Source organism: Nelumbo lutea, chromosome 1 (genome assembly GCF_056320005.1).
Source record: "Nelumbo lutea isolate HS-2025 chromosome 1, American lotus-T2T, whole genome shotgun sequence".
NCBI lineage: Eukaryota > Viridiplantae > Streptophyta > Magnoliopsida > Proteales > Nelumbonaceae > Nelumbo > Nelumbo lutea.
In genome coordinates this window covers 177,881,063-178,002,958 of record NC_142684.1, presented here as the reverse complement: position 1 = coordinate 178,002,958, position 121,896 = coordinate 177,881,063, and the positions used below count along the sequence as shown (strand labels likewise).

The 121,896-nt window shown below is 36.2% G+C and overlaps 4 protein-coding genes, 1 long non-coding RNA gene and 1 other non-coding gene across 9 annotated transcripts in view; 3 read left to right on the top strand and 3 right to left on the bottom strand.

The window, feature by feature from the left end:
- Nucleotides 1–2,550: 2,550 nt before the first annotated feature.
- HGL1 (heteroglycan glucosidase 1) lies at nt 2,551–53,340 on the top strand. Of its 2 annotated transcripts, none has more exons than XM_088961001.1 (23): nt 2,551–2,900; nt 6,975–7,266; nt 7,399–7,467; nt 7,544–7,681; nt 7,799–7,916; nt 8,731–8,813; nt 10,993–11,088; nt 15,266–15,434; nt 15,521–15,663; nt 15,744–15,830; nt 16,016–16,201; nt 16,739–16,906; nt 18,623–18,743; nt 18,846–18,915; nt 21,300–21,387; nt 21,487–21,607; nt 25,080–25,273; nt 25,406–25,514; nt 33,945–34,097; nt 50,089–50,191; nt 50,654–50,827; nt 51,994–52,139; nt 52,814–53,340. In XM_088961001.1, the coding sequence occupies exons 1-23, from the start codon at nt 2,749–2,751 to the stop codon at nt 53,005–53,007; spliced, it is 3,174 nt and encodes a 1,057-aa protein (XP_088817127.1). In that variant the 5' UTR covers nt 2,551–2,748; the 3' UTR covers nt 53,008–53,340. The 2 variants fall into 2 exon arrangements, with proteins under 2 accessions (XP_088817127.1, XP_088817129.1); XM_088961003.1 differs by having other exon boundaries at nt 6,928–7,266.
- On the bottom strand, nt 35,062–38,675 carry LOC148879472 (uncharacterized). Its single transcript, XR_016104236.1, has 2 exons — nt 35,730–38,675; nt 35,062–35,470 (listed from the first exon to the last, which is right to left on the bottom strand). It is a non-coding gene; the product is annotated as an uncharacterized LOC148879472 (long non-coding RNA).
- Nucleotides 53,341–62,162: 8,822 nt separating the features above from the next.
- LOC148879470 (uncharacterized) lies at nt 62,163–65,142 on the top strand. 2 transcript variants are annotated; one of them, XM_088966275.1, is made up of 6 exons: nt 62,163–62,304; nt 62,452–62,802; nt 63,115–63,616; nt 63,727–63,928; nt 64,047–64,463; nt 64,625–65,142. In XM_088966275.1, the coding sequence occupies exons 1-6, from the start codon at nt 62,286–62,288 to the stop codon at nt 65,003–65,005; spliced, it is 1,872 nt and encodes a 623-aa protein (XP_088822401.1). In that variant the 5' UTR covers nt 62,163–62,285; the 3' UTR covers nt 65,006–65,142. The 2 variants fall into 2 exon arrangements, with proteins under 2 accessions (XP_088822401.1, XP_088822400.1); XM_088966274.1 differs by lacking the exon at nt 62,163–62,304 and having other exon boundaries at nt 62,321–62,802.
- Nucleotides 65,143–79,518: 14,376 nt separating this feature from the next.
- Nucleotides 79,519–80,025, bottom strand: LOC148879469 (uncharacterized). Its single transcript, XM_088974447.1, has one exon. The coding sequence runs from the start codon at nt 80,023–80,025 to the stop codon at nt 79,519–79,521; it is 507 nt and encodes a 168-aa protein (XP_088830573.1).
- Nucleotides 80,026–84,026: 4,001 nt separating this feature from the next.
- LOC148879468 (small nucleolar RNA R71) lies at nt 84,027–84,133 on the top strand. Its single transcript, XR_016106373.1, has one exon. It is a non-coding gene; the product is annotated as a small nucleolar RNA R71 (small nucleolar RNA).
- Nucleotides 84,134–112,389: 28,256 nt separating this feature from the next.
- Nucleotides 112,390–121,896, bottom strand: part of LOC148879467 (uncharacterized) — a 9,889-nt gene continuing 382 nt past the window's right edge. Inside the window, exons 1-5 of one of the 2 annotated variants that reach the window (XM_088960991.1) lie at nt 121,878–121,896; nt 121,743–121,772; nt 121,417–121,587; nt 112,755–112,842; nt 112,390–112,460 (exon numbers count right to left, since the gene is read on the bottom strand). The exon at nt 121,878–121,896 is cut by the window's right edge and continues 382 nt beyond it. In XM_088960991.1, the coding sequence (XP_088817117.1) occupies nt 112,426–112,460; nt 112,755–112,842; nt 121,417–121,587; nt 121,743–121,772; nt 121,878–121,896 (343 nt within the window). In that variant the 3' untranslated portion in view covers nt 112,390–112,425. Of the gene's footprint in view, nt 112,843–121,416; nt 121,588–121,742; nt 121,773–121,877 lie in introns of both variants that reach the window. The other variant, XM_088960990.1, reaches the window with a different exon arrangement.

Here is a 121,896-nt window from a genome sequence, read left to right as displayed (position 1 = left end):
TCGGTATTGAACATGTTGATATAACTCCTGATTGACTCGTTCTCCTGTTAGACCATGTTCAGAAGGCTCACTGCTAACTTCAAGCACTTCTTACTTGTGATAAAATGCATGGTGAACAGATCCATGAACTACGACTAGCTCTTGATCAAGCTCGGGGGTAGGTTCCTTTACCATGTCCTGACTGTGTCCCTGAAAGTCATCGAGAATAGACCTATTCATGGGTGGGGTGGCCTGACGGGCTGGCCTGGCCCGGCCCGATCCCTGGACGGGCTTGAATAGGCCTTTTGGCCCGTAGGATTAACCTCGGGCCAAAAAGCCTGGCCCGCATAAAATTCGAGCCGGGCTCGGGCTTTACCAAAATAGCCCAGCCCGGCCCGATCCTCGGATGGGCTTGAATAGGCCTTTTGGCCCGCAGGCTTAACCTTGGGCCAAAAAGCCTGGCCCGCATAAAATTCGAGCCGGGCTCGGGCTTTGCCAAAATAGCATAGCCTGGCCCGACCTATAGTTAAACCTAAGTAAAAACGCTATGTGATGTCCATTTGAATATTTTTTTTGATTTAAGAAGGTTGTTGAATCACTTGTAGGCCCATTGTTCATTTAAATAAGGGAAAAAACATCTGAATTAAAATAGATAATGTCCATTTGAATAGGGAAAATTTCAAATTTCTTTTATTAGGTCGGGCTTCGGGCTTTTAATCAGAGCCGGGCTCAGGCCCAAGTTGTAGGCCCGTTGGTCGGGCCGGGTTTGGGCTCGGGCCTAACATTTTTCTGTTAATAAAGAGTAAAAGCCCGGCCCGACCCATGAACAAGTCTAGTCGAGAATGCCACGCACAAGCTCGCTTCATTGGCTCCAGCTAGTAGCATTAAGGACTGGAAGCTGTCGGCGTGTTCGTTGGGGTCAGACTTCGAGTTGTACGTTTCTAGTGCCGGTGTCATGAACCCTTGGGGCCTTGGGGCCGAAAGAATCTCTGGTGCCAAGGGAAGGGCCGACTCAACAATATTGGAGCCGGTTGTGCAACTACTAAGCTCACTTCCTCCCTCATTTTGTTTGTTAGTGTTGGCGGGCTGCTCCTTGTTGATGTTCGTCGTGCTCTACGACGATGTTGCTTCCTCACGGCCTCGTTGTTGGTGTTGTTCACTTTGGTGTTGTTCGGCACCTTGACTCTAGTGCACTCCCATTCTTGAATGTTGTCATGAGGCGGGAGCTGGTTCCTGTTACTCACGTCCTCACGTATATCTAAATGGAATGCGTAAAATTATAAATATATAATGAATGCTTTATTTTATAATAAAACGATAAATAAAAATTTTAAATTTTACTTTTTAGGAGAGCTATTTGGGCTTTCTAATCGGGTTAATCCCAAAAGAACATAGAATGATCCAAATTCTCTAAACCGTATTAGAAACCGCACCAAACCGTAATAAAACGGTTTTATTTGGTTTCCATACTAAAACGGTTTGATTCGACTTAGAAAATTCTTTACTAGTTTGGTCTGAGATTTTCTCTAAATTGCACTGAATTGGACCGTGAACACCCTAATTTTGGCAACTGAAACATACTCGTGCTAAATCCCGACCCGGCCCTTACCCGAATCTCTCACCGGTAAAAGTGGTTATGGTACCTTTTACCATTCCAATATCGTCACTCACATCACAACCGTTGGTTTTCCTCAATCTTAATATCTTAACTCATGTGTTTTCAGCATGTCCACATCACGGCCCTTTTCTTCCGAACCCACATTTCCTACGCACTTTTATCTTTAACTAATACTAGTGGAGTTGCACGTGCGTCATTGCCAAAGCCTTTATAAGGGCTTTACCTAACTCATCTCATCGTAAACCCACAGAATTCTGCCACGTAGTGATGACGTCGGAGTTTCTGCAAGTTATCACCGGTAAAAGTGGTTATGGTACCTTTACCATTTCCAATATCGTCACTCACATCACAACCGTTGGTTTTTCCTCAATCTTAATATCTTAACTCATGTGTTTTCAGCATGTCCACATCACGGCCCTTTTCTTCCGAACCCACATTTCCTACTCACTTTTATCTTTAACTAATACTAGTGGAGTTGCACGTGCGTCATTGCCAAAGCCTTTATAAGGGCTTTACCTAACTCATCTCATCGTAAACCCACAGAATTCTGCCACGTAGTGATGACGTCGGAGTTTCTGCAAGTTATCACCGGTAAAAGTGGTTATGGTACCTTTACCATTTCCAATATCGTCACTCACATCACAACCGTTGGTTTTTCCTCAATCTTAATATCTTAACTCATGTGTTTTCAGCATGTCCCACTTAACAGTTAACATCTGGGCCCTTTCCTTCCCAACCCAGATCCGTGCGCTACTGACATGCGCTGCAGCTGCACATCTTACAAAATAATATGGCGATGTGCGGCTGCAATTGAAGGATAGAGTGTGATGGCCCACACCAGACACTTTTTTCGGGAAACTTGCAGAAACTCCGACGTCATCACTACGTGGCAGAATTCTGTGGGTTTACGATGAGACGAGTTAGGTAAACCCTTTAAGGGCTTTGGCAATGACGGGCCACTGCGTCATTGCGTCTCTGGTCAGTCAGTGACTCCATTCAGTGTGCAGACTGTGCATAAGAGAGAGAGAGAGAGAGAGAGGGCAACGAGAGGAACGAAGCGGGAACCGTTTTCCTCCTAAGTCCCAACATCTGTCAACTGGCATTTATTTATTTTATTATTTAGCAATAAATAAAGAGGGTTTTTGGCTATTATGGAACTATTATCAAGTAACACGTACAGGCCGAGTCACCTTATCAGGGCTTCATCTTCTTCATTGGCCGGAAAGTCTGATAAGCTTAGATCTTTCAGGCCTTCTATCTGTCCAGGCTTGCTTATCGATTGCTCTAAGTTCTGCCTCTTCAGGTGATTTTGATCGAAGTGATTTACCAGTTATCAGTCACTTGCTTAGACCATTTGCTCCTTAATGGCCTTCTCTATTAATGAATTTACTGGGTTTTGTTTCAACTTTCAAGTTTCAAGGGATTTGGGCTGATGGTTAGAGAGATAGACCATCCTGATCATGCATTTCTCCCTTTATTTGTTTAGTTATATTACTTTTCTTCTGTGCTCTATGAGAAACTAATGCATGTCTCCTGTATTATAATCTCACTTATCATTTTTGTGCTTGCTGGAATTTTTACTTGGTTTACATAATGTGATGGTTCTGTTTTAATGTATGTTCTTGAGTTTGGACGCGGTGTTTGTAAAGTACTTACACTAAACGCTATACCTAAGAATAAAATCAGAGAATAATTCTTACTATTTTACCTTCTGAAAAAATGGAATTACAAACCAATGTTCTGAAAACCAAAGGGAATATCAACCTCGTCATTGGGATGGATGGCCCCAATTAAATGGTCCAACTACCTTTTTCTTCGATGGTTGAGCCGGTGATGTTGGCAATATCTGCAGTTACTAATCTATGAATGCGTAGATTACATAATGGCTTTTTTTTTTTTTTTGTCCACTGCACGCGGTATCATTACTTGCTGTTTATTAGAAGTTTACCTCCTAAAAGGAATTCGGACAATGAAACACAATTTGGAAAATCGTACTTAGTAGTTTGGTTCAATCTATTCTGCCTGGGATGAATGGGTTTGATTCCTTATGACAAGATAGGCAAGCCAAAGAGGATCTGGTTGTAGGTCAAGGTCTGACCATCTGGTTCTTAAGTGATTGCAGAAGATGGTTGAATGCCCAGCACAATGAAACATTTATTATTTTCATCTTTTTTTTTTTTTTTTTTTTAATTTCATGGCATTGTTGCATGCTTGTCATTTCTTTTTACCACTGAAATGTGTTTTGTTTCTCAATTATTAAAATAAGTATATATAAAATGAAATTTAACTCTACTAATCAGGTGTCATTGGATCTAGTTGTATGGTTGGGTGCATGTTGAGAATTCACTACACCCTTCTGCAGAATTAACATGTTTAGAACTTGGGCTGCCATGATGGTGCTATTTGACCATGAAAATTAGAAGTCTAGTTTATATATCAAGAGAAATTGATGTTGTCAGTTTTCTTTAGGCAGTTGATCATATTTAACTTGCTGGAAATGTCTTCTTGCTAGATTATGGTGTTGTAATCCAGCTAGAGCTGTAATCAGATTCAGGATCCCTTTTCTTTCAACTTAGTGGACTGGCTGCTCATTGCTTCTCCAAACACCAATTGTACCCTGAAGCACTTTCCTTTCAACATTTTTTTTGGTAAAATCAAAATCACCCAAGAAGAAACAACAAGAGTCGAAACACCCCACCAAAAGAAAATAAAATCAACCACATCCAAAAAATTCTGACCTTAAGTAAATAGGCCTCCTGACAATGCTCTAGGATGACATCCAACCCCAAATTGAGAGATGAGCCACCAACACCCAAAAAATACTTGAAACTAAAAATGTCTCATCTCAATGCTTCCTCTTCCTTCTAAATCTGCTAACTGTTAGAGAGTTTTCCCTGAACTTCTTTGCGTTCTTAGTGGACAGGCTTTCCACACTGGGGTCTGTCTGCTGGCCTCTTCCTGATAGGAATGCAACTTGGGTTGGGTTGGATTGGGAAGTTATTAAGTTTTAAATGGGCCTGAACCCTAACCCAAGCCTGTCGAGTGTTGTAGTCAAAATCCTTCAAATTAGGCAACCCGACTTGCAGCCCTACTTCCTGAGCTAGAGTTTCCATGAGTATTATCAGACCTGGGGACCCAAACCATGTCAGCTTGTAATGCCTGAATGGAAATATGGCCTCTTTAAAATTTGTTGTCTTAGACTCCATGGATGATCCGTCCGGCGCCTCGATTATGCAATAATGGTTTTGTGGTCTCCTTCAATGACCACATCCCTAAGACCCGATTTATTTGCAAGTGTTGGTCCTTAAAGTACATCAAGTAGTTCTTCTCTAATTTAGATTCCATACTGATTGATCCTGAAAAAGCAATAATGGTATCACCTCCCAGAAGCATGAAGCTCACTTACCCTGAATTTCCTGGATTTCCAAAACTGCAGCTGTAAAGTTCATTTTAATCTTGTTTTATGGTGGATTTGTACAAGGAATGACTACTGTATTTCACTGTATAGGGTAGATGCCTTTGCATTTCATTTTTATTCTGGAGAATTTGGAAGGAAATAAATGGAAGAGTACTTCCATCTCTATATGTCTTCCTGGGATCTGGATAAAGAAATGAACTTCATAATTGTGGACTTAAACCCAATTTTATTTTATTTTACTATAAAAATTGTGGCTTAAAACATATGAAGTTTTTTTTTTTTTTTTTTGGGAGGATTTGTGAAAAGGTTTGGTTATTACTGGTAGCTTTTGGATTTCGGAAAAAATTTTAATGCTTTTTCAGGATGTCTTATCCTTTTATACTTTTAGAATCTCTTTCCCATATCAAATATATATATACCCATATCAAATATATATATATATATATATATATATATATATATATATATTATTGATCACAGTTTTGGGATTTTTGTGATGATATCATAATTTTATGCTTCTTTCACTGAAAAACTGATCATAAAAATTTAACAACTTTTTGTTCAACTTTTTTTATACAGTTTTCACCCAACTTTTCATATAGGTAAATATTTTCCATTTTGAAAAGAAAGACCTAAGTTTATAAATTTAAAGGAGCTTTGAGAGATGAAGGATGGAAAAGCTTGGGAATTGATGTATCTTAACAGAGGCTTGAAGGTGCTTGGGTGTGAGTTGACCTTATGTTTGTTGATTGGTTGTTGAATAAGATCAAGAAGAATGATGGGGCTGAAGAAAAAACTAACATGATATCAGTTTGTAAGAGTTAATGAGGACAAACAAAGTTGTACCCATGATCATTTGTCAAACCTATGAACTTGTTTAGTGAAGCTTCACAAAGAGTTACTTTACCAAGTTATTGATGGAGAATGCAGAGCAGCACATAGTCTCATACTTGAATTAATGGGCTAGTTTATTGGTTCTTATCCTGACGGACCGGACTTATAATTAAAAAGGCTTATGTGTCTGTCAATTACTGTGGCTTTAATCTTGCATGTTAGTGCTTGCCAAAAACTTCTGTGATTTTGATATGTTAGGGAGCATATTCAATTAACTATCCAATGAGTCCAAACCAAAAGGACTTGACATGATTTTGTTGAATTACCACAGAAATATGGTGTTCATAGTTCCATATATTGAAGCTTGACATGATTGTTCATTGTAGAAATTTCTACTTTTAGATCTGTCGAATTTTAAATAGAATTCATTTCGGTTAATGAGTTATTTCAATAAATTGTAATTTGTTTTAGAATTCTCATATTAATATATTTGATACAGATCAAACAAAGGCAGCAATAATTTATAGAAAAGGTTTTTGTAGTATATTAGTTAACATAGTGGGCTTAAATATTAAATAAAATTTGGAAATAGAAGAATGATGGAACAAGCGGTGGAGTATTTAGGGCATAATGTATGAGAAATAATTAACTAAGCTTAGGAAATAAGCTTAAGATTTTTGAAGAACTGAAAGTATTGTTGAATGGTTGGGTTTGGGTAGGGCCAGGTTGAAGGGTAAATAGTGTTAGCAAAGTTTATGGTATGGGAAATTTTCAATTATGACAAGAGTCCAAATTCAATAATATAAAGTTTGAATTCTGCAAAAATAATCTAATCTTTAAACGAATCCATTTCTATGTATATGGGGCATTTTTAAGGAGCCAGAATTTCCACTAGCTGGGGACCTGATGTGCTATTTCAGCCTTCAGATCTATGTGTATGGTGTTTTGTATGTTTCACAGATCTTGCTTTTAGCTTTACTAGGAATTTTCATTATGTGGATCGTCATTTATAAAGGAATCTTTTTATTCTAATAAAGATCAACTTCCTTTTTCTGATATTTGGATGATCTAATAACAGGAAAGTTGACCGAAGAGAAACTTCCTAATACAAATTTTGACATGCAGAAGGCAGAGGTATAAGAATAATTTGATTGCTGAGAGGTCTCTATCCACAATGGCTGCATATGATGGGGAGGCAGTCACTGCAGATGTGTCCTTTGGAACTATGGTTTTTGAGCCTGTTTTAGAGGAGGGGGTTTTCCGGTTTGATTGTTCTGAAAATGACAGGGATGCAGCATTTCCAAGTCTTTCTTTTTCTGATAAGAAAAAAAGGGACACAACAATTGCTAGTCAAAGGGTGCCTGTGTATATTCCAACGTTTAAATGTGTGCAAGACCAACAGATTGTTAGTGTTGAGGTTAGTTTTATGACGTTTTCATTAGGAATTTCCTTAGTCTATTATACTTCCTGTCATGTTTTTTTTTTTTAATTTCACATTTTTGTAATCCTTAATATTATTTTTAACTCCATGTCAATTTCTCTTCATTAGTTTCCTACTGGAACCTCCTTTTATGGAACAGGAGAAGTTAGTGGAAAGCTTGAGAGAACAGGGAAGAGAGTAAGTCTGTTTATTTGGTGTTTCACCCATTGAACTTGACATTTGACCAGATATTAAGCATGTCCATTTATTACAGGTGTTTACATGGAACACAGATGCATGGGGTTATGGCTCAGGAACTACATCCTTGTACCAGTCACATCCTTGGGTGCTAGCTCTTCTTCCTAGTGGAGAGGCACTTGGGGTTCTTGCAGACACGACACGACGTTGCGAGGTTTATTTATTTCCTAATTAATTATAGATGGCATTGAATGTTTTTTGCCTTTCACAAAAATCCATGATAAATGTAAGATATATGACTATTTTAGTGCTAAAAAAATTTCTTTAACAGATAGACTTGCGGAAGGAGTCAATAATAAAGTTTGCAGCATCAGCCTCCTATCCTGTCATTACATTTGGTCCTTTTGCCTCACCAACTGCAGTGCTGATATCTCTATCCCATGCAATTGGTTATTTCTTAGAGCTTTTTGAGCTTCTATTCCTGTGACTTTTGGTTGCTCTAATTTTAATGCATGCCTTCTGTTAGGTATTTTGTTAAAAAGAAATTATGAACAGCTAAGAACCTTGAAGTAGCTTGCAAGGAACATAGAAATAGAACGTAATTAAGAGAAATGACAGAAACAATGAAGTGCAGTTACAATAGAAGTCCTAGGCCATTGCCTTAAACAACACCAGAGGCAAGGAAGAAACCCAATAACCAGCTCCTTACCTAATCCCAACTAACACTTTTATAAAGCTATTGAGGATATTCTGGACCTTAATGACTTAATTTTACCCATTTCCTTAGAAGCTCTAAGATTTAATTTCATAAGTCCCCAAAAAGAGTCCTAGACTTCTTAGTGCCTGATTGGGAGGGCTTTCATGCAGTGGCTTCTGGCTTTGCAAGGTGGGCCCCTCCCTCCCAGACAGCCTGTAAGCCATGTTTGGTGAAAACCCTGGAGATCAAAAAATGAATGTCTGAAAGCCAAAAAACATGGCTTTCTGCTGAAAGATTTTTTCAATGGTTTCTCCAAATCTGCTTTATCAACGCTCCAGCCCTCCCAAATGGGCTGTTAGTTATCTTCTAGTTCAAAACAATATTCAAAAAGCATATCCTTGATTCCATAGGTACAGTGTGGGGCTTCTTTTAATGACTTTCTTTTTTTAATGAGCAATGATTCTGAATTCTATTAATAATAACCACAGAAACCTAAAGAGATGTATTTAAAAAAATAATAATATTTTAGGGACTTTTATTCATGATTCTCTTCTATTTTGTTTCAGGAACTGTATTTATGCCTCCTAAATGGTCTCTAGGATATCATCAATGTCGTTGGAGTTATGATTCAGATGCAAAAGTTCTCAAGGTAATTAGTTTCTTGCCATTTCAAACTTGCTTGATCTTTTGTTTTCCTCCCTTTTTGTCTTTTTTCCACGAAGATGGACATCTAAATATGCTTTTCTTCCTTTTTGTTTCTTTGTGATACACAGTATAGAGAGTAGTACAGTCAAGAGTATTATGTCTTTTCATTCTATATAGAGGGCACACCAGCCCCATCCATTATCTTTTCTCGTATCACTGCCCTCCTATCTCTCTATTCTCTTCTAGTCTTGCTATTTAACATCACATTGGCTATTTGAAATAATGCAATTGGGAAAAAATATAGAGATTCAAAATTTTACATGCTTGAATATGTTTCATATGTTATGTTTGATTTTATTTTTAAATTTCCATTTTGAATGTGTTTTGCATGTTATATTTATGTATTTTAATTATTTAAATATAAAAAATAGTATTGATAAACAATATATACTTATGTATTTTAATTTGAGATAATAGGTTTTTTAAAACATTTATTTTAAAATTTAAGTTTATATTTTTAATTTATATTCTATTTAATATTTTATTTTATTCTTGCCTTTTTTGCATTTTGACATTTTTTTTTCTTTTTTGCACCTTGCTTTGAAATGGCGCATGCCTCACCTTGCTCCTCATGTGCAAATTGCCTCTTGCGCTTTTTTGCACCTTGCACTTTTAAAACACTGATTCAGCCCTTCTTTCATGTATTATGACAACTCCTCCAAGCAGTCAATCTGCCTGTTTTCTGTAATCACCAGCTTCTTTTCTCAATCCTCTGTGTTTTCTTGTAGCATTATTTTAAGAATTCTTGTCTTCACCATGATTGGTGATTATTCTTCTATCCGTTCCTCTATTTCATCTCTTACTTCCACCTTATCTTCCTTGCATTCTGATCTTTTATATACTATCTGGTATAGTTCATTTGCAATGCTTTTCCATCCCTCAGACTTCTTCCCTTCCAGTATTACGATGAGTTGTTTCTTTCGTCTTTCAGATTTCTCTTCCAATGTTACAAACCAGCCTTTAAGGTTTCTTCTTCTTTCTGCAATATATTCTTACCTCCGTGTCTTGAGTGTTTCCTTCCACATCAGCCTCCAGCTCACATTTGCTGATCCATCCAGAAAGTTTTGGAACCAGGGTACAACCTCACCAACCAATAACACTGTGGCCCTTCTTCCTTCTCTCGGTTTTACTGAGAGTTCCCCTTGGTGCAGCAACTCCTCTAGCAAGAATTCTTTCAATTCAACTCTGATATTCTTCCTCCATCTTGGCAGTGAGAATGGGTTTTATTCATCTCTGCCTAAAAAAACCACTTTTACCATGTATTTCTTCCTTTCAAGAACAATTGTTAATATGTACATTGTTTTTCTTTTCCGTGACTGATTGGATCTACACTACAGAACAGTTTTTCTTCAATACACCTTGTCCAGGTCATCATATTATTACTCTTTTCAGATTTATGTTACTATTTTTTTTTAATCAAAGGTTGACTATGGATCCAAGGGAGAAAAACTTGGCTATCCGCTCAGGGCAGGAATTTCTGCCCAGAGTGCAGTGTGATGCCATAACATAAACGTAGAGCAGATATATGTGTGAGCTAGGGAAGGTAGAACAGTTGACTATAATTACAAAACTGCCACTGTACTTGATAAAAATTGCAAGAAAAAAGTCACCATATACTAATGTAACTAACCCAACCATAGAACTTAGATGACATTAAACAAGACCTAGACAAATAGCATGGTTGGAGGCTTGGAGCTAATGAACTTCTAAAAGACCAAAATACTCTTTAGCTAAATGGTATGGTATTGTATTAATTTTTGAGAGAGGGCAAAATATATTTTATTATATTACTAATTCACAAAAAGCTCCATAGATACAAGAGCTCTACATGGTTAAAGAGAATAAGTCATGCATACACCCATGTATAATCCCTGTACTCGATACATCAAAAAGAATTGAATAATATGCCCTCTATGTAGTTCCCTAAGTATCTATAACTACTAAAATGGGAGGTAAAATTACAGATTTCTTGCTTTCTGTTGACTTGATGCCCAAATCACAAATTCCTCGGATTTATTATTCCAATGTCAGTTCTGACCTTCAATTTGCTTTCTCTCTTGTCATTTATAACATTATTAATTTTCCTTGTTTTATTTAACATTGACTTACACAAACATGTTTAGATTGCCAGGACATTTCGGGAAAAGGGCATACCTTGTGATGTGATATGGATGGATATAGACTACATGGATGGTTTTCGTTGTTTCACCTTTGACAAGGTGTGTTCTTTTCTAGTTTTTGATCTTGCCTCCCCCCCCTTTTGATATGGATTTCATACTCATTATAACCAGGTTTCATCCAATTGCTTGCCATTAAGTTGTTTTAGACATTCTTTTATTCCTAATTGATCGCGAACTTATTCTGTTTAGGAAATGAATGTAATAACTAGATAGAAAGCACCATTGTGAGACTGGTAATTGGATCCTAGTACCCATCAAACTCATAGATAGAGATCTTTAGAATTTAATCTTGAGGTAAAATAATTCATTGCTTTTGATCTCTATTGAATTGTATTTCAATTTTTATCATGGTTTTCAAACCGTTGTTGGTCCAGATGGTTGGACTGTTTGCCATGGGAACCATCCAGGCAACTAGATAGAAAGCACCATTCCGATTCCAAGTCATTTTTTAAAACATTGATTTTTATTTTGTCCTATCTTTTATAAATTACAAAATGATTATACAGAATGTAGGATTTCCTCTATAAATGTCAATTACTAATCATTTTGAAATCTCATTAGCAAGGCTTAAAGTACTAGAAACGCAAAGTGTATCGGAAAGGCGATTTTAAGAAATGTATCGGGATACGCTTTGGATATGCATAAATACAGATGAAAAAAAAGATACGCATGGATACACTATGAAACTCAAATAAATCCTAAAAAATATAGTAATAACAATAAAGTACAAGGTATATATGACAATAAATAATCGGTAACTGTTGAAAATGATGGAAAAACTAAAATGTGTGCATATATACCTTGATTTTTAGAAAATCAAAATAATTTGTCTTAATATTTGTTAATATATAAATTTTAATAATCAATTTTAGCATTTATTAACAAATATCTAGGGGTGATCACCTTGGCCCGACCCAACTCGGAAATTCCAGGTTTGGAGTTGGGTTTCATGTTCAGGCTTGACCTATAACATTTTATATTATATAAATATACATTTTATATTATATAAATATATAAAGCATCAAAAAAATATGCATATTATATGTTATTTAATATAAAATATTATATATAATATTTTATACATAAAAGACTTAGGCGTGACCTGATCCATAATCACCCCAATAAACATCCACTAAAAAGAAAAAAGTTTATTAAAGGATGAAAATGGATAACATTTGAACACCAAAATGGATTTGGGCGTGGTGGTAGAATCATGGGCATTGTAAACGTGTGACCAAGGTTCAAATCTTCTTGTGGCCTACTTCAGCTTTTACACTTGAGATTATGTGCATTAGGCATTAGAATGGCGTGCCAATTTCAAAATTCAAATTCAAACTTGTCTTAAAATTAAAGAGAGAGGAAGGGAGTAATTAATGTAATTATAGTAATTAATGAGAGAGAGGGAAAGAAATTAATTAGAAGGATTAGCAATAAAAGGAAGACTAATGAGAGAGTAATTAATGAGAGGGAGAGTAATTAATTAAAGTAATTAATTTGCAATGTATCAATCAATACATTAGAGTATTGGCTTGTATCAGGTCTGTATCAGTTGATACAGACACGGAACGGCCTGATACAGGTGAAAAGGAACGTGCAATTGGTTTCTATATGTTCCGTGTATCGGGCATTTAACAGAATGATAAGTATCAGCTGATACAGACCGATACGTTGTGAAATTTTGAACCTTGCTCATTAGCATTAAAACCCATAAAAGAAGTGATATTGCAAGTTGAAGGGGCTAGGAGGGCTAGGGGCAGACCAACAAGGACATGGGTTTAAGTAATAAGAAATGATTTAAGTGCTTGTAATTTAAGCACTGTACATAACTATATCTGTACATTCTTACATCACTTAAAGATATTAATACAATACCTTATGTTTTTATTCAAAAAAATTAAGTGCTTATAATTTAACAACATATATGGCAGTAAACAGGACGGTATGGTGGGAGAAGATTAATGGAGTTGACTCCATAATAGTTGGGATAAGGCTTAGATGTTAAGGCTTATATGAGTATTATCTATTCTTTGTCAACACACTTCCAATCATAAATACACTTCCAGTCCCTCTTGTTAACACCCTTATCTCCTTAAATGTCTTCTTGTAGTGCCAGGAGATTTTACTATTGTCTTTAAACTACTAGGCCACTGCAGCTCTTGGATCCCATTCCACTGTCAAATAATTAACACTTAGAGACTTTGCCAAACACAGTCCTTGAATCATTGCCATCAATTCACTCCTTATGGAGCTTCCATGGTTAATGGATCCTGAGTTACATCGCTATGATATGTCATTGGTAATCCCTTAAAACCCCTTCAATACTTGAGGGTCTGTGATTACCCAAAGTACATTTTTCAAGGTTTTATATGGTTTGACAAAGTGGGTTTTATTGACAAATTGGCACATTTCTAATTGAAATGGAAAAGATCACCTACTACTAGTTCCCAAAGATAGCATCCATAGAGAAGTGCTAAAAAATCCTTACAATTTTGATCCAATGCACCACCAGTACTGATATGGTTTCAATGATGGATTCCTTAGACCTCTCAATGCCCTTGAAAAATTTTCCATTTCTTTCTTCCTAAATTGTCCAAAGAATTACTGTCCTAGTAGAATTCCACATAACTTTCCTCTTATTTTAGGCAAAGTGAAAAAATGAAGCTTTAAAAGGATTCACCACCGTAATAGGAGTCCATCTGTGACCAAACAGAGTGAGAACCACGCCTAAATACAAGCTACAAATGAATAGGAGTTTAGCATGCTAAAAGTAGATTCACCACTTGCCTTACAAAGAAAAAATTGTGAGGGGATAAACACCTAGTAGGCCTTCTCTTTGCAAAGTTTCACAGGTGTTAATCCTTGATATACCTCCTAATTTCTTTTGCTGGGAAAGGCTCCTATGAATTCAGCAAGAGGGAGATAGCTTTGAGGAAAGATGTGCATAAAAAAGACCCTGAGATAGAGGAGGTCCAGATTCTTGGTCTGGTTTAGACTTTAAAGTTGTCAACTATCACATTATCAAAACAACTGATCAACTGCAAGGCCTACAAAGACTTCGAAGTTTCTAAGATTTCTCTTCAGACCTAAGTCCTAGGATAGGAATAGGATATCCTAGACGAAGGGTGCAAAGCAAGAAAGGAGAGAAGTCTAGCTTTGTTGTGGATAAAGAAAATAGGCTAGGGTAAATTTCTTTTAATGTTCTTTTGCCCCACTAAAGGTAGGCAACGACTGGTTGGTTTCAGCGTCTCTTTTTAAATACAATGACTAGTGAGAACCTAGGCATTGATTAGTGGATAGGAAATTGATATGTTCTAAATTTATGATATTCATGCAATCTCATAAATAAGTTAATACAGACTAAACTGTACAATATAAGAATGGTATTGAACAATTAGTTTGGAGTCTTTATTTTACAAAAATAAATATGTTAGACTGGATAGGCTGGGATTGGGAATTATAATATTTGTTTTCCAATGAAAGAGTGCAACGCTGACTATTTGATCTGCGCTTTGTTGTGGCTACTCTGCACCAGCGAACTGCTCATTGGTACTAAATGTAAAAAGTTCCTCATCTGCCGCCTTCTATTTTATGCCCCTTTTCTATTTTGTACAGCATTGGCTAATCATGTTCCATTACAACTATTTAAGGGAACAGCATGAATGTAACAGAATGCAAACATAATCTATTATAAATACAAACAAACAAATAAAACTTTGAAACAACTTTGTGGTTGTGTAGTTGTTGATCAACTAGTTGACCTAGCTTTCCTAGGAACTGCATCATGAGTATCAGACCGACTAGTTAGTGGTGCAGTTGGTATGGATCTCAACTGACTTGTCAGTTGACTAGATGACTAGTCAATGCCTGAAAGAGTGACCTGTAGCCAGAGATACTCTTGTAACTAATTCATCTAGTCCATTGGTGCAATACCTAGTGCTTGTCATCCTTTTTTTTGTTTACTATACTTAGCATGTATTGTAATAAGTCAATAAATAGTGCTTCTCCACCGGATAAACCTATTATGTTCTATCTTTAGACTTTGTATGCATGATTAACACTTTCTATCTGTGTACTTTCTATGCATGTACATCCACATGCATATTTCATGTAGTTTACGCAAAAATCTATATTTGGTTTGTAGTGGCTTATCTATCGAGTGCTCTCTCTCTGAGGTTGCCTTTCACCGCAAATAAATGATGGGACATTTTTCTTTCAGGAGTGTTTCTCTGATCCAAAGTCATTGGTGAATGATCTTCACCGCAATGGTTTCAAAGCAATCTGGATGCTTGATCCAGGAATTAAACATGAAGAGGGTTATTTTGTTTATGATAGTGGCTCTGAAAATGACATTTGGATTCAAAAAGCAGATGGAAAACCTTTTGTTGGTCTGTTTTCTTGTTTCTTTTACCCTGATACTTGATACTCATTTTTTCTATTCTTAACTGTGTTAAGTCTTACTTGTCAATCTTAGGTGAGGTATGGCCTGGGCCTTGTGTATTTCCTGACTTTACACAAGAGAAAGCTCGTCTTTGGTGGTCCAAGTTAGTAAAAGAATTTTTTTCTAATGGTGTTGATGGTATATGGAATGATATGAATGAACCAGCTATTTTCAAGGTAAATCTACAAATCAGTCGAATCTTACTCAGTGCCTGAAGTTCCTCCTATTGGTTGTTCTTAATTTTATTTCTTCACAGACTGTGACTAAGACTATGCCAGAGAGCAACATTCACAGAGGAGATGATGCACTTGGAGGTTATCAAAATCACAGACATTATCACAATGTAATATTCTTTAATAGAATGGTGCCTTTTCTGTTTAATGCGGCTTACAGTGTTAATTCTTTTATGTAATTAACATGGGTTTTGTGTCAGACTCGTCTGAGCTACTGTTTTGTGAAAGTAGTTGTTGGTGGCAGTCTTATTGAAATTCATAACTTGAACCCTTTTATATTGCTTGCACCTTTTAGGTGTATGGCATGCTTATGGCGAGGTCTACATATGAAGGAATGAAAATGGCTGATGAGAATAAACGCCCTTTTGTTCTCACCCGAGCTGGGTTTATAGGTAGCCAAAGGTATGCTGCAACATGGACTGGGGATAACCTTTCAAATTGGGAGCATTTGCACATGAGTATTTCCATGGTACTTCAGTTGGTAAGTGTGAATTTTCTTTTGATGCAACTAAAGATTAATGTTATTTTATCGTATGACAAATGCATGACAGATGTAGTGCATGCTTCCCTAAAAAGGGGCATATTGATACGATACGTCCCAATACGGGGCATATCCTGTCAGTTTTCAAGGGCATTGATACACTATATATTAATAACTGGCCGGGTTGATATGTTTTAAATGTGAAATAGTAATGTGACTTTATCCCCTGACAAATGATTAGAACCAAAAAGTTAAAAAAAGGGTTTGAGTCGGTTGAAACTCTCGATACATAAAATTTGTGTATAAAGAGTGTTGATACTTTGAACCATGGGTAGCATGTATCCTAGGGGACTCCTTAACTTCTGTTGGTTTGGTATGATGATATTCTTGGTAATTACTTAACCTTTTTCACTTTATTTTCTAAGTTATCTCTGGAATGTTGCTTCCTTCATAATATGCTGGTATTAAACATTTCTTTTAATGAGTTTATTCAGTTTCTGTATAACACTACTCTAAGTATCATTTTATTTTTTTCAGGGGCTCAGTGGTCAGCCATTATCAGGACCAGATATTGGTGGGTTTGCTGGAAATGCTACACCAAAGCTCTTTGGAAGGTGGATGGGTGTTGGTGCAATGTTTCCATTCTGTCGTGGGCATTCTGAGACTGATACTTTTGACCATGAACCATGGTCCTTTGGGAAAGAGGTATGCCATTTTTGTTTCCTGCAGAAGAACATGGTCATTCAGGTTTCCAACTCATAAATCATGATTCGCCTGATATTTTACCTTACTATGAAAAAAGAAACCCTTGATCCTAATGAAACTCTTCATTTCCTAATTTGATTTTTAAAGTTGTAGTACAAGAATACACAAGAAAGGAAATTCATTAATAAAAGGAAGACACAAGACTGAAAGCCTCAAGTAGTGGAAAGGCCTAAAAGTAAAGATGAGGGCCAAAGCCTAGATAAGTAGAACAAAACAAAATATTGCAAGCATAGGTCCCTGTGCTTGCAAAGATGGCAAAACGTGTCCATAAGGGAAAGATTTTACAGACATTAAAGTCCAGTAGAACAGGTGATTTATTGGCTGCCAGAGAGAAGGGATATCACCTCTAATGGGATGACCATGTTTTAAAATGTCAGTTTTGGAGAAAATTTCAACCATTTAAAACAATAAATTTGCCAAAAAATATAGGAAATTTTATGTTGAACTATTGTAAAAATTTTCAAAATTATTGATATTAATTTATGAAAATTCGTTAATAATTATAAAAGGGCATACTCTTCATATAATTATATCAGTTCAAGTTTTGAAATCAGGGAAAATTACTGAAAAAGAAGGAATTTTTTAATAGAACTTCATGGATTGTTAGAACAAGTATACTTTTTCATTTACGACTCAAAAAACTGTAGTAAACAACTATGTATATCAAATCAGAGAAGATAAAGAGACTTAACTAGGCTTCTCTATCTGTCCCTTTAGTTTTTTAGCCATTTCTCTTTTATAGTTGTATATCTTTTTTTTTGTTTCTTTTTTTTTTTTTTTGAATTATAGTGACTTAGTAAGTGAATCATACTTAGAATAGTAAACCAACAGTAGAAATCTTGCTGAATTAAAAAATCTGTAAAAGAAAAGATGTTTTCTGGAAGAAGAGAAGAGAAGAAGAAGAAGAGGAAGAGGTTTGAGAGAGAGAAGAGAGCTCGTTATCTGGCCGCCCCCTTCACTAGTATTTATATTAAAAATATAAAGTGGAGTACAATGACAAATATGCCCATATAGGGCGGCAAGCATCTAAAACTGCATAAAACACTTAAAAGGCAATCAACAAAGGGCCCAACAAGAGTACTGTGGTCCCCACTTCCTATCTAAACAATAAACATATAAAAGATTACTGCTAAATCTGCACAAAACTGATTAAATCCTCAACACCAACCATCCAATCGTTAACCCCCATTTGTTCTTTTAGGAAAATATTTACTAAAAGGGCCATTATCCAATGTTATTCCCAGCTATCTGGGGCCTTGGGAGGGGTAGACTTGGTATGGCCCTAATCTTTGGCATTTTTTTGGACAAAGTGGCCACCCTCAGGTTTTGAATGACATTCTAAATTTTAAATACTATGCTCACTGCAAATTCATTGTTCACATCTTATTAGCTAAATACCACTATGTAATGCCTATACTGCATTTTGGTGATTTTTTTGCATTACTGATATTTGGAGAATATGTTATGTTCATACATGCCAGATTGTGTAGTCCATTCATTTGATATGTCCTTATGTACTTGTAGAATTGAATATTAGTTAATTTCAGTTTTCAACTTGGTTTTCTTGGTTATGATTGTTTTCTGGTTAAAGTTTTATTTATTTTTTTCTAGATCGTGAAGCTTTTTGACTAATCCAACTTGAAATGTGTCCATTAGTGCGAAGAAGTTTGCCGGCTAGCATTGCTGAGACGCTATCGCCTTATTCCTCACATATATACTCTTTTCTATATGGCTCACACAAAGGGTACTCCTGTTGCATCTCCGACCTTTTTTGCTGGTATGCTTTCCTATTTTCAGAATTTTGCTCATATTTGTTGGAGTTAGATGAATGGATATTGGTGTAATGAGACTTTTTTGGGTGGTTTCTTGGTCTATGCAGATCCAAAAGATCCCAGCTTAAGGACTATTGAGAATTCCTTTCTTCTGGGGCCACTTCTTGTACATGCAAGGTAGTACTTTTTCTGGAAGTAAAGTACTACGATTATGCATGATTCACTTGCACTTAAATACATAGCTTTGTGAAGGTCAAGTAAACTTGTTTTTTTTTTTTTTTTTTGACATACTGGTACTTCTTAAGTTCATTTTCTTTGGCTCATGGAATATAGAAATGTCATGGGGGATGGTGGATAAATGTTGTATAGCAAGAGATCACCTTATGATTATTCAGCATGCAGCTTTTTTCTCTTCTTACAGATAGACTAATTTACCAGTTAATGGGGGTATTATGGGCATAATATTGACAAAACATAAATATAGCTTATTTTTTATTGATATTTTTATATTGTTCCTTTGCACATGGGAACAGTATTTACATAAACAAGCTTCACACAGTGGTAAAAGAAAGGCAATGCCTAACTACTCCTAGTCCCTTAATCCATACTCCATCTATTTGACAATAATGATGGCAGATCCATTTAATCTCAGTTGTTGAAGCTTCTGTCGCTATGCAGATGGCCATGCTTGTGCTTATTCCCTTCTCCCCTTCATTGTTCTCCTTGTGGATTTTATCCTTGATCTTGTTGACAGATTCATCTGTCTTGTTCTCTCATGTTTTTTTCTTAACCAATAACGGAAAGATTTTATTAAATATCATTAAACATACAAATGCAAGAACAAAAAGGGGATAGGTAAACTCTCTTAACTCTCCTCATAAAGATACTCAAGATTACAACAATGCCAAAACAAATGATCCCTTCCCACCCCTTGTTTAGCACTTCTTTTCACCAACTGCATTCTTGGTTTCATAACTTGGGTCAGCCACTTAACTTCCTTCTTTCATTAATGTAGCTCCTAAACCCATCTTCCACCTTTTGTAGCTAGCCTATTATCAGTTTTAAATCATATCCATTGATTGGCTTTCTAATATTCAGCTCCTTTTTCCTTTGTACACCTTCCACTACCGCCAAAATCTCAGATCTAAATGAATACCTACACCAACAGAGCCTGAAAATAAGGCAACAATCTACCCTTCCTCATCCCTGAACAAAAATTCAACTTAGTGAACCCATTAGCTGGTGGGGATCAAAGGGGGCTGATCATAGTTTTAAGAGGGTTTGAATTGGCCACTTCCAATTTCTATTCAAAGCATATGCAGAGATATCTTCAAAATATCCAAAGACTTCATGGTCAACTTGTTTTCTATACTTGCAGTGATAACTGTTCCTCATGGTGAGGTAAAGCCTGCTAGTGATTTTCTGGTTGCTTTTGCTTCTTCTCCTCATGCCCTTCCTATATGCAGCTTCTCTTTGATCTTGTGAACGATCCCTGCCATTTTCAAAAAGATTAACTCTCTTGTCCTTAATCTTCTGGTTTCAAATTTTAAGATGAGCCTACTATGGAGTTTTACACCTGTTTCAAAATTTGCTTGCATGTTCAAGAAGTTGCAACTTATATATTGGTTCTCTCTGTTGAGTTTCTAATTGTTTTTTTTTTTTTTTTTTAATCTTTGCCATCACTCATAATCTCTCTCTCTCTCATGCCCCCTCCCCAAAAAAAGGGTTCCATCCAACCATCCATAGTTGGACCTTGCTATCTGGGGCCTTTGGACGGATACATTGGATACAAGCATAGTCTTTGATTTTTCTTTTGCATAAAGTGGCTTCTCTCAAACTTGATCCCATAATCTTACACTTTACAGCCATAGATTTTACTATTGCATGAAGCAATGGTTTAAAAAATTGAAATGGTCAGAAGATATATTTTGGCAAGTTTTAAAATTCTAGAACCCCAATTATCAATCAAGTTATAAAATTCCGATGTTGTCCATAAGCCTGATATATTGTTACATACATTTTTTTCTATAAAATACAGTGCATGTATGCATGTATAATTTATTGAAATCTTGAATTATGGCTTTATTGATCAATAACAAGCCACCTTTTGCATGGTTCCTAGAAAGTAGCCTGCTTAACATGATGGGGGGGGGTTCTTCCTGGTGGTTTTGTTCAGATTTAAAGCAATGATATTTCTTATTGCCTTTTTTTTCAGTACTTATAAAAAAAGAATTAAAACTTTTGTGCAATTTTGTATAATTATGTTTACCAAAGGTCCAAAACTATTTAAATATCATCTAAATAGTTTGTTTTGATATGATTCTGTTGTCTTCAAGTCCATTTATATTTTCAAGCTTATCATTATAGGTTTCTCTTTCCTTCTTATTGTCCTTTATGAAATATTTTTAATTATACATAATTTAATAAAATAAATCGATGTTTTAATGTTTTAAAATCCTACAAAAGGACTATGGCTTTTTTAGGGGACATTTTGTTGAGGCCTGTAAATTATTTTCATGGGTTTATATTTGTACTAATATCTTCTTTTCTTTGGTTGTTAGCACTTTGCCTGGCCAGGGATCAGATGAGTTGCAGCCTCTGTTACCCAAGGGAATTTGGCTGCCCTTTGATTTTAATGACTCACATCCGGTATCCATGTTTTCCCACCTACATTTGGTTCCTTGAAGATTTCATTTTGGTGCTGAAGTTAATTGGTTGTTTTTTTTATTGTTGCATTGGATTATTTAGGACCTACCCACACTATATTTGCAAGGTGGTTCAATCATTCCTGTGGGTCCTCCACTTCAACATGTTGGTGAAGCAAGTCCTACGGATGACTTAACACTCACTGTGGCTTTAGATGAACATGGTAACATTTTTGTGGTTACATTTCTCAACCCATGGATGAATTTAGTTCTTCAAATATCAGTTAATTTAGAACTCTTTGTTGGCTCCATCTTCTCTTCCTCCTATTCTTGTCTTTTTTATTCATGCTTGGGTGTATTCTCTTGGATAAGCTGCTGTCAAAATCTTGAGATGCACCCTTTCTGGTCCACAAACAGAACCCAGTAATCAGAATTCAGGTGCCATTTGGGTCAAGAAAATGTCCTTTACCAGGTCATTGTGACATGTGACTTAAAGACTTTCATCATATCGTAGTTTCCTTTGAAAACAGGTCACTTATGTGTATATGCATGCATATATGCATACATTTATACCTGAGTCCAACCCAAGTGCCTCAAAAGCCTTCGGCCCAACTCTAAGAGTTGTTGGGCCTAGGTTGAGTTGAACCCAGCCCAGCGCGCCTGACTTGCACCCCTACATAGGGTCATGTATCTCTGTGTAAATGGGTTCCAATAACAAATTCTGTTCCAAGTGATCATTTTTCGAAAATGATAGAGATTGGCATCCGTAGGCTACCTTTTAACCTTTGGAGAGAAGATATTTTGAGAGTGATTGATGATATATGTGGAAGGTTTATTGAAATTGACAAACAATTCAAAACAGCCGACTGTATGCAGCTGCAATATGGAAATGTGGTATGGCTTCCTCATTTTAGAAGAAATTTAAATGACTGGGAGGTGGATACATTGATGGAAATGATGCATTTGCTATACAACACAGAAGTAGAATTTGGGAGGGCCGACTATAGAGTTTGGCAATGGGACAAGACAGGAAAGTTCACAATCAAAACATGATGGGTAGGAAAGAAAGTTATGCTACAGTTCATGGATTTAGTTAAGCTACTAACAGATAAAAGATTGGTATTAAGTTTGGGTACATGAAGGACGGGGGATAAAACAATGGTGTTAGAGGTCTTGATATCCCCCTTGCCAGAGATGGGAGCCAAAGACCTATCAGCAAGAGATATTTTCTCTTTACCAAAGAGGAGATGATATGAACAAAAAAAGGTTAGAAAAGCTGGTCATATGGTTTGATGCACCAGAATCAATGATCCAAGGGATTTTATGATTACCTGAAACAAAAGTATGATTTGTAGAAGCATGGATACCCGAGTGAGCAAATGCGGATGATGATGTGTTGCCAGAAGAGTGGGGTGTTGAGATAGTGGTTTCCAAGTGATTCAATAACCTTCCATGGCTGACTTTTCTTCACTCTCCTTATCCCTCCTTCGATTACTGTGGCAACATTAGCAATCTTAGGCTTTTCTGTCTGACCAGTCTTCTTAAAATTGCTGTTATTCTTGAACCTATTCGGTAGAAGATCTGGATGAAGCTTCCAACAAGTGTCCTTAGTATGCCTCATTTTTTTGCGGTATTTACATATCTGCTCTTTCTTCTTAGTTGGGCCCTTTGGCTTAATTCCAACATGTGCAAAGTGTTCTGTAGGTGGACTCTATAACTGAACCTGCTGCCTACTCTCTTCACTGCTTACCATGGCATATGCCTAGGCTAGAGTTACCTCATCCTTGGCCAGAATATTTTGCCTAATAATGTCAAACTCAGGGTTGAGTCCTGTAAGAAACTCAAACACCCTATTTCGTTCCACCAATTTCCTAAAAGTCTCTGCATCTTTTGCACTCTTCCATACAATTGTCTCCATAACATCAATTTCCTACCATAGTGATTTCAGCATAGAGTAGTAAATTTCCATACTCTTCTCTCCCTATCTTAGATTTTTCACATCACTCTTCAGCTTATAGGCTCTTGCCACATTCAACTTTTGTGAATAGGTTTCCGTAACACCATCCCAGATCTCCTTGGCCGAAGACATCCAAAGACAATGCTGACTTATATAGGGCTGCATAGAGTTGACCAACCATCTGATTACTGTATAGTTTCCTGCATCCATTTCTCAAATGTAGGGTTTGTCTCTGTGGGTTTCACCTTACTGCCTATGAGATACCCTAATTTACCTCTACTATAGACATAAGTCCTTGTAGACTGTGCCCAAGCTAGGTAATTGGTTCCACCCAACTTAATTGTGGTCACTCCAGTCAAAACGGAATCTACCAAGCCAAGCCCGGATACCGGCATCTTCTTGGACTCACTTCCGTATTACTCCATTGATCAAACGGAAATAAAAAAACTAGATTTTCAGTCTTTATAAACTTACTTGAAGTCAAAACAGTACCCGAATACTTGACAACTTGGGTTTCACTGCACTCGGCTGTCGGGGAGAAAGAGAGAAGATGCAGCCGCTCCTACCAGAGCTTCCCAACCTCTTTCAAGACTTAACCACACGCTTCTAGAAGTCAAAATACACCCCTCCCAAGCACTGAGCGCCAATCGAAAAGCTTATTCTTTACCTGTAACTTCAAAAATCTCTAATCGGCTAAGGTTTTGGGCAGAAAAATTACAGCATCACTTCTTGGCAGTTTTCGACCAGACTTTAACTCTCCAAACCCTCTACCAACTAGGCAAAAGATCCTCTGAACTATAGGGAATTTATCTCTCCATACACTCTCCTAATCAAAGGGTGTATGGGAAAAGATAAAAAAAGAAAACAGAGAAGGGATAAGCCTGCTCTGATACCAAGAAGTAAATCAGTCCTATAAAACTGATATAAACTTGACTAAAATTAGAGAGAAAGGTGAAAGAGAGGTAGAAGACACCAGTACAAAGGAAGAAGATGGAGAAAAGAAGAGGAAGAGGAAGAGTTCGATAATATCCTCTCTCCCCTCTCTAATCCTTTTGTTAATCTTCATTCACTAAGTTAATTACAAGTATGCCCTTAAGTGGGCGGCCAGCTAAGCAAGAACTTAAAATAAACTTATGAAAAAGTAACAGGCCCATTAACAAACAAATAAATAACACACTGCAAAAAATAAAAGAATAGATACTAGGGCCCATTCGGCCCAGTCTCTACATTTTTGAGGACCAGCAGGCCATGAAAAGTCAACAAGAGCTGAAGTATTAGTAGTATTGCAGGGAGGATGAAGAAAAGTGTCTTGGTGGTGTAATAATATCATGAAGGGGATAGAAGAGCTAAAAAGAGCAGGGTGGAGAGAGCTAACTCTTTTTTGGGGGATGGGAGCACACATTAATGTATATTTTCTTTGATTTGGGCATCCCAACCTCTGGGATGTCAGATCTTGTACTCTTCTTTGTTTAATTTAATAAAACTGTTCTGTTATCCATAAAAAAAAATCCTGCAGTGTTGGTAGGTTTCATTCAAAACATAATGAAATAAATTGGCATTTCAATGCCCACATGGATTAATTTTCATTATGAAGTGCTGCATGATTTTTTTTTTCTGGTGTGCATGTGAGTTTATTGTGAGCCATATGAGATGTGGTTATAGAAATATCTGGTCATGTGTGGGCATGCGTCTGTAATTGACAACAGCAGCAGCAGGAGCATAACTTACTTGCCTTGCAGGAAAAGCTGAAGGTGTTCTTTTTGAGGATTCTGGTGATGGATACGAATTCAGTCAAGGTGGATACCTGTTAACATATTATGTTGCTGAACTTAAATCTTCAGTTGTTACAGTAAAAGTCTCCAGAACTGAAGGATCATGGAATAGGCCGAAGCGTCGGTTGCATGTACAGTTATTGCTTGGCGGAGGTGCCATGGTATGTCTACTTGCAACAAGGGCAGATGTTTCTGAACTGAAATGTGTAACCTATGTAACTGCTTATACTCATTGGACATGCCTCTTCTTTTGTTTTCTGTTTTATGAATTAGAGTTTCTTTCTTTTTAACAGCTTGATGCATGGGGTGCTGATGGAGATGAACTGGAAATTGTAATGCCCTCCGAACCTGATGTATTGAATCTCATATGTAAAACTGAGAAAGAGTACAAGAGTCGCATAGGTATTATTCATTCATTCCTGTCTCACTTTTGTTGGTTGCAACATCTTTTTTCTTCAAAATTTCCCTTTTAATTCAACTACGGATGTGACACAATTATTATGTGCATTTATCAAACTGGACAACTCTGATGTTATCCTTGTTAATAGGTAAGTATATCTATGTGTTGTGCTAGTAGAAATGGAAAGAGGGCCAAAGCCCCAAAAGAAACAAGTGCTTTACAAATTTAATGAGAACAAACTTGCTATGTGAAGCCCAGAACAGAAAAAGAGTAAAAGGTCATCTGGCTTGGCTTGGTAAAGACTTGGAGTTCTCTTTCTGCTTATAAAGACAAGTTGATCTCCATTGTGTGACCATTTATGATTGTCGTTAGATTGGGACTTGGGACTTGGGAGAGGATAAAGGGAAGTTGAAGTTCCTGTGTTTTTCTCTTTTTGATTCTTTGGAGGGCATGTTGTTTGACTCCTCTAATTTTGGTGTCAGGATTTGGTAACCCATTTATGATTGTCATCTGGATTGGCTTGTTTCTTGCACCTTTGACATGAAAATCAAGGGTTCTTTGTCTTTACCCTTGAATACTCTTTGGCCTTCATAGCTTCTAACAAGGGCTCTTTGTTAGGAGGTCTACACTCATGGGAATCTTCAAAAGATGCCTTCATGGTATCTTTTACTTAACATGTATTTTCATTGTAGAGCAAGTTGTGAAGCTACTCTCCACTTATTATTGCTGCTGCACTTGTATCTTGTGTTTGGGAGCTTTTCTTTTCTCTTTATCAGTGTAGGTAGAATGCTCCAGAGACGGTGTAAACCTTGTTAGTGCCTCCATTCTCTTACTATTGAAGAAGTTGTAAAATTACGTGGGGATGTACTAAGAAAGCAACATTGTTGAGTTCTTGAGAAGACAAAAATGCTTAAATATTTAAAAAAAAAAGTCTAAACCCAAGGAGGCTATCATTGAGAGCATTTATATTAAGGTGGCCCACAATGGTAAAATCAATGGATGTGTTTTCTAATTTTTCAACTAATGACATAATCGAGAATTGGGGTATGTGGCATGCCCTTTTTAACAAGGAATTCTTTTTAGTACAACTTGGTCTCTTCCCATCCTATTAAATTAAACTTTGACAGGTATAGTTTGGTTAGCCTAGGAATTTTAGGAATAAAGGGAGTCCTCAGAGACCATGATGGCAGCATTCTTGCCTTGTTTTAATCACATGGAAGATGTGCTGGTAGTATTCTCAGTCCTGAGAGGTACCACCAGAAATTCAATCAGAGAAGGGATTTAAGCTGTCCTTTAAGATTTTTGATTAGGAAGGTCTTTAGGATATATGAGAATCTGATACTAGATAGGGGCTCATAGAGCATCATTAGTTGGCTAAACAATGGAGCTGTAGGTCCCTAGCTTCCAAGACACAACATACGAAGCGGGACATGTGTCTCACTATTGAAACAAGTTTCTTCTGGATCCCATGATCATCAAAAACACTCTTGCTGAGTCTCTATATTTGGGCACAGATTTGCTCGGTTAAAGGTTTTATTGCTGTATTTTGTGGCTGGCAGAAATTGCAGGGAGAGTAGCACTAAGCTAGATCTGTATTCATTCTTGAGGATGGTTAAAACCTTAAGTGCTTAAATCTTTATTCTAATAATAATAAATATATGATTAAATGCCAATAAAAATTATTAGAATGAAAGACCACACCAAATGCCGTTTTACCTTCCCAATCAATATTTCAAAGTGGCTGCTTCTCCTATTGAAGATGCAACTCTTTTCCTCCTTCAAATGGCACCAGCTTAAGGAGAATGGACCAAGTTAATCATCACTAACATTCATTGCATGAATTACAACTCCCCCCTTGGGGGACTAGTTCCCAATACAGTTGATTCCTAATTGCCTCTTGCTTCACTAGAGAATCTGCCAAAGCATTTGCAGACCTTGGAAACCGAACTACTGTGACATTGAGAACACTGAAAGTATCTTTATCCTCCCTTATTACATGCCTATATTTCCATGGGCCTTAATGATTTCTTGTTACCCAACCTGTTAGAACTTTCGAATCACCTTTAATTATGAAATGTGTGAAGTTCATAGACTTGGTCACTGCCCATGGTTTTGCTCTAGTTGAATCTCCAACCTCTGCAGGTCCAGAAAATAATGCTAATATATGTCCCTCTGTGTTTCTAAAAACACTCACAGTTCCAGTCTTCCAGATTGACCTAGTTTACCCAAGCTGCACCCATCAAAATTCATCTTAATGAATTCAGCAGGACTCTCCTACTCTTTGTCACTTAGGTTCTCCTTGATGAATATTCTGCCATTGGGGATGGGGGATGGGGGATGGGCTACCCCCTTTTGTCAAACCCCATTAAGATGAAGATTCTGCCACTAAGTTCTTGTTTTCTGGGTAGAAAAAGAACAGAAGGGAAGAAGCAGAGACGGGAAGAGAGAGAGGAAAGAAGAGAAAGGAAGAAGAGAGAAACAGAAAATAGAGAGGCAAAAGTTGTGCTGGCGGTGCCAGCTTTTTCTTATATAATAGGGCAACACAAAAAAGAGTAAAAAGACAACAGTACCCCTGCAGCCCATAATACATAAAAGAACTAACTGTTTTAACACTCCCCCTCAAGTTGGGACATAGATGTCAATCATGTCCAACTTGTACCGCAGATGATGAAGGCCCTTTGCGAAGATATCTGCAAGTTGTTCTTCAAAGCTAACATAGGGAGTACACACTTCTCCACTTATGATCTTCTCCCTGATGAAATGCTTGTCAACCTCAATATGTTTAGTTCTACCATGGAGAACAGGGTTGGCTGCAATGTTGATAGTAGCCTTATTGTCACAATAAAGTGATATGGGATTATCAACAGTAAATCCTAGTTCACCTAACAAGCTTTTTATCCACATAACCTCAGCAACTCCATGGGACATAGCTCTATACTCCGCTTCCGCACTGGATCTAGCTACCACATTTTGTTTTTTGCTTCTCCATGTGATTAAGTTTTCTCCCAGAAACGTGCAATCCACTTGTAGACTTCCTGTCATCTACTACCCCTGCCCAGTCAACATCTGTATAAACTTCAACTTTTAAATTCTCATGTTTCTAGAACAACAAACCAGCACCTAGGAACTTTTTTAGGTATCTAAGAATCCTTTCAGCAGCCTCAAGATGTGTAGTCTTGGGATTATGCATAAATTGACTAAGAACACTCACAGCATAAGCGATGTTAGGTTTGGTCATGGACAAATATAAGAGCCTACCAACAAGTCTTTGGAATTGCTTTACATCTTTTATAGGTTCTCCTTGACTGTCGTCCAACCTGTGGTTTTGATCAATAGGTGAATCAACCGGCTTCACCCCTAACTTCCCAGTGTCCTCCAATAGATCAAGAACATATTTCCTTTGAGAGATGAATATCCCCCTTTTGGAGCGAGCAACTTCAATTCCAAGGAAATAGTGCAAGGGACCTAGATCTTTCACCTCAAATTGTGTGGCCAAGAATTCTTTCAATTTCTGTATTTCTGCTGCCCAATCATCGGTGACTACCATGTCATCAACGTACACAATTAGGGCTTCAATTTTTCCTTCACCTTTCTTCACAAACAATGTGTGGTCTGACTGACACTATTTAAACCCCATTTGTTGAATTGCTAAATGAAACTTGCTAAACCAGGCCGCGGTGACTGCTTTAGCCCATACAAAGATTTTTTCAACCTGCATACCTTCTGCTCACTACCTTTTGCATAAAAGCTTGGGGGCTGAATCATGTACACTTCTTCTAAATCACCATTCAAGAATTTAATGTCTAGTTGGAAGATCCCAGTCAAAAATAGCTGCCAAAGATAGGAGGACTCTAATGGAATTCATCTTGGCAACAGGCGCAGAAGTCTCTGCATAGTCCACACCATACACTTGAGTAAACCCTTTTACTACCAATTTTTCCTTGTAGCTTCCCACTGTACCATCAACCTTATGTTTAACTGTGACACCCACTTACATCCCACTAGTTTTTTTCCTCTAGGAAGATCAACCAACTCCCAAGTGCCATTTTTATGTAAGGCATCAATTTCTTCCTTCATCGCATCTATCCATTTAGGTATAGATAAGGCTTTTGCCACATTCTTAGGGATAGAAACACTGTCAATGGAGATAAGAAAAGCACGAAAGGAGGGTGAAACGCGATCATAGGAAACAAAATGGGAGATAGGATGCTTAGTAGTACAAGATCTAACACCCTTTCTCTTAGCAATAGGAATATCCAAATTATTAATAGTAGAATCATCAACATCAATAGGATCAAACATATCAATAGGAACAAGAATACCTGGATGAGGAAGATCTGCCTCTGGAGAGTCTGATGGTATTGGTGGCATAGCTTCAGGTTGTTCTGCAATTGTTGAACTTTGTTGACCCTTATTACGACGGAAGAAGACACCAAATGGAGGAGGATCAGGAAGAGGAGGGAGCTGAACTTGTGCTTGAGCATGTTTCTCCTCCACCCTACTCTTCCCCTGAGGAGAAACAGGAAAAAAGGAACATTCTCAAAAAAGGAGACATCCATGGAAGCATAATACTTATGAGAAACCGGATCAAAGCATCGATAGCCCTTTTGAGAGGAAGGATAACTCAAGAAGACACATGGGATAGCACGGGGGTCAAGTTTACCACAAGTAGGAGATAGGTTATGGACAAAGCATTGACAACCAAAAACACGCATAGGAATGGAGAACCAAGGGGAATTGGGAAATAACAACTGATGTGGAGCCTTGTACCCTAACACCCGAGATGGCATAAGATTGATAAGATATGCAGCAGACATAACAACTTCCATCCAGAAATGTTTAGGAACATTCATGTACAATAACAACCCACAAGCAACTTCAAGAAGATGCCGGTTCTTTCGTTCAGCAACACCGTTTTGTTGAGGTGTTTTAGCACAAGAGCTGTGATGAAGAGAACCACATGAGGCAAAAAACTCTGTAAGATCACTATGGAAATATTCTTTTGCATTGTCAGACTGAAAGATGTGGATCTCAGTTTGAAACTGGGTAAATACCATGCACTAAAAATTTTGCACAATTTGTGGTACCTCGTCTCTGGATCGCATTGGATAAACCCAAGTATATTGAGAATAGTCATCAATAAATGTGAATTTATTTGTATCCCATCTCAAAAGGTAGTGTAACAGGGCCCCAAACATCAGAGTAGATGATATGAAAAGGAAAATCAGATCTTTTATTTCTTACTGGAAAAGAGTTTCTACAATGTTTACTCAACTGACACGTTTGACACTACAACTCATTTACTGACAAAGACTTAAATAACTCTAGAAACACAATCTTCAAAGACTCAAAAGACAAATGACCAAGACAACTATGCCATAAATAGGTCTGACTTTTACTAGAATGACTCATAGACTCTGAAGCAGCAAGACCGGCTTTATTCTCCAACATGTAGAAACCATCCACCATATTACCTCTACCAATCATCCTCCCGGAGGTCAAATCCTGAAAGACACAATAAGAGGGGAAAAAGGTTACTGAGCAATTTAAGGAATGAGTAATACTGCTAATAGAAAGTAAATTGATAAGTAACTTAGGAACATGCAACACATTAGAGAGAGGCCAAAAGGAAGAGAGATGGTTCCTTGACCAGCAATGGTAGAGAGGGACCCATCAGCTAGTCTCACATTGTCTCTCCCAGAGAGGAGGTTATATGTCTGAAACAAATTGGACTTACCTGTCATGTGATTTGAGGCTCCAGAGTCAATGATCCAAGGAGACTCGATGAGTGAGATGACACATGGAAGGCAGTAGCAGAGTTACCTGATGTAGATGCAAAAGAGGTAGATGGTGTAGGACCTGAGTCCATTTGACGAAGTGTCCTACCATACAGTTCCAAATGATCACGGAAGGAATTGATAATCTCTTCCTTTGGATCAGAACTAGTAGGGCGATCATGGGGTACAATGGGGGATGAAGTCTCTTGAGTTGCCACATTTGCTGAATTGTACTTCTTTTGGCTTTGTTGTATTGGCTTCTTATTTTGATCAGTTGATTTTTTGCTCAACTCCATAGCCCACTTCGACTTCCCATGAAGACTCCAACAGGTCTCTCTAGTGTGCTTAGGCCATTGACAATGAGTGCACCACAGTTTGTCCTTATCTTCCACCATTTTTTGGGAATCACCCTTCTTAAAAAGATTGTTGCCATTCACATTAGTACCACCCCTAGCTATCAAAGTAACTGGCTCCCCCTCAGAAGTATTCATCACATTTCTTCTACTTTCTTCTGACTGCATTAAAGCGTAAACTTTTTGGACTGAAGGGAGGTCTTTACTTCCAAGGATTTGAGCCCTAATAGATTCATACATAGGGTTCAGTCCCAGTAGAAAGGCAAACGCCCTCTGTTGGGAGACTAGAGTCTTTGTAGGCTTTGGCATCATCTTCACACTTCCAATTCATATTCTGGTAGTGATCCAGCTCCTTCCAAATTGAAGTCAGGTCCGAGTAATATATGGAAAGACTTCTTTCCCCTTGCTTACATGTAGTAGACGCAGCTTGCTGTTGATATGTTTTTGCATAGTGTCTCTGTTCTGAATATGTTGTTTTTGCTTGTAAACAAATTTCAGCAGCAGTCTCAGCCCACATAAAGTTTCTCCTTACTTGTGGGAGCATTGATACAAGTAACCACGACATTACCATACTATTCTCTTGGTTCCATTTGTCGTGTTCAGCACTCCCAGATCTTGGTTATTTAATTCTGTCTTTGATGTACCCTATTTTTCCCCTTGCTGTAATGTAAAGCTTAATCCCTCTTGACCACTCCAAATAATTGAGGCCATCTAATGGAACAACAGCCATGGGGAAGGTCATGTCAACACTCCCACCTAGTTCACTATAGCTGGAAGACATACCCGAAGTGGCTGTATCTTCAGAGGTCATGGAAAAAGGACAACCGGAAAGCACTTCCAACTACAGACTAGATGTCTCAAACACACAAAAGTAGGTTCTGGTATTCGACAGCACTGAGACAAACTTTACCAGAAAAAAATTCACACATCCGGCAACAATCCAACACACATCTGACAACAATCCAACACCAGAAAAGAGAGCAACCACAGTGCTAGGTTATCCCCCCCAAAAGAAAACGCCAAAGAACAAAGGAGAAGGTCCTTCAGTCACAATTATTCATTCAAGAAAAGTCACACAATGACCAAAGCCACCAAACTGGACTTACCTCTGTTGTTGTAGTCACCACCAATCATTCTTGACCAGCGAACATCTCCCATATGGGTACAGGAAGGATCACATGATCCTTACAGGTGTAAAAACACCACCCAAAATCTTCACAGCATTCTGTCACCACGAGCAAACAGCTCTGTCTTGGCACACCGCCAAGAAGAAAATAAAAAAAAGGTAAAAAACACCTCTCAGATCAGTTTCGTCTGATTTCCTTTGATTGATCTAGAAAAAAAGGCAAAGGAGGAAGAGAAACAAGGTTCAATCTGTCTTCAGGCCCACGGAACCCGCTCTGGTACCATGTTTTCTGGGTAGAAAAAGAAGAACAGAAGGGAAGAAGCAGAGACAGGAAGAGAGAGAGAGAAGAAGAGAAAGGAAGAAGAGAGAAACAGAAAATAGAGAGGCAAAAGTTGTGCTGGCGGCACCAGCTTTTTCTTATATAATAGGGCAACACAAAAAAGAGTAAAAAGACCACAGTACCCCTGCAGCCCATAATACATAAAAGAACTAACTGTTTTAACAGTTCCAATTTCTTAAAATGCCATCAGTTGTGTGCATTCTAAGTTATTTTAAATGATTTTCTCTGGACTTCTTTTCTGTCCTGAACAATCTTGCATTTCTTTCCTATTCATCTAAAAAAAAATCTAGCATCTCTTTCCTCCCATATGCATCATGCCGCTGCTGCCCTTGTGCATCTTGGGAGGGGTGGACTGGATATGAACGTAATCTTTGGCACTTCTTTTGTACAAAGCGTCCACTATCAGACTTGATCCCATATTCTGATGCTTATCAGCCTGAGATTTTCCCATTGCACCAAGCAATGGCCCCTTCCAGACTTGATTAAGAAAGATGACAAAGTGTAACAGTAAAGAAAGGCATTACAATGGTAAATTTTTAACTGACTCCTCCAAGATTTTACATAGCAACCAACTGTTTTCCAGAACTCTTCCTCTAGTTACAAGATGCTTGGTTTTTAGAATCTTGTCATATGTTGCAATCCACATTAGTTATTGTGAACTCATTTGGAATTCTAACCTGTTTTCTACTGTAACAATCAATTTAACAAATTTTGTTTTATTTATCAACACAAGCTAATGAGGCCTAAAGGTCATGTCTGTTGACGGACTTCTGTGCATGTATTCTGTTGATTTCCATTGATGTTCTCATCTGACAAAGGAAACCTGTTAAATGCAGAATGTGCTAAGCGTATTCCAGATGTAGAAGTTTCAGGAAAGAAGGGAATAGATCTTTCAAAGATTCCCATTGACCTGAAAAGTGGTGATTGGGCTCTCAAAGTGGTTCCTTGGATCGGGGGTAGGATAATCTCTATGATGCATGTTCCTTCTGGTAAGATTTGTTCCCTTGATATTACATTCTTCTTGTCAACTATGAAGGATGGTTAGTCATATTGAATGGGTCCTCAGATTTTTACTTGGGAAGAATAGCCAAGTTAATCTGCAGTTTTGTTTTTTATCTGGTCATTTATCTGCTCATGTGCACCCTTTTTTTCTTTACCAATTAATGTTTCTAAATTGTGTATAGCATTAAAAGAATTGTGTCCTGACGTATATGGACACATGGATACAAGATGTAAATTTGATACTCTAATAAACAATTATTATTTATTTTCTGTATGACATTTTTTAATAAGTATGGAAATGTGGACATCCCATTGGAAGAAAATGCTTGTAGTGCTCCTTTTTCTGTGTTCTCCTATTTCTTTGCACATAGAGTTCAACGGTATTGATTCCTTTTATATTTATATTTTGATAGTGTTGTAATTTGTACTTTTAGTCATGTAGGGGTACTATGTTCTTTTACCTTTAATTATGTTCAGTCTAATAAAATAAGGAGTGGGCACCACTACTCTAAACTTTTGGCTCTTCATTCTTTTCTCTTGTCTATTTTCTCTTATTCCAAGACTGCCATCATGGTATCAGAGCAGGAGTTTGATCTATTTGTATCCGAGGGAGAACATGACTAAAAAAAATGCTTTGAGACATTCCAAGGTTGGACATGGGCATCCGATTGATGAGAAAACATGATGTTAGGATAGGATCACTCCAAAAACACTTTGGGACATTCATATTAAGCATCATGGACCGAGCAGTTTCAAATAGGTATCGATTTTTCCATTTAGCTACACCGTTCTATTGTGGGGTGTAGGAACAAAAAGTTTGATGAATTATCCCATGGTGCTCTAAGTATTGTTGAAATGGTGTTGAGGTGTACTCTTTTGCATTATCAGAGCAAAGAATTTTAATATGAACTCCAATTTGGGTACGTATTTCAGCATAAAAGTTTTGAAAAATAGAGAAAAATTCACTGCAATCTTTCATAAGATAGAGCCATGGCATCATTGAAAAGTCATCAACAAAAATTACAAAATACTTATAACCATTGTATGGCACTACTTTATTTGGACCCCAAACATCAAAATGAACTAAAGAAAAATGACTCAAGACACGGCTATCAACTTTTGGACTAAAAGAGACTCTATGATGTTTCCCAAGCTGACACGATGCACAATCCAACGATGAAAGGTGACTTAAGGACGGAACCACCAACTTCAGGGCCTTGAGAGATGGATGACCAAGTCTGCAGTGCCACTGAAGAGGAGTAATAAACGATTGAAATGCTACTGGCGGGCCACCACCATCAAGGTAATACAATCCATCTGCCTCATGCCCTCCACCAATCTTCATCCTCATCTTGAGATCCTGAAACACAAGAAGAGGGATAAAAGGTTATGGAACAATTAAGTGACTTGGTTAATCTACTAACAAACATAAGGTTAAAATGGAACTTGTGAACATATAAAACAGATGATAAAGATAAGGAGGAAAGATCAACATCACCAACACTACAAATGGGAGATGTAGAACCATTAGCAAGGGCAACTGTTTGGGATGTGAAAGACGGAGAAAATGAAGACAATACATTTGGAGTCCCAGACATATGAAGGAACTTCTCATATACCTAAATGGGCAAGAGTAGCTGTGTTCCGCTGAGAGGATGTTTGAAGGAACTTCTCATATTACCTCATGTGGTACACTCACTGTCTTCCTAGAAGCACCAGTAGATGTGGAGGGAGTTTGATCAGTTTGCTGATTTTCACTAATTGTACCATTGCCACTAGTCACAACATGGTTAGCCCAAGTGTTGGGTGGACCATGTAAATCATAGCAGAAATTAAAAGTGTGCCTCTCTAATCCATAGTTTGTACACTTTCTAAGTACATTACTCCTTCCTTTACCACGACCTTCCCCTGAGTCTCAACCTCCACTTCGGCCACTTGCACGGTTAAACATAGGACCACCTTGGTTTCCTGGAAATCCATGGCCACCATCTCCACCACCTCTATTTCCATGACCTCCCCCTCTAGTCACCACAAAACCAGATCTGTCTGAGAGAGAAGAAGACTCTGTAGACTCAATAGATATCCTCCTAAGGCGGGAAAAACTTTTTCAAGTGAGGGGAGAGTAGACCCCCCCCCCCCCCCCAATATTTGTGCTCGAATAGGTTCATATTTAGCCTTCAGACCCACAAAAAACCTTGTCACATCAAGTTGTTCGCGCTGTTGTTGCTGAACCTAAACATCTGGTGTCAGAGGATGATATACATTAAGCTCATTTTGGATATTTCTCATGCTTGATAGTATTCCTCCAAGCTTTGGTTACCTTGCTTCAGATTAAAGTACACTTGGTACAATTGATATACCCTAGTAGTATTATCTTGGCCGGAATAACCATTGTCCCGGATTTCTTTAGCTGTATCTAGGAACATAAAATTCACACTGATTTTAGGTTTCATGCTATTCTACAACCAGGTCATGATTTGAGCATCCTTCTATTCCCAGTCACTGAACCCTAGAGAATCAAAGGTGGATTTTTCCTTTCTCACATGCTTTACCTTTTTCTTGGCCTTTAAGAACACCTCCACCGACTTGGCCCACGGCACATAGTTCTCACCATTCAACTTAATAGATGCCATTTGAACATTTAAGTAATCTGGAGAAATCATAACACCTGTTTTATTGTCACTCCCATCTTCGGTTGATGCCATCTTAACTAATTCTCCTCACTTCACAAAGGAATCACTGTTATAGACAAGGTATTCACCTTCGACTATTCAGCACCACACCACATACTACTCAACAGAATATAAGTATCACCACATTATTGCTGTCATGAACTCAGCAATCGAAAAACCTACTTTCAACGCACATATCCAAGTATAAACAGAATGAAAAGAGGCTGTTATGCATACCTATCGATTCACACCACCACAGAAATGTATTCTAGACCAAAAGAACGCAGCCGCAGTCCACTACTGGGTGAAAAAAATTCTGTTCATACCTGTCCACAAGCAGCCCTTTTTGTACCACTGAATAGAGGGTATCTAGTACACCACCTCAACGACCACCACCACAGCAACTGAAGGCATATTTACCTCCAAAAACAAAAAACTACCACTCCTTTTTGGCCTCTTGTCGAACTTCTAATCAATCTAAGAGAAAAATAAAAAAAACTGATATGGCTGGTGGCGAACTTAGGAAGAAGAAAGGGCGATTAGAAAAGAATAAAAAAGGAAAAAAAAACTGGTGTCTTGTTGCTCTGATGCCATGTATAGAATCCTATTTAGTTTTAGGTTCGAAGTAGAGAAGAAGAAGAAAAAGAAGAGAAGAGAAGAAGGGTTCAGCCAGTAGAGGAAAAGTCACCCCTCTAGTCGACCCACCTTGTATTTATATTGAATAAATCGAGTTACAAGAAAAACAGTATTGTCCAGTGATGGGACACATAACTTAAACTTGAATAAAATATACCTTTCACTTCTAATTAGATAAACCAAAAGACCAAAATACCCCTGTTCTGTCAACTCTAACAGGGATCAAGCAAAAGCTACTTACTCTAAACAAAGCCATTATGCCAAAATGTATCCATTACAGGTAAGCAAGGTGACAAAACCCTCCTTACATATTATGACACTACCCTTACATAGAGGTGTATGGCCCACTTTTGCAGGCCGCCTGTACTGTAGCAGGTTGTGTTGAGCCATGGGTGATAAGATTTTCTTTTAGAAAACTTGAAAAAAATAATGAAAAAATTAAAATAAACTAACAAGATAGACAAGAAATTGAAAAAAAAACAATAAAATTAGAACAAAATAGTATAATAAATTTGAAATAAAAATTTATATGCATATATGTTTATATATTAATATATTATTATATATATACACATATTATTGAATATATATATATACACCCACCTTACATAATCTGAACTATGTAACCAAGGATAGAGGAGTGGAATGGAGAAGAGTAATCAAAGCTGAGGCAAAGCAATTTTTGTTTGAGAGCTGTAAGGTGCAGAGGAAAACAGCTCTGAAAATCAGAGAATTGAAGATTGCCATGGTGTTTCCCGGAAATTTTGGCTCAAGGAAAAAGCAGATGATGTGCTTCCCGGAAGGTAGAAAAGGTGAGGGGTGGAAGGAGATTTCATATACCTTAAAAGACTTCCTAACATTGGCAAGTGGTTCATAGGCTCCAGAATCGCTGAAGTCAGAAGAGAGTATCTACAAAATACAAAGGAAGCAGCAGGGACCCTGGCAGAAGGGGGAGCTTCCTATGAAAGGAGGATGGTGGTCAATGCTTCAAAGGAGGATTGGGAAAAGCGGCTAGTTGTGAAAACAAGTGGGCCACCAAGGGACTGGAAAAGGATAGCAGAGGAAGTGGTAAAAAACTTGAGAGTGAGAAGTACAGCTATTTTAACTCCATTAGAGAGTTATAAAGCACTCTTGGAGGCATCAGATATTGAGCTAGAGATTGAGGCAATCTGTTTCCAGATGGAGTGTGGTGCAGTTACAGTTTCTAGGTGGTCTCCTTCGGCTAATGCAAAGGAAAGTTTTGTAGAAGACTCAGTTATAGTTTGGCTGTTGGGTCTGCCTTTTCATCTCTGGAAGGCTGAAGTGTTTGAATCATTGCTGTCCTGTGCAAGGCACGTTTAGATGGATTCTTTGTTAAGGATCTACGTTCTACAGCTACAAGTCTCAGTTGCGTTTGTCTTGAAGAAATTCCCAAGAAGATTAAAGTGGCCGATGGTGGTGTGTTCTCGGTATGGCTAATGACAACCATTGAAGCTGCTTTCTAGGTTGAAGCTCGAAGAAGAGAAGACGAAGGGGTAGAAAGAGACTGGCTACATGGCAAACTGGGAAAGGCCAGCTCTGACTCCTCAGAAACTTGCACGCAAGAGGAAATCCTTGAGAAGGAAACCTTGAAAGAAAAGCAACGAGGTATTTGGATATACACAGACGGTTACCTTAAAGGGGAAGTTTGATAAGAAAAAGGAGGAAATCAGGCCCCTGTCAATAGATCAATCAGGCCCGTCAATGAAAGAACATGTGGGCACTAGTGAGGAAGGGGCACGATAAAATGGCCAAATGGAGACTTTCCAGGGGAGAACAAACCATTCTGGGCTAGCAGGTCAAAGTGGGCCTGTGGAAAAAAGGAATAGGGCCCAAGAGACCAGCGAAGGAGTGGGCCTTGGTGGGCCAACGAAATGGCTGGACCTCTTAGAAGAGAAGACTGAGTCATGTGACTTCATTAAAAGTCACGTGGGATCTTAAGAGGGGCGACTATAGATGGCTAGTTAGATCCATCATTGTCCCCATTGAGATTCGAGAGGTCCTACCTGTTCCAAATTTCAGGGGCAGAACAGGAGTTCGAGTATATCCTACAGTGGTGCAACTGACCGTATGTTGCCGGAGCGCCGGAGCCCTAGGAGTAAAAGATCGATGCTGGAAAAGGTGGAAGACCAGCTGGAGAAGGAAGGTTTTTTTAGTGAGCAGGAAAGTGATTCCGGCGAAACTGAAACTTCAAGTATTGGCAGTGTCTCTTTGGGGAAGAGTTCTTTACAACAAGAAATAGAGAGCTTTAATACAGAACAACTGTTTTTAAAGGAAGAAGTTGTTGCAGTAGTGTTTCTCACGCCTATTCCTTAAAACTTTGGAGCTAAACTAGTAGTTCGAAGGGGAGAAGAGAGTTCCATTGGTAGGGAGCAAAACCTAAGGCCAATAAGTCCAAGTCCGAACTTAGAGGATCAACTAGCGTAGGAGATGTGTAAGAGCAGCTGTATGCTGGACAGTGTGGGAGGAAAGAAATCAAAGAACCTTCCATGAAAAAGGAAAAAAACAAGGAAGCCATCATTGAATTAGTCTATGTTAGGGTGGTACATTGGGTCAAGACTAAGAAGCTCTTTGAAGGTTATTCAGCAGGAGATTTCATTAGAAATTGGAAAGAAGTGTCTTGGTGTGCTCCCTTGAATACTTCCCCTATTCCAGCTTGGATTCCTCCAACTTTGGGGTTCACTAAATTGATGAACTTTGATGGCAGCAGCAAAGGAAACCCAGGTCCTTCAGGTATAGGTGGAGTGTTCAGGGATGAAGAAGGTTGAATTATTGCCATGTTTTCAGACCTTATAGGTTGGGGGGATTCTTTGAGAGCTGAAATTTTGGCAGTTCTGGAAGGGATTAAAAGAGCCCGGCAGCTGAATATTAGAAAACTGCTGGTGGAAGGCGACTCTAGGCTGGCTGTTAGTTGCCTGCAGAAGGAAGATTTCAGTCTGTGGAAGTTCTCAAATGAAAAAAAGAAAATTAACCAGCTAACTCAAAACATGCAAATTCAGGTTCAGTGGTCCAAGAGGAGTGCTAATTCTTTGGTAGAACTCTTTGGCCAAACAAGGGGTGGGAAGAGCTAATTTCTTTTGGGCATTGTTGTAATTTGATCTCTACTTTTAGGGAGGGTTAAGAGATTTTACCCCTCCCTTGTTGTATCTTTCTCTCTTCTATTCCTCTTAATAAAAGTTTCTGTTATTGATTAAAAAAAACTAGTGTAGGATATCCAAGGGGGAGTTAATAGTCTTTCTCCTGGGCAAAACGTAGGTACTCTAGTAGACGTCTTTGATCAGCGTCCATTGGGTATTACCAGCAAAGCCTGTTTGCAGTCCTCTCCTTCCAGTTCAGAGGGTCTTGTCCCCTTCTCTGTTGAGAAACCTATCTCTCCAGGTAAAATCGTCAATTTGGTTAAGGATAATGATGCTCTCCCTGTGATTGCAAATACCCCAGATTTCCAACCATTGCCTGAAGTAGAGACAAAAGGGAAGTTGAGAGAAGGGAAAGAAAAAGGGAAGGATAGTGTGGAGGGGGTGGATTGCATGGAGAAAGGAAAGAGAATTTGGAAGTTGGTGTTTGAATTTCTAGATGAACTTGAGATCCAAGAAGGCTATGTTGAAGATTTAATTTATGATCCTGGGGAGGTGGGTGAACGAGATGGTAGAGAGCATGAGAGGAGGAAGGTAGAAGGTAAGAGAGAGAGTGGTAGCGGAGTAAGAGGGTGAGGTCTGATGTAGAAGGTGACATTAAGTTTAGTGCAAGAGGGGAAAGAAGGAAAGGACAGAATTAGCGGAAGGAAAAGTTTTGGGGGTTATAAAAGAGTGGTAAATGAAAATAATAAGTTAGAATGCAAGAGGGTTGGGGAGCGCTAGGAAGAGAAGGGTTATTAAAGACTTGCTTCAAAAGGAAAAGCCAGATATAGTGATGTTGCAGGAAACAAAAGTAGCAGATATAGATAGGAGGTGGGTCAGAAGTGTGTGGAGTTCTAGAGGGATAAGTTGGGTGGTGGTGCCGTCTTGGGGAGCTTCCGGTGACTTACTTACAATGTTGAGAAATGAAGATTTGGAATCTATAGAAGAGGTAGTTGGCCAATTCCTAGTGTCTATAAAATTAAAGAATGTAAGGGATGGTTTCACTTGGGTGCAATCAAATATATATGGGCCAGTTAGGTATGGTGAAAGAGGTCAATTGTGGGAGGAACTTTATGATATAAAAGGTCTATGGGCCTTGGTGCCTATGAGGTGATTTTAATGTGATAAGATTTACAAATGAGACAAACAACCCCAATTAGGTGATTTCCACAAGCATGAGAAGGTTCAATGAGTTTATTGAGGATTGTGAACTAAAAGAAATACCAATTCAGCAGACCCAATTTACTTTGTCCATTTTTCAAGCCTCCCCCATTTGTTCAAAGCTGGACAGATTTGTGTTCAATGTTGCTTGGGAGGCATACTAGGGAGGGCTGATGGTGAGGGCTTTGCCTAGGGTTACCTCAGACCATTGTCCAAATAGAATAGGCACATAAGATTTTTTGATAGGTCCTACTCCTTTTAGATTTGAAAATATGTGGCTCACCCATCTTGACTTTACCAGCAGAGTGGACGATTGGTGGAATGAGGAGGTGGGGGTTTTTGATTGGAAAGGATAAGGTTCCATAGAAAGATACAACATTTAAAAGACAAGTTGAAGGAGTGGAATAGATGTTTTTGGAAGAGTTGAGGAAAGAAAATTGAATGTGACCTCTAGAATTGAGTAGCTGGATCAAAAGGAAAGTCAAAGGTTGATGACTGAGGAGGAGAGAGGCTTAAGATGGACTTTAAAAAAGGAGTTAAAGGAGATTTTACTTAGGGAGGAGATTTGTTGGAGGCAGAAGTCAATACATAAGTGGATTAAGGAGGGTGATGGCAATACAAAGTTGTTTCATGCACTAGCCAATGGAAGAAGGAAAAATTTTGTGGATAAATTGGAAATAAATTGTGAATCTTGAGGACCCAAGAGGAAATTGCAAATTGTTTTGTGGAGCATTTTAAGAGACAAAAAGGTGAATGATGTAGGAGTGATGGTGGAAGGTTTAGCGACTAGGCTGGGTGCCTTGCCCAAACGCCTTGACTTTTAGCGACTAGGCGCCCTTCTAGGCGATTGAGCGCTTGCCTAGGTGACAAAAATGACAAGGTGGACGCCTTTTATAATATCATTTATATTGCTATATCTTATTAATGTATGTGTTGATACATTTTGTTATATGCTATATATATCAATTATACTTTGTTTTAATGTTTTACTATTGAAATTTAAAAGATCAAAGGGTTTTGAGAAGAGAAAAAGAAAGAAAGAAAGAAAAGAAAGAGGAAAGAATGAATAGAATAATAAAGTTTTTTTTCTATTCTCTCTCTCTCTCTCTCTAATTAAATAAAACAGAAACTCCATCCTTGTTTTTTTTTCTATTATACTTTCCATTTTGAATATTTATCATATAAAGTTGATAATCATCTTTATCTACTAATTAATATGAATTTTCTCTATTAAATACTTACTATAGTAGTATTATTTTTGAAAATAATGAAATTAATATATGTAAAAGATTTTTATCTTTTAGATGTGATGATTTGCCACATTTTTAGAGGAAATTTAATGTTCTTAATAAAGAGATATGCTATTTTTTCAATTAACATACATGCTGAATGGTATATAAAACTAGGAAACTAGCCAAAAGTCATATTTTTATATTATAAAATTTTTATCGCCTAGGCGCCCCGGTGTCGCCCAAAATCGCCTAGACGCCTTGAAAACTATGACCAAGAAGTGGCAAGGGTGTTGAAAAAGGATTTTGAGCTAGAAGAAATTAGAAAGGCAATTTTCTCAATGGATAGATCTAAAGCTTTGCGACCAGATGGCTTTCTACCAAGATTGTTGGGAGATAATTAAATTTGATTTGCTAGCAGTTTTTGAAGAATTTGCTGAGGAACATTTCCTTAGCCTTGGGATCAATTCTACTTTCTTGGTGGAAGGTTTAGATTGGCCAAAGTTGGACCCAAAAGTGGCGAGGGTGTTGGAAAAGGATTTTGAGCCAGAAGAAATTAAAAAGGTAGTTTTCTCAATGGGTAGATCTAAAGCTCCACAACCGGATGGCTTTTTACCAAGACCGTTGGGAGATAATTAAATTTGATTTGCTAGCAGTATTTGAAGAATTTGTTGAGGAACATTTCCTTGGCCTTGGGATCAATTCCACTTACTTAGCCTTGATACCTAAGAAGGTTGATGCCATTAGTCCAAGAGATTTTAGACCTATTAGCCTAGTGACTAGCATGTATAAAATTCTGGCTTAAGTTCTGTCATTAAGGTTGAGAGAGGTCCTCCCTAGCTTGGTTACATAATCTCAAGAGGCCTTTGTTCAAGGTAGACAAATTACCAATCAAATTCTGATAGCCAATGAATGTGTGGACTATAAGAGGAGGAGGAGAAAAGGTTTTGTGTGTAAACTAGATTTGGAGAAGGCCTATGACATGGTGGACTGGACTTTTTGTGTTGGAAATATTGAAATGCTATGGTTTTGGGGAAAGATGGTGTGGATGGATTGAAAGTTGTTTGAAAACCTGTCATTACTAGGTACTGGTAAATGGCGTGGTGAGGGATTTCTTCACAACTACTAGGGGATTAAAATAAGGGGGTCCCCTGTCCCCCTTCCTTTTTACCCTTATAGCGGATGTGTTTAGTAGATTCCTCCTAAGAGCTGATATGATGGACCTCTTTAAAGGGTGGAGAGTAGGCAGTCTTAATATAGTGGTGACACATTTACAATTTGCAGGCGATACAATTATTTCTGTGAGGGTGGGGATCCGTTAAAGGCAAGGCAGTTGAAGGATGTGATCAAGTTGTTTGACATATTTCTAAGTTGAAAATAAATTTTGAGAAGAATTGTGTGGCAGGAATAAATTTGGAGCAGGAGGAGCTAGAGGAAGTAGTAGAGTCTTTAGGTTGCCTGATAACTGTTTGGCCCTTAAAATACCTTGGGATGCCACTAGGAGACAATTCAAAAGAAAACAGTTTTGGAACCCAGTTATGAAAAGGTGTTCTAAGAGATTGGCTGCTTAGAAGAGAATTTATATTTCGATGGGAGGTAGAATTACACTGATCAAATCCGCATTAGCAATTTTGCCAGTCTATCATTTACCACTGTTTAGAAATTCCATGGAGGAAAGTGATGAAGCTAGAAAAGTTGATGAGAGATTTTTTGTGGGAGTCAGGGGAAGGAAAAAAGGATCGTTTGATCAAATGGGATGTAGTGTGTAAAAGTAAAGATCAAGGGGGCCTAGGCGTAGGAAACTTAAACAATAAAAATTCCTCTTTACTAGGTAATGGCTTTGGAGAGGGGAAGGTTGTGGCAAGAGGTGATTGGTAGTATCCATGGTTCTACAGGCAATGGTTGGATGCTGGGATATCGTCGAGGGCTACTTTGGCTTCTCCTTGGAAATCTATTTGTGGAGTGTTTCCTCAGTTCCTAAGCCAAATCAGGTATGATGTTTGTTCTGGAGATGAGGTTCTTTCTTGGGAGGACCTTTGGATTGGTAATTGAACCCTTAAAGATTTGTTCCCCTCTTTGATTTCTATTTCTTTGTTTAAAAAAGAACCTGTCTCTTGTTTTGTTTCCCTCTCTGAGTTGACTGGGTTAAGCTGGAACTTAGGGTTAAGAAGAAATTTAAGGGACCTTGAATCAGAAAGGGCAACCTTGTTGTTACAAATTCTTGATTCTGTTATCCTGGATTTTTCTAAATCAGATGGCCGGATTTGGATTCCACACCCCAAAGGTCTTTTTTCTTGTGCCTCCTTTGCTTTCTTGTGTTCAGACCCGAACTCTCTTCCTTGCCTTGCAGTTGAAATCTGGTCTAAACCTATTCCTCCCAAGGTTGGGGTCTTGTGCTGGGAAGTTTTCCATGGGAAAATAAACACTTCGGGTGTTTTGCAAAAAAGAAGACCTTTCATGTGCCTGTCCCCTAACTGGTGTACCTTGTGTAAAGCAAGTGGAGAAAACTGCTACCATCTTCTGATATCCTGCCCTTTTGTTGCTAGTCTCTGGGCAAAGCTTTTTGAACTTCTTGGTCACAGGTGGGGCTTGCTCTACTCAAATGAGAAGTCTCTTTGAACCAACGACCTTCAGTTGGCCAAAGAGAAGGGGTAAAATTTTGTGGAGGTGTATTAGGGCTGCATTGATTTGGACGATGTGGGAGGAAAGGAATGGCAGAGTGTTCAATGATAAAGAAAGAAATAAGGAAGCAGTTCTGGATTGCATTTTATATAGGTCTTTAATGTGGACCCAGTCCCTAAAGTTATTTTCTGAATTCTCCTTTGATGATATGCAGAGAAATTTGGAAGTTGTAGCTAGAAGTTCTGCTACAAGGGTTAAACCTGTTGTGGGCTGGAAACCACCGGATGAAGGATTCATCAAACTGAATTTTGATGGCAGCAGCCTAGGGAACCCAGGCCCGTACATCAAACAATACGCACGATTGGCAGGAGACACCTTTAGTCGTTGTGTATCTAGTACCGGTTATAGACTTATAGTCAATATTGATACAATACACCCCTTATCGGATGTATAGTATCGATATTTCAATCCTTGGTACGTACTATGTCAGTTGGAGGGAACATCCATTGTCCCTTTCTACCTCTTATGCCACTAGCTCAGGTACTATAGTTCATGTTTCTTTTGTTCCTAAAGCTTCTTGAATTATTGACCCTGAAGATTCAAACCACAAGATTGGTAAGCATAGTCTCTTCTCTTATCACCTATTTTCTAGAAGAGATAAGGTGAGACTAGTAAAAGGGTTCATTTTTTACCATTACTGATTAAGGAACAATCTCTCTCCTTTTTTGGTATTTATCTCTCCTTTTTAGTATTTCATCCCATCTATATGTGGTTGGCTACATGAATCCAATTTTGCCATTCCGTTTTGTCTAATGCCGTAGCCATTGTCAAATTATAAGTTCTTAAATTCCATTAGTAGTTTGTTAAACATTTCTACCTAATTTTTATGTTTTTTAGGATTTAACTTCAGGAAGAATGATTGGTAGGGGATATGTGGTTGGCAAACTCTATATTTTGGATAGTGGAGCTATTTTGGAGGCACCTAATACTGTTTGTAAGGGTGTTCATTGGTTGGGCTGGGCTTAGCACCTAAGCTAAGGGCTTGAAAGTTTGTAAGGGTGTTCATTGGTTGGGTTGGGCTTAGCACCTAAGCTAAGGGCATTAGTTCAATCCAGGCCTAGTTTTGATCCTATGATTTTAAATATATTATATAGTGGGTAAAAAGGTTAAAAAGATGAAAAGACTTGTATTTTAAAAATTTTTAACTCTACTTTAAATACTTAATTCAATGACTAGATTTTAAAATTAAAATATTTGGACAACCATTTGCAATCATTAACAATATATGTAATTTATGAATGTATCGCAGGTCATGCTAGAAATGATTACCCCTACTTGTTGGTCTTATGAGTCAATGTGATTATAGCCAAATCTATTTGTGGCATTGTTGGTTGGGTCATGTGTTTTTTGAGTCTTTGAAAATCTTGTTTACTGAACACTATTTTGTCTATGTTATCATTGTCATGTCAGATGAGCAAGCACTGTAACACCTCTTTACCTTTGAGCAAGGTTCAAAGTATCGATACGCCCCTATGTATCAGCAGAGGCATATCGGTACTAAATACTATGTGAGTTATGTTTTTTTTTTTTAGTTTTTTTTTTCAAAATTTGATTTTTGGGGAGGTTTTTTTTAGTGTTTTTTATTAAAATAGTAGAAGATCAAGACTAATCAGTCTTGAATCCTAAAAGGTTTTAGGTTTGTAAAACAGAAAAGAAGATGAGAGAAAAGGGAGAGAATAGAAGAGAAGCAAGAGAACACAAGTTGCTGAAAGGAGGGACAGATTCTCACAGATCTGCTGCCGCCACTCTCTTAATATTTATAGGTTTATGTTTAGTACATGATGAAAGGACACATCTGCCCTTGGTACTTACATAATAAAGAAAGTAAATAAAACTGAAATAAATAACAGCTGAATTAGCAAATTGACTCAAACTGACACTACTATAACTGAAACAAATACTGCTGTCCTACGAACACAATGGGGACCACTGCAGTGGGCCCACATCAGTGTTCTCTACAAAAATAAAGGGGGGGGGTCTCAAAACACCTGTAAACAAGTGTATCAGGACCCAACAGATGAACCTTGCCTTCGAGTAATAAAGGAGAAGACCTTCCATTTCATGTTGTTCACTCCAATGTGTAGGACCCTACCTCTCTTGTAGTCGATGGTGGATACAAATATTTCATTAGTATTATTGATGATTATTCCAAATATACCCAGATTTATCTACTGCAATCTAGAGAAGTTCTAAAAATGATACAACATTTTCATCAAATTGTTTTCACACAATTTTGTGTGGAGATTCATTTTTTTTATGGATAATTCAAATTTCTCAATCAGAAAATTTGAGAATATTTTACTAGATATTTGACAATATTTTTTGCGAAAAGTGGCACTTTATACCAGAATTTTTGTCCCATGACACCACAACAAAGTTGTGTTTTGTCCCATGACACTACAACAAAGTTGTGTTGCTGAAAGAAAGAACAAACATCTATTGGAGGTAGCTTGTAGTTTGATTCTTTAGATAAACATACCAAAAAAGTTTTGGGGTGATGCACTTCTCACTTCAGCCTAGTTGATTAACCTCATTCTGACTGAAATTTTGCGGTTTAGGGCCCCCTATCAATTATTGTACCCTAAGGTCATGTGCGGTTTGCTGTCAAATTGTGCCATGCCATTACCATGTATTGCTAGAAATGGGAGGGAAGAAAATAGTTTGGAAAAAATGGAAAGTGTCGTTTGGTTCAATTTAACAAGAAACATAAATTCCGTTATAGAAATGGAAGTATTTTGGAGAAATGTATTAGGTTCATGTTGTTGAGTCACATGCATAAAAGAACGTCTTACACACCTGTAAGAAGTGATATGTTGCAAGTTTAAGGGGCTATAAAGGGCTAGGGGCAGACCAAAAAGGACATGGGTTGAAGTACTAAGAAATTATTTTAAGTGCTAACAATTTAACAATTGATATGACACTAAACAAAGTGAGTGGTGAAACAGGATTCATGTGGTTGACCCTTAGATGATGATAATGCATTTGGTCCATGTTACTTAATTCCAAAACTACATTGGTGGGTCCCATGGGACTACACAATTTGATTTAATTATAATGGACCCACATGTGATATAGTTTAAAATTATGATTTTATAAGAATTTTATTTTTTAAATTGAATCCATACTACCAACTATAAAAAATGTAGTGGGCCCACTCAATATCTAATAAACAATTGTTAACAGTGATAATAACCACATATACCTTTATAATCAATTTTAACTTGTAAATCTATACCAACAACTACATTAAGTAGGTTACAAATATTAGGATGGAAGTAAAGTAACCCATGATCACGTGTTATCTCATCAACATTCTTGATCCAGTACAGGGTTTTGTCTCAGTCCAAAACAACTCCTACCCATCTCAAGTCTCGACTTGGTGAGGAGGGGTACTGAACCTGCCCTACCCCGCCCTGTCTCATATATAGTACACTATATTCAACGAAGGTATATGTTCTAATGCTGCAATGTTAATGGGTTGGGTTCAGCATAGGTTCACCGCAATCCAAACCTGAAACCCAATTATGGCTGACCTGACCCTAACAGGCCTAACCTAATAGGGTTGGGTCAGTGCGGCTACACGAATCCTGTTTCACCATTCTGTTCTGTTCATCTTTGATCTTCTGCTTTAATGCAACAGTTCAACTTTTCCTATATATCTGTATATTCTTAATATAGTAGACTTTGGATTTTCTTCTCCAAGAAAATTCACAAGTTGAAGGGTCTAAAAGGGCTAGAGACAGACCAAAAAGGACATGGATTGAAAAGAAATGATTTAAGCACTCATAATTTAATATGACACTAAACAGAACAGAATAGCTAAACAAGATTCATATAGCCAACCCCATATAGTTAGGATTAAGGCTTAGATGATGATGATACCGACTATATTCCAATTCACTGGAGGATTTCTGTTCACCATATTTCAAGCAATAAGAGGTTCCTAATGGTCCTCTCTATTTTGTTTGCCATCAATATCTTATAGCATATTGGTTGCTGAAAAGGTGCCAGTTAGAAAAATTTCCCCAATAAACAATAAGAAAATTTTCTTATCAGATAAGTGTACATTGGACTGATCAATCTAACCTTGTGTAAACAAAAATAAGTTTAAAATGATTTAACTGGAGGATTTCTGTTTGTTTCCCCAGGGTCAACAGGAAGTTCCTTGTGATCTCTATATTCTGTACACCACTACTAAGTTATAGTATACTGGTTGCTGGAAAGATGACAGTTGAAGTTTTTCCCCAATAAACAATGAAGAGAATTTTCTTTTCTCAGAAAAGCATTTATTGATGGACTAATCATTCTAGCTTTGTGTTTTAAACAAAGAGGTTAAAATTTTCTTATACTAAATGAAAAGGCATCTTCCATATATCAATCAAGAAGGAAGTAAAGGTATATATGATATTGTGTTGTGTTTATGTACCATCAAACACACCTAATGAATTGATTCTTTTGTGTCAGGGACACAATGGCTTCACAGCAGGGTTGACATCAATGGGTATGAAGAATATAGTGGTGTAGAATACCGGTCTGCTGGATGTTCTGAGGAATACACTGTCATTCAGTGAGTGCTGAACACATCGTCTATGCTTTTATTTTTTATGAGAAAATAGAGGTACATAAACATAAATACCCTTAATACTATACCTGCATGTATATTACCAATAATAAATACTACTAAGTACACCTGTCAATACATTTCAAATTGCTACACACAACTGAATCACTAAATCTGCATTTGCTAACCACTTGTTTTTTAAATAATCTCTCTACTGTAATTTGATTAATAAATTATAATGAATGAATTTTCTGTAACCATTGCGTCTGATTAACAATTTATAAATACTAGTTGCATGCATCGGCTTTATCTTTCCTAAGAAGCCACTATGTAATAAATCGAGCCACTATTTTCTCAGAACTTCTCCACTAAAGGGAAATGTGAGAAGTGGTAGAATTTTATTTGCCTGTTTGTTTATGTTTCTGATTTTTACTATTGCTAATCCTGTGGAATCTTCTATTGTTGCAGGCGGAATCTTGAGCATGCAGGAGAAGAGGAATCCCTTAGCTTAGAAGGAGATGTTGGTGGTGGTTTAGTTCTTGAACGTCATATATCTATTCCAAAAGATACACCTAAGGTTCTTCGAATTGACTCTGGAATTGTGGCCCGAAAAGTTGGTGCTGGTTCTGGTGGATTTTCAAGGTCTTTCTCATCTAATTTTGTTGGAAACCTCTTCTGAGACTGTATTTGATTACTCAAAGTGAAATGATTTTACTTCTTGAAGAAACTTTCTTTATTCTTGAAGTTGATAGTCTTGTGCGAGCTTAGTTAAAACTCGAAACTATAAAAGCATGGCTTAGTTAAAACAAGCTATATGGTCTTTGAATGCAGTGAACAAATCTTTTGATGGCTAAAATTCTCTATGTTGGCCTGACCTATTTGCAAGATCTTCTGGTTAGCTTCTCCATTGAGTTGGGATGAAAATGAATCAATTTTTTGTTAGAATCTAGTTCGCCTGGGAATTTATTGAAAATTTTGTTTTTCTCAGTAAGGTAATTTAGTTAAGTGAAACATATTCAAGATAGCCATTTCTTGTTACCAGCTAGTAATGCAATGGAGGCTCTTGAAGAATCCAATCCCATACCATTTCAGTGTAGTCATCTACATAAGAAAGAGTCTAGGTAGTAGATGATTTGCACATTTGACATAGGTCCAACAGAAAGATGTTTCTGGTTCTAGTTTCTGCATCTAATTTATAGTGCATCATGCATGTTACTTGTTCTTTTTCTAGAAATTGGGAATGTGTCTTTGACATTTTGTTTTCTCTTTAGAGTAATAAAGTTTTAACAAGGGTTGAAAGTGAATGGAGAAGGTAGGGATCAAAAAATTTTATGACCAAGCCTTGTTTGTAACTCTAAATTTTGACATTTATCCTGATTATGAATTCAAACCATGTTTGTCTGACTTTTAGTTGCTTTTCTTTAAGGGCATGATTATGCTCAGAGCTGCTGAGAAATCTAGAGTATCATTATCTTCATCTTCCAAGCTTTACCCCGACTATATGGGGATGGCTACTACCCAAGTCCTTTTCGGTCTACCCCTAGTCTTTCTAGCCCCTTCAACTTGAAATGGTTTGCTTCTTACGGGTGCTGTTCATGGTCTTCCATGCATGTGGCCAAACCATCTTAGTCCACTTCCTACAAATGACTATAGGAGTAGCCCCAGTAGGCAAGAATGCTAGAGTATATCTGTTATTTTTCCAGCATGAATATATTCTCATTACGTTTTTCTAATTTAGATGCTTATCCTTGTTTTTCATTCTGATAGAAGATTACTGACCAGAAAAATATAAAATTTTCATATTGTAGGTTGGTTTGCTTGCGAGTACATCCAATGTTCACTCTCCTGCACCCAACGGAAGTTTTTGTTTCTTTTGTCTCCATTGATGGGTCCAAGCATGAGGTGTGGCCAGAATCTGGTGTGACACTTCTTGAAGGGAACGATCGGCCTAATGGTAATCCTTTTTTTAATCTTATGTTCTGTATAATCTTCTATTGTTATAACAAATTGATATTTTTGCAGATGGGTAGTTAAAACTTCAAACCAAGGTTCAAAGTATCAGTCCGTATCGGCCGATGCGTATCGTTCCGAGACCCCACTGATACGCCCTTATAGTGGGTGTATCGGGGGTCTGACCGGTTCAGGGGATGGAGGAGACCTAAACCAGCCCCTCTGGACCAGTTTCAGAAAAAAAAAACTAAAAAAAAATAGTATTGATTCGCCTGATACGCCCATACCAGTGTATCGGGCGTATCAATATTTTGAACCTTGCTTCAAACAGGCTTTATGGGGGTTTGCCCAAGAGACTCAAATACTGGTCCAAAGATCATTACAAGCCAGGATATACACATTTTCCTGGATGTCAAGGGTTATGCTCATCTAATTGGGATTGTATACCTAATAGGATGATTAGCATTGTTATGATGGTCAAGCTTCTATTTGTCATATTTTTAATTTTTTTTTTCTCATGCTATAGAATAATCAAGTTTTCCTTGAGGGGGATGCTAAGAATCAGTTTTGAGAAAGTTTACATTATAATATGAACTTTTTTATTGACCTTGCCGCTTTTTCCCCAACTTTTAACTTTTCCCGTGTTAGTACTAATGTTTGTGATTTTCCATTTGACAGGGGAATGGATGCTGGTGGATAGATGTTTGCGTGTGGGTCTGGTGAACCGGTTTAATGTTAACGAGGTATTCAAATGTCTGATCCACTGGGGCACAGGAACGGTTAATTTGGAGCTGTGGTCTGAAGAGAGACCAGTTTCGAAAGTGACTCCGCTTAAAATTTCCCATGAATACGAGGTGATAGAAATCCCATAGCCTGATGATTTTGGAGGATCTACTTGGGAATTTTGCAACTCACCCTTACCATTCATTGGTGATTGGTCACTGATGATAAAACACGGCGCTTTTTCAAGGTGCTGCTAACTGGAACTGATTTTTCGGATTTTTGGTTTTGTTTGACTCTATTTCTTTTTAAGTCTTCACAGTTTTGGCCCCCCCTTGTTTTCTCTTGGATTGTGATTAACGAAACCTCCTTGGAGTTTTTGCCATTGCACGAGTTTGTGGGGGTCCCGTGAACGCTGTGGGATTGACTTGCACTTGACCACTATATATATTTGAATTCTATCTATCTATTTAGTTTTTGAGATACAGGAATTTATAAGATACCATCGCTTTTGGTGACTACCCTGAGGCTGAACATTTTTGCCTCTCGGTCATGGGCCAGTGATCAACAACCATCGGACCATGACAATTAGGATTTGAGCCCAAAAAAGAGTTTTTTTTTTTTTTTTTTTGGCAAAAATAGCAGACATCTGAGTGCAAAGCTATGGCTTTTACCACCTCAATGGTTTTTGATCAATTTTTGGATTTTCAGAAAATTAGGCTTGAAAAAAGGATTGAGTGATGGTTTGAATGATTTGACCATTTAGGTCAATGGTGGGTTTGAGAGGAAACCAGTCTCTTATTCTTCAGCCTTTCTCCTCCCTCTACCTCATTTCTTTAAATTCTCTCTCATCTCCCTCTCTCATTCAAGGGGGGTAATAGACGCAAGTTTTTTGTTTTTGTTTTTTGAAAATTTATTATTCAAGAAAAAATAAAAAAAAATTATAATTTAAAAATCCTATAAATAAATACAATTATTGAATTAATTTGAAAGTGGTCAACTTGTGATCCGTTGTTTCAGTTGATTGGGTCAACAATTCCACTGCCTTGATCATTGGATCCCTAACCTAATCAACGGATTTTACCAAAAGGCGGGTTGGGAGGTTAACTCGAGCTGGTAAAATATTCAAATAAGGAAAAGTTATTAATTTTAATAATTTATTTGTCTTTTGATATGCTAAATTCTAATTGATATGGTATTAATAAGAAAAGTTGATAAAGATGGCTTGCAAATTTATCAAAGCACATGTCATTAAACAAATTGCGGTAAGAATAAAGGGGTGTCAATGGACTGGTTTTGGGCAGGATCCCGTCCAAATCAAAATCAATTTGGACAAACTGGATGGAACAATAAGACGCATGAATTTGGCCAGTCCAGACTTGATGATCTGAAGTATTTATTGGATTTGTATCCAGTTCATTGATACAAGATAAGAATAAGTGCTAATGGACCAGGTTTGGTTTGAACCCAATCTAAATTAAATTCAAATTGAAAAGATTGGATGATCTTGGATCATTCCAAAATGGTTCAAGTATTCATTAAATTGGATTGTATCTGGTCCATCTGTAATAGATTCATTTGGACCGGATTGGATTGGATTGGACCAAATCTGATCCAATTGACACCCCTAATAATATAGCTTAATGAGGCACAAATATGGTTTGCAATATTTGAGCATGACTTGTAACCGTTTATTCCATCTGAGATTCTGGAGTGTCCATACATACAGGACCGTCAAACCTTGGCTGCATGGGATGTATTAAATTGTTGGTCACTACTCCGTCAACCTACGCCAAACCGGGTTGAACCCGATTTGATGCGTATAATAGGGTCTAGGACTAGATATACAGTTTGGAGTGAGAAAAAAAATCGAAAAAATCGAATCGATCGAAACCAAACCAAAAAATCGGTTAACTGAATCGATCGGTTTGGTTATTTGGTGTTTTTAAAAAATTGAAGGTACCGGTTTGGTTTTGGTTAACCAATATAGAAAACCGGCGGTTAATCAAATCGACCGGTATATTTCTATATATATATTATATATAATATATTTTTTATATATTATAAATTAATAAATATGCATTATATATATAAATATATATTTAAAATATATGATATTATATTTATTATTTAAAATATAATATTTTATATATATTTATAATATATTATTATATATTTTATATATTTTTATAATATATCTTGTAAAAATTAAAAAACTGATGAACTGAACCGATCAACTAGTTAACCGACTGGTTTCGGTTTGGTTTTGGTTACCGGTTTTCCAAAAATTGGTAATACCAGTTTGGTTAAAAAAAAACCCACGGTTTGGTTCACTGAACCATGAGCACCCCTATATATAATACATGGATCCAGACCGAACCAACCAGCTGAAACCCAAATATGCAACTCTACATCCTATGCCCTCGATCCAAGACAACCCCTTGAATGAAAATCGCATCATCTGCAACCACGAATATGAAATTCCCATGTCAGTTTTATATTTTTTTCTTAGGTCATTTACTAAAACACCCCTCTAGTTTTATAAATTTATTAAAAAACCTACCTTATAAGTTTATGTTTTACTAAAACATTCCCTATAATTTGCAATCAATTTACTTAATCGACTTTCCATTGAATGAAAGTGAAAAATCACAGTTTTAATACTAGCATCGATTCAAATAAATTTAAACAAAAGACACTAAAAACAAAAATGATAATTTTGCCCCTAATAAAACACAGAAAATCACTTTATTTTTCTCTATTCGGTCAATTTTATTTCCTACACAAAAAAGTGTTAGGGGTACTATTGGAATAAACAACCATGGATCCATACTCTTGAAGTTAAACATTTTGGATGTGTTTGATTGCAGTGCAATTTTATTTGCACTAATACAAATGCATGAGAGTGCAAATGAAAAAAAAATGCAAATTCTTGTTTGATTTTTTTTAGGTTTTACTTTATTTTACTTCATGTCTTAATTAAATTCAACTGTACTGTAATAAAAAAATAAACTAAAATTTAAAACACATAGATCAGAATTTACACTCAAATCATTTGCACTGCCATAGTTTTACAACACTGCAAACTTATTTACATTGCAACCAAATACAGCCTTTGCCCTCAGTTTAGGGGTACTTTTGGAATAAAAAACCATGGGCCCATGCCATTAAACATTTTCCACTTAGTTTACATGATCATGTTACTATTTTCATATGACAAAACAAATAGTTCTTAATGAAAGGTTGATTAAATAACTAGGTTGTAAAATGTAAACTATAAGGGGTGTTTTAATAAAGCATAAACTATAGGGTAGGTTTAAATAAATCTATAAAACTATATGGGTGTTTTAGTAAATGGCACTTTAAAAAAAAAAACCCAACTTATTGGAACTTGAACTCCAACAAAAATTTGATTTTTGTCCCCTGCCCATTCCTCTTCCTCCCTATGAATTGTTAAAATTTCATTCTAATGTTGCCATGTCTGTTTCAACCAACTACCGTGGGCACTCACCGGACACGGATATGTTTACATGTCTGTTTCACTTACAAATATTAGGGCTGTAGTCGTATTTAATTTGGATCCAATTCGATTATTAAAAATCTGCATCTGAATCTAATCCGAAATTCAATTAAATTTTATATTCGAATTTGAATCTTAATAGACTTGAATCAGATTCAAATTCAATCCGATTCTGTTTTATTTATTTTTTAAATATAAAAAATATTTAATTACTTTTCAACTTTTATATATTGTAAATTAATATAAATATAACATATTGAATTTATTGGTTATATAAATTCATATAAAATATAATGTATATGCATTATATATTTTTTATAATTATAAATATAATTATATAAAACTTATATATTGAATTAATAAATATTATAATATAATTGGATTCGGATTTTAATTGGATCGAATGGGTCAAATCTGAACCCATTGCAATTATTAATCGGATGTAGATTGTAACATCCAAATCTAATCCAACTACGTAAATAAATCATCTGAATCTAAGATAATCGGATTGGACCTCAGATTTTCAAGTATCATTGATAGGTCTACTAGAACCGAAGAATGTGGGGAAAAATCTTTACAAACATTTTCCTTCTTGTGCCCATAGGGTCCGGGGTCCTTCTACCCAATTACTTCTAAATTGGCTTTTGAACAATCGATATCATTTTCTATTGCTTTTTTATTTTCTTTTTCCCCAAAAAATATATTTTCTTTTTCATTAATTTCTTTTTCTTTTTATTTATCTTTGTTTATTTAATTAATTGTTTTCCCGATTATAATTATGTATTTAAAAGCTAATATGCGGAAATCATTGTATACTTTGACATATGAGTGAATTATGATCACACAACTCCCCCTCCCCTATTGGTAGAGGTGTAAATCGGGCCGGACCATGCCAGGCCGGGGGTTTGAGGCCGGGGGTTTGAGGCCCATGGACGTGCCATGCCGCCCGCAACCAGCGTTCCGGCACGAAGCACAGGCCGCAATGGCTATTTTAAATTTTTTGGGATTTTTTTTATAGAAATACCCCCCAACAGCTATAAAAAACCATATTAGGGGGTATTTGTGTGTTTTGCTTATGGAGGTTGAAAAAATGACATAAATGCCACCCAACAACTATATTACAACTAGTTTAGGGGGCATTTTGGGTAAAGTTATAAGTAACTTTACAATGACCAAAATACCCCTCCCAACAACTAAATAATAGATAATTTTTTGGGTATTTTGGGCAATTGAATTATGTTCAATTCCTATAAATAGCCTTATCCTCCACCATTCTCATCACACCAATTCAACAATTCTCTTAATCTCTCTCTCTCTCTCTCTCTCTCTCTCATATTCATACATTCTCAATTATTTGCAATCCGAGAAATTCTGATTAGTTGATTGCCTGATTCTGCATTCTCCAATTCTCAAGTCTCAACTTTACCGAAGTTTCGACTTTCAACAAGAAGAAGGCTTGCTCAACCAGCTCAAGTATCTCAATTCGGGAGGCTTGGACATTGAAAGGCTTCAACCGTTGAAATCAAGTTGGGATTTTGAACGATAATCCGGGCAAGTCGAATTAGATTAATTTTTATCTTTTTAGAATTAAAAAAAATAGTTGGCTCTTCTGAAAACCGATTCCTCAACATGTTCACCATGGATGACATTCAATCGCATTACAATAGTGTTAGCACTGATGCGATTGATGTCGATGGAAGTGGAAGTTTCACCCTTGGTAGTAGTGATACTAGGGGAAAAAGGAGGGTATCTAAGTTGAGTAGTTTGGTTTGGAAAGTTTTCAAAGTAGAGGATATTGATGGAAAGGGGAAAAGGGCCATTTGCCAAAAATGTAAGAAAGACTTTAATTATTGTAGCAAGGGTGGTACTGGTCATTTGAGTAGACATCTGCTCACACATGAGCAAGAGAAAGATGAAGGGAGAGAAATAACCCAAACACAGATTGGGAAGGGGACTAGTTTTGGTACTTTTAAATATTCACAAAAAAAAAATGAAACAAGAACTTGCTAAATATATTGTACATGTAGAACAACTATTTATATTAGCTGAAGATCCAAAGCTAGAAAAATGGTTGCATAGTTATGTAAATCCACAATTTAAAAAAGTTTCTAGGAATACTATAAGAACTAATGCTTAAATTTTTTTTTATTTATATAAACAAAATTTAATTTCTTTGTTAGCAAATCTTAATTCTAAAGTTGCAATTACTTCGGATGTTTGGACATCCAAATTTAATATTAGTTATATTTGTATTGTTGACCATTTCATTGATGAAAATTGATTTTTGAATAAAAAAATTTTAAGTTTTACTAGGCTTGAATGGCCACATAGTGGCCCAGCTATTGTTGCAAGTATTTTAAATACTTTGCATGCTTATGGAATAGAAAATAAATTACTTTCTATTAGTTTTGATAATGCCAACAGTAATGACTCTGCAATAAATATTTTAAAATCTCAATTAAGACCATGCTTAAATGGTAACTTATTTCATATTAGATGTGCATGCGACATCTTAAATTTATGTATTCAAGATGCCTTGAATATTATTTCAAATCATATTTCAAAAATTAGAAATTGTATTATATATATATATATAGCAAGAAAACAAGAATTTAAATATTTATGCCAAAATAATGGTTTAAAATATAAACATTTTATATTAGATGTAAAGCATAGGTGGAATTCTACCTATGCTATGTTAGAAAGTTGTATATCTCATAAACAAATTCTTTCTGATTTTTATAATTCAAAAATGCATAATGATATGATATTTGAGGAAGACTAGGAAATGACAGTTTGTACAAGAGATTTTTTAAAACATTTTTATGATGCAACAAATGAATTATCTGGAATTTATTATCTAATTAGTTGTAATTTACCATATCAATTAATGGTAATTAACGATTGTTTTGCTAAATATAGAAATAATCCACAATTTCAATGTAATGTTGAAATTATGGAAAATAAATTTAAAAAATATTAGGAGAACATTTCTCCCCTTTATTGTTTAGCTACAATATTAGACCCTAAGATTAGGAAAGATGGTTTAGATATTTTACTTGAAACATATTGTGAAAATATGAATATTGATATAGGAAATAAAAAAGAAGAAATTAATAATTTATTATTTGAAATGTACAGTTTATATGAATCTGAAGTTGTAGGAATTGTTCATCATCTTCTTCTTCTACTTTTGGCCTTGAGCCCAATAGTAGAAGAGAAAAACTTTTTTATTTAATAAGTAGAAGGAAGAAATCTGCTAGTTCTACAACAAATTCATTTGCAGAACTTAATTTTTATTTACAAGCAAATTTTTCTAATTTAGGTGAAGTATCAAATAATTTTGATATTTTAGCCTGATGGAGTGAACACTCGAAAAATTATCCAATTTCCGCCGCCCCCCTTCGGTGTCTACAGTTCCATTAGAGTCTTGTTTTAAGCATGTACCAAGGTGCTAGATGACAAAAGAAGTTGCATGAACAATGAGAGACAAGGGAGGGCATGGTACAAAAGAACTTTTTTATTTAATAAGTAGAAGGAAGAAATCTGCTAGTTCTACAACAAATTCATTTGCAGAACTTAATTTTTATTTACAAGCAAATTTTTCTAATTTAGGTGAAGTATCAAATAATTTTGATATTTTAGCCTGATGGAGTGAACACTCGAAAAATTATCCAATTTCCGCCGCCCCCCTTCGGTGTCTACAGTTCCATTAGAGTCTTGTTTTAAGCATGTACCAAGGTGCTAGATGACAAAAGAAGTTGCATGAACAATGAGAGACAAGGGAGGGCATGGTACAAAAGATAGATTACAAGACAAGGGAGGGCATGATACAACACCGGACATTTCATGATGATGAAAGTCATGAATGATGATTCATCAATTTGATTACTTGTATAGAATTTTTCATTATTTCAAATTATTGTAATTTTTTTAGTTTAATTTAATTTATTTGATATATATTTTTTTAAATTTTAGCAATGTAGTTTTGTATTTTCAATTTGTAACCATATTGTATTTTTTATATTTTATTAATTTATTCCATTTTTATATTTCATTCATCCAAGTATGCAATGATCTAATCATTGTATTTGTAATTCACTAATTTGTACCATTCAAATTTAAATGAAATAAAATTCCTATTTTTCTTGCAATTTGTTATTCCATCATTCTTATTTCAATTTGTTTAAGTATTTTTTTTTCATTTATGTGTTAAATAACTTAGATTTCTCATTTCTTTATTTTTTAAATAATTCACAATTCCCAAAGTTTATAGGAAAATTAAATATTTTAGTTTTACAATTTTACTTAGAAAAGAAATCAAAATTTTCAAAAAAAAAAAAAAAAAAACAGTGCAGCCCGGTTCGGCCCAAGCCCAAGGTCCGCCCTATGGCTCAGCCCGACACAGCATGGCACAGGCCCGCCCGTGCATAGGTCGTGGGCGGTGCCGGGCCGCCCCCAAAAGTTCCACCGAGGAGGACGGCATGGCCTGTGGCGGCCTACGGGCCGGGCTAGCACAACCCACTTTACACCTCTACCTATTGGCATGCCTTCTCCTTTATGACATTGGTCCCACTGAATCCACAAAGTTAGAGGCCGAGATTTCTTACACATTGCATGAAAGCGGCCGCATACTATAGTATATATACAATAAAAATCTAATATATAAAAATAAAGAGAATATAAAAAAATATCAATATTATATAAAGTAAATATTTACCTTGATTTTGTACAAGCTATATAAAAATTAAATCCCAATACCATAGATCATATACTTTACTTGCACTGTAATAAAAAAAAAAAAAAAAAAAAAAAAAAAAAAAACTTACTTGCACATGTTAAAAGCAAAATGCTAATATGAGAAACTTCTATGAAAATGAATTGTGACTACGCAACCCATTATGCACCAGGTCCTACCATACCCTACGAAGTTAGGGGCTGAGGTTTCTCAGTCAGTCATTATCCATTTATCCTATGGAAATCTGTGATTTTAGACATCCGGCAAGTTCCGATCCCAAAACCATATTTTAGGTATTATGAAAACTCCAAGGTATTCCTTGGACAAATTGACAGTATGGCTCCCATGACCACGCCCCACAGCATATCTCAAACATATCCCGTACTTTCTATTGAGAAATGCTGTACAGTGGGTATCCTGTGGGGCGCAGATGTGATTATGTGAATTCGTAACTCCCACATGCTGTTTGGGTAGCTTCCTGGTCGTAACTCGTAAAAGCTCCACTGGAATGAACCACCACGTTTTGTGACTTAAAATTAGCAGCTAAAACGGTGTGCCACTGCCAGTCAAAGTAGTTTCCCTAAAAACACAAGGGGAGAGGGGGATTGGATTATTTCCCGCGTACTTTAGAACACTTTTGCTGAGTTGGCAATAGATGATTGAACAAACTATGTCACCCCTCAGTCTCAAATACTCAGAATAAATAAATAATTGCTGGTTGCTGCACTCCCCGTTTTTGGGCACACTCTGTTTTCTTTCGTGATTGGATTTTTACTCCAGGAAAGTGGTCATAAGCTAATCTGGAATACAAAAATACCCTTGTATAACAAAAATATACTTTTATACCACAGGGATATTGTTGTCATTTTACCATAGGTGCAATGTACCCCCTCAACCCAATCCCAATGGACCCATATCCTTAATAAATAAAATAATAAATAGGCGCTGGAACAGTTTTGGTCCTTTTTAGTTTTTACTTCCTATTCGCCCATATAATTTGCCATTTGTTTCACTGAGTTCACCGATTTAAACCCAAAACTGAGGCGGTGAGGCCACCGGCCTACGTGATACGTCCCCTGGGGCCTGGTCTCCATTAAGAGAGAGACGCGCTTCGTTTCCTGGCTCCTGCTTCTCTTTCCTTCACAAACCAACAAGAGCTGACAACAACGCCCATGTATTTCAGATTCAGAGGTAACCCTGTTTTTCTCTCCTCCCATCCATATTTTATATAAATCTCTCTCCATCTCCATTTCCATCAATTTTATCCCATTTCTTTCTCACCATTCTTTCTTCTTTTTTGTGCGATGCCTCTTCTACTTCCTCCTTCCACCATGCCAGGCATCATCCACCACCACACGCAGAAACAGGGACATGTTTCCATCCGCCCCGCCGACGTTTCGGACTCTACCGGAAGAGTCGTCCTGCCCGGCAGAGAAAAGAAGGATGACAAGACGCTTGAGTCCAACATGGATGACTTCAACATATTCGGATCTCTGAGAATCGGTCCTATTATCAAAGGCAACATCTCAAACATGTGTGCTTGGTTGAAGTCGCAGATAATCGGAGACAAGGCTGAATTCGAGTCCCCTTTTGGTCGCCGCCGAATCACGTATTCCGATCACACAGCTTCAGGAAGGTTACTCCGGTTTGTCGAGGAGTTTCTCGAGAGGGAGGTTCTTCCATTTTACGGTGAGTCCTCCTTTTGCCTTTACTTCTGATACAGGTTTAGGATATAACATGTCCCTTGATCACTAAATCGGGTACTCCGAATACCCGATTCATAACACTTGCTATAGCTTATAGACTATAGAGTTCACAGTGTATATAGATCCATCGCATCCGATTAGGTGGGTCCGGGTCCACATTACAGGCTGTGCCCGGATGTAATGGTACCCGAATAAACACAATCGGTTTGGTCTGACCGGTGGCCCGTCATGCTGCTAATACTATACGTCTTACTGATCGATTTGTTGTTGTCGACGGGTGTTCGGTCTCTCTCAGGCAACACTCACACCGTAGATAGCTATGTCGGTCTCCACACAAGCGAGCTAGTTCACCAGGCTACCCAATACATCAAGCATTGCATGGGTGCCGGGCCTCAGGATGCTCTGCTCTTCTGTGGCTCCGGCACCACCGCCGCCGTGAAGCGGTTGCAGGAGGTGATGGGCATCGCCGTGCCGTCGGTCTTGCGCTCGAGGTTCGTAAGCTGTCTAGCAGACTCCGAGAGATGGGTAGTCTTCACGGGCCCCTACGAACACCACTCCAACCTGCTCTCCTGGCGCCAGAGCCTGGCCGACGTGGTCGAGATCGGGGTGGACGAGTCCGGCCTTGTAGACATTGCTTCCTTGGTTGATGCACTCAAGTCCCCCCAGTACGCCGGAAGGCCTAAGCTCGGGTCCTTCTCTGCCTGTAGCAACGTCACCGGAATATACGCCGATACTCGGGAACTCTCTCGCGTCTTGCACGAGCATGGCGCATACGCCTGCTTCGACTTCGCTTGCAGGTATGTTACCGTCGATCGACATCCATGATCCACCCAAAACAAATAGTCAAATACAGTAGTATTTGTAATACACAGTTCACAATTGTTTCTAATTGGGCCTAAAATTGCAGTGGGCCTTATGTTGATATTCAAATGAGAACCGGTGAAGTAGATGGGTACGATGCAGTTTTCTTGAGCCCCCACAAGTTCATCGGAGGCCCAGGAAGCCCAGGTATCCTAGTAATGAGCAAGGAGCTGTATCGTCTGAAGGGCTGCCCTCCTTCCACAAGCGGCGGTGGAACTGTACGCTACGTCAATGGTTATGATGACAAGGTGAGTTGGGAGTTGGAACTTGGAAGTTGGGTTCTTCTTGGGCTAAGGCCCATTTGAATGGTGTGGTCCATAAAACGGTTGTACTGATAAATGTGCTTCTCTCTCTCTGACATGACAGCACACACTCTACTCTGAGGACTTGGAAGAGAGGGAAGATGCAGGCACACCTGGGATCGTGCAGAAGATACGTGCAGCCCTAGCGTTCCGTGTGAAGGATTACTTCATGGGCTATGGTGGACTTATATGCTGTCAAGAGTCCAAACTAATAGAAAAGGCCTTGAATAGGCTCTTAGAGAGCCCAAATGTACACATCCTGGGTAATATAAGGATCCAACGCCAGCCCATTGTTTCTTTCTTGATCTATCCAAATGTCGCACGTGGGAAACACCTGCATTGCCGCTTCGTCACCAAGCTGCTCAACGATGTGTTTGGGATCCAAGCACGTGGGGGCTGTGCATGTGCTGGGCCCTACGGTCACTTGCTTCTTCATATCAGTAGAGCTCGAGCCGAACTAATCCGGTCCACTGTTGAGAAGGTAATGTTTTCACTTTTCAGTGTTAAGGGGCTTGAGCTCATAGTCCAAATATGGGCCACTAAATGGCCGGCCCGTCGGTGGTTTGATGAATAGAGACGAGTAGACGACTGACGAAAGAGATTTTATTCTGTGCTAAAATATCTTATTTTAATACTGTACAGGGATACGAGGGAGTGAAGCCAGGATGGACGAGGGTGAGCTTCAGCTACTACACATCGATGGACGAGATGGAATTTGTGGCTGATGCAGTCGAGTTCGTTGGCAAGTACGGTCACAGATTCCTTCCACTGTATAAGTTTGACTGGCGAACAGGAGATTGGTCTTTTGATAAAACAAACAGGACTTACCAGGACGCCATTAATGGATTATTAACAGAATCGAATACGAATACAAAAGGTGGTTCCACTTGCACAGATAAAGAACGTTACATAGAGTACATGGCTGTTGCCAAACAAGTCGCTAACGCTTTACCAGATTCAAGGGAGGAGCCATATCAACTACCAGACTATATTGATCCTGAGCTGGTTACGTTCATGATCTAGTAGTTGCAAACTTGCAATGCATCTTCTTTATGGGCCTACCCTTAATAAATGTAATTTATTTATGTATAGTCAAATCCAAATGAGAAAAATAAACCCATACAGTATTCTTTTTCATGGTAATGGGCCTCCAATCAGCACATCAATTAGTTATCATTTCGTAATTGGCATATAAGGCCCACTTATGGGATGGGCCACAGTTCTTAGACCCATTTATATAGTATATAGATGAATACTCAAATTAGTGAATTACAACCAACCACAGAGGGATATAGATAGATAGATGGACGGATGGAGAGAGAGAGAGAGAGAGAGAGAGAGAGCTATCACTATTTTATGATAAAGATGAAAGATTTGGCTATAGTAATTCATTTTCCTTCAAAACAAATTTATCCTTTTAGTATTTTAAGACCTGATAATATTATATAAGAGTTCTCTTTCAACGATTGTTTTACAGTGTTAAATTAATTACAAGATGAAAGAAGTGAAACAAATGATGATATAACCAATATTTATATTAAAATAAATAGAAAATAAAGAAAATAACATTTCCCGGATAGCCTTGCTCTGGTTTTATACAGTGTTCAAAAACTTGGAGCAAATTGGAGAGTTATATTAGTGACCCAACGACCTTTTTTGGGTCCTAGTTAACAGTTTTCACTTTTCGATTTGAATGGGCTAATTGCCCAATTAACTGCTTAAAACTGTGGTCCAATGAGTATTTCAATTTATTACTAGTCCATATATTACAAACATTGTTTCAAAATTTGTAGTGGTATCCAATGTTATCATGAAACCAAGATGAAAGATAAAAATTCAAAACATGGATGAAAAGACTTTCAAACATGAATAATCCACGTAAGCCCAACTAACTAAACCCACATAAGTCCCCATTCATTATGTACTTAGACTAATACACTAAAAGCCTCGAGGCTGTTGAAATATTTCAAGTTAAGCCATTTAACCTTTAGAGGGCGCTCTTTTTTTTGGATTTTGAGGGGGGAATGTTGGTCAATGGGATTTTGGTTCTCATTGACCAAGAATCCCATGTTCTTTTTTTTTAAATTTATATAGAAATCAGGGAAAGTTTATTTTACTGTGTATCACTTACTTGGGTAGTAAGTGATACCCATCTCCTAGGTGGGTAAATAACTCACATAGGGGGAAAGTTGCCAACACTTGAATGGGACAAAAATGTCATTTTTAATAATGATTTTTTATGACTAAAATGGTCATTGCCTTATTTACATGAGAAATAAAAAAAGATGGGTAAATGCACTTACCTAGGTAAGTGTTTCCTAGGACAAACTTACTCGGGTAATTGCATTTACCTAGGTAAGTAACTTACCAAAAAGCGAATGGGGCCTTATTTACACAAGAAATAAAAGAAGATAGGTAAATGCACTTATTTATACAAGAAATAAAAGATGGATAAATGCACTTACCCAGGTAAGTGTGGGTAAGTGTTTCCTAAGAAAAACTTACTCACGTAATTTGCATTTACCTGGGTAAGTAACTTATCGAAAAGTGAATGGGGCCTTAGGATTATGAATTACCATCACGCTTTTGTAGTCAATGTTTTGATGCTTCTCATTCTGGGCATTCTCCAAGTGGCAAATAGTCATTTTTTTGACAATTCTTATTCCAGTTATAGATAACCCTTTCCATGACATCTCTCACACTAGTAGTAGGTAGCCCTTTCCATGAGAGTTCACTCTAATGACGGGTAGTCTTTTCTTCCATAGCTCTTACTCCTATTATTGGCAACTTTTTCTATGAAAACTCTCACATTAGCAGCAGGTAGTCCTTTCAATGATAACTCTCACACTAGTGATAAATAGCCTTTTATTCAAGAACTTACTCATGATTTGTAGCCCTTTTCATTACAATTCTCACTCTAGTGGCAAGTTTCCTTTTCCCTCTTTTGATCTCAATTGTTATGTATTTGACCGATACTTCAAAAATTTGAAGACTAATGGGATGTGTCAAGCCAAGCTAATTTAAACTTTTAAGATCATAACATACCACCATGCTTTCACAACTAACATCTTAGTAGCTATCAATATGGGCCAAGGTTTTAAAAACTGACACAAAACTAGAACCATTCTGGCCACCGGTTTTCAGTTTGACCATTTGGTTTGAATGGATGGCCCGTTCCAACTTAAAAATAAAAATAAAATAAAATAAAATAAAGCCAAAACCGTTGAATGGGTCAATAGTTTGACCACCTGGATCAGCGGGTCACTAACCAATTCAATAGCTTTTGGCCAAGGGCTGGGTTTAGGGTAAGAAAATAACTATTTGCTTGGATGGTTCCTAGGTCGAACAGTCTAACAGTCCAGTTCAATCGATGGTTTGAAATCACTGATGTGGGCAACTCTCACTTTGGCAACAAATAGCCATTTCCCTAGCAACTCTAGCTCACTCCAATGGTAGATAACCCTTTCCATGATAGCCACAAGCATTATTTTCAAAATCGGACCAGAAAAACTAGAAACCGGTCACCCTAAAATCGCTTTTTGGCCAAAAACCGTTGATTTGGTTAGCGAATTGCTGACCTGAGTGGTTAAACCGTCAACTCAAACAATGTTTTTTAGCTGCTTTTTTACTTTTTTAATTTTTTTTGTCAGATTGGGCCATGTGTTTAAACTGGATAATCAGACCATTCAACCCGAGAACCAAACCCACAATGGTTCCCTATCTGGTCCAATTTTAATAACCTTGGCCATAAGTCCAAGGGTCGAAGCTTACTATTGGAGCACATCAAGCTAAGCCATTTAATCATTGGGACCATAACAAAGTCCCAAGTTATGTTGCGATTGGCCAATACAAATTGATGAGAAATATGTATTGTCACCTCACTTATACTTCAACTAGAAAAATGCATGTGCTGGACTGCTCATTGATGTTTATAGTTGAAACCAGGGTTCAAAGTATCGACACGTATCGGTTGATATGTATCATTCTGGGGCCCCTCTGATACGTCCCTACAGTGGGTGTATCGGAGGTCTGACCGATTCAGGGGGTAGAGGAGCTCTAAACCACCCCCCTAAATTGATTGCAAAAAATTAAAAATAAAAAATAAAAATGAGTATCGATTCACCTGGTATGCCCCTACCGGCATATCAAGCGTATCGATATTTTGAACCTTGGAAGTTTTCAAGGGTAGAAACAACAATTTGTATTTGGCGACCCAATTTCAAGTAGAAACAACATGAACCTTGCGAGGTGTTGGACAAAGTGAATTTTTTAGATGGCAATTTTCCTCATCCCCGATGAGAACCCAACTCCCCCAACCCGATGGGGTCAGGGATGGGGATTGTTTTGGCGGGGTAGGGATGGGTATTAATAGGAATCCCCGATCGGTATCGGGGTCAAGGATGGGGATTGAGGTCCCCACCCCACCTCGATCCTGATTATATATATATATATATATATATATATAACATTCTATTATCTAAAAAAATTTTGGGGATTTGGGTCCCTACGGGGAACCCGTCCCCATTGGGGATCGGGGATGAAGGACAAATTTTATCCCAATGGGGATGGGGTTAATTTCAGAATTGGGGGTGGGGATGGGGAATATGATCCTTGCCCCGTTGTCATTCCTAAAAACAATTGGCATGTCAGATTAATAAATTCCTGTTGAACACCCTGTTAATGAGGAGAGGATAGAGGTCACACACATAGACTATTGGAGAAAGGGAGAATCAAGAATGATTTTATTAGAGAGAGTTAGGATAAGATGAGAGGGTTTTGTTGTGGTTTTTATATTTTAATTTAAGAAAATAACTAGGTTTGTAAAAAAAGAGGAGAAGAATGTTCATGTGAGCATTGAGTTAAGAGGACTCTTGAGCTCCCTAGCTAATAGAGTAATAGATATAGATTGCCAATGCTTAGGCCTCCCTCCCTCTATACGATATGTGGTCTAAGAACGATTTCTTTAAGAGCTTTTCATCTTTGTGGTCTTCCTTCTCTATGAGTCTGTCACTAATTACAAACATGTTGCATGCATGATGTGGAGAATTACATCTATTGTGTGAAATTAACCATCTAAAGGGTCAATTTGGTTGTTTAGATAAGTTTAACCATGTCATTAGTCTGTTCAAAAGAGAAGTGGGGAGTTTCCTCCCAAGTTCTGATTAAGAGGATTTAGAAACTAAGAAGAGAGGACCACAAAGACTAAAATGAAAGTTGACTTCAAGCTTGGTGATCAACCATGGATGGAGGAGTGGTGCAGAGGATGCTTCCTTTTGTAAGTCATCAAAAACTATAAATTGAATTGTTAGTATTTTTTGATGACTTACAAATTAATCATCAAAAGAAGGATCACAATCCATTCAATTTATTAAATTCCTTATGAGACCCACTAAGCTGGAAACTTTCCACTCAAGTTAGTCAAACCAACCATGACGACAATAGAAGGATCACAATCAATTACCGAGTTTTGTCTAAGGATTTTTTCTTTTTTTTTTTTTTTTTTTTTTTTTTTTTTTTATACTTTTGAGGGGAGAAGACATGAGAAGGAATTAAATAAATTCACACTTGGAAATCATCAACTGCATACTCTATGGTTTGTGCTGCAATTTTATTGTTTCAATATAAGCTAGGCTGGAGAGAAGCATTCCTAGCTTGTTTACTTAACGTTAGAACTCTCTCTGTCAACTTGGATCAAATCAAAGGAGAAAGAGTTAAGAGTGAAAAGGGTGTGTTCTGTCTTGAACCACACGCCCAAAAATATTTAACTTATATATGAGATAATACAATGTTATGGAAATGATGGTTATGTCATTGTCTTACAAGAAATAATAAAACAAAAGATATTGTACATAAGTTACAACATAAAAGGGTGGTCTCAAGGGCCAAAAAAGGAAAGAAGATATAAGAGACATAGATCAATCTCTACACCCCCCTCAAAATGATGCCGAGGTACAAGCATAAGTTTGTCAACTAGAAACTGGTGGCGAGCACGGGTCATAGCCTTCATGAATATGTCAGAAAGCTATAGGGCAGAAGACACGTGCGGCAGAGATACGTGTCCAGTAGAAAACTGGTCTCCAATGAAGTGGTGGTCAACCTCTATATGTTTGGTGCGTTCATGGAAGACTGAGTTGGATGCAATCTTGATAGCACTCACATTATCAGCATAAATAGGAACTAGGGATGACAAGGAGATAACAAGATCATTAAGAAGGGCTCTCAGCCATATAATCTCACCACAGATAGATGACATAGCCCTATACTCAGCCTTAGTAGATGATTTGGAAATGGTTGGTTGCTTCTTGCACTTCTAGGATATAAGAGAGTCACCAAGAAAGACATCCAACCAGTAGTGGAGCGTCTAGTGTCTAGGCTTCCTGCCCAATCAACATCTGCATATGTAGATAAACTAAGCGAAGGAGATGTCGGGAAGAAAATGCCATGTAAAAGTGTTCCACAGATGTATTTGATAATGTGAAGAATTGCAATCATGTGCAGTTGTCGAGGAGAAGAAACAAACTGGCTTACCGCTTGAACCACATAAGAGATATCTGGACGTGTCATGGTGAACTAGATCAGACTACCGACAAGTTGGCGATAAAGATTGGCATCTACTAGGAGGTCTCCATCATCTTTTGAAAGTTTCAGATTCATCTCAAGAGGTGTGTCAACCTATTTGTCATCACTCAGGTTTGGAGATTTGTCAAGGTCCATCGCATACTTGTGTTGATTAACAAAATACCCACAGGGAGAGTGAGTAACTTCTAGACCCAAGAAATAAGTGAGATGACCGAGGTCCTTCATCTTGAAAGACTGACTGAGTAGCTATTTCAAAGAAGAAATACTTTGATTGTCATCACCAATAATAAGAATGCCATCCACATAAAGGAGTAGTAATGTAATTCCTTGGGGACTCGATATGAACAATGAATAATCTAAAGAGCTCTATGTGAATCCTACATTTGTGATCACTGAATGAAATTTCTCAAACCAAACCCTAGGGGCTTGTTTAAGACCATACAAGGAATTTTTTAGTTGACACACTAGGGAGGAACTATCACAATATCTAGTGGAGGCTTCATATAAATAGTTTCCTTGAGGTCCTCGTGCAAGAAAGCATGTTTGATATTCATCTGATGAATTTCCCAGTGTTTAATTGCATATATGACCAACAACAGACAGGCGGTGGTCATCTTAGCAACAGGGGCAAATATCTCATCATAATCTATCACGTACTCCTACTTGTATCCTTGTGCCACCAAACGTGTGCCTCAAGACTCCCATTGGAATTGAGTTTCATTAAATACACCCACTTGCTTCCAATAAGAGAGGCATCTAGAGGAGCTAGAACCATATCCCAAGTATCATTATCCATAAGAGCTTGGAGCTCAATATCCATAGCTTCTTTCAAATGCAGGATAGCCATAGCCTTTGAGTATGATGTGAGAATATCTATGGCAGACAAAATAGCAGAGGAGCTATGGTCTGAAGGAAAATCATAGTAGTCAGGAGGATGAGAAATTTGAGAAAAGTGACGTAAAGGAGGATTAGAGGATGGTTGAGGATCACTAATAGGTGCAGGTGTACTTACAAGATCAAGAGAAGGATGAGAACTCGTGGCTAGAGATGATGGATCAACTTTTGGTGATGAAGGGGGTTGAGCGGTAGGAGCTAGAGCAGCTAGCCTTTTTCTGAAATAAACACAGAGAAAGTCTAGAATGGAAGGTGGATCTGAAGAACCTATAAAGTCAAAAGAATGCACTATCAAAATGGAAGTAGCAAGCAACTTAACAATGTGAGCAAAAAAGGACATGTTCTCAAGGAAGATGACATTGCGGGATATGCAAACTCGATGGAACTTCAGATCATAGCAAAGGAAGCCCTTATGATCAAGGCTATATCCCACAAAAGCACACATTGTTGATTGAAGAGTCAGCTTTGTGTGTTCATGTGGAGGAAGATGAACAAAACATATACAACCAAAGACATAAAGAATAGAAAAATCAGGTGAAGGATGAAACAAACTTTAAAAATGAGATGTATTATGCAAGACATATGATGGAAGAATGTTAATGATATAGCTCATTGTGACACTAGCAAGTGTACTAGCCATTCAAGTAGTAAAGAGATGAATAAAGTATCATTCCCATGAGGATTTAGGAAATAACTACTAATACTAAATTGGCCAATTCTTATCTGATTAACAAAACATCATAACTCTATTCAAAAATTAAAATCCTAAGCTAAAATCTAACTAAAAAGTATTGGCTCAAATACCTTCTATTCAAGTTAAAAGAGTAAGCAAGCAAATCCAATTTCATGATTCAGCAAACAAAATACTTAACTCATTCGAATAGGCTATGATTTAGCCTTGGTTTGGTGAAATCCCAAGGTCGTGAATAGCCTTTTTTAAGAGCATGTTCATCCTATGCATGAATGATGATCCTTATATGTCTATCAAGGATCTAATCATTCATGCATGCATTAATTCAAACACATCAAGGGCATCAATTCAAATTTGAATTGATTGCCAACTGAATTGTGCAAGTTATCTCTAACCTTGCATGCAATTCAATTATTGAATAGTAGATCTGAATTCCTAGAGTCTCTCTCAAGCACACTAGAAATTCCAAGCATTAGATCAAATCGGCCAACCTGAAAATTAAAGATCTGAATTCTTTCTCAAGCAATTTAGATCTTACAATTCTCAGATTTGAAATTTCAGATCTGAGTTTGTGAGAGATAAAATCAGCCAATCTGATCTAGAACTCACGCTCTATTCAAGAAACAACAAAAAGAGATCTGGTCTACTCGAATGATAATGAAATTTGATTACTCAATCTGAAATTTTACAGCATTGATTACAACAAGAAAAAATGAAAGAGAGGAAGAGAAAATTACATAGATAGAAGCTGAATTCGAACTAAAGAAAATAAAGACTAATAAAAATAGAACAAAGGATATCTCAATCAAAATTTCCCCCAATTCGAACTCACCTTCTTCTCTTCTTCCTTGCTTGAATCTCTTCAGCCCTTCTCCTTCTTGCTTGCGCCTAGCTCTTTCTTCTCTCTTCTTTTCTTCAAGGAATTCGAACCCCAAAGGAATGGAGAGCCTTGAACTTAGGCAAATGAACACTCTCCCCCTTCTAGAGGCCTCCTTATATAGGTTTTCAAGGAAGTTCTTGCCTCTTCTTGAAGCCTCTAGAATTTGGTATATTATACCCATCTTGAACATTCTAGAGTGCTCATTCATTCTCTTCAAGAAACTTCTAGGTGTTGCCACCCCTAGCTCACTTTGGGCTGCTATTTGGGCTGCAACTTAGCTTTTGAGCACATGTTGGTTGCATTGTAGGCTGTTCTTTGGGTTGAAAATGGGCCTCCCCTTTGTTGGGCCGAAATTTCCTTCTTGCTAGGCTTCTTTTCATGGGTTTTCCCAAAGAGTTAGCTTGCATTACTTGGGCCGAATGATACTCCCTTTCTCTTATGGTTGGGCTGGGCTGAATTTGATAAAATTTTGGCTTTCTTTTCTTGCTTTTTGCCTTATTTTCCTCGGGTTTGTTGCCCCTGAAAACTTTCTTGCAATCAAGCTAAAATAGGGAAAATTTTAATTAAACCAGCATAAAACTCCATGCAAAGACCTCATAAATTATAGGTAAATTGTGTGTTCATCAGTTAATAAGGTACACAGCAGTGCTGGCCACCTCCACCCAAAATGAAGTAGGAGCATGGGTATCATGAAGAAGAGTTTGAACTATACTTAGGATATGTCTGTTCTTGCTCTCTGCCACTCCGTTTTGTTATGGAGTGCCAAGACAAGATCTCTGGGATTGTATTTCATTGTCTCTCAAGAAGATTTGAAAATCTTCATCAAGGTATTCACCCCCCCCCCCCCCCCCCCGAGTCTGAATGGAAAACCCCAATGCTTGCATCAAATTGGTTTTTGCTAGGAAGGATTTAAAGGTAGAAAAAACTTTAGATTTGTTTCTCAAGAAATATATTCATGTAAAGCGAGTGTAGTCATTAATAAATGTAACAAAATATTTAAATCCCAATCTAGAAACAATTGGAGGCGACCAAACATCACTATGTATTATTTTAAAAGGAATAGAAGCATGTTCAACAACTAAAGAAAATGGTAAAACATGGCTCTTACTCAATCAATAAGAAATGCAAGTTTATCAATATTATTAAAAGAAGTAGCTTTAGAAGACAAATAACCACTACGAAATAAAGACTCGAGTTTATTTGCATAGGAGTGCCCAAGATGCCTATGCCACAATTGCCATACATTATTTCTGCAAATAATCTTAGTACTAGGAGTGGTAGAAAAATAAATAGGATGTGGATGAATGCCCTAGTGTCTTTTCAAATTCTAAGGCAAATAGCCAACCCAATCTACACTCCTTCCCTTTCACCACCCCAGTGCATTAGTCATGTATCAAACAACCATCATGGGAAAAGGAAATAATGTTACCATCCCAACTAACTGAACGACTGAAACCAAATTAGTTGTAAGTTTAGGAACAAAGAAAGTTTTAAGTAGAAGAAAACAAGAATTAACAAATGTGGTTAAGGACAAATCATTGCAACCAACAAAATCTAGTTTCTCTCCATTATCAGTAATAATGTGTTTATTCAAGGATTTGGGTTTAACGAACTAACCAGTGTGAGCCCTTGTCATATGGTTAGAGGCCCCAGAATCAATGATCCATAAGTGTCTAGGAGAGGAACAATAATAGGATGACTCACCCGAAAGACCGATGACTGAAAATGCAGAGGAAATAGCTGAGGCTATTAGCTACCACATTCTTTCTTCTGTAAGTGTTCCAGAATTTTCATCCATTCCAGTTGAAATTGTACTCCCTGTGTTTGTACCTTCAGTGGTTGTTTGGAAAACCTTGTGTTGTTTCTTCTTAGAGCTTGAACCATTCCCCTTTGCTGGTTTGGTAGGACATTCAGGAATAATATGTCCATGCTATTTGTAGTAGGTGCAGAAATTTTTCTTCCGATAGTGTGAAACAACATGTTTGTATTCCTTGCATTCATAGCACTCTATACACGAGACAAGTCCTTCTTGGGCTTGGATTTATTCATCAAAAAGATTGTCTATGTTCCTAAATTAGATTTTGACCTCAAGGTCGATTGAGTAATGAGTCTAGTTTCCTCCCTGAAAAGTTCCCCCAAAACTATGTCAAGTGTGGGAGTGCCCCTATTGAGAATGTTGAATCTTACAATTTCATATTCAGGTCTCAGATGCATTAGAAAATGCATGATTTTCCTCCTATCAAAGTGTTTTTTTCAGATTTTTGATGCAGCAAGCAAAGGTGTTTTCACCCATGTGAACTAATTCATACTCTGTCCACAAGTTCACGAAACCAGCATAGTACTTTTGTATTTTCTTCTCACCCTGACTGTAAGAAAATATCTCTATCTCTATCTGATACTGACGCGAGATGTTGGACCATTGATATACCTTTTCGATGTAGGTGAACATCTCACTAGCAGTTCGATAACTTCTCATTAGAATAGCAATCTCAATTACAATAGATCCGAGAAGCCAAGACACCACTTTAGCATTGTCAATCTTCCACTGTTTCGACCCCTTAGAATCAGACTCATCTAGATGTTTTGTGGAACCATCCATGAATCCCCATTATCCATTTCCTTCAACATAGAATTGGAAATGTAACTTCCAGAAAGCATATTTTGTTCCATTGAACTTTACTAATAGAATATCTCTTTTTTCCATGGCTATTTCAGCAATGTAAGCAAGGAAAACTAAGAAAATAGAGCAACTGAAGGTTCAAGAAAGTCCAAAACTCGATGGAATAAGCATGCCCAACCATACATCACAGAGAGGAATCAAAATCCAATAAAGAAACCAGTCACACAGAGTTCTCAAACTAATAACAGTCCAAAAAAGTTAAGTTTCCTAGACTATTGAACAAGAAGAGGGGCAGAACACTCTTCAAAAGGAATCTGAACCAAAATAATTATAGATCTATATAGATATGACTTGGGAAACTTCAGATATGAAGTTTCATAGTGATTGGAGTAGCTGATTGAGAAAAAAATGAAGAAACCCTATTTCTGATGACGAGCTTCTAGAGAAACAGCAGTAGAGATGTGCAGATTAGTACAACATACGAAATCCAAAACTAAAGAAGATGGGTCGATCTCACTGATCTAAAAGGATGTCAATCAAGGACAGGTTGAAAAACCTACTCTAATACCATGTCAACTTGGATCAAATCAGAGAAAAAAGACTTGAGAGTAAAAAAGGTGTGTTCTATCTTGAACCACGTGCCTAGAAATATTTAACTTATATATGAAATAATACAATGTTATGGAAATGATAGTTAAGTCCTTGTCTCATAAGAAATAATAAAACAAAAGATATTGTACATAAGTTACAACATAAAAGGGTGGTTCCAAGGACCAAAAAAGGAAAGAAGATGTAAGAGACATAGATTAGTCTCTACACTCTCATACCTGAAACGAATGTTGTTTCTCCTTTATATTGCACATCAGATAACAATTTTCAACCCTCGTTGCACTGAAAGTCTGGTGATGTCTTCATCAAGTTTCAGCGGGTATTTTTCTCTATTTCTGCTTTTTTATTCAGTTGGCGTTGGTTATCATGATGGGTGCCAAAGGTGTGCAAGTCCAACAGAAGAAAGAGTCTCTCTTTAGGAAATACTGAGGTCATTAATATGTCCAAATGCCGCCACCGATTGAGTGAGAGAAGATGATGAGTATTGCTTACACTAGCAAGTGCACTAGCCGATCAAGTAATACAATGATGAATAGAGTATCGTTCCCACGAGGATTTATCCAACAACTACTAGTAATAAATCAGTCAATTGTTATCTGATAAACCAAATTATTAACCTAATCAAAATCTTAATTCCTAACTAGCAAACTATCCTAACCCATTCGGAACAAACCACCTTCATATAAAGAGACGCAAAGCTGTATGCGAACACTAGCCTATTCGGTCCAGCAATTAAATCACTAAGGTATTCAATTTAATTGGGATTCAGCCATGGTTTGGTGAAACCCTAATGGCATGAGCAGCCTCTCTCGAGCATAACTCATCCTATCCATGGGTGACAATTCTTATATCTTTATCAAGAATTTAATCCCCATGGATGCATTACAAACAAACAATTCGAAGGGCATCAATTCAGATTTGAATGAATACCAACCGAATCACACAAATTATCTCTAAGATGTGTTGGATTCAATTTCTTGATTATAAGATCTAATTTCCTAAATTCTTTCTCAAGCAATTTAGACAATCCAAGAATCAAGAACCATTCATCCAAGACTATTCTAGCAATTAAAAACCTAACCAAGAAACATCAAGAATGAATCCAATCAATCGAATAACCCTAGAGAACTAATTATAGGTCCGAAACATCATTAAACATGGTTCGAATTCAAGAAAGAAAGAGAAATTAATTGGCAAAATTGCATGAAACCCTAGCTGAATTTGGTTACCAATTGCGCAGAACCAAAGAAGAAGACAACCTAGAATTCTTGCTTCAATCTTCGATTTCTTGGATGTGATTCTCCTCCAATTCGCATTCAACAACCTTCTTCTTCCTCCAGATCTTCTCTTTTCTCATTTCTCGCGCCTCTCTTCTCTCTTTTCTCCTTTTTGGGGGTTTGAACCCTTTTCTTCCCTTTCTTTTCTCCTTTTATACTTTTCTCTTCAGCCCTCTCAACTCTAAAAGGTAGCCGCCTTTAGGACCCCTTGGGCTGCAACTGGGCTTCCCACTTGGTGGTCTGAAAGGTCTCCCTTGGAGAGCTTCGGTTGGGCTCTCTCCTTGGGTTCCCCCATGGAGTGTAGCATGGGATGTTGCTTCTTTATGGGCCGAAAGTGCCCTCCTTATGATTCTCAACTGGTCTGTCTTCTAGATGGGCCGAATTGCTTCCATTTTTCCCTCTCAACATGGTTTCATGCTATCTTCCCCTTAATCTGGTCCACACTCTTGAATTCCTAAAATCATTCTCAATTAGGGTAAGAAATCATGCAAATAATCATCAAAACCATGTATAAAATAATAGAAATGATGTGTAACTTGCGCACACATCAAACTCTCCCACTCTTAAGCTTTTGTTTATCCTCAAGCAAAGATATCACCCATAAACTGATAAACCCCTAGATTATTACCATCTACCGAATGAATTTTAGGATGAGAATGCATTAAGTGGTCGGGTAACCCACGTAAGTATTCTGATTTATTCCTATGATTAGCCATTCTTACCACATACATAAGAGCAAAGGAAGGGGAGAGAACATGAGCTTTTTCATGCTCCAACATTCACTTCCGTTCAATATGTATAGCAGCTCCTTGACCGCCAATATTAACCATTACTTTGAGCTTGGTCCCCAAATTTGTCAATGCACCTTATTGAATGTTCAACCATATTTCGTCCCTTTGAACCTCAACCATCATTGAATTCTTTTCTTTCCCCCATTTTTTCTGGTGTGAGTGCATTTTATGCTCCATCTCACACTGGTCACTTTTTTTTTTTTTGGTGTGAGTGCATTTTATGCTCCATATCACACTGGTCACTTTTTTTTTTGTGTGAATGCATTTTATGCTCCATCTCACACTGGTCACTTTTTTTTGTGTGTGTGAGTGCATTTTATGCTCCATTTCACACTAGTCACAGGCTAGAGGTAGATAACAATACTCATATTCCCAGTTGGTAGTTTTACTATTCAACTTGGAATAGCGGAGTTGGGATTGAACTCATACCATAAACCGCTAGTTTTACTATTCAATTCATGATAGCGGAGTCATTTGGACTTTATCCCTTTCTCTTCTTCATGCATTAACAGTTCAGATGTGGACTAATAGCTCAAGTGATCATTAAGATGTCATTCAAGTGCATTATACACATGAAGAAAGTTATGGCTGGTCATGATGAAAGTCCTATTCGACTTCCTTAACCTCATGCAATGTGATGAAATTGGATCACTCACAAGAATAAATTCTAACACTTACAGTGATTTCCCTCAACTCATCACATTCCCTCTTGAAATTCACCTTATAAACAACAATAATCTTGAGGGAATTTTCAGTTTATTTGGCCTATCAATGCATGTATGTGTTGGGGTGATTGAGGTGCATAGCTACGACCTAACTCCCCCACACTTAACATAAACATTGCCCTCAATGTTCTTAGTGATGATGAATCCAACAATGAGGGTATTTTCTTGAAGGGCATTATCAAGTAATGAGTGGGGTTTAGAGGACTTCCCTGAAGAGCATTCTGAAATCTGGAATGACTTCGTTGTTTGGAACCTATAGCTGCTAAGAACCACAAGAAACTAGGAGAAGAGAATGATAAACACTCGGAGAGATCAACAATCTACAAAATTAACATCCTAGAAAAGAAACTCGAATGATACAGAAAAGAAAAGCAGAAAAGAAACAAATGAAAATAAAAACTACTCATCAGTATTGGGTTGCCTCCCAATAAGTGATTGTTTTCAGTTAGAAGCTCGACCTTCCAGTAAGATCAATGATCATCTAGGTATACAGTGGATGGAGTAGGCAATGTTCCACCCACTATATATGGCTTGAGGCACTGACCATTGACCTTAAATGTGCCTTGTGTCGGGTGAGTGACCTCTACGGCTCCATGAGGGAAAACTTGTGTGATGGTGAAGGGTCCAGAGCATATCGATTTTAGCTTGCCCACATGAAAATCATGTCTCAACAAGTTCTTATCATGCCATCTTTTAGTTCTCTCCTTGTAAATCTTGGCATTCTCATAGGTTGCAAGTCTGAATTCATCCATCTCATTTAGCTGCAGTCGTCTCTCGGCTCCTGTGGCCTGCAAATCAAAATTCAATAACTCTAGTGCCCAATATGCCTTATGTTCCAGCTCAATAGGTAAATGACATGCCTTACCAAAGACTAGCCTATATGGGGACATGTTGATGGGTATTTTGTATGCAGTTCGATATGCCCAAAATGCATCATCTAGCTTGATTGCCCAGTCCTTCCTAGAAGAGTCTACCATCTTCTCCAAGATTCTTTTGAGTTCCCTATTAGCTAATTCAACTTGGCCACTGGTTTAAGGGTGATATGGGGTTGCTAATTTGTGTGTAACACCATATTTTTGCATCAACCGTTCAAATTGGATGTTGTAGAAATGAGTTCCCCTATCACTAATTATAACTCGAGGTGTGCTGAATCGGGTGAATAGCTTTTTAAGGAAGTGTACTACCCTCCTAGAGTCATTTGTGGGTAAAGCCATGGCTTCCACCCATTTGGACACATAATCAGCAACAACTAGGATGTACTTGTTACCAAAAGAATTCGGGAAGGATCCCATGAAGTCTATACCCCATACATAAAAAATTTCACAAATTAAAATATTAGTGAGGGGCATTTTATTCTGTCGGGAGATATTACATGTTCTCTGGCATTGGCTACATGCGAACACATACCTATAAGCACCCTTGAACAAGGTTGGCCAATAGAAGCTTGATTGCAAAACCTTGGCTGCAGTGCGGTTGGCTCCGAAGTGGCCTCCCGATTCTCTATAATGGCTGTACCGGAGCACCAACTCCATCTACTCCTCGGGTACACACCTCCTTATGATCTGATCTGCACATAGCTTGTACAAAAAGGGATCCTCCCACAGATAGTGTTTCACATCAAAGAAGAATTTCTTCCTCTGTTGATATGAAAGATTAGGAGGGATAACATGTCCAGCAAGATAATTTGCAAAATCAGCATACCAAGGTGATGCCTCTACTTGAATGGAGTAGAGTTGCTCGTCTGAAAACTCCTCTCGGATGGTGCTGATGGTCCTCCCTTCTAAATCCACATTCTCTTGCAACAATAGGATCCACCTAATCAGCCTCGATTTTGCATCTTTCTTTGCAAGTAGGTGTCTTAATGCCAAGTGATCTATATACACAATGACTGGACAAAATCAGATATGAACGAAACTTATCAAAAGCAAAAATTACCACTAGTAGTTCCTTTTCGATTGTGTAATTCTGTTGAACTCCATTCAAGGTTCTACTAGCATAATAGATCAGCTGAAAGTGTTTGTTCATTCTTTGCCCTAGAACAGCTCCCACTACTGAATCACTCGCATCACACATCAGCTCAAAAGGAAGTGTCCAATCTAGTGCTATAATGATTGAGGCATTGATCAGCTTGTCCTTCAGAATGTTGAATGCTTGTAGGCATTCGTTTGTGAACTTGAAGGGCACATCTTTCTAAAGAAAAGTGGACAATGGCTTATCTATCTTGAAGAAATCCTTGATAAATCTTCTGTAGAACCTGGCATGTCCCAAGAAGCTTCTCACAGATCGGACGGATGTTGGTGGTGGAAACTTCTCAATTGTCTCCACCTTTGCTCTATCAACCCCAATACCTCTTTGTGAAATCTTATGCCCAAGCACAATGCCTTCTTGCACCATGAAATGGCACTTCTCCCAATTCAGCATTAGATGTGTGTCCTTACACCGCTTTAGTACCTTCTCCAAGTTGTTCAAACATGCATCAAAGGAAGAACCAAAGACTGAGAAATCATCCATAAAGACTTCCATAAACTTTTCAACCATATCAAAAAATATTGCCACCATACACCTCTGAAAAGTTGTTGGAGCATTGCATAAACCAAATGACATCCTCCTGTAGGCAAAGGTACAGTAGGGGCAAGTAAAGGTAGCCTTTTCCTGATCTTCCGGTGAAATCAGAATCTGATCATAACCTGAATACCCATCCAAGAAACAATAATACTCATGTCCGGCCAGCCTCTCTAGCATTTGGTTAATGAAAGGGAGAGGAAAATGATCCTTGTGTGTGGCTTTATTCAATTTTCTGTAATCAACACACACTCGCCACCCGGTGATGGTCCTAGTCGGTATGAGTTCATTCCTTGCATTCGGGACTACAGTCATGTCACATTTCTTCGACACTACTTGCATGGGGCTCACCCATGAGCTGTCAGAGATAGGATAAATGATACCAGCATCTAGCAGCTTGATGACTTCAGCCTTCACCACCTCTTTCATATTCGGGTTTAGGTGTCTTTAGGGCTGAACTGAGGACTTGCTTCCATCTTCCATCAGAATTCTGTGTGTGCATATAGACGGGTTGACGCCCTTGATGTCTGCTACCTTCCAAGCCAAAGCTGTCTTGTGTTCCCATAACACTCACAACAGTTTTTCTTTTTGCAATTGGGTCAAGGCTGCTGATATGATCATCGGTAAGGCTGATGGTGCCTCTAAGAAAGCATATTCCAAGTGTGGTGGGAGTTGCTTCAGCTCAAGGGTGGGTGGCTCTTGGGTTGAAGGCTTGCTTTTTGGCATTGGAGGTCTGTCCAAGCTCTCCAACTTGAGGAACCCTTTCCCTTGAAACTGTGGATTGGCATTCAGGTATGTTGCCATGCTTTGAATCTCTTCATTTTCTCCCCTTGTAGCTTCTCCATCTTGTACGCATAGCTCAAGGGGATCGGCCAACCTACTAACCTGAAAGCAATCATCAACAGCATAATCAATAACATCAATCATGTAACAAGAATCATCGCTAGAAGGTGCATGTTTCATAGCATCAGACATTTTAAAAATTATTTCCTCATCTTGAATCCTAAGGCTGAGTTGCCCTTGTTGGACATCAATCATTGCCTTTCCTGTGGCTAGGAAAGGTCACCCTAGGATAAGAGGGACATCATCGTCCTCTTGCATGTCTAATACAATGAAATCAACTGGAAAGATGAATTTATCAACTTTAACAAGTACATCTTCTATGATTTCCCTAGGATGCTTGATGGATCTATCAGCTAATTGCAATGCAACTCTAGTGGGTTGGGGTTCCTCCAATCCCAATTTCTTAAAAACCGAATATGGCATTAAGTTTATACTCACTCCTAAATCATACAATGCCTTATTAATTTTCAAACTGCCTATAGTGCATGGGATAGTGAAACTCCCTGGATCTTTTAGTTTCTGGAGCAGCTTGTTGAGGATGATAGTCGAGCATTCTTCATTGAGTGCAATTGTAGCCACATCTCCCAGTTTCCTTTTGTTTGTAAATATCTCCTTCAAGAACTTTGCATAGTGTGGCATCTGGGCTAAAGCATCAGCAAAAGGAATATTAATATGTAAACTCTTAAACACTTCAAGAAACTTACCGAATTCCTTTTTCAATTTGTGTTGCTTTAACCTATTCAAAAATGGTACTTGCGGCTGTTGGCTTTTCTCTTTCTTTGGTTCAGATTGCTCTTCCTCCTTTTCGGTTTCTAGGGTTGCATCCACCTTGTCTTCAACCCTTGCTTTCTTCTTCACCTCTTGCAGCTCCTTACCACTTCTTAAAGTGATAGCCTGCACTTGCTTTCTTGGATTTACTTCGGTATTGCTGGGTAGAGTGCCTGGTACTCTAGCAGATATCATTTGCGCCAACTGCCCGACTTGATTCTCCAAGTTCTTGATTGATGCTTCTTGATTCTGCACTTGCTATGAACTTGGTCATCAACTCCTCTACGTTTGTTTTCTTTTCCGGCTGATTGAAAGTTTGGGGGAAGGGTTACATCACATTTTGATTTGGCCAAGACTGATTCGGGTGGTTCCTCCATCTAGGGTTAAAGGCACGAGGGTACTGATTACCTTGTTGCCTTTGCAAGTTACCAACAAAGTCTACCTGCTCGGGGGATTGCACAAACTGATTTCCAACTTGACATTCAATGCTGATATGACCTCCCCCACACCATTCACAAGTCATAGTCTAAACATGCATGGTTGCATCTCATCTATCTTCTTGCTGACTGCACCGATTTGCGCAGACAAGATTGTATAGGTGTCCACATTGTGAAGTCCGAGCTATCTCCTAACATGTGCACTCTCGGAGTGCCGTTGGTAGTTGTTAGCAGCCATCTCCTCTATGAGTGCATGGGAAACTTCAGGGGTTTTGTTATTGATGGAACCCCCAGCTGCAACATCCGTAATGGTCTTGTTGGCTTTGGTTAGCCCATTATAGAAAGTTTGAATTTGCAGCCATACGGGAAGTCCATGATGAGGGACCTTCCTCAACAGCTCCTTGTAATGCTCCCATGACTCATACAATGACTTTCCATCCTACTGAAAGAAAGCGGTGATATCATTCATCATCTTTGTTGTCTTGGATGGAGGAAAATACTTGGAGAGGAATCAGCTAGCCATTTCATCCCATGTTGCTATAGATCCAGCCGGCAAAGAATTCAGCCAAGTTTTGGCTTTGTCCTTCAATGAGAATGGGAACAACCTGAGCCTCACCGCATCATTACTAACCCCATTGTGCTTGAATGTATCACAAATTTCTAAGAAGTTGGCGATGTGAGTGTTCGGGTCTTCATGAGCCATGCCACATAACTGAACCGTGTTTTGTATCATCTGAATGATGGCTGGTTTGATCTCAAAGTTATTGGCAGCTATAGCTGGTCTCACAATGCTTGAAGCAGCTCCGATGAGGGTTGGTTTGGCATAGTCCATCATGGTTCTTAGTTTGGCCATCTCTTCAATTTCAGCTCTCACTTGCCTAGAAGCTCTAAGGCAGCTATGGAGAGTTCTTTCAATCTCGGGATCGTAGGTGATGCTTTCCATTTCACTTCCACGTCTCATAAATTGTACAAGTCAAAGTCATAAAGAGGCTAATATATACATATCAGAAAAGCAATCTACCAAACCAAGAAAACTGAATACAACCGAGAAAAAAAAAGAAAAGCAAACAAAGACAATTAGCAAGAAGAAATAAAACTACTTATTAGTAGTGGAGGCTAATATACACATATCAGAAGCATAATATACAGAATTAAAATCAGATTAACAATGGCTAATGGTTCCTAATATTGTTGTAATGCTCCTTGTAATGCTCCCATGACTCATACAATGACTTTCCATCCTACTAAAAAAAAGTGGTGATATCATTCATCATCTTTGTTGTCTTGGATGGAGGAAAATACTTGGAGAGGAATCGGCTAGCCATTTCATCCCATGTTGCTATAGATCCAGCCGGCAAAGAATTCAGCCAAGTTTTGGCTTTGTCCTTCAATGAGAATGGGAACAACCTGAGCCTCACCACATCATTACTAACCCCATTGTGCTTGAATGTATCACAAATTTCCAAGAAGTTGGCGATGTGAGTGTTCGGGTCTTCATGAGCCATGCCACATAACTGAACCGTGTTTTGTATCATCTGAATGATGGCTGGTTTGATCTCAAAGTTATTGGCAGCTATAGCTGGTCTCACAATGCTTGAAGCAGCTCCGATGAGGGTTGGTTTGGCATAGTCCATCATGGTTCTTAGTTTGGCCATCTCTTCAATTTCAGCTCTCACTTGCCTAGAAGCTCTAAGGCAGCTATGGAGAGTTCTTTCAATCTCGGGATCGTAGGTGATGCTTTCCATTTCACTTCCACGTCTCATAAATTGTACAAGTCAAAGTCATAAAGAGGCTAATATATACATATCAGAAAAGCAATCTACCAAACCAAGAAAACTGAATACAACCGAGAAAAAAAAAGAAAAGCAAACAAAGACAATTAGCAAGAAGAAATAAAACTACTTATTAGTAGTGGAGGCTAATATACACATATCAGAAGCATAATATACAGAATTAAAATCAGATTAACAATGGCTAATGGTTCCTAATATTGTTGTAATGCTCCTTGTAATGCTCCCATGACTCATACAATGACTTTCCATCCTACTGAAAGAAAGTGGTGATATCATTCATCATCTTTGTTGTCTTGGATGGAGGAAAATACTTGGAGAGGAATCGGCTAGCCATTTCATCCCATGTTGCTATAGATCCAGCCGGCAAAGAATTCAGCCAAGTTTTGGCTTTGTCCTTCAATGAGAATGGGAACAACCTGAGCCTCACCGCATCATTACTAACCCCATTGTGCTTGAATGTATCACAAATTTCCAAGAAGTTGGCGATGTGAGTGTTCGGGTCTTCATGAGCCATGCCACAAAACTGAACCGTGTTTTGTATCATCTGAATGATGGCTGGTTTGATCTCAAAGTTATTGGCAGCTATAGCTGGTCTCACAATGCTTGAAGCAGCTCCGATGAGGGTTGGTTTGGCATAGTCCATCATGGTTCTTAGTTTGGCCATCTCTTCAATTTCAGCTCTCACTTGCCTAAAAGCTCTAAGGCAGCTATGGAGAGTTCTTTCAATCTCGGGATCGTAGGTGATGCTCTCCATTTCACTTCTACGTCTCATAAATTGTACAAGTCAAAGTCATAAAGAGGCTAATATATACATATTAGAAAAGCAATCTACCAAACCAAGAAAACTGAATACAACCGAGAAAAAAAAGAAAAGCAAACAAAGACAATTAGCAAGAAGAAATAAAACTACTTATTAGTAGTGGAGGCTAATATACACATATCAGAAGCATAATATACAGAATTAAAATCAGATTAACAATGGCTAATGGTTCCTAATATTGTTGTAATAAATCCCCGACAACGGCGCCAAAAACTTGATGTGTATTGCTTACACTAGCAAGTGCACTAGCCGATCAAGTAATACAATGATGAATAGAGTATCGTTCCCACGAGGATTTATCCAACAACTACTAGTAATAAATCAGTCAATTGTTATCTGATAAACTGAATTAAGTGCCCTCCTTATGATTTTTGGCTGGTCTGTCTTTTACATGGGCCGAATTGCTTCCATTTTGCCCTATCAACATGGTTTCATGCTATCTTCCCTCTAATCTGGTCCACACTCTTGAATTCCGGAAATTATTCTCAATTAGGGTAAGAAATCATGCAAATAATCATCAAAACCATGTAGAACACAATAGAAATGATGTGTAGCTTGTGCACACATCAGAAGATTAGAGGACTGCTGCCAATGGGAAGAGATAGGGTACGACAAATTTACATCAAGAGTGACTAGCTAGTTTCGATTTAAGCAATCCACAACTTGAGTTTGGAAAGTGGTATCCCAATATGAGTTTATTTTCCGAATTGAAGCAGTTGAATAGTCTGGATCGTTCAAGTAGCATCTATAAACTGATGAATTTTGATGGTACATAATCTTCTTCTCCACACCTTATTATTCATCTATAGATGACTACTTGATAGTAGTCAAGTAGTGTTTCCACAACCCATCCTAAGTCGTGGGAAGATGTGATTGAATCCATAGCTGGGTCAACTGCGTTAACCAGGTTGCAGGTTGTAGCCAAGTCTAAAAAAATGTTAGGTGTATGATTTTTTGAGCCAAAACAAGAGTAGTAATCTATTACAGCTTACAAGTGAATTAAGGGTGTGTTTAGTATCATAATTTTGTGGAGCCCTTTTGTTTCAACATAAGCATCACTAAGCATTTTGACTTTGCTAAATCAAATTTGGTTGGGCTGACTCAATTACAACTATTTGTATTGTTCATTACCTTGGGTCAAATGAAATTTACTCTTGAAAAAAAAAACACCATTTGGATGTTTTATGCTCAAGGGGTGTTTCCATTTCAGCTCTTCAAGTGTCCCATGTGGCATTTACTGGCGTTTAGTGAAACTTAAGTGTATTAAACAACAACAAACAACTATAGGCCCAAACTGTTTTTTTTTTTTTTTTTTTTCTGATTTCCAATGCTTGCATCAGGTTTAAACTCAACTCCTCTGCGTCACCAATTACCATGATACCAAACACCCTCTAAGATTGTTTACCTATCCATCTAGAGAAACTAACTTGCCTGTATGCAAATTGAAACAATTGGAGAGTTTGACACTCAAGGATAATTCAATTGACAGTACCATCCCCACTTGCTTGTGTAGCTTGCATTCCATGATAGATTTTGATCTCTCGATTAATCAATTCCAATGATTGTTTACAGGGTGTCTAGCTAGCATTCCTTCACTTCGAGGTCATTCTTTCATTATATGACAATCATTTTATACATGAAATAATCTAATGAAAGCTATATTAAAAATAATAAAATCATGGTAGATAAGAAAGAAGAATAATTGTCATATAATGAAAGAAAATAAACATCATTTGTAGTATCCTATTTCTACTAACAAATATGATTGTGCTTTCATAAAATTGTCTTCTTTTAGCTGCTTTAACAATGATAATAATCTTCAAATCTATTCGCAATTTTGACATAATGATCAATCCTCTACACTTTCAAAGTTTTGATTGTTTCCAATATCCTGGTTATAATAGGTGCATAATATATTAATATTCCTTTAACATGTAAAAATTCATTATATGTATTATCATTAACATATAAGGTCTTACCTCAGAATCTAATCCCATACAATTTTTTTCTCGGAGGACTTTCAATTGTAGTAGTTGATACAGTAATCAAGGATTCACTTGTTCTATGTTTCATTTCAACACTACTGCCAACTACAAAAACTTTGGAAGCTGTCAAGCTTGTATTTTGATATTGCAAATCAAATGAGGAAACTTTTATTTGAAATACAATAGTCGATCCAATCACTCCATAAAAAATTGTAGTCAATAATTCATCCTGATTTTCCTGTAATGAATTGAAATTATAATAAATATCATATGATATGATAATATCAAATATAAAAAATATGAAAAAATACTACTTTAAATGAAATGTCCATCAAATGTGATACTAGATATTTGATTAAAAATTCAGCTTTTTTATTAAATAGAACAAATGTAACAACACCTGTGTTATCTTTTGCATCCACCTTGATCCTCAACCTAACAAATTAAAACAAATAATTAACATTTAAAAAATATAATATTATAATTAAAAAATTAAATATTTACTTTGCTTCATGATCAGGAACATCAATATTACACTTGTTGCAATGCGATGTAGAGTCTTGTAATTTTTTTTTGCACATTTAGTACATGCAATATAATACCATCCACATTCGCGTAAAATCTTGTTTATGGATATTTTGCAAGTATAAATAATTCCCTATGATAATAAATATAATATATCAATAAATAATACAATAAATAATTATAAATTTTAATTGAATGATGTTAATAAACATTCGTGCAAACCTTAGATGTGCTATTTGTCTTTAATTCAAATAATTCTGAAATGGTCGTCCTACTTTTTTAAATTCTCTCCCTTAATGGTAAAGAATAATTGTTGACTTAATTCAACACTATCAAATAGTTTATAAAATTTTCAAAAAAACAAGTTACAACATCAGCAAATATAAAATAAATATGTAAAGAAATATATACATACATACATACATATATATATAAAATGTTAAAATCTTATTAACCAATAAGATATCTATTATCTTCATTTATGTTGATGTTATCAAAATCGATGAGTTCAAATATGTCTTGGAATTTCTGCATTTTCTTTAGTAACCGGTTTAACCAGAGTAGCCCACTTAAAATATATGACAAATGCATGTTTCATACCTTTGTAGGATCCTTTACTTTGAACAACATTAAAATCTTTGAAAAAATATAAAGAACCCTCGCACAACAAATTTTCAAATTTATAAAACAAACTCTTTTATATAACATGTATTTGTTCTACCTACAAAAGAATTAAACAAATAAAAATATATTAATAATTTTAAATTTAATGAAAATATAAAATAATATGTATACTTACATTTTCATCAATTAATAACATGTCCAAACTCCGTAACTTATAATTATTTTTAAAATCCAATGCCTTTCATAAACATGACAGCCGTACTTTAATCTTCCAATAATCAAAATCCATTTTTATTTCATTGAGATATTGATAATCTCTTGAATACACATTGCCACAATATTAAACACAAAATATACAAAAAATAGTAAGAAATAACTATTAATAATCATTATACATGAATACAAATTATAGAAGACTTCATGATAGACAATGTTGTGTATATCCTTCTAGTTAATTGTCCTTATTTTTAATCAAAATTCTTAAACCCTCTTTTGATGTTACACAAGAGATTGCCATATATAATTGTCCATGAATAAATACAAGTCGTGACAAGTAAATTCCAACATAATTCAAAGTTTGTCATTGACTTTTATTGATTGTCATTACAAAACAGACATTCACAAGAAATTGTCTTCGTTTAAGAAGAAATGGCCAATTCGAATAAGTTAGAGTCATCACTATCATTGGAATGAAAACCTTTTCACCCACATTATTTACTGTAATTGTTTCAATTTCAATTACTTTTCTTGCTAATTGAGTAATAATAAGCCTTGTTCCATTACATAACCCATCACTTTGGTTCAAATTTCGTAGAAGAATGATAGGAATTCCAATTTTTAACTTCAGTTCATGATTTGAAATTTTAGAAAACTTCAATGTATTTAAGAACTCTGTATAGAATAAAATATCTTGATTCTCAATTAATTAAGAGATAAGACTTATTGTGTATGCACTTAAATATATAAATATATCACCAGGTATAGTAGATAAGATATAATCATTCACTTCATTAACCTTGTCATTGGTATGTACTAAAATTGTTCTTTCAGTCAAATAATTATGATATGTATATCTACATTCCAAATCAGGATATACTGCTAACACAATATTCTTAACAGGATTATTCTTTGGAGGTATCAAAAATTTTTCTAGTATTCTTATCCAACATAATTCGTATTGATGTTCCAAAGATAATACAAGCAATTTACCATCTCCAATATCTAATATCCACTTATAAAATTCATTTAAAGAATTTGTAGCTAAATCCTCCATGTGTCTAACTTAAAGCCTTATATTTATTGTTAAGTGAAAAACAACATATTGATGCCAAAGATATGATTTATTAATTGTAGATGAAATAATTGCTTCCCGCGTTCCCTTATTAACAACCAGTAAAATTTGTTTGAGATCTCCTCCAAGAAGAACGGGTTTCCTTAAAAAAACCTTTTCAAAAGAACACAGATCCTTTAAATGCATAAGATCTCTGAAAGTTCTATCTACAGTCCCAAATGCATTTCTATGAGTCGTTGGAGCTTCATTCCAAATTATTAAATCAGCAACTTAGATCAATTCAGTGAGATGTAATCTTTGTGTAATCGAACATGTGTTGTCACCAATTCCAAAGATAAGTTTTTCTCGTACCTCCATTTCCATGCACAAAAAATAATCCTCCTGAATTTGTATGGACTGCTTGTAAGATTGCTTCAAATACAATTTGAAGTTCCATATTCAATGAATAGGTATGCAATCCTTGAGAAATTCCATGATAATTCATTTAGTCTCGAATTAGTCTATTTTCAACCCAAGTTTGGAATGACATATCTGGAAATGGAAGTATTGGAAAATCTCTAAGAGAACTATTACACTTGTTTAATATCTTTTCAATTTCATATAATGCATAGTTCATTAATTGATCATCTGACAAATTAATTGAGTCATCTTCTAGTATTCTTATTTGATGATGTAATATATCATTTAAAAGCAATTCTCAATATTTATTCTACAACTCGTTAAGGTCTAAAACTTCACAAAATAATAGAACTGTAACAAATATTTCTTGTAGTTGTTGACCAGTAGACCACAACCCGACTTCTTCAATAGCTTCATGCCACTCATAATCATCATCTAACAATCCAAGCGCTGAACATGCTAACTTAAAGGTAGGGTAGACAATTCCATTCATTATTCTGATTTCCTCAAAACTCCTAGGACCTCTTACAATATGTAAAAGCATTCTAAGATAAAATCATTCACTTGAAGTTGGGTGTATATAGTATATTCTCTCAATTGATTTACCCGACTTTCTTCTTGTCCAAATTTTGTTTTTTTTTTATTCCACACCCACTTTGTAAGAAAATCAGCATATGTCAACTCCCTTACATCATCATATATACTATTTGCATACATCCATTGAGTAAACTTATTGTGCTTCAAATTGGACCTATTCAAAACACTGACTAAATTGTTTGCTCATCAAGGAGATAAAATGATAATCTTTCAACACTTGGGAATTGGAATTGAATATCAAACATGAATATTCTCTAGCAAGCTTATGACGCTAAAATATAGCGGCAATCCAAATATGTTTTAATCTCATCAACTTCTCTTACCTTACGAATTTCACAGTAATTATCTTTTACATCTTTCTCAATAACAACAGTGGCCCTATCTTGTCCTTTATTAACATACTTAAATAAGCATTTAATAGATCTTGAACGATTGCATGATTCAACATTGATATGTGCTTGAAACCGATAAAGTAAATCAATATTGTATGGAATAATCCATCTATTATCCAAAATATGACCATTTTTCATTGCAATTCGTTAATTATTTATTCTCCTATATATAGGATAACCATTTCCATCAAATGTTGTCTCATTACAAAATTCTTTAGAATAATGCCTAGAGCATTTTCCATTAATCATGCAATGAGCATTTGGGTTTAATTCTCCACATAGACCATGAACCGTATACTGAACCATTGTTTCATGTGCCTCAGGATCTTTATCCTTATCTAAAAGTTCAACTGAAATAATTCTATCCACTTCTGTTGATGTTGAAGGTTTATCATCTTGGTGCAAGAATAACAGAATATGTGCATGTGGGAGCCCACGTTTTTTAAATTCAATGGTATAAATTGTTGCAAAAATTAGAAATAAATTAAATTATTATACTTAGTAAAATTATATGATTTAAATATCTATTAATAGAATTACAAAATAATTATAATACTTGCAATGACTCTTCCCAAACGTAAGAAATTCTTCAAATCTCTCATCATTTGGTCCAATATATATATATATATATATATAAGGAAAGGTTTCAGACCAAAGCCCCCTTACATTCAGATACCTGTCACTCATATTAAGACAATTGTCCTTCCAATAACTTGCTAATTCATACTAAGACCACTAACTTGCAAATTCGAACTTACCTCTATGCAAGTGTTGTGTGTTATTTAAAGTACGTGAGAAGTGGGAAGTTCCCACTCTCAATCAGTTCCTAAAAAAATGGAAACTGTATAAGTGGGAAGTTCCCACTCAATTAGTTTACACATAGAGCTGAATGTTTTGAAATCTATAGCTCACTTTGCAACTTAGAGAATTTTTGAAACTTTGGGAACTTAGAGAACGCTGGGAACTCACGAAGTGTGCTATTTACTCAAACCTGAAATCTGAGGGAACTGTAAAACTTGTCAACATAGAGAAAATTGGAAATCGGATTCCTTTGGAACTTCACAAAAATCTTATAAGTGAAGTATACATCTCTTAAAGTTACAAAAGTGTGCTATTAATTCAACTCTGCAATTTGAGAGTTAGGTCAATTTAATTTTTGTTTAAATTTTGAGTTCGTGACTTTCAAAAAATAGGAAGTGTGCATTTACTATTCAACTGTTTGCTCCATTTAATGTCTGATAATACTTAGACTTTTATTTCAGTTTTGTAGTTTTGTAGTTATTTGTAGAAGGATCAAGTTTCTTCCATTTAGCATCATGTTAGGTTTCCTCTTTCAAAGAGCTATGACAACTACAAATACAAGAAGAAAAGGAGTTAAAAAAAAACTGAATAGAAAACAAAATGAGCAACAGAAAAAAATTCAGTTGTATTTATATTAGTTTTCTTTCATTTTTTAGTTTTTCATTTAATTCATCTATGCTTATTTTATATTTTTTGCTTATATTTTGTTGAAATGGGTGGTAAAGCTCCCATCTTTGAAATGTCGAAGTCTAATGTTTTCACGAGCAAACGAAATTGGAAGCGAGTAAAGAAGATGAAGTTATGGGTTATCCGGGTCGGATCACGACTCGAACCATTGTAGACCTGATTCACACTATGAGGTCATCCGGTTCAATATATTAGCAGTCAAACCCTTTTTATGAATTAATGATAATTAATTAATTATCATTGTTTAATAATTAATTAATTAACAAGTACTTTAATTAATTAATTACTAATTAAAATGTATATTAATATTTATATTTGAAATAATATTCATTTCTTCTTTACTAAAAAAAATTGTATCTTATTTTTAATTAAATGAAAATTCTGCTAATTAAAAATTATTTACTGTTAATTGTTATAGGATGCATTGTTAAATAATACTGATTATTTAAAAAATATTGTTATTTATTTAAACAATATTGTAATAATTATACATACAGTTAATTAAAAATACATTACCGTTAACCAATTCAGTTTATTTATAAATTTACTAATTACTAATATTTAATTAGTTACCATTATTTTATAAATAATTAATTAATGAGTATTTTAATTATTTAATTAATTAATAAGTAATATTTATATTTATAATTATATTTCGGATATATTCATTTCATATCTATATTTATATAAGTACTCTTATTTACTAAAAATTCTCTGTAACTTATTATTGTTAATAAATATTTTAATAATGATAATTATTAAAACTTAAAATTATTCATTAATTTTTACTAAATTAATTACAAAAAGTATTACTTCATTAAATATGTATATATATTATAATTATATATTATTGTTAATTAATTAATGTTAATTACTATTAAATGTATTTTTGTGGTAATTAAATTTAATTTAATGCTATTTATTGCTTTAATTATAATTACAGTTAAAAATCATTTAGTTACAAATATAAAAATATATTATTTTTACAAATAGTAATGTCTTTAAATAAAAAATATTTACTGTTAATTGTTGTATGATGCAATGTTAATTACCGTGAATTAATAAATTCTTTATTTTTAATGTATGTACATTAATTTATTTAAATACTATAAGTATCATAAATATTAAATGTATTTTTCATTATACTGTTAATTACATTTTAAAATAATATAGTTATAGTTACTTCTAATTACAATTTAAAAATAATTTCTTTATAATAGAATTACTGTTAATTGTTGTTAATTAATACTATTTTTATATTTTATTACTGTTAAGTTTAAATGCAATTTAAATACAATTACTGTTAATGCTTTTAATTAATGATAACGGGTTTTCAGGTTGGACTCCTAATTAATCTGAATTCGTTTCTTATTGTGAAATATAGTAGTTATTTACTGTTAAATAATTATGGCTTTTAATCAACATTATTAATTATTTAAAAATACTGTAATTATTAAATCTAATGTTAATTACTGCTAATTAATAAATATAGTTTTATTTATTTAAAAATAATTGTTGTTATATGTAATTTATTACTTATTAAAAATAATTACCGTTAATTATATTACTGGTAATTAATAAATACATTAATTTAATTGTATTTGTAGTAATTTATTAAATTACAGATAATTATCATAAATATTAACTGTATTTATCAAATTACTGTAATTACTATTAATTTAAATTTTACAAATGGTAGTGTCTTTAAATAAAAAATATTTACTGTTAATTGTTGTATGATGCGATGTTAATTATTGTTAATTATATTACTATGAATTAATAAATACTTTATTTTTAATTATTTACATTAATTTATTTAAATACTATAAGTATCATAAATATTAGATGTATTTTTCATTATACTGTTAATTACATTTTAAAATACTATAGTTGTAATTATTGCTAATTACAACTTAAAAATAATTTCTTTACAATTGAATTACTGTTAATTGTTGTTAATTAATACAATCTTAATATTTTATTACTGTTAAATTTAAAAGAAATTTAAATATAATTACTGTTAATGCTTTTAATTACTGATAACAGGTTTTCGGGTTGGATTCCTAATTAATCTGAATTCGTTTCTTACTGTTAAATACAGTAGTCGTTTACTATTAATTAATTCTGGTTTATAATCAATATTGTTAATTATTTAAAAATACTATAATTATCAAATTTAATGTTAATTACTGTTAATTATTAAATATAATGTTATTTATTTAAAAATAATTGTTGTTAAATGTAATTTATTACATTTTAAAAATAATTACTGTTAATTATATTAATATTAATTAATAAATGCATTAATTTAATTGTATTTATAGTAAATTAGTAAATTACATGTAATTATCATAAATATTAACTGTATTTATCAAAATACTGTTAATTAATTACTGTAATTACTGTTATTTTGAATTAATCAACAGTAATTTCATTAACCAAAATTTCAATATTTATAAACATTTAAAATTAGTAATGATTATTGAATATTTACTTTTTATACTTATTTTCAGTAATAATAATACTAATTATTATAATGAATAATTAAATATTATAATATTGAATATTTGTTACATTAAGTCTGAATTTATTATATTACTGAAAATATTATTAGTTTTAGTAATAAAATAGTATTACTTAATTTAATAGTAACTTAATTTAAAAATTATTTTCAGTACTAATTACTGCTACTTACGCCAAAATTATAGAAAACACAGAAAATTGCAAATAAATAAAAAAATACAAGAAATTTGATAGATGGTAGAAAATAGAAAAATAATATAAATATGTAACAAAAACAGATATATATATATATATATATATATATATTATGGTTAATTAATTACTGTTAAATGTAATAAAATGTATTTTTTGGTAATTAAATTGAATTTTATGCTATTTATATCTTAAATTATAATTACTGTTAAAATCATTTAGTTACAATTTTAAAAATATATTATTTTTACGAATAGTAATGTCTTTAAATAAAAAATAATTATTGTTAATTGTTGTATGATGCAATGTTAATTATTGTTAATTACTAAAGTAATAGTAATTAATGATTTATAATAATTAAGTACATTTATTAATTACTATTAATAATTTTATCTATTAATTACTGATATTTAACACTACTCGCAATTTTCAAAAAGAGGTGGACCTTATTTGATATCTAGTAAAACAAAACCTACCATATTTAGAACATAAAACACGACACCGTCTATAGGTTTCGTACACATTTTAATTTACTAAGAAATGTTTAAATGCATAAGAAGTGGAAGGTTGGAATCTCTACCCAAAACTAGGGGTGGCAACGAGCTGAGCTTTTCACGAGCTACTCAAGCTCGGCTCGGTTTCAGTCGAGCTCGAGCCCAATTCAGTGGCTCGATTATTAAATGAGCCGAGTTCGAGCCTACTAGAGCTTGGCTCGTGAGGCTTGCGAGCCGGCTCGAATATATATATAATAAAATTATTATAATTATTAATGATTTAGATAACGACAATAAGGCAAATAGAATTAAAAAAAAAAAAACAATTTCTGGAAAAACTTAATAGAAATGGGATAAAAAATACAGATTCTAAATCCATAAATAGAGCTCCACATAAATTTCATGTATAGTTTTTACACTTCCTTCAAAATGTTTATATTCTTTTTATGCATTCAAAATACACTTCTCATTTATTAATTACTATTAATAATTAATTAAATCTATTAATTACTAATAGTAATTAATTACTAATATTTAACAACAAAAAATGATAATAAATGGGCTAAATTATTAATATTATTCATTACTCAAAATTAAATACGTATTTTTATTATTATTTATTGCTAAATAATTAATGATAATTACTTATAATTATGTAATGTTAATCATTATCATTGTATATATTATTATCATTAAACTATACAATATAAGAACATAATAATTCAATTACCAATTACATTGTTTATTTGTCGATTTGTTTAATTAAATAAAAACTTTATTTACAACAAATTAATTACTTATTAAATTTAGTAATAATATTATTATACTTATTTTTATTACTATTATTATTGTAATCTTATAATTATTTCAGATTTTATAATTTGAATAATATTAATATCAATTTCATAATAATGAGTATTATTAAAAATTTTATATAAAGATAGTTTTTCTTACAAATATTTAGTAATAACACTTATTTTATTTAAAATCAAAATTAATAATCAAACTTTCTGCACACTCAACCATGTTTGCCAAACTTTTTAGGAATTTGCTTTGTGAACCAGGAACTTCAGAGAACTTTCAAAGTGTCTGCCAAACTCTCTAGTTGTAGTCTCCCACTTGAAAGAAGTCAGACAACTCTCCAACTTCAGGAGTCTACTAATCAAAAAATTCTATAACAAGTTTGCTACTCGGAGAACTCTCAAGTTAGTAAATTCTCTATTTTTTACTTATTTCAATATCTGATTATAGTTGTTTCAATAACTTTATAGTAGTTCTATGTTATTTCAATCTATGTTTTAATGATCCCCGACCATCAAAAATCATTTTTACCCAACCATAGTGGCCTGGAGTTAATAAGATAGATTTGGTTTATGCTTTGCCATCAGGTTACATAAACTGTTGTGTCCATTCGACGTTTATTTCAATATATATTGTAATGACCACAGATCAACGACAATATGACCCGTGATTGTTCCAATCTATTGATAGGATAGAGTCATGCTCATTCGGTAGTTTATAGATAAGATTGTGACCAGTTGATGACGTATTTTCTTCTTCAATTGTGTTGTACATTTTCTTCTTCATTTTTCATTCTTATTATGTTTAAGTTTTTTATTTTGGTTCAAATGGGTGAAAAAACCAACCATACGTTGAAAGATGATGTCTATCGAAGTTTTAAATTTGTTGCTATATCAAGCAGTGATTTGCTTTGTTTAGGTTAAGAAGATGATATGCTTTTATTAATTGGATCGGGTTTCTTTGACCCAGATTAATACATTTACTATTACTATTATGATTGTAATGTTATATTTATTTTTTATTGTATAATTATTAACATATTAATAATATTTAATAATGATTAATTAAATTTTAATATAACTTTATAATTGATAATTACACTTTCCTTATTGATGTTAGATTAAATTTTAATATAACTTTCCTTATTTTTTATTGCTACACTTTTATTCAACTCTCCTTAATAACCACTTATGCAAATGTGTATTTACTTTTTTATTTTATATATTATTATGGTACCTTCATTAATTTTTAATTTAGACTATAATATTTACACTCATTGATTATTAATTTTTATATTTGTAGTGGACCTGTCTACCCTTTATGAGGTTGAAAAATATAAGATGAAGAACACAACAATGTATAGGAGGTGTTAGTGGCATGTGTCGACAATTAAGTTGTAATGATATACATCTTCCCAATGAAATGATGATCCAAATACTTTTGAAATCTTTACTAGATGAATGGAAGCCGATTGCACAATTTATATGGGACAAGTATAAGAAAAAAGAAATACGAATATTCTTTCAAGCTGCTTACAAAATTGAATTGGCTAAAAAACAACGCATTTTGCTAGGTATTAGGAGGATTCAGCCAGTTCAATTTTGCAAGCAACTTGAAAGAAAGTTCATATTTCTTCTTTCTTATACTTGTCCCATATAAATTGTATTACCGGCTTTCATTCATCTGATAAGATTTCAAAAGTATTTAGATCCTCTCATTAGGAAGATGTATATTATTACAACTTAATTGTCAGCACATATCACTAATACCTCCTATATGCTGCATCATGTTGTGTTCTTCATCTTATAGTTTTCAATCTCATAAAGAGTAGACAGGTCCACTACAAATATAAAAATTAAAAATTAATGAGTGTAAATATTATAGTCTAAATTAAAAATTAATGAAGGCATCATAATAATATATAAAATAAAAAGAAGTAAATACTCATTTACTTAAGTGGTTATTAAGGAGAGTTGAATAAAAGTGTAGCAATCTAACATCAATAAGGAAAGTGTAATTATCAATTAATTATTATTAAAATATTATTAATATGTTAATAATTATAAAATTAGAAATAAATATAACATTACAATCATAATAGTAATAGTAAATGTATTAATCTGGGTTAAAGAAACCCGATTCGATTAATAAAAGTATATCATCTTCTTAACTTAAACAAAGCAAGTTGTCGTTCAATATAGTGGCAAATTTAAAACTTCGATAGGCATTATCTTGCAATATATGGGTGGTTTTTCACCCATTTGAACCAAAATAAAGAAACTTAAACATACTAAGAATGAAAAAAAAAATTAAGAAATGAAGAAGAAAATGTACAACAAAATTAAAGAAGAAAATACGTCATCAATTGGTCACAACCTTATCTATAAACTACCGAATGAGCATGAACTCCATCCTATCAATAGATTGGAACAATAATTAATCATAAATGATTGTCGTTGGTAGGTAGTCATTATAACATATATTGAAATAAACGTCAAATGGACACAACAGTTTATGTAACCTGATGGCAAAGCATAAACCAAATCTATCCTATTAACACCAGGCCACTACAGTTGGATAAAAATGATTGCCGATAGTCGAGGATCATTAAAACATAGATTGAAATAACATAGAATTATAACAAAGAACTACTATAAAGTTATTGAAACAACTATAATCAGATATTGAAATAAGTAAAAAATAGAGAATTTACTAACTTGAGAATTCTCCGAGTAGCAGACTTGTTATAGAATTTTTTGATTAGCAGACTCTTGAAGTTGGAGAGTTGTCTGACTTCTTTCTAGTGGGAGACTACAACTAGAGAGTTTGGCAGACACTTTGAAAGTTCTCTGAGTTCATTCTCTGAAGTTCCTGGTTCACAAAGCAAATTCCTGAAAAGTTTGGCAAACATGGTTGAGTGTGCAGAAAGTTTGATTATTAATTTTGATTTTAAATAAAATAAGTGTTATTAATAAATATTTGTAAGAAAAACTATCTTTATATAAAATTTTTAATAATACTCATTATTATGAAATTGATATTAATATTATTCAAATTATAAAATCAGAAATAATTATAAGATTACAATAATAATAGCAATAGTAATAAAAATAAGTATAATAATATTATTACTAAATTTAATAAATACTTAATTTGTTGTAAATAAAGTTTTTATTTAATTAAACAAATTGATAAATAAATAATGTAATTGATAATTGAATTATTATGTTCTCATACTGTATAATTTAATGATAATGATTAACATTACATAATTATAAGTAACTATCCTCAATTATTTAGCAATAAATAATAATAACAATATGAATTTAATTTTAAGTAATGAATCATATTAATAATTTAGCCCATTTATTATCAATTTTTGTTGTTAAATATCAATAATTAATTAGTATTAGTAATTAATATATTTAATTAATTATTAATTATAATTAATAATGAGAAGTGTATTTTGAATGTATAAAAATAATATACACATTTTGAAGGAAGTGTGAAAACTATACATGAAATTTATGTGGAGCTCTATTTATGGATTTAGAATCCCTGTTCTTGATCCCATTTCTATTAACTTTTTTCGGAAGATGTTTTTTTTTAATCTATTTGCCTTATTGTCGCTATCTAAATCATTGATCCGAAGCAATTCTTTCAATTTTAGCTCTTCTGTCTGTTGCAGAAGTTCGTAGTTTTGGGTAGAGATCCCAACCTTCCACGTTTTATGCATTTAAACATTTCTTAGTAAATTAAAATGTGTACGAAACCTATAGATGGCGTCATGTTTTCTGTTCTAAATATGGGAGGTTTTGTTTTGCTAGATCTCAAATAAGGTTCTTCTCTTTTTGGAAATTGCGGGTAGTGGTAAATATCAATAATTAATAGATTTAATTAATTATTAATAGTAATTAATATATGTAATTAACTAATTATAAATCATTAATTACTATTACTTTAGTAATTAACAATAATTAACATTGCATCATACAACAATTAACAGTATTTATTTTTTATTTGAAGACATAACTATTTTAATAAATTATCATTATTAAAATATTTATTAACAATAATAAGTTATAGAAAATTTTTAATAAATAGGAGTACTTATATAAATATATTGAATCATGATCCGACCCAGATAACCCATAACTTCATCTTCTTTACCCGCTTCCCATTTTGTTCGCTTGTTAGAGCGATGAAAACATTAGACTTCGGCATTTCAAAGATGGGTGCTTTACCACCCATTTCAACAAAATATAAGCAAAAAATATAAAATAAGCAGAGATGAATTAAATGAAAAACTAAAAAATGGAAGAAAACTAATATAAATACAACTGAAAATTTTTCTGTCGCTCGTTTTGTTTTTTGTTCAGTTTTTTTTTTTAACTTGTTTTATGAATTCTTGTATTTGTAATCGTCATAACTCTCTGAAAGAGGAAACCTAACATGATGCTAAATGGAAGAAACTTAATCCTTCTACAAATAACTACAAAACTGAAATAAAAGTCCAAGTATTATCAAACATTAAATAGAGCAAATGGCTGAATAGTAAATGCACACTTCCTATTTTTTGAAAGTTACAAACTCAAAATTTAAATAGAAAAACTTTAATTCTAAGTCTTACTAAAGGAGGTGGAGATCTGGGCTAATCAAATCTAGAAGGAGGTGGGGGAGTGAAGGTGAAGAAGTTGGCGGATGAGCTCTTCTTGTTCATCCTGCCTTCCAGAGCAGAGGCGTGATGGATCCTTGAAAAAAAGTCCATGGTCAATGGGGAGGAACCCTCTTCTTCTCGATTGGTGGGGAGCTAGCGCGGGATTTTTTTATCTGGAGTCAGAAAAGGACTTTGACCGGTCGGAGGATATCTAGATTAGGGTGTTCGGCCTGCCTCTACTTATATGGTGTCCGAGTGTCATCAGAGCAATCGGGGATGAGTGCGGTGGTTTTCTTGAAACAGATGATTCTCCCTCTGAGCTGGCTACTTGCGAATGGATTCAAATGAAGGTGAAGAAGGGTGGCTTGATTCCGGAGAAGGTGGAAGACGGAGAGGCTCACAAAAGAGGGAAATCAAAAGGTCAGGGAGGACTCGATGGGCTCGAAGACAATAGTCTTAGAGGATGTCAGGGAATGCTCCCCGCCGCATGCTCATCCAGTTAATCTAGGGGGAGGAGGACTGGAGTGGGTGAGATCACCGGAGAAGGAAGAAGAAGAAGATCGATCAAGTGGTTTTGATAGGAACCGTTCGATCCCAATACTAACGGAGGGCCAAGATTCAAAAGAGAGGACAGGCCTTGAGGGAAGTGCCTTTGTTTTGAAAATGAGTCTTCTTGGAGACCGTGAGCTGGTCGATAATACTAAAAATTTAATAAAAGAGTGCCCAATAGACCTAAAAGTGGTGCCTATGGAAGAATGCTCGCTGACGACAATTAATGAGGCAAGACTTCTCTCCGAAGTTGGGATGGTGTAGATGTGGGAATTTCAAGGAGGGTCCAGGATTCAAATTCAGGTCAGCTAAATCCATTTACCCGGCCTAATCAGAAGCCTAGTAGAAAGAAGAACTTTAAAGCTGCAAGTGAATCAAGATGGGTCGGAAGTAAACCAAGACAATTCAGCCCGACTAGCCTGGATCCAGCCTTTTCTCCAGACCAGTTTGAACCGACATGGATCACCCGACCTTGTGTATAGGAGGGGAGGATTGGGCTTGCCACTTCGAAGATTCAAAACTCTCCTTCCCCTGAAGTAGAGACTGATGATGATATTCTGGAGCACTCGGCCCCCCAATCTTGTCCTTCTGAAATGGTGAAGAAGGTGAAAGCTGATTGCAGAAGACTGAACCAACCTCCCCTTTCCATGGTTCCTTTGAATGAGTAGTTGATGGAGGTGACGCCGTTGGCAGTAGTGGAAGTTGAAGATCAATCTGCAATTAGGAGCGATACTCAGAATCAAAATAGAGTGGTGAAGGAAAATGAGTTAAGTCAGCCTGCAACAGAGAGGAGAGAAGAAAGTGGCCAGATAGTGAGTGTGGGAAATTCAAATCTTGGGACTGTTGAAGCAAGTAAGTCTAGTAGCAGCACTTCTAAGTCCTCTTCCTGGGTCACTTCTAAACTTCTAGGGTTGGAGAGCTTTTTGGGGATTTCGATGGAGGGAATAGAAGTGGAGACAGTGAAGTTCTTGGAAGAGATAGAACAAAGAATTCTGTTGGAAAGGGGTAAGATGGGGGCTAAAAGAGGGGCGAGAAACTCCAAGAGGAGCAGAGAAATGATGCATCTCTCTTGGGGCTTGAATGAGAAGGTTGGGAGCAGTGTTGGGGTGGTAAGGGGGTCAAAGACAAACTGAGGGTGGGGGGAGTGAGTTCTAGGAGTGAGAGGCGCTAGTTTTTCTTTTGGTATATCAATGAATATTAAAATCATCTCTTGGAATGTTCGAGGGCTGGGGTCTGGGAGAAGAAGAATGGTGGTTTGTGATTCCTTAAAGGCTTCAACTTTAGGAATTGTATTGATTCAATAAACCAAATTGGAAAAAATTGATGCTAGTATTATTCGGAGTATTTGGGGAGATGGTCAGGTAAGATGGAGGTCAAAGGCAACAAATGGGAGTGCGGGAGGCTTGTTGTCTTTGGGACCCCCTAGTTTGTAGTTTGATTTTTTGTAGAAGTGGGAATTTCTCGATCTCTCCTGTCTTGAAGCTACAAGATGGTAATATGGTTTAAGTCACAAACATGTATGGTCCAACAGTTTCTAATCTTAGGAGGAGTTTTTGGGAGGAACTGGCTGATATGAGGGGGACTTTGACTCATCCTTGGGTAATTGGGGGAGATTTTAATGTCACTTTGTCAGTGGAAGAGAAGAATACAAGAAGTGGCAGAACTGTATCGATGAGGCAGTTTGCATATTTCATTAACAATATGGATCTAATGGACGTTCTCATTCAAGGTAACCAGTTCACTTGAACGAATAACCAGGATACCCCAACCCTGGTCAGATTGGATAGATTTCTTGTTTCCTCAAATTGGGATGACATTTTTCTAGACTTTAGGCATGTATCTCTACCCAGACCTGTTTCAGACCACAGTCCTATTTAGCTTATTTGTGGGGAGAGAGAGGTCAAAACTCCTTTTAAATTTGAAAACTCTTAGTATGAGGAGGAAGCGCTTAGACCATTGATGAAGAAAGTGTGGGAAGAACTTTAAGTGGAGGGTTCCAGTTCCTTTGTTCTGGCAAAAAAAAATGACGGCTATTAAAAAAAGAATAAAAATCTGGAACTTGGAGAATAAGTTAAGGTTGGGGACTGAAAGAAAAGCCTTATTGGGTATTATAGAAGAGATTGATAAAGCAAAAGAAATGGGTCCTATTTCTGAAGAGTTAAGGCTGAAAAGACTTCAAGCAAAAAACAACATGAAAAAATTGGTGGTGAAAGAGGAATTGAAATGGAGACAATGGGTTAAAGTTAATTGGCTAAAGGTAGGTGACAAAAATACACATTTTTTCACAAAGTGGCTAATGCTAGAGCTAGAGTCTCAACTATTAAGAAGTTGACATGGAATGAGAGTTGTGGTGAATTTGATTCAGAGGTTAAAGCAGTGGCAACCTCTTTCTATAAAGAACTTTACAAGAAAAAGTGGAAGCTGAGACCATTTCCCTTTAATCTCTCCTTTAGGCAACTGAGTGAGACCCAGAAAAGTTGGCTTGAAAGGCCTTTTACAGAAGAGGAAGTCAGTGCAGCAATTAGGAAGCTTGAAGGTGATAAATCACCTGGGCCGGATGGTTTTACCAATCTTTTCTATCTGAAATGCTAGGACTTTGTGAAAGAAGATGTGATGAAGGTGTTCTAGGAGTTTCATGCAAATGCGTCCCTACAAAGAAGTCTAAATGCCACTTTGATCTCCCTTATTCCAAAAATTGAGGGGCTTATGAATATTAAGGAGTTTAGGCCTATTAGCTTACTTCACAGTTTCTATAAAATCTTGGCAAAAGTTTTGGCAGGGGGTGATAGGTGATGTTATCTCAAATAATCAGAGTGCATTTATTCTAGGCAAAAAGATGGTAGACTCAATTTTAGTTGCTAATGAGTTAATTGACTCAAGGAAAAGACAAGGTATTCTGGGGGTTGTTTGTAAGCTTGACATTGAGAAGGCTTATGAGAATGTCAATTGGAATTGTTTGGATAGGGTGTTGGACTGCATGAATTTTGGACAGAAATGGAGAAATTGGGTTAGTGTTTGTACTAAGACCTCTAAATTTTCAATCCTAATTAACGGGTAGCCCACAGGTTTCTTTGGTAGTTCTAGGGGGCTGAGACGGGGAGATCCTCTATCACCCTTGTTGTTCATCTGTGTAATGAAAATCTTCACTCCTTTTAGTAAGAAGGCTGTAGAACCGGGATTATGGAATGAGTTTGCTATCTCTGTAGGTAAAGAGACAATTAATATTCTTTAGTTTGCTAATGATACCCTCTGCTTTGTGGACACATCTCTGCTCGGTTGGAAACAGTTCTTGGAATTCTGAGTTGGTTTGAAGTGGTTATGGGTCTCAAAGTCAATCTGAACAAAAGTAAGATCATCACAGTGGGTCAAGTGGTAAATTTGGAAGATTGTGCACAGATAATGGCTTGCCATATGGAGCTCCTTTCGGTTAAGTATTTGGGTTTGCCTCTTGGGGCAAAATGTTCATCTTCTTCAATCTAGAGTCCAATCATTGAGAGAATGGAGAAGATGTTGGCTCTTTAGAAGGCTAAATATTTATCTTTTGGTGGTAAGGTTACATTGATTAAGAGCTCCCTGTCCAATTTCCCAACACACTTTCTTTCTCTCTTTCCAATTCCAAATAAAATTGCAAAAATGTTGGAACAACTTCAAAGGAACTTCTTATGGAGGGGATGGGAGGATGAGAAGAAAATTCACATTGTTAAGTGGGAGCAAGTGTGTAAGCCCAAGGAGAAGGGTGGTTTGGGAGTTAGGAAATTAAAAGATTTCAATGCTGCTCTTCTTAGCAAATGGATATGGAGATTTGCTTATGAGAGAAATGCTTGGTGGAGGGGCCTCATTGTGGCTAAATATGGTGTGGATTGGGGAAATTGGAAAACTCTCGATCCCCTATCTTTTGGGGGTAGTTCTCTTTAGGCTGGTATTTCTAAGATCAATACTCTTTTCATGAACGAGATCAAGTTTAAAGTTGGAAAAGGGGATAAAATCAAGTTTTGGAAGGATTCTTGGTGTGAAGAAGGCCCCTTGGCTGATGCTTTTCCCCAACTGTTCCAAATTGCAGTGAATCAAGATTCTTCAGTTGCTGATAACATTAGTACCCCTGGGGGCTCCTTCTCTTGGACTCCCCTATGTAGGAGGAATTTGCTAGACTGGGAAGTGAGTATGTAGGTCTGTTGGGGCAGATTCAAAATCAGAGAATTGATATGAGTATGGAAGATGAATGGATTTGGAAGTAGAATGCAGATGGTAGATTCATAGTTAAATCCCTTTTCCTTAAGATGTGCAGCTCAGGTCAAGAGAATTTCCCGGATGGGTAGATTTGGAATCCCACCTGTCCCTCCAAGGTTAATTTCATAGTTTGGACAGTGATTTTGAATAAACGTCTAACTAGGGTCAACTTGGAGAGAAGGGGTATGTAGATTCCTGATCCCACCTGTGTCTTATGCGGCATGGGTGATGAATCTATAGATCATTTGTACATTCACTGTCCGATCTCCTCTTCAATCTAGGGATATTTCTTCAAGAAACTAGAGGTGTGTTGGGCTATGCCTAAGTCTGTGAAGGAGTTGTTTATGAGTTGGAGATTGGAGGGTCTTAGCATGAAAGGCAGACTTGTTTGGAATACTATTCCGCAGGCTATTCTTTGGTCCATTTGGATGGAAAGAAACAATAGAATTTTCTGTAATCAATCTAAAAGTATAGATGAGATTGTGCAGAAAGTGGTGGGGAAGATTTGCTCCTGGGTATCGGTGAATTAGGAGTTTAAAAGTCAGAATGTTTCTCTTCTTCTTCGTACTAAATCATGGATGTTCTTGTAATATGTTTTGAGCTCAGGAAGGCCTAATTGGCCTGAGTCTTGTTGTATTTGGCTTTCTCATTGAATAAAATTACTTTACCTTTTTCCAAAAAAACAATTAAACAGAAATTAAACTGACCCGATTCTCAGATTGCAGGGTTGAATGAATAACACACTTCTGTAACTTTAAGAGATGTACAATTCGCTTGTAAGATTTCTGTGAAGTTTCAAAAGAATCTAATTTCCAGTTTTCTCTGAGTTGAAGAGTTGCACAATTCCCTTAGATTGTATGGCTGAGTGAATAGCACACTTCAGTGACTTCTCTAAAGTTCCAAACTTATCTGAAGCTGAAGAAGCAATCAAACCTCAGCTTCGTGAGTTCCCAACGTTCTCTGAGTTCCCAAAGTTCCAAAAATTCTCTAAGTTGCAAAGTGAGTTGTAGATTTCAAAACATTCAGTTCTATGTGTAAACTGATTGAGAGTGGGAACTTTCCACTTCTCCTTCTATTGTTTAGGAACTGATTGAGAGTGGGAACTTTCCACTTCTCATGTACTTTAAATAACACACGACACTTGCATAGAGATAAGTTTGAATTTGCAAGTTAGTGGTCTTGGTATGAATTTGCAAGTTACTGGAAGGACAGTTGTCTTAATATGAGTGCCAAGTGTCTGACTCTAAGGGGATTTTGGCCTGAAACCATTCATTTAATATTATATATATATATATATATATATATATATATATATATATATATATATATGATGGGAGCATTCCTTCAACTTTTAACAACTTGACGAAGATCGAGAGAATTGACGTTTCCAACAATCTGTTAGAAGGCATGCTTTCCTTTTCCATTTTTTCCAATCTCTCAAATCTTGACTATCTTGACCTCTCAAACAATTACAATCTGGAGGTTGAAACTGAATCACCAACTTGGATTCTTTCTTTCAAGCTAACGGAATTGTTTTTAAAAAATTATTGCAACGTGAACAAACACAATGGTAGTCGTATCCCCAGCTTTATCTCCACCTATTACAGCTTAAAATACCTAGATTTGTCCCATAACTCACTTGTGGGAAGAATCCCATTTTGGTTGTTCAACAATACATTAGAAATCCTTCACTTGGAGAGCAATAAGTTATCTGTTTCATTCCCCCAATCACAGCTGAATACAACCTTCAAACTCTATGGTCTTGGCATCTCAGATAACCAATTTTATGGGCCACTTCCAGCAAACATTGGTGTTCTTTTTCCAAATATGCAGATTTTTAGCATGTCTTCTAATGCTTTGCAAGGCAGCATCCCTTGGTCATTTGGTCAAGTTACACCTTTTACTTTAGTAATACTTGACCTGTCAAATAACAACCTTACTGGAGAAATACCAAGTACCTTGACCAGAAGTGATGCATCTTTGCAATACCTGAGCCTCTCATACAATAACTTGCATGGGGAGATTCTTTCATTCGAGTTCAATATGTCATCACTGGAATGTATGGAGCTTAACAACAATGGCTTCACAGGAATGATCCCATCTAGCTTATCATACGGTTTCAATTTGAAGATGCTAAACATCAGAAAGAACAAATTGAGAGGAATCATCCCAAGTTGGATATCCAAATTCTCTAATTTGGGAGCACTTCTCCTTGGAGGAAATAATTTAGAAGGCCATATCCCAAGTCAGTTGTGTGAAACGCAGAAGCTTCGGGTCTTAGATTTATCTAGTAATTCTCTTTCATGGGGCATCCCTCGTTGTGTTAATAACACATCCTTTTGGAAGGAAGACTATGGAAATGCTCCAGGCTCTTCCATGTACCTTACAGTGTATTGGGAAACATACAATTTCTATACAAGTGGTAATGACTACCTCGACAATTTTCACCACAAAAAGCATGGAATACTCTTCCAGAGGTGAACCCGTTTACTTGATGTTGGGTATTGACCATCAAATCAATTGTCTGGTACCATTCCAAGTGAGATGGGAGACTTGAGAATGCTTCGCTCGTTTAACTTATCCAACAATACCCTCATTGGTTCTTTTCCTGTCTCCTTCAAAACCTAGAAAGCTTGGAGAGCTTGGATCTTTCATACAACAAGTTAACTGGGCCAATCCCTCATGAAATGGATCAGCTCCACTTTCTTTCTACTTTCATTATTGCTTACAACAATCTCTCAGGCAAGATCCCTTCTGGCCAGCAATTTTCTACATTTAGAGAGAGCGACTTCATAGGAAATCCAAGCCTCTACCCAAAGCAACGAAGATAAAGGAGGAGAAGAATCAAGAATTGCTGATAATCCCTTATTTTTTTACTCATGCATTGGTATTGCCAAAGTGTTGGGGTTTTTGGGGTGTCAATTGTCATTGCCCCTCTTCTCTTCATCCAGAAATGGAGACAGAAATACTTCAGCACCATGTAGGGATGCTTTGCCTTCTGTTTGGACAAGCTCTATCAAGCCAGATGCTGCTTGAAAATAAGCAAGCGTAATTGATAAAGGTGTAATGTAATTCCCTCATAGTTGTATGAACTCCCCATATTTTGATTGGATGTAGAACCAGTTCTTTCTTGACACTTGGCAGTCATGTTCTTATATTAATATAGAAAATTGTCTTCATATAATAGTAATATATTATATGAATGAGGAGCTATGATTTACCATTTAATATTTGCATGATAGATAGAATACTGTTAGGTATTAATCAGGTGAGTGCCACTGAAATGCAAATTTTCATTGAAAATAGTATCCTAAGTTGTATGCATCAATTGATCAACCTTCCAGATTAAAAGAGATTAAAGTAATCTTACATGTGGAAAATCAGTTTGCAGCTCAAAAGGAGTTCTAACTTCTAATTCCAACCCCTGTCCTGTGCTCATAGGAAAAAGTTCAGCCTAAAACACCTTTCCATGTGTGCAAAATAAAGCCAATTTATGGGTCAGTTTCATATACTAAAATAAAACTTCGAAAACCATAATAACACTAATTCTGAAAACCATCAAGAACTAGGTGGAGAATATGGATGGTATGGACTCTGAGATTGAACATATGGCCAATCCAATGGGTACCATATCTGACAGATGGTTTGGATCAACCACAAGGTCCCTCCATGTGGCAGAAATGGGTGTGTTCATGGAGGTCCCCTCAACCTGATTGAAGTTTTTTATTATATGGATCCATTCACTGTATGTCCCCAATATATTCTAGATAAAAATTTCCTAAATGAGCCAATTAAGGAGTTTTTTACTGAGGTAGCCTATTTCTGCCACATGGAGAGATAATGTTTCTTATCCAAACCATCCACCAAATAGAAAATACAGTGGATTGGCTACATCTTCAATCCTTCAGCATAGCCATATGCCCAAGTAGCCACCCTTTGCATGTTTAAGGCCAGAATGGCCCTATATTTTCCTCCCACCGTTCGCTATTCATGGGCAATGGTTAAAACCCTATTCTTGATCAATGATGGTTAAAACGCTTTGCCCATCACTAAAACAAGCCATTCTTTTGGGACTTTTTTTAATTAAAACTTTTCAGTTTTGACAGTTCTTTTCCTCCAAGGGGAGCTATTGAATATGGTTCGCAATTTCAACATGGAAGCTTTATTGGAAATTTTTGGGGATATTTAGTTAATTTTATTAAGCCATTTGGAAATTTTAAATAAATCAGGAAAGAATACTAAAAACATGGAATTTGTCAATAAAATTCCATGGATTGTTGAAACTTGAAAGAGGTATAATTGCACATACTCACAAATCATAGCAAAATACTATACATATTAAACAAGAGAATATTAAGAAACTTGAATAGGTACCTCTCCCCATCTCCCTTTCGATCCTCTGGCCACCTTTTTTTACTTATGTTATTTACTTGCCATTTTGATTTCTTGTCATTGTATGTTTTGATTGGATCGAGCATTCTCTTTCATGGTTCATATATTTTTTTTCCTTTTTTAATTATAGTGACCTAGTAAATTAATCATGTTCAAAATAACAAGTCCATCATCTAATCACTAAATCCCCATATGTTCCAAGAAAAATATGTCCAAAAGATTTCAATAAATTTTAATAGAATATAAAAAAAAAGTTTCAGTAATATTCTAAAATTTTAAATTAGATATATTCATTAATAAAATTTCAAATATCATTGACATGTCAACAATGTATCAAAAAGATGAGGAAAAGATTCTTAAATCTTTTGCCTTACCACCCCCTAACACCTACACTACAAACCAATACCAAGTGCAACATAGAGCTGAAGCAGAATAGAGATGGAAACATGTGGCTAGTCCAGATAGCCCCCTAGTATAATGGTTACAAGATAGAGCAAAAGGAGGCATTGTTGCTACTTGACCCATTAAAACCTTTCTCTACATATACATACAGAAGTTGAAACAATCAGATGAGAAGAAAAGACCTTTGAGTGGGGAATCGGAGAATCCCAAGACAGTGACAATGGTTTACAATAGGCTTCATGTATCTTTTCATCCCCAAGACAGTGACAATGTGATTTCTAATAGGCTCCATGTATCTTTTCATTCATCTCTCTCTCTCTCTCTCTCTCTCTCTCTCTCTCTCTCTCTCTCTCTCTCTCTCTCTCTCTCGGGGGGTTGAAGAACGGCAGTAAACAAAAATAAGATAAATTCACATTTTGGCAAGCCAGCAGAGTTAAACCATTTCAAGAATTACCCTAGGTAGTATATTTTCACCCCCAATGTGGCTTGCAATAGGCTTCATGTATCTTTTCATCCCCCAGGTAGTAATGGAAATAAACAAAAAAAAAAGATAAATTCAAAATTTGGCAGGCCAGCAGAGTTAAACCAATTGGTTGAGCATCTTTCAAGAATTGCCTTAGGTAGTATATTTTCCAATAATGTAGTACATGCCTACATGGTACAAGTAAACAGTCAGTAGCATCTTCAGAAACCAACCGAAAAACAGAAGATACATGTACAACACTATAGAACCTGCTTTATTCTGCATCCACATCTAGAAAGTAGGAACCAAGAATAAATTCTAGACCTCAAACGACAGGTTTCCTTTTAAAATTCATTTTCCCCATCTTGAGAGGATAAGCAGGCCAACAACAGTGAGACATGATGCAGCAACTAAAGATACAACTAGTGCAAATGCGTAAACAAGACTAGGAAAGTTGAAATATTTCTGAATCCTCTTCAAACCTTTGTCAATAATCGGTGCCAGTGCAGCTGCCCCTGCTACTCGAAATGGTCTTGTAACATTGTTTCCCGTCCACATTAAGATCACAATCTGGTGGTTTTCAAGGGAACTTTATTAATGAAAAGCACAGATCCATGCATATGAAGGAAAGAAACAAAGACTCACCAAGTTAAAAACAGTGACATGAAAGGTAAAGAACCGCAAAGCCCACTGGTGAAGTTGTTCATTATTATGTTTTTTGTGTTGTATAGATGGAAAACATATGGACATGATAGGATGTATGTTGATATACAAAAGCATGTGGTTTCATGAATGCCATGCAACTTAAAAGCATCAACCATCATCACAAAGTCCAAAAGTTTTTTGGCATGTGATTTCATGAAAGAAATAGTGTGCAACTCTTTTTTCTTTTTTTTTATAGGAAATGGTAACTTTCATTGATGAATTTAAATAAAAACTACAAATGACACCACCCATAGGATGGGTGGAGAAACCCAAAATAAATAAACAAGCCCAAAACAAAGCCTCCCTATTTACTCCTTGCTTAGCTAAAGTATCAGCCATTCCATTTGCTGACCTTCTTACCCACTTAAACTGCACCCCAAGCTCCCTTGCTAAGTTTACAATCTCTCTTAGAGGCTATCTAAGATGCCACACTCCCAGGTTTCTAGATTGCATCCACCCTATTACCAGCTTGGAGTTTCCTTCCACTCATTATTATTCAACAATAAACAGAAATATTTTTCTTTCTAAAAATCTATTAATTCTCATGCCTGGGCAATAGATAAAAAGACAATCCCACTCAATAGAAATTCTTTTTTTCTAGAATAAAGATGAAATTTATTAAAACAAACAGTGTTAAGAAATTACCAAGAAAACCTAGATACTGAACCAGCCTAGCTGACAAAAAATTACAAGGTCGATGCCGTACTGTAATATCATTCATATTGCCACGTCTTACTAATATGTGTATTAATACATTCTATTTGTTTTAAAATTTTACTATTGAAATTTATAAGATCAAACAGTTTTGAGAAAAAGAAAGAAAAGACCCATAAAGAGAGTTTTTTTTCTATTCTCTCTCTCTTACATTAGATAAAACAGCAGCTCCAGCCTTGTTCTTTTTCTCTTCTACTTACCATCTTGAATTTTTATCATATAAAGTTACAGCCTTCTTTAGTTGCTAATTGATATGAAATTACTCTATCAAATATTTATTATATTAATATTATTTTTGAAAATATGAAAACTAATATAGTAGACTAAGATGGTTTGGTAACATGCATAGAAGACCTTTGACAGCACCCATAAGAAGTGATCTGTTGCAGGTTGAAGGGAATAGAAGGGGTATGGTTAGACCAAAATGGGTATGGATTGAATTGGTAAGAACTGATTTAAGCGCCAATAATTTAACAATGGATATGGCATTAAACAAAATGGAATTGTGAAACAGGATTCATGTAGTCAATACCATATAGTTGGGATAAGGCTTGGGTGATAATGATGACGATGATGTCGTTGTTATTTAAAATATTTTTTTCCTTTTAGATATGATGATTTTCCACGTTTTTCAGAAGAAATTTAGGCTCCATTTGGATAAGCTTTTGCTCTTGAGCTTTGGGCTGTGGAAAACAAAATTGAGCCAAAAAGTGCTCTGAGTGTTTGGTAAGATCTGCTTTTAAAAACATTATAATCTAACCGAAAACCCTTTTAAGCCCCAAGGCATAAAGCCTATCAGTGGGAACTTCAAAAAATAAAAAAAATGACATCTAAACCAAATTTTGGCTACACAGGTGGAAACCTTAACACTACGAAAACTTACATCAATAAAGGGTGATATTTTGAAGGAATGATCCAGTTTTATAGAGAGACCCCCCCCCCCCGCCGGATCAGTAATAAAATTACAGTAACCTCCAAAGATAGTTTAAGCTGCACATAAAGTATCAATATACACAATAAAATTGGCCCCTACACAGAATATTCAAAGGAATCACCTCTATCATGGTGATAGCAGTCCATACAAGATTATGTGTATGCATTCCCTCTCTAGCAAGAAAATCCATGGTAGAATTCGATGGTCTCGGAAGCCAATGGAACAAGGAGTTCAATGTAGAGATCAGGGATCTCAAGATTTCATTTGAATGATTTCTTTCTTAGATGTAATGTACTCCCAATTTCATGCATTTGTGTCTCATAAAACTTATTGATGAGGGCCACATTAAGCCTTTGAAGGCTAATTCTTGCAAGGAAAAGGTCAATCAGCAAGCCTTTATTAGGTATGATAATGATTTTAGGACTAAACTGAATTGATAACCAATGTCATGCATTTGCATCTCATAAAATTTATTAATGGATTTCCTCCTTGATTTGGAGAGAAGATTAAAGATGAAGGTAATATCTTGCCCTTTTGTCAGTTTTATTTGGAATTGGTTTACTTCCATTTTTGGGTGCAGGTGGTCTTCTCCTGACAGGGTGGAAGGTTTATTCAGCCCAAATGGTATCAGTGGCATGAAAAGGAGGGGTAGGATTCTATGGAGGTATACTAGAGCAGCAATACTTTGGACCGTTTGGGTGGAAAGAAATGATAGAATATTTGAAGGAAAAGAAAAATGCAAGGAAGCTTTAATTGAAACGATAACATTGAGGGTGGCACATTGGGTAAAAAGCTTGAAGCTGTTTTCAGCTTTTAAGGTCGAAGACTTTTTCAGGGTTTGGGGACTTATTGCTGCCTCGTCATCCACAAGACAACAGTTTTTTGAGGCTTGGTCTCCTCCAACAGATGGTTGGAAGAAGCTGAACTTTGATGGGAGTCGTGTGGGTAATCCAGGTCCTTCAGGCATTGGGGGGGCATTAGAGATGAAAATGGACTCATTATTGCTCTATACTCCGGTCCTGTGGAGGAGGGTGATGGGGCAAGGGCAAAGCTTCTAGCTGCAGCATATGGGGTTGAGAAGGCTAAAGAGTTGGGTATTAATAGACTGATCATCGAGGGAGACTCAAAAACTGTGATTAAACAGTTGCAGAAAGGGGAAGGGGTGACATGGAAGTTGAAGAATGATTTCCGAAGATTTAAATGGATGTCAAGGAACATGTCAATCCAGGTGGGATGGGTTAGGAGATCTGCCAACAATTTGACAGATAGTTTAGCAAAGCAAGGGGTTCAAAGAACACATATGTTTTGGGCACATTTGTAATTCTGTCCTGGGTCAGCTTACTAAAGCTGATTTCTTTCACAACTTCTTGTTGTATCCTAAAATTTTCTAATTAATGAAATTTTTTCAAAGTTATTGATAAAAAAAAAAAAAAAGATTAAAGATGAAGGTCAAGAGCAAAAGAATCGATCAAAAAAAAAGTTTAACACAAAAAGATACACAGGAATTGTAAACAGGTGTTAGCTCAGAACCTACTTTCAAAAGTTTTTTTTTTCCTTTTCAGTTTTTCCATCAAATGATTTTTTTTATTATCAAAAATCAGTTGAACCGGTGAAGATGGTGTCAGGAACAAGCTGCTCTGGAAATCCAAATTGATGTCATATATGGGTCAGCTTGAACTAGTGAAGACAATGCTATACAGATTTCATGTTATTGTTAATACCACATAAACTAAAGATTATCCTGAGATTTCCTATTCTTGGGACTGACCTGGACAGAGAATTTCATGCAATCTGTTGGTGAAGTCTGTTTTTCTATTACATGAGTGTGGACTTTTCCTCATTCTTTAAAGGACTGGAATGCTGCTGATTTCTTTTATTGATTGTTAAACTAGAATGCACTAAACAGAATGGAATGGTGACAGGATTCATGTAGCCAACCCCATATAGTTGGTAAGGCTTAGATAACGATGATGATAATTGTTAAACTGGAATGCTGCTGAATTTGTAAAGTTGCTTTGCAAAATTGCTTCTAAGGACTGATTTTGTGCAAAGTGGGTGTCCTGTATGTGCCTAAAGTACAAAATATGGCAGAATACAAAATTAAGGGCCATATGCATGAGAATGATGGAGTATTGTCAATATTCCTGACAAAGTATTGATTGATGTTCTAGAAATTTGTGTTTAAACCATGGTCCCAAAATTAAGGGCCATATGCATGAGAATGATGTAGTCAAGATTCCTGACAAAGTTTTGATTGATGTTCTACAAATATGTGTTCAAACCATGGTCCCAAAATGGATCAGCTTTCTCCAATTATGGAAATCAGCTGCAAATAGTTGAAATGAATTGAACTGTGAATTGATCTAATGATGAAAAGGAGAAATCAGATCAGATACTTCATCCTAAATGATTTGAGTGGAACTGACGAACCTTCCATCTGCAACCTTTATATGCACAGATGACATTTGGGAGAAGCTCATAAAGGTAAGATTAACCATTTAAGAGGGAATGAAGATTGTGTTGCAAAGGGTCACTTTAAACTGGGAGAATATCCAAAATTGGACAGAAAGTGATGGGATAATCTGTGTGATTTGTTGGCAGGATACCTAGGAACATTTTCTGCTGTTCTCTAACTACAGGAGGTTCTTGTATCAAGCAAAACACTATAGGAATGGGAATTGTAGACCATGGAAAAATGTGCTTTGATCTGTTACCATGAAGATATTTGAATGTTATTTTGATAAGTATGAAGATATATGAATGTATGCATGGGTATGAAACATGAAATATGAATGTATTCTAAGTGCAAATTCTCTAGGAAAATTTGGAAGAAGGCCCCATTAATACTAAATATAAGCATCAGCAATTAGAAAACTAGAGTTGCCTGGGTTGCTATTAGGTTTTGATGGAAATTAAAGTCCAAAATAGTGATGTCACGGTGGCAGTGTTACATGAGCGCTTCAATCTTCAAAAGGGTTTTATGCCCATGTTATGCACTTCAATTTTCAGTGTAGAGCTTACAAAAACCATTTATCAAAAAAAAAACAGTATTGAGCGGTCTGATATTGAGCGCTTCAAATGGATTTTATGCCCATTTTATGAGCTTCAATTTTCAGTGTAGAGCTTACAAACACCCTTTATCAAAAAAACAAAAAAAAAAAAAATCAGTATTGAGCGGACTGATATGGACTGTGGGATTGAACATATGGCCAGCCAGTGAGTCTTCTATCTGATGGACAGTCTCGATTGACCACAAGATCCCACCACATGGTAGTAGAAATAGGGTTGGTAGTATGGGGATGTTCACTATTTGACCCAATTAGTGAACTTTTTTCATATGTATGTACATATCTTAGGGATAATCATTTATGACACAGCCCAGCCTGCTCGACCCGCAAATTTCCAGGCCCCCACAGAATGCAAGCCAAGTCCAGGCCCAGGCCAAGCAAGCTCTAGGCCCAACCCAGAAATAATATATATATATATATAGACACACACACACACAATAAATTTATATAAATATATATATATATATATTTTTTTTTTTTTCTATATTTTTTATTATAAAGTTAAATTAGAACTTTAACTTTTTTAAAAATATAGATATTGTTGATTCATATGGGCCATCCTAGATGTCCAGCCTAGCCCGGCCCAGGACTGGGCCCGGGCATGTATTATCAAGCCCAGGATGCTGTTTGGACCCAAATAGGCCTCAAGGCCATTAACACCCTAGAAAAAACTAGGGTAAGCAAGAAAAACCAAATCAAACTGGGAAACCGAACTGAAATTTTCGTTAACCAAACCGATCAGTTCGGTATTTTTAAAAAGCCAAAGGTACCGTTTCAGTTTCGGTTAACCAATATAGAAAACTGGTGGTTAACCAAATTGACCGGTATACATATAATTCTAAATATTTTAGGTATATATATATATATAACTTAATAAATGTGCATTATATATAAATACATATTTATAATATATAATATATTATTTATTATTTCAAATATAATGTTATATATATTTCTGATTTTTCATTATATCTTTATATATTTTTTATAATATATTGTAAATCTAAAAAACTGACAAACTGAACCCAGTTAACCGATCGGCTTCAGTTCGGTTTTGATTCCCAGTTTTCCAGAAACCGGTGATACCAGTTCGATTCCAAAAATAAGCCCATGGTTCGATTAATCATAGTTGTCAAGGCGACGCCTAAGCGACAAGGTGCCCTTTGAGGCTCGCCTCACCTAATCACCAAGCAGTTTTGTACCATGTATTGTAAAATACTTTTTTATTCTTTACTTTTTGACATCATAATTATAAAATAGGAACTATTAAATTAAAATACTCATTTTTTGTGTTTATATACTAATTTGTTTTTATTATTTTCTTATTTGTTAGGATTTAATCAATACAAACATTGCTAAATGCTGTATTGAACCCTCAAAGACTTTAAAACCTGAACCAATAAGTAAGGAAGAACTTAAAAAAAAATCCATGTTTTCTATATATATATAAAAAAAAAAAAAAAAAATCCATCGCCTAGGCAACTAGGTGACAAGGTGTCCCCTGATGCCCAGCCTCGCCTTGGCACCTTGAAAACTATGCCGTGAGCATCCCTCCAGCCTGGCCCATAATCATCCCTAATATATATACATGCATATCAATATTTTATTTAGCAACTATCTATTTTCTTTCCAAAAAATAAAATAAAATAAAATAAATGGGGCAGAGTATGTCTTGGGTGGTGAACTGGTTTATTTCCCCCAATCACCCAATCTCTGAATGGTAATTTACTAGACTTGCATAGGATGATGAGATCCAATTGACATTTGCAGACACTAAATCATGCTTTAGCTTAATATATGTCCAAGAGAGTTCAGTTGCCTCCACCAGTGCATTTCTTGTCGAAGTAGAACAGAAATAGTCTCTAGAATTCTCCTTTGAATGTGTTTGTGTTGCATAGGATGATGAGATCCAATTGACATTTGCAGACACTAAATCACGCTTTAGCTTAATAGATGTCCAAGAGAGTTCAGTTGCCTCCACCAGTGCATTTCTTGTCGAAGTAGAACAGAAATAGTCTCTAGAATTCTCCTTTGAATGTGTTTGTGTGTTTCTTTATGAAAGGATTTGCCAAATCCATATGAATTCTATCTGTCCCTCCCAGAATTCCTGGATAGCCAAGCCAACCATTGGGTAATGGCCCTCCTATTTCAGTGGCACTCACCCAATTAATATCTAACACTGTAAACTGTATCTACCATACAAATGTTAAATGGTAGATCCCTTCTTCTCATTGCTAAAATGGAGTTTAAAAGAAATAAGGTATATTTCATTACTCAAAAGAAGGGACTAAGGAGAGATTCCCTCAAAAGATAACAAAAACATAACCACCAAGAAGGAGCAGGTTCTATATCCAAACATGGGGTAAATTCTTTTTTTTTTTTTGTCTTTTGAAGGATTACACAATGGGGGGTAGCCCATCCCCCAACCCATAATCCCCCCCCCAACACAGGTGCAGGCGGGATTCAACCCAAATCTCTGCTATGACCAGCAGGAGACCTTACCAGCCTTGCACCAAACATGGGGTAAATTCTTTCCACCAGAGACATCATAAAACCATGACAGACAGTGCTAAACCCTTATTACCAGTTACATCAATATCTTTTCAAGCAGCATTTGTCCTGACAGAGCTTATACAACAGATCCACCTATGGTAGGAAGGAATTTCTGTCCCACTCACAGAAGAAGAGGAGGAAAAATGACAACCCAAAACCCCAACACATATGTGATGCCAATGCATTAGTTCAAAAATTGAAGGATTATCAGCAATTCCAAATTCTTTTCCTTCTTGATCTATATTATTTTTGCTAGGTTCTGCTACAACATCCTCTGAGCAATTTGTCTGCAATGGTGATGCACAGAGGCTTGGGTTTCCTATAACAGCTACTCTCTCTAAGTGTAGAAAATTGCTGCCATGGGTACCAAGAATCATGGTATTTAAAGGCTCATTATTGTTTCAGATTCTCAAGAAGTGATTCCTAGCATTATGTAGCCCAACAAGAACCTTCAGAAAGCTGAAGTGATTGACATACAGAGTGGCTGAGAACTTCAAAGATTTGAGAGGTAAGAAATTAGATAACTTAGGACAGAAAGTAATCTTGTTTCATGTCATCTTGTGGTAACTACCTTTTTAAGTTGATCAGGCCTGCCTTAAATCTTAAAAAAGAGAAAGGATAAGAGGGACGGCTAGAGAATGGAACAGAAAAAAAAGAAACTAATCAACCGAAGAAAAAACACATTACACCTTCATAATGCATTACTTTCCATCCAAACCTTCCCCCATTCTATACATGGAGAACAAGAAAAGGGTGATATTATATTACAAACCTTCCCCCATTCTTGTACTAAGTTCAATTGCCAACATAATTTCCAAAAGCATGCATCAATAATATACAAAGGAATGTTTTGAAATCCACCACTAAATCCTAAAGAGTATTGGCAGACTTCAATATCCCCAGCATGACAATCTACACCGGTATGTAATGACAGTAACTAGAACGTTCTTAATTCTCAGTGTTAGTTTGGTTGGCACATACAGTAATCCCAATCTTCAATTAAATCCAAAAATCCCGTAACAAAGAACTCGCAAAAAAAAGTAAAAATAATTGGAAAAAAAAAAACTCAAAATGAAAAGTAAAACCAATTCTAACACCACAGACAATGAGACAAGAAAGTAACAGAATTTGATTATCAAGTATTGTGAAATTAATGGAGGATTTTCATACCCCTAAAAGCGCTTTGAGGTTTGCAGCAGGATTCTTTCCCGTACTCTTCTCATATCCAAGAAAGGCGAGGATGAAGAAGGTCGTATATGTGAGACCGTCAAACAAACCATATGCCAGAACAGCAGCAAGTCCTAGCTTTGCAAGCTTTGAACTCATTTCTGCCGTATCTCTCTGGTTGTACAAGCAGTTAATCAGAAAAGTTAACATGAACCTTCACTACTTCTTTCCTTGCTGCCATCTAGTTATTAGAACCACAAAACTGGAGGAAAGGAAAAGAAGAAGAAAAGGGTACCCTTGTGAAACACAAACCAGGAGGAAAAACTCACCTTCCACTTTGCCCAGAAACCCTTGTTTTGCTGACTCCATCGAATAGAGTAAACAGAAATAAACATTAAGAAGAACAATCAGAAACATTAAGAAGCTCAAAAGTTAAAAGAAAATTGGCGGGAAATGAAACAAACCTCGTCGTACTGGTTATCC

Excerpts from the sequence above, each read along its gene's own strand:
- HGL1 (XM_088961001.1), top strand. The coding sequence starts at position 2,749 with ATGGAACTATTATCAAGTAACACGTACAGGCCGAGTCACCTTATCAGG. Across the intron at positions 2,901-6,974 it reads TCTAAGTTCTGCCTCTTCAG|AAGGCAGAGGTATAAGAATA; the intron begins GTGATTTTGATC and ends TTTGACATGCAG. Across the intron at positions 34,098-50,088 it reads TATGATGCATGTTCCTTCTG|GGACACAATGGCTTCACAGC; the intron begins GTAAGATTTGTT and ends CTTTTGTGTCAG.
- LOC148879470 (XM_088966274.1), top strand. The coding sequence starts at position 62,418 with ATGCCTCTTCTACTTCCTCCTTCCACCATGCCAGGCATCATCCACCAC. Across the intron at positions 62,803-63,114 it reads GGAGGTTCTTCCATTTTACG|GCAACACTCACACCGTAGAT; the intron begins GTGAGTCCTCCT and ends GGTCTCTCTCAG. Across the intron at positions 63,617-63,726 it reads TGCTTCGACTTCGCTTGCAG|TGGGCCTTATGTTGATATTC; the intron begins GTATGTTACCGT and ends CTAAAATTGCAG.
- LOC148879469 (XM_088974447.1), bottom strand. The coding sequence starts at position 80,025 with ATGGTAGACTCTTCTAGGAAGGACTGGGCAATCAAGCTAGATGATGCA.